This window comes from Chelon labrosus (genome assembly GCF_963514085.1).
Source record: "Chelon labrosus genome assembly, chromosome: 20".
Taxonomy (NCBI): Eukaryota; Metazoa; Chordata; class Actinopteri; order Mugiliformes; family Mugilidae; genus Chelon; species Chelon labrosus.
The window spans coordinates 946,625-1,049,724 of NC_140353.1; the positions used below are offsets into that span (position 1 = coordinate 946,625).

At 45.5% G+C, this 103,100-nt stretch overlaps 7 protein-coding genes across 11 annotated transcripts; 4 read left to right on the forward strand and 3 right to left on the reverse strand.

Moving 5' to 3' along the window:
- Positions 1-4,491: 4,491 nt before the first annotated feature.
- coch (coagulation factor C homolog, cochlin (Limulus polyphemus)) lies at positions 4,492-12,005 on the forward strand (the record flags this gene model as incomplete). The annotated part of the gene is made up of 14 exons (XM_084569735.1): positions 4,492-4,525; positions 4,616-4,660; positions 5,755-5,911; positions 6,527-6,660; positions 7,022-7,093; positions 7,644-7,700; positions 7,971-8,118; positions 8,482-8,585; positions 8,978-9,204; positions 9,285-9,399; positions 9,737-9,880; positions 9,967-10,123; positions 10,401-10,495; positions 11,270-12,005. 14 exons carry the CDS (start codon positions 4,492-4,494, stop codon positions 11,440-11,442), a joined length of 1,662 nt encoding a protein of 553 aa, XP_084425861.1. The 3' UTR covers positions 11,443-12,005.
- A 7,493-nt stretch (positions 12,006-19,498) lies between these two features.
- Positions 19,499-36,379, reverse strand: strn3 (striatin, calmodulin binding protein 3). The gene is made up of 16 exons (XM_084568571.1): positions 35,816-36,379; positions 28,910-29,013; positions 28,407-28,480; positions 28,136-28,214; positions 27,796-27,957; positions 27,568-27,706; positions 27,341-27,476; positions 27,011-27,150; positions 26,737-26,915; positions 26,238-26,285; positions 25,218-25,339; positions 24,581-24,748; positions 24,324-24,464; positions 24,143-24,250; positions 23,280-23,366; positions 19,499-22,936 (listed from the first exon to the last, which is right to left on the reverse strand). The coding sequence occupies exons 1-16, from the start codon at positions 36,092-36,094 to the stop codon at positions 22,767-22,769; spliced, it is 2,136 nt and encodes a 711-aa protein (XP_084424697.1). The 5' UTR covers positions 36,095-36,379; the 3' UTR covers positions 19,499-22,766.
- Positions 36,380-36,983: 604 nt separating this feature from the next.
- Positions 36,984-39,215, forward strand: ap4s1 (adaptor related protein complex 4 subunit sigma 1). Of its 2 annotated transcripts, XM_084569768.1 has the most exons (6): positions 36,984-37,255; positions 37,556-37,715; positions 37,792-37,878; positions 37,962-38,030; positions 38,417-38,428; positions 38,700-39,215. In XM_084569768.1, exons 2-6 carry the CDS (start codon positions 37,578-37,580, stop codon positions 38,826-38,828), a joined length of 435 nt encoding a protein of 144 aa, XP_084425894.1. In that variant the 5' UTR covers positions 36,984-37,255; positions 37,556-37,577; the 3' UTR covers positions 38,829-39,215. The 2 variants fall into 2 exon arrangements, with proteins under 2 accessions (XP_084425894.1, XP_084425895.1); XM_084569769.1 differs by lacking the exon at positions 36,984-37,255 and having other exon boundaries at positions 37,395-37,715.
- A 409-nt stretch (positions 39,216-39,624) lies between these two features.
- hectd1 (HECT domain containing 1) lies at positions 39,625-65,808 on the reverse strand. The gene is given in 46 exon segments (XM_084568572.1): positions 39,625-40,583; positions 40,698-40,842; positions 41,108-41,258; positions 41,840-41,933; positions 42,010-42,088; positions 42,434-42,592; positions 43,069-43,553; positions 43,637-43,774; positions 43,859-44,060; positions 44,426-44,553; positions 44,702-44,784; positions 44,938-45,166; positions 45,337-45,391; positions 45,474-45,625; positions 45,729-45,799; positions 46,155-46,315; positions 46,317-46,343; positions 46,345-46,382; positions 46,385-46,527; positions 48,519-48,740; positions 49,491-50,492; positions 52,138-52,314; positions 52,535-52,701; positions 52,783-52,893; positions 53,034-53,246; positions 53,429-53,568; positions 53,654-53,788; positions 53,879-53,984; positions 54,473-54,567; positions 54,659-54,805; positions 54,906-55,117; positions 55,380-55,643; positions 55,729-55,951; positions 56,110-56,280; positions 56,549-56,687; positions 56,848-57,022; positions 57,182-57,296; positions 57,736-57,834; positions 57,927-58,003; positions 58,105-58,375; positions 58,468-58,749; positions 59,147-59,374; positions 60,160-60,394; positions 60,491-60,640; positions 61,157-61,323; positions 65,584-65,808. Coding segments are annotated over 44 exon segments (7,824 nt in total). The 5' UTR covers positions 60,631-60,640; positions 61,157-61,323; positions 65,584-65,808; the 3' UTR covers positions 39,625-40,445.
- Positions 65,809-66,633: 825 nt separating this feature from the next.
- heatr5a (HEAT repeat containing 5a) lies at positions 66,634-86,546 on the reverse strand. Of its 4 annotated transcripts, none has more exons than XM_084569032.1 (43): positions 86,406-86,546; positions 84,539-84,618; positions 83,998-84,201; positions 83,711-83,922; positions 83,338-83,446; positions 82,994-83,143; positions 82,731-82,902; positions 82,385-82,545; positions 82,046-82,295; positions 81,812-81,967; positions 81,453-81,703; positions 81,263-81,374; positions 80,969-81,121; positions 80,788-80,887; positions 79,810-79,919; positions 79,401-79,573; positions 79,150-79,313; positions 78,882-78,987; positions 78,383-78,573; positions 78,033-78,192; positions 76,416-76,605; positions 76,161-76,330; positions 76,015-76,041; positions 74,472-74,616; positions 73,781-73,963; positions 73,271-73,510; positions 73,021-73,199; positions 72,401-72,469; positions 72,142-72,321; positions 71,776-72,010; positions 71,524-71,628; positions 71,298-71,432; positions 71,081-71,208; positions 70,840-70,987; positions 70,206-70,379; positions 69,980-70,081; positions 69,805-69,888; positions 69,428-69,622; positions 69,172-69,323; positions 68,877-68,984; positions 68,563-68,665; positions 68,235-68,388; positions 66,634-67,964 (listed from the first exon to the last, which is right to left on the reverse strand). In XM_084569032.1, exons 3-43 carry the CDS (start codon positions 84,121-84,123, stop codon positions 67,817-67,819), a joined length of 6,210 nt encoding a protein of 2,069 aa, XP_084425158.1. In that variant the 5' UTR covers positions 84,124-84,201; positions 84,539-84,618; positions 86,406-86,546; the 3' UTR covers positions 66,634-67,816. The 4 variants fall into 4 exon arrangements, with proteins under 4 accessions (XP_084425158.1, XP_084425156.1, XP_084425157.1 ...); XM_084569030.1 differs by having other exon boundaries at positions 82,385-82,548; XM_084569031.1 differs by lacking the exon at positions 84,539-84,618 and having other exon boundaries at positions 82,385-82,548.
- Positions 86,547-87,417: 871 nt separating this feature from the next.
- hikeshi (heat shock protein nuclear import factor hikeshi) lies at positions 87,418-88,982 on the forward strand. The gene has a single exon (XM_084568440.1). The coding sequence runs from the start codon at positions 87,827-87,829 to the stop codon at positions 88,412-88,414; it is 588 nt and encodes a 195-aa protein (XP_084424566.1). The 5' UTR covers positions 87,418-87,826; the 3' UTR covers positions 88,415-88,982.
- A 247-nt stretch (positions 88,983-89,229) lies between these two features.
- Positions 89,230-100,663, forward strand: LOC311505565 (retinol dehydrogenase 11-like). Its single transcript, XM_084569200.1, has 9 exons — positions 89,230-89,486; positions 90,355-90,473; positions 90,658-90,781; positions 90,872-91,198; positions 94,723-94,841; positions 95,988-96,111; positions 98,057-98,229; positions 99,077-99,230; positions 99,800-100,663. Exons 1-9 carry the CDS (start codon positions 89,357-89,359, stop codon positions 100,060-100,062), a joined length of 1,533 nt encoding a protein of 510 aa, XP_084425326.1. The 5' UTR covers positions 89,230-89,356; the 3' UTR covers positions 100,063-100,663.
- The last annotated feature ends 2,437 nt before the right edge of the window (positions 100,664-103,100 follow it).

Sequence of the window (103,100 nt, forward strand, 5' to 3'; positions counted from 1 at the left end):
ATATATAGGAATAAAAGTACGCAGCTGTTTTTTAATTACAGTTCTGATGCAAAGTGGGCGGAGCCTGCAGCACTGCGTCCCCATTGGTCAGTTTCTTTCATATGGAGAGGTTTAAGAGCCACAAATGGTATCAGGTCAAGAACCCGGCGTCAACGTGGAAGTTCAGCTTTTATCTTTTCATGCTGTGACGCTACTGGTTGATTTGTGTTGATGCTAACTTTACGATTTCCAAGGAGTCGGGCTGTGATCCACAAAGCTGTCAATCAGCCTTTAATCGGGCCATCAGTGAGAGTCCATGACCCTGGTTTTGACCGGTGGCGCTAGTTTATTCAACATCTTAAATCAGCAGCAATTATAGTTGAGAATGAATAAAGTGTTGACTGATACAGGAGTGGACAGCTCTGTACGATGGATTGTAGCTCTTCCTAGCTTCCTAGCCTCCCAGCTAATTGCTCTTCCTAGCTACCGGCTAATAGTAGCTCTTCCCAGCTTCCTAGCCTCCCAGCTAACGTGGTGCAGAGTGCATAATTTTTTGGCCTTATTTGATGTCGTGTTTGGTGTGTTCATACGTTTTGTCTATCGACCTAATTACCTTAATATTCATCTGCACATGCTGAATCTGAAACACCATTCTATGCCGAAAAAAAGGAGGTGATTTGAGTTGGTGTTGGACACGTTGGACATTTTGAGAAAAGATATCCCATGGTGCTCTCTATTCTCAAGGCCTACTCCAGTCTTTTTGTCCCAGTTATTCTGCATTTTTTCATTGACGCAGTTAATCATCATGGACCCCGTGAGTCAGATCTGCTGAGATCACCCAGAACAGATCCTGGACCAACGGCTGAAGAGGCTCCTATTGGCTCCCGTCCTCTTCCTGCCGTGACCTCTGCCGACCATCAGGTGTTTTATATGAACCATGTAAACGCTTGAATCTGTCGTCCCGAGCCGATGCTTCTCGGTAACGTCAGTGTTGCTGGGTTTTTACAGGACAGAGATAAGATGGAGGTTCAGACAAAGCGGCAGTTGTTCTCGGAGGACTCTGACACACATAGATCAGGTGTCTCCAGCTTTCTACTCTCTGAAAGCTGTGTCTCAAGTGGAAGAGAAACCAGTTCCTTTAAATAGTTATTTGGAGCATTTACACTAATCCAGGAGGAAGATGATCCAGCTGCAGAAAGCTGCTAAGGAACAGTGTGTAGATGCACTATCTTCATTACAACAGCTTCCTCCTTTTTGGTTAAAACTAAATTGATTTAACTATATCTTGTTGTTAAAATGTGGTAATAAATATATAACTAATACCCAGAAATCTACCTTAAAACAGGTCTGAAGTTTCTGTTACGTTGAAAATGAATCAGTCTAAAACAAAAAAACAGAAAAGTGAATCCTAAATTCTAAAACAACTGGTTGATTTTTCGTCTGAGATAATCTTAACAGTGGACTGAACTCACAGACATTTAAATTTCATATCTCTGTTTATGTACCGGGACCTACATGAGTTTGAAAGCCTTTCCAAATATGTTCGTCTCTGCTCCAGTTACATTCCTCCATTTTCTTCGCCCTTCTCATTTTACCAGCTGCATGCTGGGAGCTGGCCAAGCTGAATTCCTGACCGATGCTGTCTGGCCGGCCTGTGTACCTGCACACAGGTACGATGTAACTTTACCGATCCGACCCTGAGCCCCGCCTGGCCCCCGACAATAACCAGGGCCCCAGAGGTGATAGAATGAGGCTAATGTGAAGAGTCCTGCGGCTACGAGTTGTTGGCGTGTGACAGAAATCTTGTATCTGATTTAGTTTTCTTCCTTTTTATGTGTTTGTGGTGTAAGATATTTATTTCAGCTACAGATAATGGTAGTCATCAACTCTTTCTAAGACATATAAAGTTGTATCATCAGCATAAAAATGTATATTCAAATTAATATCAACTAAAAAATAGACGTTTAGTCCAGTTTAGAAACAATATCCAACATATATAATGTCTGCATAAAACTGTATGTTAGTATTAATAATAACTAACAAATAGAAAATGTATCCAAAACATATAAAGCTGTATCATCTGCATAAAAAACTGTTACAGTTAATAACAACTACAAAATGGAAGTTTAGTGCAGCTTAGAAACGCTATCCAACACATAAAAGGTGGTACCATCTGCAAAATAAAATGTTATTGTTAAAACCAACTAAAAATGGAAAAATTAATTCAGTTTAGCAACAGTATCTGAGACATATAAAGCCCTATCATCTGCATAAAAAAGTAAAATTCTGGGACAAAAGGTTTGCAAAAACATCAGAGGAATCTCTAAAGGCCGACTCAGACTGAACTGAAAACTCAACCCTCATAAAGCCAAGTACCACACTATCAACAAGCAGAACAGTTTCTAATGTTTATGATATTATTCATCAAATACAACCAAACTAAATGAAACATACAGGAGGAAAAAAAACTGTGCTACTGTCACAGGGTGATATTTAAATCCAGACCAAGCCTCGGGCTCGGCTGACGTCAACGACACAACAATAAACACCAAAACAACTCAAGGATTCAGTGACAGCAAGTGATATATGTGACATCCATGTCAACTCATGTCAGATCCTCCTTGTTCTCTGTCAGGTTGATGTTTCCTTCCTTCTCTCTCAGTGAAGCCTCGTTTCTGTCGACCATCACAATGATTCAACAGCGGCGTCATGTTTGCATCTCTGGACCCGTTCTCAGACCAGACTCTTTACAAAGATTGAATGAGCTGATGATAAGCTCAGAGTTCACAGCTGAAGCATATATGCACCAATCAGCCACAACATTATGACCACCTGCCTAATCTAAATAAAACACGTTTTAAGAGATGTAATCCAATAATATAATTGAGACATTCAGGTGTTTTAGCCCATTCCTCAGAACAGAACCACTTCAGTTCTGAGATGTTGGTGGGTTTCCTCACATCAACTGCTTGCTTCAGGTCCTTCCACAACATTTCTATTGGATTAAGGTCAGGACTTTGACTTGGCCGTTCCTAAACATTCATCTTGTTCTTCTTTAACCGTTCTTTTGTAGAACCACTTGTGTTCTTGGTTCTCGTTGTCTTGCTGCATGACCCAGTTTCTCTTCACATTCAGCTCATGGACAGATGTCCTGACATTTTCTTTTAGAGTTCACTGGTAGAATTCAGAATTCATTGGTCCATCAATGATGACAAGCCGTCCTGGTCCAGATTTGTGGGTTCCAAACTCTTTAGAGATGGTTTTGGAACCTTTTCCAGCCAGATTTTTCTGAGCTCCTCAGAAAGCTCCTTTGTCCCTTGCCGAAGATCAGACTAAGACAAATCCCTGATTTATTTCAACTGAACCACACCTGAGTCTCATTACATTGATGGAAACACTTCTGAACACATGGACTCTGATTTAATCCCAGAGGAGCACCTCTCTGATTAAAGGCTCATTTTGATTGGGCTCTCTTTGTCTACTTTCAGGGCGTTTTTATGAAAAAATGTTAAAAATTCAATACAAACAACATTTAAATAGTTTACAAATAAAAATGGCTGACCAGCCAACCCACTGAAACCCCACATGAAGAGAGTTTTACAAACTTTTTTTTCCATCATTGAAATGATTCTTTTTTTGTATTTCGATGTATTCTGGGCTCAGCTTGGAGCTGGTCGGGGTTGATTAAATAGTTTTTATCTTGGTTGTTGTTGATGTGATTCTCTGGGTTCTTGTAGTGATTAAACGTTCTAAGTCTCCTGGTCGCTGTGGTTTCTGTCTCTCAGGCCCTCCCACCTCTCTACTGTAACTCTCTCTGTGTCTCAGCTTATTTAAGGGGCTGCCTCTCTCTCTCGCCGGGCGATCGACACCAGCTCAGCATCGTCGGCTTACCGCCTGCTGCTTCTCCCAGGGAATAAACTCTCAACAGGTTTTCTACTGAGACGTCTGCAGGAGAAACAGCCAGTAAGAGAATCCTTTCTCACCGTCTGGTGGACTGGTTTTTTTAATGCCTGCCTCATTGCATCTAAAACAAAGTGACCAGTCTGTTAGCTGATCTACTTACTGACTGTTTCTTTCCTACTCTCCGTCCTAACTAGCTTTCTGATTGGCATGTATTTACTGACTGTTTAAACTGGTTTATTGATTGGTTTGTTGAGTAGTTTATTGACTGAAACTAAATAATAATGGGTTGCCTAGTTAAATACAGATAGAACCAGTAATTAATTAGTTTGGAAACTACAAATCAACAGTTCATGAGGCATCTGACTGACTGTTTGAGTGTTTTACCTTTACTGCCTGTTGTGCCAAACATTTCAAATTGGTGAATCAGGAATGCTAGTTTAGGAATGCTAGCTGCTAGTTTATGAATGCTAGCTGCTAGTTTAGGAATGCTAGTTGCTAGTTTATGACTGCTAGCTGCAGACTGGTTCAGCGCATTAACATCTGGTTTGAACAGTTAAATCCTGTGTCATGAATATATAATAATGAAATGTCTGTTCTTCAGGTGCAGAAATGTCTCAGCTGCCTGCCCTGCTCCCTCTGACAGGTACATTCTATTCTGTTCTATTTTATTCCATTCTGTTCTATTCTTTGATTTCTCGTGACTTGTTAATGTGACCTTCTCTTTTTCCTTCAGGTCTTTTCTTCCTGATCTCGTCCATGTTCACCTCAGGATCCAGTGGTGAGTCTTAAAACACATCTGTCTGACTGTCTGTTGAAGCCGATGCTGTCACGAGTTAAAGGTTAATGCCCACGTAACCATGGCAACAGCAGTGATGCTTCAGTTAAACGACAACAAACACACACCTGTCACCATGACTCATGACACGTGGATCAGATCGTTAATGAATAAATGAATGTCCTCGTATGTACAGTAGAAAACTCAACGCTATGAGGACCCTCTGCTGTATTATACATTATATATAATATTATACATTACTGATGCAGGATGAGTGTGAGCAGAGACAGGAACAAATGATCTGAGGGAATGAACTCAAACTTGAGGCCAAAAGGAACAAAAATACAGCCTGACGTTTGTGTTAGCTCCACCTAGAGGCTGCATGGTCCATTACAAGTACAAGAACATGAAACATTTATTCTTTACGCTGAAGTTTAAAGTTTAAAAAGTGGAAAAGAACAAGAACAATAGCTTCACATCCTCAGAAATCTAAAAACTGAATCCACTATTCAGAATTTTTACCCTTTTAACTCTTATTTATTATTATTATTTGCTAATTTCCTTCTTATCCATCTTTGATTTTACACAAACAAAAACACAAAATTTCTAGATTTTTAATTTATCTATTTATTTAAAAACAATTTTTAAAAATATCTTTCTGTTATTTGTTATTTTATTTTCATTTTATTAATTGTATTAATCTTTGTTTTTCCATTTATAATTTTGATCTTTTTTATTAAAATGTATATTCTTTAATTTTCATTAAATCATTTTCTCTGTTATCTATGAATAGGATTTTATTTTCAATTTTATTTTAAAAAATTGTATACATCTTTTCAAGTTTTATTTTTTAAGATTTATTGGATTTTTATAAAAAATAAATAAAAAAATAACAAGAATAACTTTATCAATGCTGTGATTAGCTTCTGGACTAAAACATCTAGAAAATACCACTTTTACACAAGTTGCATCAACAGAGTCACAACAATGAGTGATTAATAATGATATTTTCACTGCATGATGAGAACTTGTATTTAATGATGATACTTGTGTAGGGTTTTGAACAGTGTGTTGATGGTGTGATGTTTTCTGCTCAGTTCCTTTTCCGGTGTCGTGTGCGACGCGTGGCGCTGACCTGACGCTGGACGTCATAGTGGTTTTATGTCCTCCAGACTGCACTCAGTGGAGGATGTCTGTATTTGGGACGGGGGTCTACGCCGCCGTCTCGTCTGTCTGTGGAGCTGCTGTACACAGGTACGACATTCCTTGTGAAAAGTACAAAAATATTCTTCAACAGACGAAACACGTCAAAACTAGACGCCTGTCACTGTTTACTGTCTCTGATACTCTGGACGTATTCCCAGTACAGTTTGTCTGCCCGGAGGCTGGCAGGAGTGGTTCTGTTGTGTTAGTTGGAGGTTTTTGTTTTTTTTTTGGTCACGTGGATCAGACTCTGTGTTCACGTGACATAATAGTGAGCATTGTGTGTCCTGCTGTCTGCTGAACTCTCAACAAAACACCAACACCATGAAGGAATGTGCAGGAATGAAGGATTAAGCTCTCAACCCTGATTGACCTCCTCCTTCCTCTGCAGAGGACCTCCAGGGGCCCCGAGAGGAAAAACTCTGCTCCTTTAATCCTTCACTTCTTCACAATAATCTAATCTCTTTTTACTGAGAGCTTCCTGCTCTTTTGATGGAAATCTTGAGTCAGTATCCAGGTCTCTGTCGAGTTGCATCTATTCAGATGTGATCAGAAATAAGACCCAGCATCAGAAGAGTCGGAGTTGTGTCCTTTATTTTCATTTGTGGTTTTATTATAAGTTTAAATTGTGATTTAATTTGTGGAACATCTTCTCGGCTCCTCCAGGGGCCTTGTGGGGTCGTCTGGGGGCCCCGTCAGGGTTCATAAGCTGCAGGGGCGACATAATTACCTGAGCTCGTACGCCCACGGCATCCACTCACAGGCCCTGTCTCACTGGACCTCGTCCTTCAGCCTCACCAGTAGGTGGAGACATTTATTCATTGAGTGGTTTAGTCCATTAATCAGCTGACTAGATTCAAACATTAGCTACTGGTCATCTAATCTCATTAACATAATATGATGTAATTACCTTTAACCGACTCTGGCTAATGTGTTTATTTTCTTTTTTTGGAGATAAAAATGTAAAGAATGGATTAGACAGCGTATTTATCTATTTAATGGAGGGACAGCAACTAAATCAGTTTATGATGGAGAAGAAACAAAACAACAGCTAAACACCTCAGACTGCAAAGATATTTCAGTTCTTTTAATTGTAAATTGATGTATTTATCTTTATATGAATCATTGTCACTCATTCTTGTATCTTGTGTTTTAAACCAGAGCCTGTAAATCTTCCACTGGAGCTGACAGGTGACACCAATACAACTCCTCTACCTGCAGCTGCACAAGCAAGTAAATCATACACACCATCACATAATACTGACATCTATGACCTTATTTTATTTGGGTGCTTTGGGTCTTTATTGATTACATATTTCAGTTTTCCATTTGTTGTGTATTAAATGATTGTATTCATTTAGTTTATGTTCCACCTTTAGTTGGTGTCATGATAAATTCAGTTTAATGTCCGTTTCCACCGTTTCATAATAATACAACAGTGTCTGCTTTTAGCATTTTTTTCTGGTTAACAACGTTTATTTCCATTTTTTTTTTTCTTTTGAACGTTGTTAAGATTCTTTCATTGAGAATCAACTCTCATCATCTCGAGGCCTTCCAACAGATAAAAGGGAAAATCCACAAATTCCTTCAAAACTGTTCCACAAAATACTTAAACAGGTTAAACAGTCCAGATAAATCTAAGCAACTTAAACTTGTTCCATGGACATTTTACTTTTCCAGTGAAGGCAACCCAACCCCCCTCATTATTTAATCTAGACTTCACCTGTTATTCAGAACATAAAACATCTAATGCTTTAATTAATGTGTGTGTGTTACGTTGCAGCCAAGAAGACTCTGAAGAAGCCGTCGGTGAAGAAAGCTCTGACAGGTGGAAATAAAGGTACGCCTTCTGTCTTTATTCTTAGCAAACAGTATTACTATTAACTTATGTCTTCAGTGTCTCTTTATTTTTGAATAAGTTAGTTCAATGATTTTCAATTTCATCCATTAATCACAGTTCTTGTGATTTTTGAATTTGAGCAGAAATGAACTAAATAGAGTTGAATCATCTGCATACAAGAATATGTTTTATACTCATTAATGAAATCATAAAGCTCTAATCTAAGGGTCTAAATGATTGATTTGAATGCTTTGTTTACTTATGTGTCAGACTGTCAGATGGACATCGCCATGGTGATCGATAGCAGTAATAACATCGGACGACGGAGGTTCAACCTGCAGAAGAACTTCGTTGCCAAACTGGCGGCCATGTTGAGAGTCGGACCGACGGGACCTCACGTTGGTCTGATACAGTCCAGGTCAGAATTTATTATTTTTATTTATTAAAAGTCAAAACCCATCAACATAGTGTTAAAACATGTAGACACACACAGAGGGTGAACAAAAAAGTAGACATTCAGTCATTATCTCAGATTTAAAAGTTTATTTTCAGTTAAGTACAACAAGTAAGTACAAAAACAAAAAACAAAGTCTTTCAAAATATAAATTTTAATTTCACAACTTGTAAAACCCTCAGGGTCCACTTACATCACGCTGCCAGTGGGGGCAGTAACGAGTTAGTTTAGACTGAATTTTTCTTTAATGATCAATGCATCATAAATACAACAGATATGGATAAAAACATAGATTTATATTGTGTATATGTGTGTGTGTGTGTGCAGTGACTCCCCCAGGACCGAGTTCCTGTTGACCAACTACACTCAACCTAAAGAGCTGCTGTTCGCCATCAAGGAGCTGGCTTTCCTGGGAGGAGACACCAACACAGGTAAACTTTATTTATCTATAATTAACGTTTAATTAATTAGAAAACATCTGATAAAGGTCCTTGATTTACAGCTCTACACTTTAAGTCCTCACACGGAAACAAACAAACAGGAATCTAACTCATGTGGACTTGTTGTGTCTCTAGAAGACGTTTCCTCCAAGTGTTCATCTCTAAATGTCTGGTGAGTTTAGGTTTTTATCAGGAACATCTGTGGGTGGAGTCCACCTGAAGGTCACATGACTAGAGTCTGTTAATGACCTGACGCTCACCTGGAATTACGAGGATCTGTTTTGAATGGTTATCTAATGACTCATTAATGTCCAACATGTCCAGTTTCTCTTGTTTTTTAGATATGAAACTAAATAATGACAATGACACATGTCCCTCCTCAGGTAGAGCCATCATGCACACAGCTGAGAACTTCTTCTCCCAGGAGAACGGGGGGAGGCGTGGTCACCCCCGGGTGATGATGGTGCTGATTGACGGCTGGCCGTCTGATGACCTGGAGCAGGCGGCCATGTTGGCCAGAGAGTCGGGCATCAACGTCTTCCTGGTGTCTGTGGCCAAACCGGCGCCTGAGGAGCTGGGGATGGTGCGGGACAAAGACTTCACCAAGAAGGTCGGCTCTTCGTTTTTCCTGTTCGCCGTTTGTTCTGCTTCAGATTTTCTCTGACAGGATTTCTGACTCTCCTCCTGCAGGCGGTTTGTAAAGACAACGGTTTCTTCAGCTACTCCATCCCCAGCTGGTTCAGCACCACCAAACACGTCCGACCGCTCACGCAGAGACTCTGCTCTCTGGACGGCCTGCTCTGCAGTAAGACACACACCTGTCTCTAGATACATGTGATAATAAAAAGGAAGACAGGGTTGGAGATTTGGAAGCTGGCAAGAGATCAGTGTAGCTAGCTCTGTGGTTAGCATGTTGGTAGGTGATAGTGGTCATACCTGAAACACACCCAGAGCTGGCAGGACGCTGATTGGTTGAAGGACCAGACAACTTGAAAGCTGACAAGATGGATTCTAGTATGTCTGTGAAGGTTCTCAGACATCCAGGTCATCCAGTCTCTCCTTTGGGAACTGATTCTGCAAGAGACAGAAGAGAAACGTTCTCTGACATCACCTTTCATTAATGTGATTAAACGTGTCTTCAGGTAAAACCTGCTACAACTCTGTGAACATCGGTTTCCTCATTGACGGCTCGTCCAGCGTCGGAGACGGAAACTTCCGGCTGGTCCTGGAGTTCCTGGCAGGAATCGCCAGGAGCTTCGACATCTCTGACGTCGGAGCTCGAATCGGTCAGAATGACGACGCGCTAGCAGCTGATTAACCGATGCGCTCTGATTGGCCGACTGACTTGGCTGCCTCGTTGTTGTTGCTGCAGGTGCGGTGCAGTTCACCTACGACCAGAGGCTGGAGTTCGGCCTGTCTGAGCACTCCAACAAAGAGGACGCCATCAACGCTCTGAGGAGGATCCCATACATGAGCGGAGGAACGTCGACAGGATCGGCCATCAGCTACACCACACAGAACCTGTTCAGGTAACACAGGCTGCCTCCACCATGACTGTCTGCTCCAAGGACGCATTAAACCTTCCACCCAGCGGTGTCCCATAAATATGAGGGAAAGTCAAAATAGAACGTGTCAGTACCCACAATCCTCTCTGCTCCACTCTGCCTTACTGGGAGTCATTTCAAACTAGAGAAGCTTCTCTTTCCATTGATACCATTGATAACTTAAAACCATTAAACAAACTTTCACTACACTTAGCTCAACCTTTATCAGAAGTCAAACTGTATTTATTTTTTCCTCCGGCAGGCGAACAGGACCAGGTCGCAATTTCCTCATCGTGGTGACGGATGGACAATCGTACGATGACGTCAGAGGTCCAGCGTTGGCTGCTCAGAAACAAGGTGTGGAAACTGTTTTGGAAATGTTGGTTAGCACGCTGGTAGCTGATCCTAAGACACGGCAGTACTACCTGACGGGACGGATTCTGTCACGTAGTATTTATCTTTAAGAGGCTAGCATTAGCTTGTTTAGGCTAATGTTGCTGCTAACTTTATCTTGTTTTGGCTAATATAGTTGCGTATGCTATCTTGTTTAGGCTAGTTAGATTATTTGTGTTAACATAGCTGCAAGATTAGCCTAAATAATAACAATATCATGCAAGTAGCTAACATTATCTTGTTTAGGCTAAGGATGCTAATGCTGTCCTGTTTAAGCATCAGTAGCTGTTTATAAACCAGAATCCAGGTTAAGGAATATACATATACTCTTACATTTTCAAACTGTCATGTAACATCATCAGTTTGTATCATAAGATTCCACATGTACACTTTAGTCAGATATGTGTATCTATGACAGATGTATGTTTATCTTGCTGTTCTCTTCTCTCTTTCTTCTGTCTGTACCCGGCTGGCCTTAGGCAGATGGGTTCCTCCATATGAGCTGGGTTCTGCTCAAGGTTTCTTCCTGTTAAAAGGGAGTTTTTCCTGCCACCGTTGCCTTCAGGCTGCTCTGGAGGTTTCAGGCCGGGTTTTTGTAAAGCGTCTTGAGACGATTTGTATTGTTATTGACGCTATATAAATAAAATTGAATTGAATTGAATTGAAGGAAAGTAGAACTGATAACGAGAGGCGACATCCGTGGTGAAAACTGCACCTGCTTCTCTCGTCCAATCACAGGCATCACCATCTTCTCGGTGGGCGTGGCCTGGGCGCCCCTGGATGACCTCAGAGCGATGTCATCAGAGCCGAAGGAGAACCACACCTTCTTCACCCGAGAGTTCACCGGCCTCGCTGAGTTCATCCCGCCGCTGGTCCGAGGAATCTGCCGGGACTTCACCGAGAGCAACTGAGGACACGGACACACGGACACACACACACACACACACCCCCGCACACACACACGGGTTTGTGTTTCTATCCCTGTGAGGACATTTACTGTCAGAATACATCATACACAGACACTCAGTTATTAGAAACTAAAGCTCAACACCAGAACCTTCATGAAGATCAAGATTTAGAGCAGGATGGTTTCACTAGTGTACCTAATGAAGTGGCCAGGGAGTGTGTGTGAATATCTCAAAGAGAAGAACATGTCCTCACAGAGATAGAAGTTCAGGCCCTCACTCTCTCTGTATATATACTGTTGACATGTAGTTCTGACACACATGTACATAAAAGAGGTCATTATTCTGCTTTTATATTTCCTGTTTTTGTTTTTTTTTGTTAATGAGCTTTAAGGAAATCAAACGACTGATCAACGTCATCGACAGAAAAACAGAATCATTCAGATGAAATAAAAGTAATAATCAATAAATAAATGCACAAATGAAATATTAGAAAACACCTGCTGCACATAGAACATGGTTTTAAATCAACAATCTGCATTTAGTCATTTTCAGAATTTAATCCGTTAAAGACCCGTGTTTGAATTAGTGAAATACTTTCACAAGTATTTTTTTTTTAATTAGATTTAAAGAATTGAATGTTCCTCTACATCTAATGAAATAAAAAACAGAAGAGAGAGTAGGAATCATTTTATAAATTTAGTTGTAACTAAAAAGACTGCAACACTAATTTTATAATAGAATTACAACTAAAAACGCCAGTAGAGATCTTTGGTTAAAAATTAGACACTTTAACAATTTAATTGACAGCTTTACATTCTATACTTCCTCCAGTAAACGACAGAACTTGAGTCGACACTGGATGATTTCAGAGCCTCATTCAGAAGTTGCCTTAAAAATATATCGTTTTAAGTTTACCTCAGTGTCGCGTCATCAGTGACGTTAATCTGAACAGATTTTAAATAAATTACAAACAGAAGCTGCTGACAGATAATTCAGCCACGTTTTAAAAAGGATAAAAACTGGATTAGTTTAGGAGTTGATTTAGTTTTACCCTCTGTGGTCCTTTAGAGTCTATCTACATGATTCTCCATCAACCAGGCACCACATGGTGACTTGACTGATAGAATCTGAGCCACACTATACAGCCATCTTGTTGTGAAAGTTAGCTTAGCATTGATACGTAGCATGCCTTGGTGACTGGTTTCCCTGGGGAGTTCCATGTGTGAACAACATGGAGGAAATCTGAATCTTCTTCTGGATTGTATAATGATCACGATGGTAGAATGTGATGATGTCCAGGATAAATAAAATGTCCAACCTCCTTAGAGACGTGACTCCTGTCTGAATGAGGCTCTGACGTCGTAGACAACAGATCAAACTGAGCGTTTTAACAAATTCATCGTTCTTTTTTATCTGATTTTGAGACATAGATGTTTAAGTGACAGTAAAGACAAATAACACTTTTTATTTTTCCTCAGACTTTAACCACAGACCAGTTTTCAGGGGGTGATCACAGCTGCTTTGTTAAATTCTTACTCCCTCGTCTAAAACGTTTCCTGACAGCTCTGGAAATTTGAAGTTTTCTTCTCTAAAATATTAAATCAGCTCATTTAAAGTTTCCGTGCTTCACGTTTAGACTTGAATCTTTTCATATATCAGAATGAATCAAGACTAAAGTTTGTTGAACATGTTTGATTCTGACTTTTTACGTTATGTCTTGACAGTACTCTTGTATTTTTTTGTCGTTAGAAATTAAAACGTTTGCAGGATGTTTTTTCAAAACCTGATTTTATTTTTATTTCTTCTCTGTAAATGAAACATTTAAACATCTGATGAGCAGTAACTCTGTCCTGTTTCTGTATTTATTTCCTGTTTCCCAATAAAGAATAGTTTGTTTTTAACTCTTGTTCTTCTTCTTTTTATAAACGTCACAGATTAGAGCTGGTGGCGCCCTCTGGTGTCACACCAGCAGACGGCAGCTTTAAACCCTGATGTGGTTTCTGAGCTTCTGAATGAAACCCAGAAACTCTAACTAACCTGTGGCTGGTTCCATGTGATGGAGGTTTAAATATGATCAGGAAGTCATGACTTTCGATATGAAACAGAGTTTTAGATTCAGAGTCACTTACTGTTTAGTCTCACAGATGAAAAGATGCTGCAGAACGCCACCAGAATCTTCTACAGGCTAAAAAAAAAAGAGGAAACAAAAATGAAGATGATTTTGGGTTTAGAGTCTAAATAAAAAAATAAGTTGATTTGATTAAAAAAAAAAAAAAAAAAAAAAAAAAAAGCAAATACATTTACCTTTGGTTTCTCATTTACTTCTCTTCCTGGTTTCTTGTTTCATTTATTAAAGGACCTGTGGTTATTAGATTCATAGAGATGAAGTTTTTGTAGGAGAAGAAGACGGGATGAAGGAAGAAGAGGAAGAAGGGAGGAAGAAAAAAGGAAGTGAGAAGAAGAGGAAAGAAAGAAGAAGCAGAAGAAAGTACAAAGGAAGGAAGGAAGAGGACAGGAATAAAAGGAAGGAGGGAGGAAGTCTGTCGAAGGTAAATGTTTCCCTCTCCTTCAGCCCAGGTTCTTTCTACCTGTTGGAAAGCTTAGTCTGACTATGAATAGACCACCTGACAACTTCTCCCCAATCAACAGTTTATTTAGCAGCAGAGAACAGGTCCAGAGTCAGCGCTGAGACTTCAGCTTAACCACCTTATGGCTAGAAAAGAGAAGCCCCCAACTATGTGTGCACACAAGTTTGATTCTATCTGGGCTCCACCTGAGGACAATAGGAGGAGCGCCGCCTTTAGTGGATCAGTAGTTTTCCATGTGTAGCCGAGGCCGGCTCTAACTGGTTTCTACAAGGTGAAATATTAGAGTGGTGCATCTTATCTAGTGAGCAAAGCTGCAGCAAAGCAGTAAACAACCCTGTATCTGGTATGAAAACATAAAGAAGACTTCTTTCTTTTTTTTTACCCTCACATAACTCTTTAATATCCAACAAACCCCCTGTTGCCTTAAGGGCACGCCACCCCTTATCATGTCCTGTCATACAAAATCATAAAAACCTCTTATAAAACAGGTGTATGGATGCAACGTAACCTATATGTGTAACCTGGGCCTCCTTCCAGCGGTCATGTGAACGTGTTCCCCCAGACACGTTGCCATCTCTCCGGTAGGTTCAGGTTGTGTGTGCAACAGTCTGGAAAAGCAACTAACACTGTCTATGTGTATATAAATATATGTATGTAAGTCAAAGCTGAAGCAGAAAAGCAAGCAGCAGAGCAAAACACTATTGTACCAAGGTGAGATCAGTTCTTGTAGACCCTAACTCAGACTATATCCTCCAGATCAGGCTCATCATGGTCAGTTCCTTCATCTGGATCATGGAACGGCCTCTCCTGGTTCTCGGTGGACTCGCTAGGATCAAGCAGGGCTACATTCTCAGTGAGGTTCATCTGATAGGCTGGAGGCGCTCCCTTTGACTCCACATTCCCCAGCGCCTTGTCCATACATCACACCATGAGAGCCCTAATGCAGGGAATGCAACAACAAGCACACAGAGCAAACACTACAAATGCAACAGCTGATGACGTGGCTACACCAGCTGCTAAGAACTGATCAAGCAGGCCAGATAGGGGATCAGAGACCCTGGAATGTTCTTTGAGCTCATTTGAGAGGGCTCTGAGGCCTCTCAGGGTTTTAGTCAGAGATCCGTCAGGGGCCACAGGTGTTATTGGGGATAAACGTACAGCACATTTCTCCAAACATGCTACAGACACCTCCTCTGTCAGCCAGACACATACATTGGTCCTTCTCTTTTGTGGTCTCTCGTTGTGTCCCCCTGTTGATGTAGTCGTTCTAGGTTTATATTTGGTAACACATCACCTGACTGAGTTTGTAGTTCATCTATCACATCCTACCATAGTAATAGCAGGACGACTATCAGGCCTACCACTGCCAGACAGGCCAGTGTAGACCATGAGCCAAAGGTCAACATTTGATTCTTCCTCTGTTTCTTCACCTAGATCTCTTAGGTGCTTTCTGATTTCTCTAAGGTTTCTTTCTGTGGATGGCTCTCCTCTTCTACAGTGTGTTTTGTGCCAGTATCGACTCGCCTTAGTCTGCTCCTCATCCAGCCAGACTCTCACACCGTACGTGGTTGAACGGGCCGATCCACCTTGGCTCATCCCACGTTCTGTGGAACACTTTCCTGTAGATCCACTCAGTCCTCATCCATTGTTTCAGGTCTACGTGGACGTCTTTTACAGCGTAAGCAGAGTCAGTCTAGATGTTAACCTCTTTCCCTTCGCTCAGTTCACAGGCTCAGGTTCTAGCTGTGATGTCTGCCTCCAAGGTCTCCCACAGGTGTTCTCTTATCAGTGAGGCCTGTCTGCTGACTACAGCGTAGGAGGCTAGTATTCCTCCTCCAGGCGCCGCGTGGCTGTGTCCATCCATGAACAGACTGTCAGCGTTGTTTATGGCTTCAGTAACTATGTTGGGGAAAGTGTCCATCTCCTGTCTGACCAAGGCTTCACACTCATGAGGTACTTCACTGGTTATAGGAGCAGCCATGTTTTATGCTTCTCCCCCACTCTGTATCTTCAGGGTAATGTGGGGAGACATTTCAGGTCTTCATTTGTACATCATGTCCAATTCTTCAGTTAGTTCAACAGCAGCCCCCCCCCCCCCGTTCACCAATATAAACATTATCCCATTTAAACTAAGCTTTGGGTCCTCACTCACATATTTAGCTCTAAGGATACTTAGTGTTGTTTGTTGTTTCCCATAGTTCTTCATAGTTTTCTACTTCCTCACTTTGCTCTGGACAACCCAGATAATTTAGAGTGACATGAGCCGGATCCCCCAGGTCCTGATACGATGTCGTATCCAGACTCTTTATCACATCAAATAGATCAGTTTGTTCTGGTTCACATATCTTTCCCCACCACACCAAGGCATTACTTTGTTCTCAGTAGGAACTGTTTGGAGCATTTCAGTATCTGTGTCTGCATGTGTTCTGATAATCTTACCGTTAGGGAGAAGGACATCAGTAGAGTGGTGACAACAGACGACTGTAGCTCCCATGTCTGCATCAAATCTGCAGCAAACAGACTCACTGGGCATCGCTGCTGTATCATAAACTCATGAGTGAATGTGAAAGTTTCACTGCCTGAATCTAATCCCATCACTTCAGTGAATTGAGGAGAGTTGGAGGTCATCATTTAGAGAACTACACCTGGCTCCTGTGTCTGCCATAAACAGATAAAGCCTACCACCGATCATAACATCTAACACTGGAGCTGGGAATGCCTCTAGCTGCACCTCTCCTAGGATGGGACCCCGGGACCCCGGGACCCCGGGACCCCGGGACCCCTAGTACTGTGGCATCAGATTCGAGTTAGGGGCTATGTGGGGTGGATTGCCACCCTGGCCTGGGTTATTTGGGTACTGGTGTGGTGCTGGCGGCGCCTGTCTTACACCTGGAGCTCCACGGGGTGTGTACCTATGTGGGCAATATCGGGCCATGTGTCCCGTCTCCCCACAACTCCAGCAGTCGAAAGGCTCCTGGCCAGAGTACATCCCTGGGACCTGTCTGCCTCGTCCCCCCCACTGGAACCCTCTGCCTCTCCCCCTGTACTGGCCTCCTGGAGGGTATCGTTGATACACTTGATATATGGGTCTCGTCTCTTCCTCGGGTGGTTCTGTCTGGAGTGGTGGGGGTATCAGGGTTGGACCGTTGGATGTGGTGGTAGGCACAGCAGCCATTTTGGTTTTAGACACTTTAGTTTCCTTCTTTTTCTCATTAACTTTATCTCTCAGTTCTTTTAATTGTTCTTTCAACAGTTGAACACTAAGGTCTTCTATCTCCCTCTCTCTCCTCTCTTTACTCTCATCGTCTCTGTCTAAGTGATGAACCAGAGTATCCATCCACATGTCCAGGGGCATACTTTCTCCTCCTACCAGTCTTTCCATTTCTTCTCTAACAGAGCCGGTCTGTCCTCTTACCATGACTTGTTTAAACCACCTCTGTAGTGGCTCAGTTAGAGGACAGGATCCCGTGTGTCCCTCCCACAGTTCTAACATGCGGGTTGTGTATTTCTTTCCTGTTTCCCCAACTTTACGACTGGTGTCATTCATTAGTTCGGAGTCAGTTCTTACTGGGTATTGGCTCCTCAGAGCGGCCCAAACATCAGGGGCCCAGCCGTCGAGAGGCTCGGCCGAGGGGACCTGTGCCGTCCCAGCTACGGTCTCCAGACGGGCTAACTCATGTGGTTCCAAATGGGCCTCTAAAGACGCTCTCACATCCCCCACAGCGAGCACTTGTCCACCAAAGGCTTTTAAAAATTCTCTGATCCAGTTATGGCCTCCATCTTTAGGGTCTGGCAGAATAGATTTCAACAGGGTTTGGTCACCATAAGCTAAGGGACAGTATCGTGTCTCTCTTATTTGTCCCGTCCTAGTCCTAGTCTCTACCCAAGGAAACATCAGGTCACAGTGACGTGTAGCACCCCCTCTGATATAAACTGTTGCAGTATTTCGAACCATCTCGAGTCTGTACAGTCCATATTTTTGGGTTTCAGTTTCTCTCCTTGCTCCTTCCATTTCATCTGTTCTTTCACCTCCTCCTCTCTTTTCCTCTTTGACAGTACTATGTCCAGAGTCCTCAGCTCCACAGACCGATCACGTAAGGATTCAGTCCTGACACCAGAGCTTACTCAGACCCTTTGAGCAGCCGACTTCAACAGACAGTGAACTTGTGTTAGCACCGTTAGGTTTCAGCGTGCTCTCTGGATCTCACACACAACAGTAAATACACAACAACACTGGTAGACTTATTTTACTATCCCTGTGACCTCTTTTATGTTTCTCTATTACTGTAAAACTCCTTTATTTCTGTCCCTATTAGTCACTTCTTCTCTTATACAACACACCCCAACACCCAGGCAATTTAGAGTCTAAGTATTTAGATGAGGGACCTTTAAACTCACCTCGTGGCCACAGAGTAGACCTTCTATAATCAAACTTCTAGACTCTTAGGAGTCTAAACGTTTGACAGAGGGACCTTTAAACCTCCTCTGTCTACAGGCTTTCAGAGAGGTCTCTTTTACGCTTGGATCCTCAAGTGAGGGAACTATAACCTGAACTCCTAGGCTGGGGCTCCAGGTAAACCAGACGAGCCCCCAGTCTGTCGAAGGTAAATGTTTCCCTCTCCTTCAGCCCTGGTTCTTTCTACCTATTGGAAAGCTTAGTCTGACAACTTCTCTCCAATCAACAGTTTATTTATCAGCAGAGAACAGGTCCAGAGTCAGCACTGAGACTTCAGCTTAACCACCTTATGGCTAGAAAAGAGAAGCCTCCAACTATGTGTGCACACAAGTTTGATTCTATCTGGGCTCCACCCGAGGACAATAGGAGGAGCGCCGCCTTTAGTGGATCAGTAGTTTTCAATGTGTAGCCGAGGCCGCCTCTAACTGGTTTCTACAAGGTGAAATATCAGAGTGGTGCATCTGATCTAGTGAGCAAAGCTGCAGCAAAGTGGTAAATAACCCTGTATCTGGTAAGATCTGGTAAGACAGGGGGTTTGTTGGATATAAAAGAGTTATGTGAGGGTAAAAACCAGAAAGAAGAGTCTTCTTTCTGGTTTTACCCTCACATAACTCTTTTATATCCAACAAGTCAAACAACATGAAGACCACACAATAACAGAAAGAGTTCTATTTTCCGTTTTTGGATTTAATTAGTAAATTCTGTTTCTAAATTAAACTTGAAATACCAGAAAATACACGGAGCCTCTTTCTTTAAAACCTCCCAACATGTTGAACCAGTGTTCAGATCATTTAGAACCTCGTACCAACGGTTTAGATGCCTGTAAAGAATTATTTTAATATTGTTATCGCTTCCTTTTGTGTCCCATCTGTGTTTAGCTGCCGTCAGGACTCAGAGTCTGGATTCACCCGCTGTGAAGAACCAAACATACCTGAGATGCTGTTGAAGCTTTGGAGGCTTTTATTTTGGCGGTCTGCTGTGAAATCTGCTGAGAAAGAAGAGTAGGAGCGGCAGCCTCTGTACAGGTACACCATTTAATAGTTATTATAGACATTTTATATACATTTCAACAGCCGTATTCTATGTGGTACAGTCTTTAAAATCTGCTGTTCATAGTTTGGAAATCAAAAAAAAAAAAAAAAAAAAAAAAAAAACTTACAAAACTCATCAAAACTCGCAAACTGATCAGAACTTTTTTTTTTTCCATTTTTCGGAAGACTAGAAAAAATACTTTTATTGTATTAATCATGCATTACACAAACAGAAAAGTTGTAGTTACACAGGAAACCGTAGCGTCGGTGAAAACAGAAACAAAAAGTAAAAGAATCATTATTTGATTTGGAGCCGTGATCGATCGGGAGCCACTCGTGTCACAAATCTGTGGATAGAAAAACTAACGGCGGTAACAGCCAATCAGACGGCAGCTTTTTACTGTCCAGGAGGAACTGACCAATCAGAGGCATCCTGGAGCGGACCACACGAAAAACCAGCAGGTGATTTAAATAAGTTAAATTTAGCCAAACGTCACAAGATATGAAGATGAAGAGGAGGAGGAGGAGGAGGAGGAGGAGGAGCTAGGTGCTGCGTTCAGGTACATCTCACTAGTCTGTAAAGTTTAACTACAGCAGGATAAAGAAGCTGATGAAACCTGACTTTTAGTTATTTTACTGGATCAAATCAGTTTTTACTTATTTATTTTGATCAATTTTACATTTTTGTAATTTTTAAAAATGTTCTGATCAAAAAAAATAAACTGAAGGAGGCAGACAGACGCGTCCTTGGTGTCAACATTAGTTTTATTTCTGGTCACGTTACCTTTAAACAGTAAAATGTTTTGGTCATTTATCAGATTAACTTTTTACTGCTTCATTCTACATTATAGATTTGTGCCAACATAAGTTTATAGTATTGGAATTTCATATTTTAAAGTAATAATACTTTATCAAACTACATTTTAAAGGCTAACGTCTCATATTGACTCAAGACTGGATTTAGCTCCATGCTAATAAATATACTCTGATTTTTTCAGATTTCTTTATACTCAGCCAGATGACGCTATCACGGCTCATTAGCACCTTCCTCCTCCTCCTCCTCCTCCTCCTCCTCCTCTCTCTACATTATTTGAATTCTGCGTCCTCGTCAACCAATCAGACGTGAGGTGAGGTCTGTGAGTCACCGTGCGATGGGAAACAGGAAGTAGGTGGGCGGAGCTGGACGGTTAAGAGGAACCAGAATCCTCGTCGGTGCCGGTAACGAGACATTTATAAAAAAGAGTTATAAAAACTAGATTTATTTTACACAAACAAAAATATGTAACTACAGTAACGCTGAACGTCTGGATCCTCCGCCTGTTACATCGCTGGGCTTTAAATAAACGCAGGGCTCTGATTGGCCCACCAGGGGCTGAGGTCAGGGAGTATTAACCAATCCTCTTGTTCTCGTTGGGACACATCGTCCAATCGGCTCGAACCTAAAAACTGAAAATCTGATTCTAAACCAAAGAAACAAAACCCAACAGCTAATCTTCTCCTTCTTTGACCGTCTTAGTTTAAATTCCTTAAAAACTGTAAAAAAGTTAAAATCTGACAGTTTGTTTTTTTTATCTTTTATTTTCCTCTCGTTTTGTCTGAAGCTTAAGTTCAGATTTAATTATTAAAAAGATGAAACAGAGAAAAACCACAATGAGCTCAAACATCAGAGGTTCTGTTCCCACGCTGAATGTTTCTGGAGCGTTAAAGGAAAAATCCCCGTCAACGTTTCTGAGCCGACATCAGAAACACGGAGCGTCCCGGCTCTGACCGTAGCGTTAGACGACTCCCTGACGGCTACAGGACCAAACTCCACTCAAATATTCGCCCGTTTAAGATCAGTTTGCACATAGCTAGCACGACTCCACACCAAACTCCATTTATTTTATGTCAAACCGACTAAAAACTAAGAACTGTCACACAAAACACTGAATGATTTTTTACTGGATCCTTTTAAACTGGAGCTAATGTCTGAAAACATCGTTAACAGATTCAACGTTCAGACAAACTGGTCAGTTTTCTGCCTTCGTTGTTTAAGCAGATCTGAGTTTCTGATGAAATGAAACACCGGATCAGAAGCGGGACGCTCTGTGTAGCAGCGATGACCGTTCAGTTTTAGCAGAGCTGAACGCAGCCCTGAAAACAACAAGTTTCAGAACCACTTTTGTTTCTATGACACGAAACAGAAGAAAACTTGTTTCTCTATCAGATAAACTGTTATACCCCACGCTGAGTTGAGCTCCTGAACGCCCCACGCTGGGCTGATACTGTGTCGTCTTGATCTTAGTGTCAAAGGAGAGCGCTAAATGCTAAACGCTAAACGCTAAAGAGCCAGTTCTACTCTCTGATGTCTGACCTGGATCTCTAGGATCCTGAATAACACGAGGTGCAGTCAGTGCCCATGTGCAACCCCCTGGTCAAGCAGAGGTTTTCATTGTGGTGCATTCAGGGTCGGACTGGAGCTGAAGAACGTCCCTTTTTCCTGCATTCTATGAACGCAACTGAAAATTAGTGTGTGGATTTACTTTTTGAGTTTTGCCCCAAGAAATCCTCCAACAGAAGGACTGACGACGAGGTGGAGGCTTCTTTACAGACATTTATTTTGATGCGTCTGATCTTCTCAGTAAAGTAGAAGAAGGACGTTATTTATTTTGGGTAGAAATCTCTGGCTTCCTGCGGCGCTACGTTTACTGTCAGCGTGTACGTTTATAGAACATCTCTGAAACTAACCGTGCTACAACTTTTACACGACTCTCTGCTCAGAGAGAAACAGCTGAGGACGATTAGGACGGGGGGGGGGGGGGGGGGGGAGTGAGGGGAGGGTCGACCCGTCTGGAGGGAGGGGGGAGAAATAAAACATGACTCTACTGATGTCTGGGGATTTTTCCTTTAAGTCCGTCACACTAGTGTTAAAATGAGTGGTGGTGGTGGAGGAGGTGGGGGTGGGGGGGTAGTGTTGTCAGAGCTACGTTCAGGACTCAGCAGACAGGGCGGGGTCAGATGGCGTCAGAGGACAGGTGAGCTGCTCCGTGTCGACCTGTACAACGTTTCCACAACGTTTCTCTGCAGCTGAACGTCTCTCAGTGTCTTCAGTCCGACCGACCGTCCGTCCGTCTGTGTCTGTGTGTGAGTGTGTGTTCCTTCTTCCATAATAATATATATTCTGTGTTCAGTCACCTGAACAGACCTGAATCCTGTTTGTAATCCTGTCTCTGTCGCCCCGCAAGTCGTCATCATCATCATCTTCCTCCTCGTCTACACGTAGACCCTGGCGAGGGCGTCGGCTCCGGCCGAGGCGATGTAGGCCTTAGAGGGGTGGAAGGCCACGTCGTAGATGGCCTCCTCGCTCTTCTTCCGGTGAGCCGTGATCTCCTGGACGCACGTTTTACTGTCGAGGTTCCACAGACGCAGCGAGCAGTCGTGACCTGAGGAAGAACGACAGGAAAGTCAGCTCCAAGTCTGAGTCCAGATCTGATCCTAAATGTCCTAGAGGTGGTCTCCTGTAGCTTCCTAAAGTCTGTCCTTGTCTTCTCCTAGAGTCAACTGGATTCAGTCCAATAAATCTTTCTGTCAGCTGTAGTACTGAATGATCATCTCCTACTACCACCTCACCAAACATCTGTGACGTGTTTAGTCACAGGATTCTTCTTCTTCATGTTTTTTTTGTCAGAACAGAAGAAGATGCTACAGGGACGTAGTTCTGGTTTACAGTAGACCTGGTTGAAGGACTACCCGGTTGATAGAGAGGTAAATATTAAAGAGACTCACTGCCAGACATCAGGTAGATGCCGTTGGGGTCCACAGCCAGACTGGTCACTGCATCCAGATGAGCCACCATAGCATGGATCACTTTACCTGCAGGAGACGTTGGAGAGGAAGACACATCAAGAGAAGAGAAGAACTCGTCTTTATTGTGTCTGAATCTCTACTGATCCAGACGGAGAACAAAACAGTGCAGTGTACAGAACATGAAGGTATTACTCTTTAGAGATGGTTCTGGAACCTTCTCCAGCCTGATGAGCAACAACAACTCTTTCTCTGAGCTCCTCAGAAAGCTCCTTTGTCCACAAACATGTGTTGAGAAGATCAGACTGAGACAAATCCCTGATTTATTGAAACTAAACCAGGAACTGAACCACACCTGAGTCTCATTACATTGATGGAGACACTTCTGAACACATGGACTCTGATTTAATCCTAGAGGAGCTCCTCTCTGATATGTAATATTGGCTCATTTCTGCTCCATGTGTTTGGTTGAGTTCTCTTTCTCTACTTTCAGGACGTCTTGAGTCATTTTTATGAAGAAATGTAGAAAACCCTGAAGGATGCAAACACTTTAAAGCAGCTTTATAGTCTTATATTTATTTCTATAGCTTTGTAAGTTTTGACATTTTCGTTTCCTTATCTTTTAATGATGACAGTTGTAAAAAGCTTTTCTCTACATAGCTTCCATGATAAGTGACAACTAAACTTTTAATTTGGAGAGAGGGAGGCGACCTACTTCCTTTAGCTTTCAGTCTTTATGCTAAGCTAAGCTAAGCTAAGCTAAGCTAAGCAGCTTCTGACTTCATCAAGCAACGACATTAAGACCATTCCTGATAACGATAACATCAGAGACAGAGACGACCGACCTGACTTGTTATCGTAGAACTTGATATGTCGATCTTCGTGGGCGGTGATGGTGACGGGCAGCGTGGGATGACTCACCACCTTGTTGATGTGGTTTGAACCTGGGACAGCTGAGAGAGAGACGCCTCATCAGGACACGGCTCCATCATTAACATGTTTTAAATCTGTGTCGGTGTCACTTACTGCCGTCTCCCTGACCCTTCAGCACTAGTGCATTCTGGGAAGTCTCCAGGTCATACACCACCACGTCTCCGCTGTTGAAGGACGCCACCATGTGGGCGGGGTCACAACCGTTAAAGTCCACCGACGTGGGGACGCCGTGCTCTGCAGACACATACATGAGTGTTAATGAGTGGTTCACCCTCCTCCTCCTCCTCCTCCTCCTGCTCCTCCTCCTCCTCCTCCTCCAGCAGGAGGCGCTCTGCTCCTCGTCCTCTCACCCTTGTTTGTGTTGAAAGTGCTGATGCAGGGGTTCTTCTCCGTCGGGTTCCACAGTTTCACCGTTCCGTCCGCCGAGCAGGACAGGAGGCGGTTCTTGATGCCGCTGTAGGCCAATCCCCACACAGCGTCCGTATGCCCCAGCCACGAGCCGGCCAGGACGCTGGGATCTGATTGGACAAGAGGAAAAGGAGGGGAGGGGCTTCGTCAAGATTTGTAAATGTTCTGGTGTAAGGAGAACGTGAACGTTTTCCAAGAATGTTCAGAGGACATATCCTCAGTGAGGACAATTTCTTTGGACATTTGTTCTGAATTTTAATTAATATTTTTTTTTTAAAAAGATTTTCCCGTAAATTAAAATAATTTTTTATTATAAAATATTAGAAATATATATATAATTAGGACATTTAACTTTTTTTAAATTATTTTTTTAGAAATTAACTTTTTTAAAATATTTTTTAACATTTCATTTTTTTTAATTTTTAAAAAAATAAAATAAAAATTACATAATTTTTTGGGAAAGAAAAGACTTTAAGATTTTTTTTTTTTTATGAGTGAACATTTTGAGTGAGACACAGTTTGTCTGGTCGTCAGGACACATTTTATCTGGACAGGTGAAGCTGTACAGGTGTTGAGTACCGTAGGTGTCGTAGGGGTCGACGTTAGAGCTCGGGATGTTCCACCACTGGATGGTCGAGTCGATGCCGCCGCTGAAACACTGTTCACCGCTGGAGGTCATCGCCAACGACAACACGGGACCACTGATGGGAGACAGGAGACAGGAGACAGGAGACAGGAGACAAGAGACAGGAGACAGGAGACAGGTCATTACAGAGGAATTTACCGGAGCTGTTTACAGCCTTTAACAATGAACAGTAGATTATATAACACTAATGTACTAAGTGGGGTCTGGCTCCTCTCTGTAAGACTTTCAGCTCTTCTGATTGGTCAATGAGCTCTCAAAGATCATCTCTGAGTGAAGACGCATCACTTTATAACATTTCTCAACAACTACTATCGATATTTGTAATTGATCAGCTGATCGTAGTCCAACTTCAGTCGGTCAATATCCTGATCTCAAGCAGCTCAGAGCTGTGGATCAGGATCAAGTAGTTTATGAAAACTCACCAGAAAAAATTTAATTTGTGTATGTACTCCTCTTTTATGACATTTTATTTTGATTTAATTAGTTCCTGCAGTTTTATTAATGATCCTTCATTTTATTAAACATTTTTTGACATTCGGTTTAAATATTTTAAAATAATATTTTCTAAAAACGTTTTTCTATATTTTACAAATATGCTTCTGGAGATTTTATAAAAAATATCTTCTCATTTTTTTTTTAAACAAATCTTAAAATATTTTTTCCAGATTATTTTCTAAAATATTTTTTAGCATTTTTATTTTATTGTCTGATATTTTATTCACATCCTTCTAGAGAATTTTAAGAAATACTTTCTATATTTTTATCAATATTTCACCGTACTAATATTTTACTGTTGATGTTTGAAATATTTATTCGTGACTTCTTTGTGCATCAGATTAACACGTCTTGAATATTTATTTTATTTTATTTTCGTGTTTATATTTTCCACATTGAGGTCAGAGCTGTTCTATGTTGTACATTGTCGAGGTGATGATCTGTGCTGGGATACGTACACGTGAGCTCTGAATGTGTAGATGGGCTCCACATCAAAAGAGGCACTTCTGAAAAACAACAGAAATAAAAACAGATTATTAACTGAACACGTCAACGTCTCCAACCTTCAGCAGCTGATGCTCCTGAGCTCTGATGTGATGAAGTGTGTCGCAGTAAACCCTGACGTGGTGGAGGTGGTGGTGGTGGTGGGGGGGGGGGGTTCTTTGAGGGATCTTGTTTGGGACACTGTTTGTATTTGAAGTTGAGCTGAACAGAAAATGAGATGCAAATACTGAAGGATGTGTCGGTGCTGAGAGGAGAGGATTTTCCTTTGAGGCAGAGCGAACGAGAGAGTTTGAAGATGAAGAGGAAACACTGAGATCAGGACGAGCAGCGTTAAATGCTAACCGCTGGTCACATGTCACATGCTCCTTCAATGTAGAACAAAGAGAAGGTGTGGGACAACATCAGAGCTAAACCTCAAACATGAACTGATTGTTTCTGGGTGGAGGTTTGTACTTTTTGGCAGGGACGGTCTTGGTGAGGTTCCACAGTTTCAGGGTGTGATCCTCGGACACGGTGACCAGACAGGGCTCGACGGGGTGGAAGGCCAGCGCCCGGACGCCGTCAAAGTGGCTCCGCAGCGTGTACTTAGGGTTCCACGTCTTCCTGCACGAGGATTCCTTACTGGACTGGAGCTGGAAGGAGAACAGACGACGAGGTGGAGATTAAAAACACATGAACCAACGTCTAGAGGCTGAAACACAGCAGCCATGTTTGGTTGTTTCCTCACATCGTAGCCGTAGTCCGTCTCGTCGTTGGTGACGGTGAGGTCGGCGAGGTCGCCCAGACCCAGCACGCTCTCCAGCACGTCGTCCGACCCCCCCAACAGGAAGGACTTCCCCCCACCAGTGGGAAACGGTAGAGGCTCCGCTGCAGAGAGAGAGAGACAGAGAGAGAGATTCAGCAGCTTCTCTCATCCATGTTAAAAATAATCATCGGTGATTAGAAGCAGACGACAGACGCCTCCCCGACCTGAACCTGCTGCACCACATGATGCTCCTTGTTCTCTGCTCCTATAATCACACATTCTTATAAAATAAATACACACTGATATTCTCACCCCACTCCGTCCCGTCTCCAGAGCTCCGAGCCTCGCCTGCTCCCTCCCCGTCCTCGGCCGTCACCAGGAAGTCAAACTCCTTCAGAGCCTCCTCCGTGTCGGCATCGTCCTCCGACGCCAAGCCCTCGTTCCCCACCTGGAGGAGGACACAAGAGACAAATGAGGCCAAGAAGAACAGTGGTGGAAGGACGGAGAGGACAGAGAGGACAGAGAGGATGTGTCTGTACCTTGGTCTTGTGTTTCTTGGTTCTGTGGTGTTTGTCTGCGCTCATCTCGTCCATCAGGTCTCCCTCCTCGTCCTCGTCCTCGTCGCTGTCCTCTGCGTTCTCCAGGAAGTTGAACGTCTCCAGAACGTCGCCCGGACTCCTGGACACAAACCCAAACACGGTCCCATCACCACCCGAGTGGACAGCTCACGAGTTTGAGCGGACAGGTGTAATGTCCCGTGTCTCTACCTCTTGCTGTCCTTGCGCCGCTCCGTCCCGTTGATCAGGTGCTGCAGGTTCTTGTTCTCCACGGATCCGTTCTGCTCGGAGCCCGACAGGCCGAGCAGAGAGCGAACCCTCTGAGTACGAACGTCCAGGATGGTGTCTGTGTATCCCACTTCCTGCAGGTACCTGAACACAACACTCACAGTTAGAGAGGGAAGGAGCTGCAGCAACAACAAAGAACTATAACTTAGAAATCTAACTCTAGCTCTTGCTCTAACGTGCACCGGATGAGGATTCATTGATATTTGACATATTTAAACCAAAGGTCACAGGAGACAGAAGAGGTTAAATGTCGTCTTCTTACTGTCTGAGTAGCTGCCGTCCTTGTTTCCAGGTGAGCTGACTGTTGGCAGGAACAGCAGAGACATCTGAGTCTTTGGTGTCTGAAAGACAAAGGCAGAAACAGTGACTCATACAGCGCCACCTACTGGAGATATCTACAAGACCTGAGGTCAGCTACTGGTGAGTGGGAGCTGTGAAATAAAGACTAGTTAAACCTGAGAATGAGCAGATATATATAATAACATTAATGGAGTGTGTAAACGTATTCAGTGTGTTGATCATGTCTCACTAACCTGATTCAAAGCTTGGCATCTTCATCTCTCCTTGGTTTAACTCGGTTCCATATTTTAACTTGTGATACTTTGCTCTGAGGAGGAAACAAAACATTTATTTGTAGATTTAAAAACATTAAGAAAATAAAAAATTAAATCAGAATGAAGGTCGACTGTGACGTCTCTTCACATCTGGACCAAAACGGTGTCCCTGAACGCACCACAAAGACTCCAGCCAACGACCAGCTGACACATCTACACCTGAGAGTAAACAACTCTTCACACCAGCAGGTGGTGGTGAAGCTCATCTTTATTTTAACCTGAGTACACTTTACTTTGGTCATGAACTTAAATGTTAAATCTCATTTTATGAAGTCCCCTTTGACCTTTAAGCATCAAATTCACATCACAGTCAAAGAGCACGCTTAAAGAATAGGACTGACGTAGCATCAGAGAAACTTGCAAATGTTTTGTGGTAGACAGTCTGGAGTCTCTCTAAAGTTATAACACAATCAGTTTCTTACCTTTCCTGTTTTAAAGCGTATTCTAACATTTTTATTCTTCTAACCAGGTCGTTCTTCAGGTTCTCCTGACCTTTCCTCTCTCCCTGCAGGAACGCTATCCTCGCCTGTAGAAACACAGAAACACAGAGCGTTAAAGACGACAAGTCCTTCATGTCACAGCTGCAACGCGGCGTAGAAAAGTTCCTGAAGAGCCTCAGAAAAGCAGCCGGAGTCACTAGTGTACCTAATGTTTTGTCAAGTGCACAGATAATTTACTGTCCGAGAGGTCTGAAAAAGAAACCGAAAAGATGAAAGGAGGAGACGGTTGAAGAAGGAAGAGGAAAGTAAAAGGACGAGAAAGAGTCTGACCGGTTTATAGGTCGACTGAACACATACAGTTAATAATTTAAAAATAATGTCATCACTAAGTTTGTCCAAGTTTAAACAAAGATCCCGTCACCGTCATCATACCTGTCTGCTACATTAGCTAGCATGCTAACCACGTAGCTGCTTTCATATCTCGTCATCATACAGTTCCTCCAGCAGAGTGCGCTCCAACTCTGACGTGAACAGATCAGTCACCAACTACTTTGTGAAAGGTAAACAATGACCTCACTTAGCTAGCATGCTAACAGCACAGCTGCTTTCATGACCAGTTCAGATGCTAACTGGTCTGTAGAAGGTAAACAAAGACCCCATCACCTCATCATTAGCGACCATGCTAATCTCGTAGCTTCTTTCATAGCTCGTCAGTGGAAGCTAGCTTGTGATCGTCTTAGCTCATTGCTAAGTAACGGCGGCGCAACATGAGTTCAACCAGTCTGAAGCGTCCACTCTGCTCTCCACGTCACCTCCATCACCTGTCAACCAGCAGCACTTCCTGACTGACTGACCACACCTGTCAGCCAGCCAGCCAGCCAGCCAGCCAGCCAGCCAGCCAGCCAGTCAGTCAGTCAGTCAGTCAGTCAGTCAGTCAGTCAGTCAGTCAGTCCGTCCGTCCGTCCGTCAGTCAGTCAGTCCGTCAGTCCGTCCGTCAGTCAGTCCGTCCAGCAGCTGCTCCTGAAACCCAACACTGACGGAGGCCTGGGAGCTATTTATACACACACACTCTCCACCAGCGTCCCCATGGCAACGAAGCGGCGGGGTGTGAAGGGTAGCTTGCGACTTCCTCTATCGGTTGCCACGACAACGGGGGAAACCAGAGGTCAGGAGTGAACTGTCTGGACGGAGGATTACACAACAGACCACACGAATTTCTTGGGCCTGCTCCGATTGGCCGCCTCGGGTGATTGACAGCCACAGCTCCACGGCAACCATTCACTGTTTCATGACGCCAATGAATGACAACGCCAGTTCATTAGGTACACTAGTAAGTGGTACTAATATAAATAATGCATCAGAGAGGTGGTGATTCACCTGGAGGATCATTGTGGAGGATGGAGTCAGTGGAGAAGATAAACTGGATATAAAGAGATGATAAATATTATGGAACAAGCTGCAGTTTAATAGTTATAGAAAATGAAAACACAGTTGAATCAACATCTCTCTGAGTTATTAGAAACCAGTGCATTTCTATTGAGAGCAGGTCTGATTTAAAGTGTTTTCACTAGTGTACCTAGGATTAACTCTGGACTAATCTCAGCGTCTCCTGCTGTTTGAGCGTCTCCTAGTTTGTCTCAGTAATCTGTGAAAGCAGCTGTTAACGCAGAGTCTCTTCGCTGCGTCGCTCATGTGGCTCAGCAGAGTTTTTTAGGCCCTGAAGTCACGCCACCCCTCCCGCCCCGAGCACCTGGCGAGCATGAATCAAGCGCTCCTCGGGGAGCGGAGTGAGGTCAGAGCCCCGGGGGTGATGAGGATGACGAAGGAGAGCCCAGATTTACCAGGATGACGGCTCAGACCGGGATAAACAGGAGGCCATTCCTCTGGACAACTGCATCATTAACACACACATGGATCTCTGTCTTTGTGGGGACCGTGCTGACAGCCTGAACTGGTTCCTCAGGGTTCACGGTGATGACTGTCGGCCATCTTGGCGAGCATCGAGAAGAGCAGAGAGAAATGAAGACTCACGCTTTAACTTTAACCTAAAAACCATTAGTATCTGCTCTGGGGAGGTTTGGTCATTTTATCAGACTAAACTCACTGTGACAGTCCAGATACTGACACTGACGGAAGGTTTGAGGATCTTTTCTGTCGACATGACACCTGACACACACCTGACATGACGCTGGTTTACACCTTTCAAGTAGGGAAGTTACCAAACTTTCATTTAATCTCATTTGTAATAACCATAGACAGTATAAAGATGGACGGTGGAGCAGCTCCTCTAAACTGAAGCAAAAGCAAGTAGAGCTCCCCCTGGTGTCTGGCTGCAGTATAGGTCATAAGCTCCACCCCCTCCATGTTAGTGGGCGGGACTTGGGCCAAACTAAAACACTAAAATACACGTCACATAATTTTTTTCAAGGATGGTTTCTGTCATTTTACTTAGTTAATATAATGTTGATGAATGTTCAAGTGTCAACCTTATGGATAAGTTTTGTTTTAGTTATTTGACGCTACAGAAACAGGACGTGACATTATGGCGACCACCAGTTGCCATGCCAACCAGAAGCAGAAGAAGCTCTGAGCTCCTCATCAGACAAATCAAAGACACATGACTGTTCGTTTCTTGAATCCTGTCTCTCCCTAAAGAAACTAATAAAAGTCGTTTAATCATCTCTTAATCTTGTGACGAAAGGCAGTTGAACCCCGGCCTCAGAGCATGTGTGTGTGTGTTGCAGTTATTTCGGTCCGGTCTACTTTTAGCCTCCAGATGGTATCGGCCTGTCAGTGCAGGGCCCAGTAGGCCACGGTGCCTAATTACAGCGTCCCGTCCCACAGCCATGCCCTCTTTACCAAAACATGGAGTCGCCGTGGAGGAGCTGCTCCTATTGATCGACTCCAGTATCACCTCCAGCTCTGGTTCTGATAGAACAACAGGAACAGAACGGTAGAACGGTCTACATGTTTGGTTCCAGCAGTGAGACGAGTCCAACTTTTTACTGTTAATAATTACAGAACTACAACAACATGCTAACGTAGCGCTAGCTCTGTGTGGAGACAAAGGACACCGAGGTATCAGGAGATCAAGGTTTGGGCACTTTTAGAATTATTGGACCGAGGACGATTATTTCAGCCAAGGACGATCGTTTCTATTTATTTATTTTACGTCTGTTATAAACCAAAACCACAACTCTGTAGAATCGGACGAAGAAGATGACGGTGAGGGGGGAGGAGAAGAAGAAGAAGAAGAACTGGCCACACCTCAAAATAAACATCCCTGAAGTAAAACCGTGATTTCTGGTCAATGAACTTGAGGTCAGAGGTCAGAGGTCACGGCCTGCAGCTGGTCACCATCTTTTGTCTCCCGGCTGCTTCCTGCTCAAACTAATGGCAACAGATTCAGACTTGGCATCAATATTTTACAGCTCAGGTGCTTTTAACCATGAAGCTCAGCAGCAGCAGCTTCCTGTGGAGATTTCCATCAAACCATCAGCTGGACGAGTCTTCTGGATAAAACGATGATCAAACTGCAAATGTTCAGTTCACACAGCAAACAGGAAGCTGGGGGGGAGGTCACTGACCAAAAACAAGACAAGAAGATAAACCATCTTCTGTTTTCTCCTGCAGCAGAGGAACTCTTCTTCAAGTCCAGAGACTCCTCTGAATATTTCCGTCTGTAACATCTGAAGCAGCGTGAAGATTAAGCAAATCAGACCAATGACGGATTAAAAAGCCTCGAGTCATCTCCCTCTGATGTTCTGTCGTGTGACTGGGAGGTTTGAACGGATCTTACTCTAGAAATGAAAGACGTCCATCAGTGATGGTTTCAGGTTTTCAGCTTAATATGAAAACAGTTTCCACAAAGGTTTGGGTTCTTATCCGCTTCCCTTAAAGGAATCTGTGTGGTGTTATTTATTACACTTTCTCTTCATGTCAGACGAAGTCAACAAACCTGAATCTACTGGTTTTCAGAGCGGCTCAGAGTCGACACCTCAGACCGTGAAATGGTTCTGTGAATTACTACAAACCATCTTTTATATATTTCATGTTCATGTTATGATTCATATCCTCTTCACAGAATAGGAAAGACATAGACAAGCGATATTTAGTCAGAAAGATCAGAACAAAAGATGAAAAACGGTCCCAAAATGACCACGCACCGACCAAAAAGAGATGAAAGACAAACACAAAGTGACAGAACAACCGTGAAATAAGACAGAAAAGCACAGAGTAACCAAGAAGACACAACAAAATGACCAAAAAGAGACACCAAAAACTACAAACAGACAGAAAACACAACAAAAGATGCAAATAATTGCCACAAAATATGTTAAACAACCAATAAGAGATACAAAGAGACTATAAGCGGAGAAAAACTCACCGCAAAGATATAAAACAAACAAACTACAGAGAAAACACAACAAGACCGGAGAGGAACATAACAACCAGAACGCGACACAAAACGACTGTAATCTGACAATAAATTATCACAAAGACACAAAACAAACGCACAAAACGACCATTAACTCACAAAAAGAGACAAAAAAAAAATAAACTAACCACAAGCCGACACAAAACGCAACGAAAGACGCAAAATGACCCAAAAAAGACGTGAACCAATACTAATGTGGTAAAACTGTGCGGCGGAGCAGAGCTTCAGGTTCATGCTGCTCTCACATCATCACTTCACACACCGTCGACGTAAAACAAGGATTAAATTCACACTCTATCAGCAGCAGCGTCCTGTTCTATTAAACGTGTGACCATCAGACCATTAGACGCCTTTCCAAGTTCCTGATAAAAGTTCACACCTTCACGTGTTTGTTTGGCTCATTCCTGAGCTCTTATCAGGAACTCTGACTCAGTCATGCTGAAGGCATCCGCCACCGCACCACAACATGTCAGAGCAGAGCCAGGTCTCAGCGCGAGGGCCGACCCTGTCATTAGCGACACCGCCGCCTGCCAAAGGGAGTGTTGGGACGAAGACGTGAACACATTTCAAAACACGCTCCAACCGACACTATCGAGTCACGTTGAAGTGTTGCAACGCCACAACTCAACAGCTTCTCAAGTTGTAATCTGCTGGTTTTAATAAACGTTATTTAAACGCTTTAAATATAAACTTTGAGTTCATTAACAGACGGTATTCTTCACTATTTCACATTTAAGAGTCAAACAGGTTCACTGATAAACTGGGAAACTTTTAGGAACTGGCTGAAAAAATAATATTAATATTATGATTCAAATCTTTTTTTAAATAACTGCTGTTTCCTGCACCTTCCCTGTACCTAATGAACTGGCACATGAGTGTGTATACAGAGTAACTGGTGTCTGTGATGTAAAGTTGGCATCACGATGTATTTATCCGACATCAATTCATAAAATTTTCTCATTGATTTTTTAAATATCTTCCATTTCCTGCGTCCTCCATCATTAGAAACCTTCCTGCTGTCTCATCGTCCGGACTGAACGCTGATTGGATTTAATAAGTATGACGACAGAAGAGCTGGACGAAAGCAAAGACACAAGACAGATGAGAAACTAGAGGAACAAACCTCCGGAGCCAATAATGACGTTAGTTTTGTGAAATAAATAAATCGACACCTTATTTTATAACCTGTCACATAAACAGCTCAGCTGCAACTGAAGGACTAATTACTTAAAACATTTACATCCAAGAAAATATAACACGATAAATAAAGAATGTAAGACCTTTCAGTCGCTATAAATTCAGAGTGAACATTATTTTCCTTTAATTTAAACAGTAACAACAGAACATCAGAGGAACTTCAACTTTAGGTTGATGTTATTATTTTATTAGAGCTGCAGAACTTGAGTTTTGTTTTAAACGAAATCTGTTTCAGCTGTAAACAAATCACAGACACGAGGACGCCTCCTTTAAAAGGCTGACTTTTAAATCATTTATATTCATGATAAAATAATCACCTAGACTAGATGAGGTTCCTGTTTAAATTGTCTATAAATGTTGGTTTGTAGTGTAAATATATATATTTTTTCTACATATTTTGAAACTCATTATGAATTATCAAGGCACAAAATAAAATAATTATCTTTAACTGATAAATATCTGTATTATTTTTCATATGTAGCACTTTAACTAAAGTAAATAATCTGAAATTTTGTCCCATGACTGTTGTTATTTACATTTCCATCATGCTAACCAGCTGCTAACCTCCATACACAAGATCTATGTGATGCTAACAGTCACACATTGACTAATCTGTCATTTAAGCCTTTTAAACACTTTTCAAACTCAGAAGAGCTTCAGTGAGAAACAGTCACTCAAATAAAACCAGTCACTCAGTGAGAAACAGTCGCTCGGGCCCAGCTGTTGACTTAACAGCAACATTAGCAAGCTAACAACACGGCTAACTTAGCTAGCGTGACAAACGAAAATGGCTGCGAACAGGAATTAGTTAGCTGACAGTCAGCTGGATTCACTTCTCGTTTACTCTCCCACATTTGTCCGAAAGTCCAAAATGAAAATGTTTCAACGTTTTCACAAACTGTGAACGCACAAAGCATAAAGCTCTCGGAGTTAGCAGGCAGCAGCGGAGCTAAAGCTAGCTGCTAAGTTGTCTCTTGACAGCGATGTTAAGCTAACGGCTAGCTCCGGCCAGGCTAACAGCAGCTCAGCGCATTCCGCTATTTGTGCTCTGACCCGTTAGCTTAGCCACTTAGCTACTACGGTCACAGACAATCAGTTAGTCGTTCTTTGTCGTAATTCAATGAGTCAATTCTGAAGTAAATCTAAATAAAATACTGCAAACTCTGTTCAGTGACCACCCGGGTGAACTCAATTTCCCATGGTTGTTTTTAACTTGGGCTAGCATGATCGGCGGCTAAAGTGTGTGGGCTAACCTGGAGCTCGGCCCTCTCCACTTCCCAGTGCGCCCTCTCCATCTCGAACCTGGCCCACTCGTGCTGGATGTAGTGCAGGATGCCGGGGATGGTGTACTGCTGCTGGGGCCGGGGCAGCTCATCGGGCTGGTGGGGAACCATGGCTCCTCCGCCGCCAACACCTCCAATCTGCGGATTAGCGCTACTGTTGCTCCCCTGCTGCTGCTGCTGCTGAGGCGGCGGAGGCTGTCTCGGGGCTCCCGCTCCGACCCCTCCTCCTCCGCCGGGGTGATCGTCCATATTTTTTTTTTTTTTTTTTTTTTTTTTTTTAGAAAAGTAGAAGGAAAGTCTCAGGCAGCTGCGATCCGCTGAAGGATTCCCGCCCCTAAAGACGCCCCGTGTGTCCGCTCTGTGCCTGTCACGCTGGCTCCGCCGCGGTGTGTGAGGCTGGCTGCCCCCGGAGCGCTGCGGTGAGTGCGGCTGATTGCGGACGCGGTGTTCGAGTGTGGATCTAACCGGCCGCCATTACTGCTCTCTCTCCCCCATCTCTCTCTCTCTCTCTGGATCCGACGGTCACGGTGGGGAGAACCCAGCCGCGATGCATGACGGGACACCATCCTGCTTTTCCCCTCTGTCATCCAAAAGCACTATGTAACATTCAAGCACATGAAAGACGTAGGAAATTACAGCTACAGTCAACTTCTCATTTGGAAGCAGATTTCCGTCAGTAAAAGAACAAAGATAGGATTTTCTCTATATCATGAAACAAAACCAAAATCATTTGATGTTATATTATATATAATATGTCGAAAATCATAAGCTTAATGGCGACAAGTTTGTTTTATTGATTACTGTATGAGATAATAATTTATTAGAATAACATTTTAAGGAATATATAAAAATAACTAAAGTTTTTGAGTTTCTAAGACTAAAGATAAAAACCAAAATGTAACAAAATGATAAGTTAGGAAGTTAAAATAAAAATAAAAGACGCCAAATGGTCAAAATGATGTCTTTCAATATGAAAAATAGGATGTTGAAAGTGACATATCTGTCGGAAAGGTAATAAAGTAAATTTATTTTTAACTGAGTAAGTCAAATGCTGCCTTTAAACGCTAGGGACATGCCTTGGATTTAAATTGTACGAAAACTAAGCGTAACTCTTATTTCCCATTTTACTGACAACTAAAAAGCACCAGTTGAGCGACTTACTGCGCATGTGCCAAAATTGCTAACAGCTCCTGTTGTTAGCTTCGTATCATCCAAAATTGAAGCTTCTCGTTTGTTTGCTGGTTAATTTAACGTCAAATGTAACTGTGATTTAACTTTTAGGCTCCGAAGCGTCAACACTTTGTTAAAAATAACGTTATATTTGAATTAAATCAAGTTAAAGGTGGTTATCGTTGGTGTTTTGAGCCTGTTTGATGGGACTCATTTAGCGACACAAGCTAACAGCTGCTGGTGAGTAAAATAAACATTTCGGACAAAATAACTGAACTGTTACACCGATTAACGGTCATTTTAACGCGTTTTATTATAATTAAAACGCCGTTATTAACAGTTAACAACTAGGGTGGTGTGATGCCTTCAAGTGCTCCTCGGACATTCCGAGGTTCCAACAACAGGAGCCACAAACGCAACATCTGTCAAATTAAACTGAGTTTTATTTGCCTTATTTGTTTCTAATCTTTTACGAGATGGTTTTAAAATGTTAAATGTTTTAACATTTAAAATGATATGATATATCTGTCTCCTCTGCAGCCACCCAGCCTCACATCCCAGGATGATCAAGTTCGTGCTGATGGTGAACCGCCAGGGTCAGACCAGACTGTCCAGGTATTACCAGCCTGTGGAGCTGAGCAGGAGAGCGGCGCTGGAGGCCGACGTGGTCCGCTGCTGCCTGAGCCGCAAGAAAGACCAGGTACAGGTACAGGTGTGTCAGTGAAGTATCCACCGTGGTTAGTTCAGGTTCCTCTAACCGTTCCTGTGCATTCCAGTGTTCCTTCGTGGAGTATAAGGACTTTAAGCTGGTGTATCGTCAGTACGCTGCTCTGTACATCGTGGTGGGGGTCACAGACAGCGAGGTGAGTCTGTGGATGAGTCTCAGTGTTCAACACCTCAACGGTGACATCAGCTGATTCCAGATGTTTCTCCTCTGGATCCACAGAACGAGCTGTCCATCTACGAGCTGGTGCACAACTTCGTGGAGGTGTTGGATAAATACTTCAGCCGCGTGGTGAGTTCAGGAGCAGCAGCTTCTGCAGAGTTCAGGTCATAGTACAGGAGATAGAAAGAGCCTGAGCTCTGAGGAATTAACTCATCATTTATTTCATAAAATAAATAGATTAAAAAAAAATGGAAAAATGATCCAAACCATCGTCTACAAATGAGATTTTCAGTTTAATATCAAATCTGACTAAATGTCTTTTAGTTTAGAAGCTGGAACTTTAATATTTGAAACATTCATTCACAATTTTAACTTGATAAATGAAGAGACTGATCATTTATTAAATAGTTTTGTGTGATCTGTCAGAAAGATAAAAAGTTTGTTGAGTTAAAAACTAGTTTTAAGGAAGAAAAAGAATTAATTGTTTGATGTTTGTGTGTTTTTTTCTCCACCAGAGTGAACTGGACGTATCCTTTAATCTGACCACTGTGTTAACACGATGCTAACGTGTGTAGTTTAATAAAGAATAGATAAAAAAAATATATATATATATTCTAATTTCTAATGATCAGACTTTATTATTTTTTAATTATCAAATAGTTTAATTTTACTTTCTACTCTCCAGAGCTTCTAATTTTATCACCAATTATTAAATATTTATAAAACATTTTCTGCTGCAGCTGATCTTTACAGTAGTTTGGTGAGTTTGTCGTTTCCTTGACGACGTGACGTCATCAGATCATGTTCAACCTGGACCGAGTCCACGTCATCCTGGACGAGATGATCCAGAACGGACACATCGTGGAGACAAACAAGAGCCGCGTCCTCGCTCCGCTCACCGCCATCGACAAGATGGCAGACAGCTGACTGGTCCCACAGGAAGTGATGTCACAGCGTGTAGCGGGACAGGAAGTGAAGCTGTGGCGGCGTCTCTGAAGCCACTGATCGATACGTTACTGAACGTGTGTCTGAAGAAGAAAGAGAAGTCAGATCTTCTCGTTTTAAGAAACGTCGCTGACTTTGGAATGCTTCCTGGATCCTCTGAGCTCCACCATGTTTGTAGTTTTTGTGGTTAGGATGTTGGACGTCCTCTCATAGAGTGGAAGTCAGAGGAGTTGATGTGACTGAACTGAACACACGTCAACAGAATTAGTTTTTATTTTATTTTCCTTCCAGAACATTCAGCTCATCGTCTTTAAACCGACTGCTGGAAAAGAAATCTTCTCCCAGGTCGTAGTCACGTCCTTAAATTCATTAAACTCCACCACCAGGATTCACTCGAGTGTCTCACCTGTCTTTGTCTCTCTGTGTCTCGTGTGTCATCAGGATGTTTGTTTATGTTTTTTTTCTGGATTAAATATGGGATTAACACATTAAAACAGAGAAAAAAGTCTAAATTTACCTGAATATTGATCAATTTTCCCAAAATATATGAATTTTAATTAAATAAATATATATATATATATATTAATTCTGAATAGAATCAAGTGCTTGAAAGTGTCACAGTAATTTACAAAATTTGACCAGAAAATCTAAAAAAAAATTAAATAAAAAATCCCCCAAATATTTAAATAAAATATATTTTTTAAATTCTAATAAAGTTATTTAAAAAGAATAAATGATTTAAAATGATCCTAAAATAATGACATGGACCACAGGACTCTTGTTTTCTTTACTTCATACTTTGCAAACATTTTAATGATTATTTTTTGGAGCATACACATTTGAAAATATTCGTTTACCTCAAACTGCAACTTGAGTTAAATAAATGTTTATAATATACAAAGAAAATACAGGGAGAGCAGAGCTGTCGGACTTTTCTTATCGTTTCTCGATGTGCCTCGCACTCAAACCAGTGTTTTCGTCTCGGTAGCTTCATGGAAAAAGAAAAAAAACAACCAAAAGCTCTCTGACCTTTGACCTCGGTTTTCTTTTTCTTTTTTTTCTAACGGCCGGTCAGAAACGACTCAAACCGTCGTCGCACGCACAAAAACGAAAAGCAGGAAAAAAAATAAAGAAAATAAAAAGAGGAGGAAGAAGAGGAGGAGGAGGAGGAGGAGGAGGAGGAGGAGGAGGAGGAGGAGCGCGACCGTCTGAAGGAGGAGGAACTGAAAACAGAAGCTACGAGTCAAACCAGGCACTAAACCGAGAGGAGGAAGAGGAGGAGGAGGAGGTTGACACAAACACACACACACACACACACACACACTAACACACACACACACACCGCAGCGTCAGGAAACAAACCAACAGCAGCTCAGGAGCGTGAGGATGATGATGATGATGATGATGATGATGATGATGAAGGAGGCGAGTGAGGGAGGAGTGAAGGATGTGAAGCGTCTCTTTTCGTGTCCTCCTCCTCCTCCTCTTCCTCCTCCAGCAGCAGTCGGCTGGTTTGGATTGGCTGGCTGATCTGTCAATCACAGATGACTTGAGGAGCATGCTCAGAGCGGCGGAGGCGGCGGCGGCGGAGGAGGCGGGTCAGTTGAGGTGGAAGCCTTTCTCCATGGTGGCGGCTAACAGGCGCTCCCTCATGATGTCCTCAGACGAGTACTCAGGCAGCTTCAGGTAGTGGACACAGGTGTTGACGGACGGGTAGCTGGAGTCCGTGGCGTCCACCTGAGGAGGAGGAGGAGGAGGAGGAGGAGGAGGAGGAGGAAGAGGCAGGTCAATCAGAGCACGGCGTCATACTGGGGGATCTGAGCCAATCAGATCAGAGAGAGGGAGACTTACCTTCCTGACGATGGTGAGGCGGGGGTGCAGGTTGGCGAGGCCACCGGGGGGCAGCGTGGAGCAGCCGGTGGTGAACTGGAGGAAGGCCTTCCTCTCATCAGAGGACATCCCACAGAGGACACGCACGAACCGCAGGAAACCAGGACTGGAGGGGGGACAAAAAGACATTAGACCTGTCTCTATGTGTCTCACCTCTCTCTCTGTCTCTCTCTCAGTGTCTCCCCCGTCTCTCTGTCTCTCTCTCAGTGTCTCCCCCGTCTCCCTGTCTCTCTCTCAGTGTCTTCCCCGTCTCTCTGTCTCTCTCAGTGTCTCCCCCGTCTCTCTGTCTCTCTCTGAGTGTCTCACCTGTCTGAGTGTCTCTGAGTGTCTCACCTGTCTCTGAGTGTCTCACCTGTCTCTGAGTGTCTCACCTGTCTCTGGTGTAACCCAGCTTTGGTTCGGTGTAGTTGATGATGTCATCGGCAGTCCAGGAAGGTGATTGGTTGCCACAGAGGATCATCTGGACCTCCTTATGACTGAAGGAGCTCAGCTTCTCCATCGGGAACACTCGATTAAAACCCTCTGAGGAGGACAGAGACAAAGATTAGAACCCTCTGAGGAGGACAGAGACAAAGATTAGAACCCTCTGAGGAGGACAGAGACAAAGATTAGAACCCTCTGAGGAGGACAGAGACAAAGATTAAAACCCTCTGAGGAGGACAGAGACAAAGATTAGAACCCTCTGAGGAGGACAGAAGGTTTAAGGGTATTTTATAAATATTTTTTATAAAAGATTTTATCTATTATTCTGATATTTTGCCTTTTTTAAACCTTTTTTTTATATAATAAAAATTTAAAGAAATTTTTTCCACAGTCTTATAACGATGGAGATAATTTTTGGAGACATTTAAAAATATTTATATATTTTTAAAAAGTATTAATTCACACATATATGTTTGGTAAATCAAATAAATATTCTTCAATTAATTTATTTCTCTAAATCTAAATACATTTTGCGGGAAAATTTTATTCAAATATTTGTGGGATTTAGTTTTTTTGATTTTTTTAATTTTAATAAAAATAATGTTTAAACACGCAGGGAGCATTTAGTCTGAATATTCGTCGTGTGATAATGAGTCGTGATGAGAGCGTCGTGTCGTCACCTCTGAAGGCCTCCATCTGTTTCTGGATGCCGGTGTGCATACAGAAGTCAAACATCAGCTCCACGTACTCCTCGGCGTTCTCCATGGCAACCATCTGAAGACACAAGGACACAGAGACATGAGCGGGGACAAACCTCCGGGACGGGGACGTCTGTGGAGCTGGTGCTTACCTCGTCGTCTCCGTTCGGTTTCAGATCCACCGCAGAGAAACCGTGAACTTTAGACGACGGACAGAACTGGAAGTTCAACCTGAAGAGAAGACGTTAGAGAAGAGAAGACGTTAGAGACGCTCCAACAGACACCTCAGTCACCATGGTAGCAGGTTTAGAAGAACTGAAGAAATAGGTCTTAAAATAATACATTAAATGACTTGGTAAAATATTAAAAAAGTCAAAATAATAATTTTGAAATTGTCAGAAAAAATATTTAAAATTTTTTAATATATTCTTAAAATGCCAAAAAATATTTGAAAATTACATCGTTTTAAAAAAACATTAAAAAAGACCTCATATATATTTAAATAAAGTGTACATTGTGTAGAACGTGTCCTGCAGCGACGTCAACGATGTGAATCCTGTGTTTTTATTTTCTTACCCGAGGTCCTCGATGCTGAGCGGGGGCCCGGAGCCCAGCGGGTTCCTCAGCATCAGGTCCTGGAGTCTGGTGTTCTTCTCGTCCTCTGACAAACTCTTACTGGACAGAATCTGTCTCCTCTTCACCGCCAGCTCCTTGACCTCCTTCAGGAAACTTGCCCTGCAGCAGGAGGAGGAGTTTACTTATTATTAATTCTATAAATATTCATAAAACCTCCCACAAAGATCTGAACAATATAAAAAAAAAAAAACTACAACAAAAATATAAATATTGTTAATATGCAAAAATATAAAAAAATATCTATTTAGACTGTGGGGAAAAATTAAATAAAAATAAATAATTAAAATCTAAAGGAATTAATATTAATAAAATGCCTTGAAAAATATCTGAACATGAATAAAATATATATTTATTTAAATCTAAATATTAATTAAAAAAGTCTAAAAAAAATCCTCATAAAAATAGTAAAAAAAAAATATATATATATATATGTTACTAATAGAAAATTATTTTTTTTATTATTTTTTTTAAAGGAAAATGTACCATAACAAATGTCTTAATATTACAACAAATAATATAATTAATATTTCCTTTATTGATGAACAGTGTGATGTGAGGTATCTGTGTCCTCTCACCTGTGCGGGTTGACCAGCTGGAAGTCGTCCCAGGTCAGGATGCCGTGGTACCAGGCGGGCGGTTTGGGTTTTGGGGGGTCCATGATGAACTCAGACTTGGAGTCCTCGTCAAAGCTGCCCACGGAGTACGTCTCCTGGCTCTCCTCGGTGGACGCCTCCGACTGCATCTCCGACAGCAGCAGGAAGGGCTGCAGGTGGGGTCGGTCGGGGTCGTGACCCTGGGGGGCGCTGCGGGACTGGTAGAGCAGTTTGCTCATGTTGGACTTGATGTCGCCCATACAGAGCAGCCTGAAGAAGGGCTGGGACACGGGCAGGTCCACCAGCCGGTTGTCCTGGATGCACTTGGCCAAGAAGACGCCCAGGAAGTGGAAGAGTTTGGTGATTCGCTCCAGCTCCTCGCTGTCCTGAGGGAACGGCGCCGGGAACAGGCCGCAGGAGCGCTGCACGTAGAAACCAGGAGGCTTCAGACCGCCGCCCAGGTCCACCTGAAACACAGCGAGCAGACGAGGCTCAGATCACTGCAGCGGGGGGGGATCCCTCCAGAGACGGACGGGGGCAGCTTCTTTACCTGTCGAGACTCGTCGTCAGGGAAGTCGTCGTCACACAGCCAGATCCCCAGCGACGTTCTCTGGAACTCTGCCGCCACCAGAGCGTAGAACTCCAGAGTGGGACCGAGACCCGTCCCCTCCTCCCCCTGAAACTCCACCTGCAACAAGACACACAGCCTGAGACGCCGCTACCCGCCGACCACGGAGCACGCTCTGGTTCAGACTCGGCGTCACTCTCTCACCTCCAGGACAGACTTCCTGTCTGCGTGGAGCTGCATCACTGACTCCGCCCACTCCATCATGGCGTCTCCTCGGGGGACTTTGACTCGCTCGTGTTTGAGCCGACCCACCCTGAACTCCCCGGGGTCGTCCCGCCGCACCGTGGTGGACGGCCGGGAGCGCTCCATGGTCGCCTCCCGCCGGTTCTGGAGCCACACGATCGCCCTGCAGACACGCCGGGGTCAGAGGTCAGAGGTCAGGACACAGAGACAGAGAGATGGTCACTGATCACGGTAACAGAGGTCAAGCTCTTCATCGAGGGTCAAGGACAATAATACAAGAAGTTTAAGAAGCTGGACCAAATATTTCTAAAAAGGAGAAATAACAAGTGACTTCACTTTCTTCATATTCTCCAAGTTTCTTTGCAAACTTTAAAACGTTTTTATCGGTTCACTTTAACATTTCAGAGGCTGAGCGTTTTCCTGACGTTATTCTTTCCACCTTGACTCAGTTTTCTCCCGTTCAGCTTCAAACATCGTTCATGAAGCTTATCGTCGATGTTTGTCCGTCCTTCCCTCCGTCAGACTCACCTGGAGGCACCGAAGGCGGTGCAGGTGAAGTAGAGCTGTCTGGTCTCAAAGGGGATGAGGAAAGGACACTTGGAGGTGAGCTGTTCACACCAGTCGGGCAACGCTCCACTGGCCAGAGCTAGAGGCTCCTGGAGAAGAGAGAACAGGAGCTCAACAATCTGATCAGAGGTTAAATATCTCAGCAGTGACGTTCTTCCTTCTTTCTTTCTTTCTTTCAAGATCTTAACGTGGGTCATCTCCCCAGAAACAGGAAGTGATGTCACAGACTGAACTGACCTCGATCTGCTGCAGGATCTTGGTGGTGATCTTCTTGCTGGTGAACTCCTCTGGAGACGCGTTGAACTGCAGCTCCTCTACATCTGCACAAACAGTTTTAATGTTTACTGATCCTCTCAACACACACTGATCAGTGGGAGTGGGGGTGTGTGTCTCAGTGTGTGTGTGTCTCAGTGTGTGTGTGTGTGTATTTCAGTGTGTGTGTGTGTGTGTGTATTTCAGTGTGTGTTTCTTACCCTCCTGCAGCGTCCGTGCGTTGGAGGTGGCGTCTCCTCCGATGATGTAGAGGATGCGCAGCAGCTGCAGGACGTCCTCCACTCCGCAGGCGTTCTGGCTGCAGCCCGCCTTCGCCTGCGCCGCCTCCCTGGCCCCGCCCAGGATCTCGCTGCTCTGATGGGTCGAAACGGAGCTCGGGCTCAGACCGCCTGAACGACCGCCGACCCCGACGCCGTGTTCACAGAAGTCCTGAGGAGGGAGACGGAGGTCAGCGTCCACGTTGAGACTTATTCTTACATTTTAAAGGAGCTTTACTTCCTGGAGCTTTTTTTATGAGTTTACATCAACGTTTAGGAACCAGAACGTCTTTCTAACATTATTTGTTTTTTTTGTAAATTCTTTCCTGCAGAGCTTCTCACCATCTTGCCGCTCTCCTTCTCTTTGTCGGCGTCCTTCAGCTCTCTGTACATTATCCTGGAGGAGGAAACAGAAACAGATCATCAGGCTTCGGCCCAACGCTCGCCTCCACTCAGACTCCTTCTCGTCTCTTTCTTACGTGTACGTCGGCTCCCAGATGCGTCGCAGTTTGTCCGTCTTCACGGCTCCGTTGCAGGACAGCTGCAGCAGCCGCTGGACGTAGTAGAAGATGGTCGACTTGTAGTTGGACAGAGGGAGCTCCACCTCGCGGGCCGTCCCGAGCCCGGCCACCTGAACACAAACACAGGTTTGATCCAGCGTCAGGAGAGGGAGGTTCGCTTTTAGTTTCTCAAACATCTGCACTCATATCTGAAAACCTGGACGTCGTCTTTACCTTCAGGGTGAGAGCGAGGTGAGGAGACGGGGCACACTCCACCTCCTCCTGAACCTCCGACCGAGGAGTCCCTGAACCCAAGGAGACATGAAGATTTACATCTGAACACATCAGTAAAAACAGAGGAGTAAGAATGTTCAGGAGGAACAGGAGAGAAAAGGAAGAGAAGAAGAAGATAATAAAAAGGAAAAAGAGGAGAAGGAAAGGAGCAGAAGGAGGAGAACAGGAAGAGTAGAAAGAGAAGTAGGAGATGAAAGAAGGAGAAGAAGAAGTGGAGAAAAGGAACAGAAGGAGAAGGGTGACGTATTTTTTGTTTTTCTCTGTTGAAACTTGTCTCATAATAAAATCCGTGTGACGTTACCTGAGTCTGATTCCACCTTTTTAAAGTAACTGAGTAATTTAAAGTAACTGAAGTGTGCGTGGTACCTGGGGGAGGGATCTCCAGGTCGGTGGTCTGCTGGACGTTGGTTCTTCCTGGTCGGGGGTCGAAGGCGGGTACCAGGGCAGAGAACTGCCTCTTGAGGACAAAGTCATCGTCCCACGTCCTCCTGCGTCCTCCTTTGGTCTCGTACTCCTCCTCCTCCTGCAGGACACACAGTCATAGTTGAGTCACAGCGCCTCCTGCAGCTTCACAGTGACACCGTTTCTATTTAACGTTCATTTACCAGGACCTCCTCGTACTCCTGGTCCTCCTGATTGTCGTCTTCGTTCTCGTCATCGTCGTCGTCGGGCTCTGGGAGGTCCTCCTCGTCGTCCAGCTCCGCCAACAGCGTGTTGGCACGGCAACTGTCCAGGAAGTCTGCAGGAGGGTGAACAAAGAGGACGAGTGGGACGAGTTAATTAGATCAGAAAAAGATGGACAGCGTGATAAAAGTCCTGAGGACAGAGAACCTGTATCTCAGGTGAGAACAGGTGAGAAGAGACACACCTGAGAAACAGCTGCTACCACAACAAATAACAAATAGAGTTTTATTTCAGGTTCTCCTTGATGTGAGAAGCTGGGCAGCGAGTTAGCTGAAGCAGGCTCTTGGTTTTATTAAGATGTGGAAGAAAAAGGAGAAGAAGAAGGATAAGGAAGAGATGAAGAGATGAAGAAGAAAGAGATGAAGAGGAAGAGACGAAGAGATGAAGAGCTGAAGAAGAAAGAGATGAAGAAGAGATGAAGAAGGAAGAGATGAAGAAGAGATGAAGAGATGAAGAGATGAAGAAGAAAGATGAAGAGCTGAAGAAGAAAGAGATGAAGAGGAAGAGATGAAGAGCTGAAGAAGAGATGAAGAGCTGAAGAAGAAAGAGATGAAGAGGAAGAGATGAAGGAAGAGATGAAGGAAGAGATGAAGAGCTGAAGAAGAGATGAAGAGCTGAAGAAGGAAGAGACGAAGAGATGAAGAAGAGATGAAGAAGAAAGAGATGAAGAGCTGAAGAAAGAGATGAAGAGCTAAAGAAGGAAGAGATGAAGAAGAAAGATGAAGAGCTGAAGAAAGAGATGAAGAGCTGAAGAAGGAAGAAATGAAGAGATGAGGAGATGAAGAGCGGAAGAAGGAAGAGATGAAGAGCTGAAGAAAGAGATGAAGAGCTGAAGAAGGAAGAAATGAAGAAGAGATGAAGAGGAAGAGATGAAGAGATGAAGAGCTGAAGAAGAAAGAGATGAAGAAGAGATGAAGAAGGAAGAGATGAAGAAGAGATGAAGAGCTGAAGAAGAAAGATGAAGAGCTGAAGAAGAAAGAGATGAAGAGGAAGAGATGAAGAGCTGAAGAAGAGATGAAGAGCTGAAGAAGAAAGAGATGAAGAGGAAGAGATGAAGGAAGAGAGGAAGAGATGAAGGAAGAGATGAAGAGCTGAAGAAGAGATGAAGAGCTGAAGAAGGAAGAGACGAAGAAGAGATGAAGAGATGAAGAAGAGATGAAGAGATGAAGAAAGAGATGAAGAAGAGATGAAGAGCTGAAGAAGAGATGAAGAGCTAAAGAAGGAAGAGATGAAGAAGAAAGATGAAGAGATGAAGAAGAGATGAAGAGATGAAGGAAGAGACGAAGAAGAGATGAAGAGATGAAGAAGAGATGAAGAGATGAAGAAGAAAGAGATGAAGAAGAAAGAGATGAAGAAGAGATGAAGAGATGAAGAAGAGATGAAGAGATGAAGAAGAAAGAGATGAAGAAGAGATGAAGAGCTGAAGAAGAGCTGAAGAGCTAAAGAAGGAAGAGATGAAGAAGAAAGATGAAGAGCTGAAGAAAGAGATGAAGAGCTGAAGAAGGAAGAGATGAAGAGCTGAAAAAGAGATGAAGAGCTGAAGAAGAAATAGATGAAGAGCTGAAGAAGGAAGAGATGAAGAAGAGATGATGAGATGAAGAGCTGAAGAAGGAAGAGATGAAGAGCTGAAAAAGAGATGAAGAGCTGAAGAAGAAATAGATGAAGAGCTGAAGAAGAGATGAAGAGCTGAAGAAGAAATAGATGAAGAGATGAAGAAGAAAGAGATGGAGATGAAGAAGAGATGAAGAGCTAAAGAAGAGATGACGAGCTGAAGAAGGAAGAAATGAAGAAGAGATGAGATGAAGAAGAGATGAAGAGCTGAAGAAGAATAAGGAAGAGATGAAGAAAAAAAAGAGATGAATGTCGGTAGAAGAAGAGATGAAGAGGAGGAATATGATTTAATTGAATTAATAACTAAAACTAAACTTCTCAGGGCCGGGACTATGTTATGTTAATGGAAGGTCCTCAGAAAGACAGGAAAAGTGTGTGTGTGTGTGTGTGCGCGTGTGTGTGTGCGTGTGTGTGTGTGTGTGCGCGTGCACCAACCATAGAGAGAGAACTCAGCCTCCTGGCCGGTGTCGCTCTCGCTGGACGTGGACGTCAGGCTGGTCGTCAGGGTGTTGCTAAGCAACTGGCCCACCGACAGACCGGTGGTGGCCGTGGCTACGTTATTGCTGCTGGTTACTATGGAGGTTGACATGGTAACAGTGGAGGTGGTGCCGGTGGTGGTGAGGTTAGGAAAGCTCTGAGCGCCCATGAGAGGAGAAGCTGCAAACAAACAAACAAACAAACAAACAAACAGACAAACAGACAAACAGATGGAGGTTAGTCGGTCAGAAACCAAAGAGACGAAGCAGCAGGTCAGCGCTCGTTATTACGCTCCGGTCAGCTGACAGGAGGCGGCTGCTGATTGGCTGCAGGCTGCTGCTCATGCTGTTCAACCTGGACCAGATTTATTCTGGATCTGGTTTAAAATCAGTAAACTGAGGAGTTACTGCGTCTTTAGTCTGAGAACCACAAACCTGGAGGATCCCTCAGGCCTCTACAGGAACTCTGAGGTTTAATGATTCTGTTTTAGGCTCCACAGTAGCACCGCAGTATTAGTGTGTTATGTTTCAGTTATGTGCAGCAGGAAGTAGCTTTAGTACAAGTGTTGTAATAATTAGGGCTGGGTATGAAAACAGAATCGATTCAATTCCAATTCATGGTCAGTTTGTTTAGAGATATTCACTCATGTCCTCATCGGTTCCAGAGGTTTGTCTCCTCCTCCTCAGTCTCCTCCCTCTAGTTTCTCATCGTTCATGTGTTGTTGCTTGTGTCCAGCTCTTCTCTGTCATCATACTTTATAAATCCTATCAGAGTTGGAGCATCTGTCCTGTTTTTCATCTCCATCACACGTCCAATAATGAGGAGGCAGGAAACCCCAGGAGTTTATGAATCGATATCAAATCCAGGTTCATTTTAAACCCAGCCCCAGTAATAATACCGTGATCAGTGTGGTCGTGTAGCGGTACTCACTCGCCGTGCTCATGACGTTCCTCCCCAGCGTGTTGGTGTTGTTGTCGCTGCTGCTGCGGCTCAGGTTCATGTTGTTGGTGGCGTTGGTGCGGGACATGTTGGGCGCGCGGCGGACGAATGACTCCATGAGGCTGGCCTCTCGTGACGACAGGTTCGGCACGCTGGCGCTGGAGCTCATGGGAGCGCCGGCGGCCAGCAGCGAACTGACCGACAGCCGGGCGTTGGCCGCCGAGCACAGCGGCCTCTGGGAGGGTGTGTCTTTACTGGACGACTCGGACACAGAGCTGACGTCTGGGGAGCTCACGCTCACCAGCCCCATAGAGATGGCGGTCGCCGGGTCAGTGGCGCCCGCCGTGGATGAGTCTTTGTTTCTGGCTTCGTCTCCGGGGGCGGAGGCGTCACCGGTGAGCGTGCCGCAGCTGGAGGCCGAGCCAGACCCGCCCTCCGCCGCCGAGGACAGCACGACGATCGGCTCCTGATGAAGTCCGTCAGAGCCGAGCCCGCCTCCCGTTACTCCTCCCACCCCGGCGCCCTGGTCGAGCAGGAGCCCCTCGGCCCTCCTCTCCAGGCGCAGGCCCCCCGCGCCGGGCAGCCCGGCCGAGGAGCTCAGACTGATGTCGGAGGAGGAGGCGACGCTGCAGACCGAGCTGCTGCTGCCCTTCCTGCTGGAGGAGCTGGCGCCGCCCAGCGACGTGGCCGCGCCCTTGTCGGGGCAGTTATTTTTCACCAGGCTGCTCCACGACTGCTGCTGCGAGGACGATGAGGTGGAGGAGGACGAGGACGAGGTGGTGGTGGTGGCGCCGCCGCTGGCCGCCGGCGTCACAGGTGGTCCCACCGTGGAGGAGGCGGGGCCTGAAACAGTGGATGAGACAGGTTTGGGTGACGGCGCTGTGGCAGCCGACTCAGGGTCGTACCCTGGAGCAAGCTTGAGGTCAAACTTCCCTTCAGCGCCCATACGGTAAGAGTTAGAGCCGCCAGCATCCCAGGTTACATCAATCCAGCCTGGATGGACAGAGAGATAGGAGGGAGACGGACGGATGGATGTCAGAGACCCGGCAGAGAGAGAGAGACGAGACCGAGAGACAGACAGACAGACAGACAGACAGAGAAGCAGCTTACAGTCAGAGCAGCTCCACCGTGAACCAGCTCAGAGGAGTCAAGGAAACTTTAAAGTCGCAATGAGACACAAACTCCTGTTAGTTTAGATTCTATCAGATTATAGAGAAAACAACAAACTGATTAACGGAGGAAACGATCTGATCTGTAGCCTGAGAATAAAAACAAGGTCTGGTGGTTCTAGTTGGGACGAGAGAAATTAAAGAAAAAGCTTTTTAAACTCTTAACATTTGTGTCTGGATAACAAACCGCAGCACAGACTTCATTTGTAGTTTGAATTATCAGCGTTTTAAACTCTTAATTCTTCCATATGATGTAAATAAGGCTGCAGGGGTTTGATGAAAACTGTCAGTTTGAATTATTTTTAAAAGGTTTTAAAGACACTCATCAGTCTGCATGGATTTTATTTTTATCATTTTTTATATTTTTGTTATTTCACTGCGACTTTAAACCCGTTCTCTGTCGTCTAGTTTATTTATTTATTTATTTATTTATCTCTCTGGTTCAGGTGGAGCGACGAGAGAGAAAAATATGAACACAGTCACAGAAAATGACAATCAAAGCAAAAGTAGAAAATATATTCTGGCAAAATGCAAAGTGTCAAAGCCACAAAAGGGAAGAAATTAAACTCGGAAACAACGATAGCGAGATCGTCCTTGGTTTGAGGTGATTGATTAAAAAGTAAAATAAATCAACGGAGCTGCTGCTGGTGGCGTCTCCACAGAACATCTGATCTGAATAAAAACAGAAACGTCAGGAGGAGCAGGAGGCGGAGAGGAAGAGGAAGGAGGACAGAGGAGGGGGTGAGGGGTCGGATCAACTAGGAAACTAACACTTTGAACAGATAATAACAGTTAATCACTAAACTTTATTCTTCTCTTGTTATTTTTTTAATTTAACAAACTCTCTGGTCTCGTATCTCTCCATCTGGTTTTCATTATGGGGCGAGTTAAGCTGGATATTAGTCCTCCGACCAATCAGAGACATTTAAACTAATTCAGATGACGTCTACGACTGTTACTCTTCTGTCCATCGCCACATTAAGCCACGCCCCTAAACGATCTGATTGGCCCAGCAGATCTTTACTGGAGGAGAATCAGTTCCTCAACAGAGAGACTCCAGGACAACTGTCCCTGGCAAACATTTGCTGACGTGTCGGTAATTGAGAGTTTCTCTGTGAAACGTGTGAAGAGTTCCACGAGGACACGCTGTCCATGACTTTAAATGTGGACGGGGCTGAATAATGTGAACATGAAGCAGCAGCACAGACGAGGAAACATGTCAACCAAAGGTCAGGTTAGAGGTTAGAGGTCATGTGTTGGGTGGGAGAGTGCAGGGAGGAAAAAGGTTAATGTTGAGGAACCTGCTGCGTCCAGACACATGTGACACAACCGTGCTGGTTACAGATGAACTCTCCTCATGACCCTGCTCACGCTGGAGTCCCGCTAACACAACATGTTTAGAGTCAACAGCTGCTCAAGCCGCTGCTTTGTGGATGTCTTATTTTATTTTATTTTTTTAATCGTCTTACCGTTGTGAGCCTCCCCGGTGACGGTGCCCTCCCCGGCCGGGTTCCCGTCCTGATCCCGCCACTTCCAGTCGATGCCTCGGACGACCCGCGCCCCCGGGACGATGTACTTCATCACCTGGGAGCGGAACAGGCGGCGCTGACGGCGAAGGTTCGCCTCGGCCTCCTTCACAGCTTTACCTGAACCAGGAGGAGAGAGAGAGAGGTTAGTGTCTGACAGAGAGGGTTAAATATGAACTGAGGAGCAGCACAGACTGATGGGAGGACTCAAAGGTGATGCTACAGGGATGTGGTATCGGGGTATAAACAATAAACAACTAAAGACGATTCTTGGACGTCGTCAGACTGATTTGATCATTCCTGAATCAGACTTGAAAAAGAACAACAACTAGATTCTCACCGAGCTGGTCCTCGCAGACGGCCGTGACGGTGCCGTACAGCTCCAGTCCCGACAGAGACAAGTAGTGCGTCTGTCCGCTGGCGTTCTTCCCCATCTGTTTGATCCGGATGTGTCTCCAGCCCTGCTTCTCCTCCTTGGACGGGTCCAGAGGCCACGTGGCCGTCGACCTGCAGAGACACAGCGACATTAGCGTTCGCCAGAGGGATGGAGGTAATTTTATTATCCATTTAAACAGAGGTCGCTCGTACCCCGGCTCGTTGAGGCTGCCGTCGTCCACGTGGGTGTAGAGGGTCGTCCAGTTCTGACCGTCCTTCGACACCTGAAACACCCAGTTCCTCAGCGCAGAGCGGCCGTAACCCCTGGAGGACGGAGGGAGAGGAAAGTATAAAATGAACTTGGAGGAGTGTTTGTTTTAAGATACAGGGTGTCTCTTGTAACGCCGTCAGGGTGTATGCATGTTTCATCTCCTTATCTCTCAGCGGTGCGTTTGTTTCGTTACCTGGCGTGTCTCAGGGTGTACGCTGAGGGGATGACCCACAGGCCGAGGTCGACGGCGAACCAGGCGTTCTTGTCGTCGTTGGTGTGGCAGTTGAGGGCGGAGCTGTCCCGACTCAGGATGTCCTCCAGGCGCCCGTAAGGGAGGTTGCGCCCCTCTGAGGACGTCACCACCACCAGGCCGTAGGCGGCGGGGTTCACCCACTCGTAGGCCGTCCTGACGGGAACAGGGAGGAGGAGGAGTTAGGGGAAGAGAGGAAAAATAAAATGACCAAAGATTATATTTTCATATGATATATTAATTTAATATTTTTTAACATAATATTAAATTTTTTGTTAAAATATTAGAGATATTAGATCATTATAAATTTAAAAATTCATGTGTATAACGTTTCTTACTTGGCGTTGGTTCCGACCCAGTAGATGATGCCGTTCTCATCAAAGTCGTGTTGGTGTCTGAAGGTGAAGATCTGTCCTTCCCTCAGCTTCCTCACGAAGACGAAGGACGAGCGCTCAAAGTCGTACCACTGCTTCGCCACCTGGAGGAAGAGGAGGAAGATGAGGGAGGTCAGAACCGGATTAACCCAGCTGCCTGTGCGACGTGCGCTCCCAGCGTTTCCTCACCATCTTCAGCAGGTACTGCTCCAGAGACTCCACGGTGGCGAGCGGCTCCATCTTCAACATGCGGCCCGTCCGGTCGATCAGAGCCGTCTCCCCCGGCGCTCGCTCCAGACGGAACCGCAACCTCCTCGTCAAGATCTGAGGACACAAGCGCTCTCCGTCAGTCGGGAGGTCGACCTCGGGGTCTCTCTAACGTCACAGCGGGAGGCAGAGCTCACGGCCACTCACCTGCAGGTTGTATGTGGATCCTGGGGTGTCGTACAGGTGCAGAGGTAGACGTTCTATCGACTCCAGGACAGCTATCAGTTTACGGATTAAGGCAACAGCTGGTCGGCTGAAAACACGCAAACACACACAGGGTTAGTTACTCATTTACAACTGTCTGTTTAAATCTGACAACATTTAAAAAAGAGGAGAGGAGGGAAGAGTAGATGGAGGAGAAGAACAAGGAAGTAGTGAGGAAGGAAGAGGAAAATAAAGAAGCGAGAGAAGAAGAAGGCGAAGGAGAAGAATGAGGAGGAAGAGAAGAAAGGAAGAGATGAAAATGTAAATAAATAGAGAAGAAGTAGGAGGAAGAGGAGAAGAGAGTGAAGTAAGAGAGGAAGGAGAAGAAGCTAGAGGAGGTGGAGTGAGAGAGAAAGAGGAGAGGAAGAGGAGGGGAAGACATTCGGCCACTGATGAATCAAAACATTTATTTGAGTCTATTATTAACATTTGACTCGTCTGACCTCTAATCTCTTATTCTAATAACAGAGTAAAGTGATTTTTATCGTCATAATCTTAAATGTCAGTGTTTGTAATCCCTCCAACTCTCCACGTTACCTTTCATCGTCTTCGTTCTCGCTGAAAGCCGCCTTAAAGACATTGATCCTCTCCATTAAAGGCTTACAATCATGTTTCAGGTCCAGTTCCACGCTCTGCACACAGACACAGACACACAACGTCAGCTCACACACATCTGGAAACACATCGCTGAGCCTCATTAACACGACGGATCAGAACACCTACATTGTTGAGGACGGTGAACAGAGCCTGGACCAGGCCGCTGCTGCACATCTCATAGGGAGAAATGGTGTTTTCATCCTTTAAAACTACGATCAGGTTCTCCAGAGCCGTCTTCATCAGGTCCCTCCACGTGTTCTCTCCTTCAATACACTGTCAACAACACACACACACACACAAACAAACATCAGCGCGATCATCATCTCCACCGCGTCTGCGTGGAGCCAGCTGCGTCTGGGTGGCGCTGGCGTACCTGTCGGTTGGTGTGCAGCTCCCAGGCCGACTCCAGCTGCGTGGAGATGTTCCTCAGGGTGACCACCACTCCTCTGGGCATGCTCTCCACGGCTTTGAAGTGGTCGTCGTACAGCTCCCGCGCCATGCTCTTCACCTTCTGCTTCGTCTTCTCCAGCTTCGACTTCAGCTTCCGGCCTCGCTTCCCCGTCCAGCCCGTCACGAACTCAGAGCCTGGACACACAAACACACACACACACACACATCACCACAGAGATTAACACAGAGGCTGACAGGTCTGGGGGTCACGAGTGACTTCTTCTGTTGGGGTTTTGTCAGTGTTGATCTAGAGGTCGTATCACTGCCCTCTACAGGAGAGAATTATTAATGAATTTCCTCACTTAGGACGTTTGGGTTCAGTAAATATTAGAAGCAGCCCTCGTATAACTCCTCCCCCCCTCATCGCCCCCTCCAGGCGTTCAGACTTCAGACTCACCGAGCGACGTCTCTGCTGTGAACGAATGTTTGGTTCCTCTGTTGGACTCGAAGACGAAGCCGGGCAGGTCCTCCTTCAGGATGGTGGCCTGCTGCCCGTCGGAGTTGTGGATGGCGATCTCTCCGTCCTTCAGGCAGGTCAGAGACCAGTTCCCCACCGTCAGCTTGGTGGGGCCGACGCTGGACAGGATGGGCTGACTGGCCGTCACCGGCTTCACCTGACTCCTCGCCCGCTGCAGCTTCTCCAGGAACTCACTGCGAGACTCTGAGGAAAGACGAAGCGGGACCGTCAGTCAGAGGGACGAGTCAAACACGGATCAGTGAGGGTGATGTGAGCGTGTGATTGGTACCGGAGCTGTCAGACCCCCCCTCTGGACTCCCGCTGGAGTACATGGTGGCCAGCTTCCCGTCCAGGATGAACCGGAACCAGCCGTTGGAGCCGTTGGAGAGCTCGAGGGCGGCGGCGTCTGACCAGATGTAGAGACAGTCCCTCCCTCTGATGATGGACCAGTCCCTCCAGTGGTACGGTTTCCCCTGCTGGATCTCCCTCGCATCCTCCTGCACCTCCTCCTCCTGCAGGAGAAACAATCATAAAACACTTCAACACAAGTTCAACAGTGTGATTTATTCTTAGATGATAACTAGCTTTATTTCTACTTGGTTAATTCATCAAAACTAAACTAAGATTCCTTTGAGTAAACTGTAGAAACATCTCAACGTTCTCCCTCTACCTTCTCAGGCTTGGCCTCGTCCTCGTTCTCGTCATCAGACGCCGGTCCGGCCAGAGTCGACACCTTGTTGATGACGCCCAGTCGGGCCAGCTGATCAAGGAAGACGTCTCCACCTTTGTCCACCAGGTCCCTGATGATCTGCAGAGCCAGGAGGTGGCCGTCGTCGTCGTCCTGACACACGGGGAGGGAGACGGGAAAGAGTTCAAACTTTCAACAGTCAGAGTTTGGTTTATGTTTTACAGAGAGTTGGAAGGAGTTAGAAACATGAAACCTGGATGTTACGTTCTGGGTTACTGTTGCTTGGCTAAACAAACATCTGTGCTGTGTTCACGTTGAATATAAGTGGGTGAGAATGGTAGAGATCCAGCAGGTGTCAGTGTTTGGGTTCTCTGTGTTTCTCAGGCCGTTTCTCAGATGTGGTTTAGTCGTGTGCTCGTACCTCCTGGTCCAGGACGGTGGCGGTGATCTCCACCAGCACCGTGGGCAGGTTGTGTCCCGTCTCGCTGTCGCACACCTCCTTCAGCAGCACCTCACTGCTGTAGTGAACCATCTTCCTGATCAGAGCCAGACTGGCTTTCCTGAAAAAGAAAAACACACACAGCTTGATTTTAACCAATCAGAGGCAGAAGGGCTTCTAACTTATCTCAACATATAAATACAAGGGCTGGATTAAATAAATAAATAAATAAATAAATAAAATCTGATGTATAAAATCCCCCGATGGTTCAGTAACAGTACCTAATAGAAGGCAGCATGGTTTGCTGAAAGGTTTGTGCAAAAACAGGCAGAAGTCTCTTCAGGTAGATTGGAGCCATTTCTGGGTCTCCTTTGGGCTCGCTGCCCTCCTCCTCCTCCTTGTTCACATCTTTCTTCTTCTTGTCGTCGCCCTTGTTGACCGGACACATCCAGTCTCCTTTGAAGACACACAGACAGACTCTGAGTTAATCTGGAGGCCGACCGGTAGCGTGTGTCTGCATCGAGTCATATTTCTAAAACAATATAATCGACTAAACATGGAGACAGAGTTCTGGTAATAAATGTGACGTTGACAGCAGGCTCATGGTTTACTGACCAGGGGACTGCAGTATGGCCACCACCTCACTGTGTCCTCTCTCCCTGGCCTTGTCCAGAGGAGTCTTCCCGTCCTCGTCCCTCAGGTCGGGGTTGGCTCCGTGACGCAGGAGAGTCTGTAAACACGTGGAGTCAGATGTTAAGAACACGGCAACGCTCCAGGCTACGCACCACGAGAGAAAACTGAAGTTACTCTGAGTGTTCACTGAGCAGACGGACCAACGTGTGAACCCAACAGAGGAGCTGACAGTCACTTTTTATCTGGTGGCTTCAACGCTGATGATTGATAATGTTTCCTATGTCATATCAGTTTTACAAAAACATCTGCATATTTATCAGAGCTAAAAATAAAAACGAAGCGACCGCTGCAGGGGAAGCAAGAAAAACAGCAGCAGAAAAAGCAGCCATGTGGTTCTTCTGTGTGGTTTTATGTCAGACACATGATCGAGGCGTTATATGTGGGGACAGTGAGGACATACAATAAGTGTCTACAAACATCACTATCTGTCTCTTCATTATCACGATGACAGACGAGACTGCACGTCCCCGTCTTACCTTGGCTACTTGGGGGCGTCCAAAGCAGGCAGCATAGTGTAGTGAGGACGACCTCTGACCTCTGTTGACGTCTGCCCCCCTCTCACACAGAAACTCCACCTGGAACAACAAAAACACAGCTGGTTGGAACCAGAGCAGGACAAACTAAACTATACATTTGTCCTGACGTGTCTCTACTCATGTGTCTTCACCATTTCCTGTGTGCCGAAGGCTGAAGCCCAGTTGAGCAGCGTCTGTCCAACATCGTCCATGAAGTTCACCTCAAAAGCTGCAACAGGAAACAGCTGATGTCAGACACAACCCTCTGCTAGGGAGCTACAGTGAAGATCTGTTATATACATTTAGTTTATCTTAATATTTAGTCGTCACCTCCGGTGTCGATGGCGTCGATCAGAGCGTCGGTGTCTTTGCTGCGGATACAGTCGATGAGCTGTCGGTGGGATCTCTCCCCTGAACTGTCCAGACGTCGCAGCCCCGGGATCCGACCCGTCGACCCTGCGGTGGACTTGGGCAGCGCCTTCCGTCCCTCGAACAGGAGCACCAGCAGGAGGTCCACCAGCCGCATGGTGTCCAGCACACAGCGCTCGTCTCCGCCCAGCGCAGACTCCATCGAGTCGGGCAGCGCTGAACGCAACAAGTCCTGGAAGAAAAGCAGATGTTGTTGAGTAAATCTAAAACCTATAATAAACTATAATAAATAAATACGTTGTGTTTTCCTGAGCGTCCACGTACGTGTGTGACGAGCGGCGACCCCCTGCACAGCGTGGACAGCAGGCTGACGATGGTCGACACCTGGTTGCTCAGTTTGGAGTCGGGGGCCGAGGGAGCGGCGCCCGTCGAGGGCCGACCCGGCTTACAAGAAGAGGCGGGGCCTGACACGGTGCCACCGGCCGCTGCCATGCGGGACAGCAGCTCCTCCGTCAGGCCGTGTTTGGCTAAAGGGGCGGGGTCAACGCCGCGGCGAGTGAACCGGTCGGCCAATGAGGCGAAGCAGCGCAGAGCACCGTCTGACACCTGGAGGGAGAGACATGAAAGACATGAGATCTTTTTATGGCAGTCGCACAAATTCTGTTCATGATGGATTTTCAGTTTTGAGTCTTTATCGCTTCAGATAAAAGAATCAAACCAACAAAAAGATAAAATCCAGCTGCAGTATGAACAACTCTGACAGGAAAATATGACTCAATTCAAAACTAAAGTTGCCCACGACAACCACACACTAGATAAGATTAATTTCATGGGTGAAATTTCAAGAAGTCTCAAGACGAGACAAGAGAAACCTGAAATCCCTTGCTTCTGATTTCACATATTTGCATAGAAGCCTTAAATTTGCTGGAAGTGTCTCAACAGAGAAGCTCCTGACCACACACTTCTCTTTGAGGACATTTGTCTCAGATTTCGGTGCCGTTACCTGGTGGTCTTCGTGCTTGAGGAGGCTGGACAGAGACTCCACGCAGGTCTCCAGAGACGAGTCCTGAGGCTCCATCTTGCTGCAGAGGCGGGACACCACGGCCATGGCCGAGTGCAGCGTGTCTTTGTGGACCAGGTGACCGCTGTCTCTGATGAAACTCAGCACGCAGTTCAGACCGCCGGCCTCGAACACGGCGCCGGACTCTCTGGTGCAGATCAACTCCAGCACCTGGAGACACAGAGAACACACGAGAGCTTTGAATAAAATGATCAGGAGGAGGATTATTTAATATCTGAGACACGATCAGACACAGATAAACAGAGCATCCGTTGGTTTGTTTCACTACTTCCTGTTTCTCTTTGTGCTGCTCTGAATGTTTCAGACTCTGGGTTCTGGAAAGCATCTTGAGATGATCTAGATTATTATTGACACTACTGAAATAAAACTGAAATTGAATAACAAGATGAGGGATACTGAGTCATATTTCAGTCGCATTCAGAAAAATGAATTTAACTGCTGGAAAAGAGACGAGCTGCTGGATAAAGAGCATCTTTCTGCTTCTATCTGCAGAACAGATCAGAGCTGGGACAGAGCAGCGACCCGACCCGTCCCGTGGAGTCTATTAATAAACGTCTGGCAGCACATGGTTGTGATCTCCAGACTGTGGCGTGGCTCTGCTCCAAAAATCCACAAAAACACTCCAGACACCAGAGCAGCTCTGATCAGGAGGTAACGAGACTTCACCACAACAAAACAAACCGCCTTCCGTCTGAGATCATCAGTCAGAGCAGAGCAGAGCAGAGCAGAGCACAACCCTGAACCACTCAGGAACAGTGAAGCAGACTCTACTTCTTCTATCTTATATCTTCTTTCTGAGCAGCATGAACCAGCAGACTGACACCGCTCGGCTTTCTGATCCTTTTTATTTAGTTTCTTGAGAACTTTAGTTTGTTTCTGGATAAACTTCCTGACGAGAACCCATCTACACCCAAGCATCCATCGAGTCAGCCCACCTTGACACACTGCTCTGCCAGGTCCCTGCTGGTCCTGTTGTTGAGCTCCACCACCACCAGCCGGTTGCACAGCGCCTTGATGGCCCCGTCCACTCCCACGATCCTGCGGGTGCACTCCGCCGACACATCCAGGTAGTAGGTGATGGCCCGGGCCGTGACCTCCAGCACGTTGTCTGGAGCGCTCTCGTCCAGGAAGATCTTACAGAGCGCCGGGAGGAACGTCCTCGGAGGACACCTGACGTAGAGAGAGAGAAGACGAGACAGAGTCGGCTAAAGGCTCTGAACCGCTGACGTCCGGCCGAACGGCGGAGAGTTAAACGCGAGGACTCACGTCTCGAAGCAGCGGTCGACGTTGTCCGACATGAGCAGCAGCATGCAGAGCTGCTCCAGGGCGATGAGCTGCATGTCGCGCTCATCGCCCTGACCCATCTGCAGCCACTCCAGCAGGGTGTCCGGGTCTACGTCCGCCATGATGGCTAGCCTGGAGGGACGCGAGCACAACCACAGAGCAGTTTAGAGTTGGATTCACTGCATATGAATTACAGGTGTCAGTCTGTTCCTATGTCTGATTAATTAATGATAAACTAAAGTGTCTTCTAGATTAGATAGTAGGAAACACCCATGTGGTGCATAGTTGATAGAGAACCAAGTTGATAAACTCAAAAGGTAATAAAAACAGTATCAGCTGTGTTTGTTGCCAAGTCTGTCAAGTAGAAGTGATAAAGGATCCACAGAAACTCTGAGTGACGGATGATGATAAGTCACTATTATTAACCTATATTATTTCCAACATCGTTAGCATCTGAGCTCAACGAATCTGGGTAATTTACCGACCTGGAAACAGATCCCAGGTGGAACCAAACCAAACAGAACTTAAATTATAAACAGTCCAGGAGCAGTTTCACATAAAAACATGTGGTTTTAATACGTAACGCTGCAAAAATGAGCAGAAGCTTCTTCCTCAATTGAACTAATATTTAAAAACTAAAAGCCTCACCTGGCTCCCCGTTGGCTACCCGGTCTGGCTCAGCGCCCAATCACTGCTCACAGATGTCGTCGCTGTGTGGGACTCATCCAACCAACCGGACGGAGGGAGAGAGGAAGCGCTGACGAGGAAGCGGTCGCTGCTCTCAGAGGGGATTATGGGACATGTAGTCTCTTCACCTGCAGACAAGAAATAACAGACACCGCGTTCAACACATCCAAACGTCTCTAAAAGTCAGATTCAGTCACAAAATGGGCCCCGGATAATTCCTGGACAGCTGCATAATCCTTTATATTTGGCAGTGGATAATTCCTGAAATGCCTCTGCTTGGGCTGGTCTATAGAAGGCGGTGGCTAATTACTGGATGAATGCAGACAGTGTTGGTTTATATAGGGCCATTGATAATACTTGGATGAATGCAGCTTTATATGGAGCAGTAGAAAATAATTCCTGCAGCCGACGACACTGGATAATTCCTGAACAGCTGTGGCTGCAGTCGTCTATCCAGGGCAGTGGATAATTCCTGGGGAGGTTCACAGTTGCTTTATATCGGGCTGCAGATATTTCCTGGATGCGTGCAGCTTTATATGGGGCAGTAGGAAATCATTGCTGCAGTAGTTTATTCAGGGCAGTAGATCATTCTTGTTTAATTTAAATTAGCACACATTTGGTGAGTAATTCCTGAAACGTGATGATTGTTGGTTTATGTAGGGCAGAGGATAATTCCTGGGTGAGTCTATGATGCGTTTCATTGTGTCAGATCTTTTATCCTTTGATAACATTTCTGGTTTGGTTTTACCTGCAGAGAACTCAGGTGTAATTAAGACGGTTTTTAGTCGACGCTGCAAAATATGAAAAGCTGTAAGAACGTGTGTGTTCAAGGTCTTTTATTTATTCTAATTCTTTATTCTCAATATTTACCACGGCGTTAAAACAGCACACAGGGCGACCTTGCCGCAGAGGAACTTAATCTACATAAGAGCAAACAAACAGTAACCGTTGAGCAAAGGGAGAGCATCTGGGGCAAATACATTTCTTCCACTTCCTCCACGTTTCATCAAAGCTCAGTCGCCTGCAGCTTCAGAGTTCCTGACTTTTTAAAAGGAGGAAGTTGAGGATGTGACGAGTTAAACTGAAAGCTGCAGCGACAGATCCACAGACGTCTGATGTGGTTTTCTCTCCTTAAAACAGAGCTGAAGCTTTTACAGCCTGAGAGCAGCCGAGACACAAACCTGAAGCCCCTCCTGTCGTCACAGACAGAAAACGTCTTTTACTGCGACTGCCTTCAACGAAGTGTTTAATCAGAACTTCCAAAAAGCCACAGCAGCGTGGGATTAGAGGTGAGCTGCAGGTTTTCCTGTAAATCTTTTTCTGCAGCAGACTCGAAGCTCAGTTTGGCGACATTGCACGGCAGCAGTGCATGCTGGGAGTCTGATAGGCTAAGTTGATTAGGGCCTAATTTGAAGGCTGCCTGTGACTGTCTGGACGAACAGGCTGCGCTGATGCAGATCCTCTTATGATCAGATTAATCATCACAACTCGCCAGCGAGCGTCCTGACCCCACTCCACCCCGCCTCCTCCAGCCCGGGGCCACCCGCCCTCCTCCTCCTCTTCCATCCGTCAGTCACAGGGTTTGGCTTTCACCCCGTTAAACCCCCCCCCCACACACACACACAGCGTCCCACGTCTACTTTCTAAGTCCAGATTGAGGTCAGCGATCAGCAGCAGAAAACATTTTTATTCCTTTTTCCTGTTCAGAACCAAAGCTCTGCTGTCCCAACACAGACCGGTCCCATCGACGGCAGCAGAGCCAGACTGAGCTCAGACACACACTCACTTGACAAAACATTAGGTACACTAGTGAAGTCATTCTGTTGATGCAGAAACAGCGTCTGAAAGGTGGTGATTCACCTGGTGATCATTCTGGGAGGATGGAGTTTGTGCTGCTGTTAAACTGGTTTGGATTTGGGGAGATGATGCAGATTTTAGAACAAGGTTTGGTAGTTCGAAAAAAATTTAAAAAAATCTCTCTGTTATTAGAAAGTAACGCTGAACACCAGAACCTCAGCGTAGACCAGATTTACTATCTTGAAAAGCAGACCAACTATTTTTTTCCTGGAGTTTCTCCGTTGGGGACTGATCACGTTATCCTAAAATCCTGAGATCTTCCTTTTTATTTTTATTGTACGCCTTTTCCTGCATCCTCTCGTTAGGAATCCCACGAGTCTGGTTGCCAACGACAAATCTTGAAAGACGGCGGGATTAGTCCACACGTGAGGCAGATCCAGAATGTGACAGAAGCTCCGACTCTGAGAGCAGCGTCAGGACTGAACGCTGATCGGATTTAAAAAGTCTGACGACAGAGAATCTGGATCGTGTGAATGGGAGTGATAGCCAGCCGTTTGAGAATGGGTCTGTGTTCACTAGTGTACCTAATGAACTGGCAGGACCTCAGAGACTTCCTGAGTCTGGGATCAAATCTCGTGCTTTAACTTCAGATCATCTAAAATCATTTCAGGACTTGGTTTAAACTCATTTTATTCCACAAATGATCTTTTCTTTTCTGTCACCAATCACCTCTGAGAACAGATTCAATTCCTTCCCTCTAAACCTAAAACCCATGAAGCAGAAACTCTGAAGCATTTAAACTTGTCGTGGTGTAAATCCAGTTTCAACATGAAGACACAATCCCAGCCCAGAGCTCTGACGTCCCTGGACAGGCCTGAAGAGACAAATCGATTCCACTGGATGTTATACACATGAAAAACTAGAGAGGGAGAAAAATTTGACTGACGTTACTTAACAGCTGACTTATGATTACGTTGTTGTTTATTAAAGGATCCTCAGACTTGTCTAAAGCGCAGCGTGATGCCTTCAGGTGTTTTGTCTGAACCAGAAAAACTAAACGTCCCACTATTCAGCTCACGAGAAGAAACCCTGTCAGTCTACAGCTGCTCCTGCTTTCAGCTCGGCCAATTAAAAAAAAAAAACAGACTTTAGGAGTAAAATATGTTCCGTTATCTAATCAATCACTGACAGAAGACGACCCAGGACTGAGGTTTGGCCACAGACACATGAAAAACATTCATTTTATCTGGAGAAAAGTGCAGACGAGAACAAATCCCTGCTCTGAATGATCATGTTAGCGTTTTGGTGAATTCTGATGTTTTGTTTTAATCAGGTTTATTTCACTTTGGACTGAATATATCTGGGTTTGGACCTCTTGGATTTAATCAACAACATGATCTGTAGATTAATCAACAAAGACACTAGTTGTTAACGACATTTCCTTTTGTTCAGACGTGTTAGTTTGGGCTTTTAACAGATTGACCTGGAATGAAATCTGTGATTATGTTTATCATCCAATAATCTGCAGATTATTTTTTTTTTACAATTCATTTATTTTGGAAATATTCAGAGTTACAGACAAATAGCTAACTGATGATGAGTTGTCCTTGTTCTCATCTGTATCTGAGTACTGAGGCAGAGGACTCAGCCCTGTGTGAGACCAGAACAGCTGCTGGATGTTACATTTAAACAGATTTCCACCTTGATTAAAGTAAAATATTAATATTTGTGTTTATTTTTCCGTCCCTGCTGTTCTGCCTCGACAGCCCTCTTTGTTTGTGACTTTACACTGAGTCACTGATCGGAGGGTCGGCCTCAGTCAGCCTTGTTATGAGTAAACTGTGAAAATGACACGGTTCAGCCATATCTGACGATGCTAGCCAGCTAGCTAGCCGAGTGACCCCAGGTTTCATCATCTGACCGGGGTGTAAGGATCCGGATTATTTCATCAGACACACATTAACATAAGAGGATGTAGCCGGGACATGATACTGGCAGCGATAAGCCGACCAGCTAGCTGTCCGGCCGGGTACACGGGGCTTTATGGCCGAGCTTCACTGCCCGTTTCTGATTATTAGCTGTTAGCATCTGCTAACGTAATGCTGTGTAACATCTACGATATTGTCAGGCCATTTAAACGACTTGGAACTTCATGAAAATATCCTTAATGTATAACCAGGAACCCAACACACTTAAATACAGTTATATGTTGGTATGTTATTCGGCACAAATATAAATTAAAGGCAACGAATCCTGATGAGCAGGGTAATGTTAGCCGGTTAGCTGGAATTAGCACCACGCTAGCTAACCTAAACGCTAGCTGAAATATTTTTTTTTTTAATAAAATTTCAGATCGTACCGAATAAAACTCCCACCGATAAAGTTGCTCGTTAAAATACAACCGTTTGTGGAGTGTAAACGTGTTGTTAAATTCCTCTCAGCGAGCCAACTATACCCCGCGGCCTCGGATCTAAACACAAACAGCGGGGCTCGAGTTCCGGGAGAGCCGAGAGGCCGCGATGCAGAAGCGGACACGAACCATGAGCTACACCGGCCCGGCCTCCGCCTTACCTCCGAGAGGAACCACTCACCGTTTTTTCTTTCAGCACAGAGACGATCCGCCGATGTATGAATAACAAATCTTAGGGGGTCCGCGTGAAGGGTGAAGATCCGTTTGCGTCGCCGATGTCCGCCGTTAATTCAAGGTGTTCCCATTTCTTCTGAACGGGTCTAAAGAGGTCAGAGTGGACGGCGGGGCGATAAACAGAACAGACCCGACTGAAATGGAGAGCCGAGGCGACGGAGACTGGCGCATTCAGGGACCGCCACCGAGCTCGGAAATATCACAGCTGAACGCGGTAAACACGTCAATAAAGTTGATAAAGTTTTAAACTTATGTTTTTAGACTGGAAATTTCACACAGACACAAAAGCACAAGGAGATGATATAAAAAGAGAACACATCCATAAACCTGTTCATCAAAAGTAGATTAAAAATACGATCAGTTTGGAATAATAGAATACGTGGAATAATAAACACTAAAAATATGTGTTAATGTATGTGGGAAAGAATACGGTTCATAAATGTAAATGTAAAGTGTGTGTTTTAAGACTACTGTTGGTGTGTCACCATTAAACGTTTATTGTTTGTTATTCTAAAGTTTCCGAGTGTACCTGAAAGCAGCACCTGCACGTGACCAGGCTACCGTTAGGGGGCGCTGTTTCTGTGTTCGAATCCAAAACAAAAAACAAACAAGTTTAAACTTTAAATGTTAATATCCTGCTTTTCTATTTATTTTAATGTCCAGTCAGATTGTTTGAATAAATTTTATTTTTGTTTATATATAACTTGATTTAATTGTTTAATTTCTTTGTCTTTATATTTTAAAGTTTTATTTTTTCATCAATTGTTATTCTTTAATGAGTATGATTATTTAATCTTTTTTTATTTTTGATTTGTCAGTCACATTTAGTTTATATCATCGTTTTTAACTTGTAAAATCTGTAAATTAATGATCAGTTTGTGTGTCTGTAAATCAGCAGCGCCATCATGTGGTCACAGCTGCTGTCTCTAATGGATCTCTACCTACCGCTGGATCAGAACCATCAACAGCTGATTGTTGACTTGGAGACATGATCCAGATGTTGGAACAAGATGGAAAGACTCTCACACGTTAAGTTCACAGATTTCACTCAAAGACGCATTAAAAGACAAAACAAGAAGCTGAATTTAAAGTTTTTATTCAGTGGCTGCTGTTAAAAAACAAACACATTAACTGCTTTAACCCACTCATTCACTTCACACCTGTACAGTTCAGACGTCCAGGTGAGACGTCCACAGGTGGAAGCTGCTGAAGCTGGAAGACTGGACGCTCACCTGGTTTGTTTTTCTTATTGCAGGTGAATATTTTAGTGTTAACACGATGAACATTCACATTTAGACAAACTCTTCTGTTTTTTTTTTTTTAATCCCTTCAGGTTGACGTTGTAGTGTCGTTAAACTAAAGTGCTGAAATCTAAATTGTCCCTTTAAGGCTACCGTACGACTCCTTTTAAAAGATTGGTCACTTAAAAACAAAATCATCTTCTCTGTTAGTGACATTCATTAAGAGATGTCTGACCTCTGACCTCTGACCTTTGTTTAGCTGAGTCTGCTGTCCCTTCAAAATAAAAGCCTCAGACCTGATCAGTTACATTTCTCTAGCTTCTTTTTCATTTGTTAAAAACATGATGTTGTCTGAACAATATCCTTCACATTCTCAGAACCTTCAGGCACAATGAGATAAAGATTGAGAATTAAAACTGGTGATAAAATATTTAAAAGTGTTTTCATCCCAATAACTGAACCGTCGTCTCTTAACGACACACTGAGTTAAACTGATTAATCTGACTGACTTCTTTCTGTTCAGCTGTTGGGATGAAACATTAATGACTGACGTTTATTCTTTAAGCTGCTCGTGATGATTATTGATATAATATGAAACACTGATTTTTTCACTTCAACCATCCGTACGTTAAACCAGATGAGAGTTTTACATGATTCCAACTCACATCTGAGATTATCTCCTGCAGCAGATGTGTTAATATTTGCAGACGTGAAGTGAAACTAATGATTGGAAGGAATCTGTGAATCCAAACCCAGACTGAAGACTCAGGATCCACAGAATCCAGCAGAACTGAACTCAGTAAAGTGAACATGACTGACATGTTGGAGGAATATGTGACGTTACAGAACTAGAATTTCATGCGTCGACCTAAACGCTTGTCCCAGAGGACAGTGAACGCACCACGACTCCTCCGTGCTGCTGATCTGAGGTCAGTCGTCTCAGAGGAAGTTGGTTTTGAGCGTGATGCTCGGCGAGGACTTGGCGGCGGGGTTAGCGCTGCTAGCTTTAGCGTTCAGACTCTCCTGGTTTCCTTTGACGGCGGCTTCCAGACGAGACTTCAGGTGAGGAGACGACGTGATGAGAGACCTGGAGGAGGGAAGAAGGACAAGGTGAGAGACCTGCCCCGAGGTTCTTCAGTCCTGGGGTACTGGGAGGTGAATCAGGACTGTCTACAGAACCATCAGATCCATGATCCTGACCCTGGTCTCTATGACCCTGGTCTCTATGGATCCTGGTCTCTATGGACCCCCTACGGACTCTAATGGACCAGAGATGCTAATAAAAACAAATAAGTGAGGCTAGAATGAACTAAAATGTTCTGCGAGACTCATGTTCTTCAAATTTATCACCGCTGACCTGAAGACGGTCGAGTGCTGGGGCCCGAGACGCATCAGGTCCTTCAGCGCCGCCTCGTGCAGGGACCGGGACGCGGCGGGGGCGGAGCCGAGGGCGTTTTCATCCAGGAGGAAGGAGATGAGGAGCGGGAGCAAGATGGCCACCAGCCGAGGACCTGAGGGAGGAAACGGGTTGTAGCTTTAACTCCTTGTTCCTTCTGAGGAAGGTTTGTGGACGTTGTTTTAGACTCATGTCTGTTTACTGAGATCTTAAAGTTACATCTGAGAGCTGCTCTAGACTGCTGCAGCACCCAGAGACCTCCTGACTAGACGCTTCAGACTCTACTCACGCTGGGACTCGTCCGCCGCCTGGACCAGAGCCTCCATGGCCCGGATTCCCTCCAGGACTCCCAGCAGCTCCTCTGGACTCTGAGGACGACTCCGCTCCACCTTCTGAGGAGGAAACACGTCACACAGAGAATAAAACATCCTGATCTGGACAAAACCAGGACTCTTGTGTTTGTAGTTTGTTTTTAGCTGAGAAAGACTCTCAGGAAGAAGACACATCATGTCACCTCCCTCCCTCTCTCTAAAGCTTCATCCGATCATAAATAAAAACCCAACAGTCTTTAGCTCAGTCTCTGGCTCAGCTCTGGTCCAGTACCTGCAGGAATCGAACCAGCGACGGGCCGAGGGCCTGGATGTACGGGACGGCTACGGCGGGCTGAGCCTGAAACACTGACGTCAACAGCTGATGACACCGACTCACGACCTGCAACAGAGACAGAGGAGGAAACACTTCAACGTGAGCCACATCGTTTATGAAAAAGAAAAACGTTTGTCACTACAGATGTCAAAGAAACACTGAAGGTACAAACAGCTGCACCATAAAGATTACAGCCAATGAGCAGCAGCTACAGCCTTTAGATGGTTTCTCCCTCTCTCTCTCTGGTACTGACCAGCGGGTCTTTGGCGTCCATGCTGGCGGTGAAGCGCTGCAGACAGAGCGCGTGCAGAGGCTCGACGGTGCAGACGTCAGGACCAGCAGACAGCAGGAAGACGGTCAGAGCGGTGAGGAGGCTGACCTGATCCACCACACAACCAGAGGCATCTGAAAACACACAACACCGTCCGTCAGCTCCTCCTGCTCCCATGGACGCTGCCTTCAGTCCGTCCTGGGTGTTTATTAAATCTAATTAAATTTAAATAAATTACCAGCGTCCCAGAGACTCAGCAGAGTACTCAGAGCTGATCGTAGAAGCACGTTCCAGGCTCCTTGGCTCTTCTCTTGTCGACTCATCGGAGACGTCAGGACGGACTTCAGAGCTTGAAGAGTCGCCTGGATCACCACGCCCAGCCCAGCCCCGCCCCCTGAGCCCGCCGCCACTGCCGCCGGGGCTCCTGGGAGACCTAACGTTAACGTAGGAGGTTAAACGGCGTGCAGCAAGAATGAGGTTCAGATTATTTACAGACAAACTGAGATCAGATCTCAAGTGCTGGCTGGGGACGCATGTGGAGACACATTTATATTAAGACCAGGTGGAGGGACAGGGACTTAAAGCTGAACCAGGTGTGAACAGGATGTATGTTACCGGTCTGTGTGCTGGGCTGGTGGACCAGTTCTCTGAGGACACCCAGCAGCAGGTAGAGGACAGTGGGAAGGATGGACACGCTCCCTGCAAAGAGGACGGACACAGCAGTCAGGAGAGGTTAAATACTGAGGGGGGCTAACGTTAGCGTTAGCATGAGGAGGCGTGGGATCGTCACCTTCAGGGGAGCAGACGGACGGCAGCTCAGAGAGGACACACAGAGCCGACGCCACCAGACGACAGTCGCTGTCCGTCAGAGTCCACGCTGAACCTCCAGGACCTCCAGGAAAGAGAGGACACGTTTTACTTTTACTGTCTTCTTACATTTTAGAATCAGATCAGCAGCTTCTCATTAATATCCTCCTCCTCCTCCTCCTCCTCCTCCTCCTCCTCCTCCTCCTCACCGGTTGGACTGGTTCCGGCCAGTTTCGGGCTGAGCTGTGGGAGTTTGCGAACCAGAACACAGAGGCAGAGCTCCAGAGCTCCGAACACCAGCGAGCGACCGGGAATCAAACCCCCGGTGTCCCGTCCTTCCCCGAACTCCGGCAGCGTCTCCTTCTCTGCTGCTCCGTCGTCCACTGAGGAGCAAGAAAAGTTCAAAAAGAAAACATTTTTAGTTGTTTTATTTCTGTTTTTCTAGTCGTTAACTCAAACTTTAGCCTCCAAACTTAAAGATAAATTAACGCAGGACTTTCTGATAAACTCTGGGATCAAGCTGTGAGGAAAACAGGCGACTGTCGTAACACTCAGACTTTACCATCCTTCACCCTCAAGATAGAAAAGAGAAGCTTTTAATTAAAAGGTAACACAGAAATAAATATCAGGATTATTAAAATTCCTTGTCCTCCCTGTTTTATCGGGTGAAATATACCCGACGTTGTATACCCCACTTGTCAAATAATAAAACAAACGTTTGAAATGTATATTTAAAAATATTTAAAAGAACCCCAACTTCCAAAAAGCCGATGGCGGCTCAAAAAGTCCTCATGTTTTGGTTCAATCCCAGCGTTTGTTGACGTCCTTTAAACGAGCGCTCACCTTCGGCGCTGTGGCGTTTCTCCCTGACGTGCTCCTGAGCGGCCGCCACGATCTGTCGCAGTAAATCCAACACGGCGAGCTGAACCGACGCCGACTCTCTGGTCACCATGAGTCTGTGGAGGACGCTGAGCAGCTCCACGCTCAGAGCCTGGACGGACGGACACAAACAACACTTAACGCTGAGGAAACTAAACTCAGCTCTGGTCTGATTCTGGTCTGTTCAGGTCCAGACGTGTCTCACCTGGTTGTTTCCGATCTTAGCTCGCGGCCAGGTGACGTCCAGCAGCGCCTGCAGAGCTTTCAGACACGAGATGATGTTCTCCATCTGGTCCTCAGAGTGTGGAGAACAGAGGAACTCTACGCTGATCCCTGAACCGACCAAAAAAAACAAAAACGATTTAATGTGAGTGAAATAAACACAACTTAAAACCATTAAATCCATTAAAACCACTTCCTACCCAGGATGAGGTGAAGCCTGTCTGTGTTAATGTCCTCTGGGCTCTTAGCTCCGCCCACTGAGCCAGTGTGTCCCATAGAAGTGGGCGTGGCCGGTCTAGACAGGTTAGCAGGGGAATCATCGGACATCAAAAAACCTGCAACACACGATCACACCTGACTGTTAAACACACACCTGGACGTACAGATGTGAGGTGAGGACTCTCAGGGAGGAGGAGCTCAGCTGACCTGTGCTGTGGAGCCAGAGGGAGGTGGCGTGGAGGATGGGAGCCCAGGAGGAAGAGTAATGAGCTCTGGCCTGCTTCAGGGTCTCAGCTGTGTAGAAGGAACCTCCTGGGGGAGAAACGTGGAAAGAAAACATGTACAGCGCTTCACTAAAATAAAATGACTACCGTTATTAAACCTGTGTCTTTAAAAAGGAGCAACGAGGATCTAGAGGGAGAAGATGGAGGAGAGCTTGATCCCAGCCCTGGCTCCTACCTGCCGCAGGTAGCTGTGACGCATAGTCCTGTGGTAGAGTCAGCAGTGCGTGGTCCTGCAGCGCTGCCAGCCACAGGCGGCTCAGCGTCGACAGATCTGATTGGACCAACCTCAGGAGGCCGGCCCCTTCCGACTCAGAACCTGCTCCGTCATTGGCCGGAGAGGAGACCGGCGGCTCGGGCGGATCATCAGCGCTCTCCTTCAGCTCGCTCCTCTGAACGGCTACGATGTAAACCTGAGAACCAAGATGAGAGATTAACTCAGATAGAAGTTCAGAAACAATAAAATATTTTAAATTCTTGTGTGACATATTTAATATTTATCACGTTCTTGGACTGAAGTATTTTATTTTTAATCCTCAGTCACCTCAGCCCAGGCTTTGAGGACAGCCAGCGTTTCCATGGTAGCCGTGGCCTCGTTGTAGAGCAGGCTGGAAGTGTCCCGCCCACTCTGGATCTTAGCCAATGAGGAGGCCAGGAGCTGGTGGACGCGCCGCAGGTCACGGAGGTCGCTGACCACGCCGCTGGCGATCCACGCACTGCACACCTGGAGAGGTCAGAGGTCAGAGGTTAGACGTTGCTGATGCTGCTGGATGTAATCTGAACCGTTTTTAATCACTGATCACCTGACAGGCCTTGGCGGTGACGTCAGGAGGAGCGTCAGCAGTGAAGGCCGGTCTGAGAGCAGCTCCAACCTGCAGACAAACAACAGGTCAACACTCTCTGATCAGGACGTTAAACAGAATCTGAAACTTCTTTAAATAAAGGTGAGCTTCTCTAGAGTCTGGGTTTGTTGGAGGAAGTGACCTGAAAACAAGACTGAACTCTGGGCTCAGATTCTGTCAGGTAAGTCACCATGTGGTGGATAGTCGAAGGAGAATCATGTGGATAGACTCTAAATGACCACAAGAGGTAATAAAAACAACATTTAATGTCAGGTGTTTTTGGGATTTGATGAAATATGAGATATTCTGCTGAAATTTGAGTGTTTTCTCAGTTAGCTGAGGCTAGCTGGTTAGCTTCTGCTACGTGATGCTTGGTATCAATGGCAGAATGGATTGTGGGTACAGCTGGGTTAAAATTTGACTGTCCCTCATACTTCATATTATTTTTTAAAGTAAATTATTAAATAAAGGTTTAAAACCTGATCTTTTTAAAAACATGAGTAAAACACCACACTGACAGTTAGTTACAGAACATTCTGCAGAACCCGGTTCCAGGTTGGTCGAGTGGAACATGTTCTTACGTTTGCCTGGTACTGCTCCAGGATCACATGACCGGGGAACTCTGGTTCAGGTATGGTGGAGAAGCGTCTGATGATCACCAGCAGAGTCTGGAGTCCCGCCTGGCGCAGCTGGTCGCTGTGGTCCGTCGCCGCCATGAACGCCATGCGGACCAGGTCGCCGAGATGGAGGACCAGGAAGTCTGAGGAGGGACGAGTGAGTCTGAGGTGTCCACAGGCACAAAGACAAAACCAGATGACTGTGAGGTCTTACCAGAGGACTCGTGCAGGCGCCGCTCCTGAGCCAGAGCCATGTCGAAGTGAGCCGGGTCAGCGTTCTCGCACTGAGCCACGATGCGACAGACGCACTCCATGGCGAAGCGGCGAGTGGCCCAGCGCAGCGCCGTGAACGGACCGCTGGACTCCGACCGCGCTTTGAAAGTGGAAGAGTCGTCGTCTCTGCTGGGGTCGGCGTCCTCGTCCTCCTGACTCGTCTCCACCGGAGCCCCACCGTCTGATGCAGGTTTTAAAAAGAGAAGACAGTTTTTAATCTCTTATGATCTGTATCGTCTGCAGAAATATATTTACAGGGCAAACTATCTGGCCACTGAGATCCAAGGCTTTATAAAGCATTTCTGTGTGTGTTTGATTTGGGACAAGCTCCGTAAATAAACAGCTCGAAGTTCAACACATAAAGATTAAATTTTGTTTCCTTGTATTAAAACATAACCAAGCCTTTAATTATTTATTAATTCAAATAAAAAGTAAAAAAAAGAGAACGAACCCGTCGTTGCAGACAAGACGTCTTTGCAGAGTTTCAGCCAGTGTCCCAGTTGGCTGCTGGTGGGGCTGGACGCCATCATGTGGACCAGAGTCTCCTGGATGTCCCTCCTCAGACCTGGATCTGACTCCCGGTCCAGCAGAGTGAACAGAGCTCCCTCCAGGCCCACCTCCTTGATGGTGACGTCTGCACAGAGACAGAGATGAGGAGACGATGAGCAGAATAAACACCCTCTGATTTACGAATCACACCTCTGCTCCACCCACGTAATCATTACTCTCTGCACTCAGTAGCTTTTGGCATTGTTTGACTTTCCAGTTTATTTTTGCAGACATAAAATATATATCTACCCCACATATCTGTATCTACTCCTCCTTGAACCATCACCTTACTGTGGTGGAGGAGTTTGAGTGCCCTAATGACTCTAGGAGCTACGCTGTCCGGGACATTTTGCCCCTGGTAGAGTCTCCCAAGGCAGACTGGCCCTTCGCCTCGGACCAATCTGCCTTGGGACACTCTACCAGGGCCCTACCAGAGGGATTATATCTCTCGTCTGGCCTGGGAACACCCGGGGGTTCCTCCAGCTGTGTGGTCAGTTAAATGGGATTAATGTCCGATCCTAAAAGCACGTCAGTTTCATGAGAATCCATCATCTCATATATCGGTCGTAACGGGTCCCTGAAGGTCGTCTCACCGAGCTGAGTGTTGTCTCGCCTCGGCAGCTCTTTGACCAGAGTGACGGCGTGTTCGGAGACCTCCAGCGCCTCCCGCTGGACGAGCTGCCTCAAACACGCCACCACGGCCCGTCGCAGACACAGGAACGAGCTGCACAGGTTGTCCTGAAACACACAAACTCAAGACTTCAAACCCACGTAAACATCTGGAATCCACCATCAGGACACAGGGTTTCCTCCACACATCGTTTACACCATTAATTATCTTTTCAAGCGATCTGTGAAACGTCACAAAGAACGTTTCCAAAGATGTTCAATCAACCAGAAAGGACAGTTTAAATTCATTTAGATAAATGAATCCACGTTAATGTTGTTGATAAGACTTGTGAAGGAAACACTGAGTAGTTTCACAGCAGGAGATGAAGACAAACGACGTTAAACTCAAACCGTGGATTAATATCATAACACAAACGAAAACGTTATGAGTTTAGTGCAACAGAAGAACTGTGTTAAAAATGGAACAAATGTTAATGTTTAGTAACGAGCATTAAAACCGTGTTTGAGGGACAGAAAGCGGTTTTAATAAACTCCAGAGTCGGACTGGACGAGATAAATGAAGGCAACGCTGATCTCCTCCTCTGTGGATCAGTCTAATTACTGCAGAGAGTTTTAACTCCAGTGATTTACTAGTTTTGTTTCTGAATAATAAACTTTGTGGTATTTTGTTTAATAGATAGTGCTGAAGGTTTTGCAAAACGTCAGTGGATTGTCACAGATGTCCTGAAAGTAGACAAAGGGAACCTGATCAAACACATGAAACATATTATACTTGTATGCAGGAAAGAGAGCCAATATTACATATCAGAGAGGAGCTCCTCTAGGATTAAATCAGAGTCCATGTGTTCAGAAGTGTTTCCATCAATGTAATGAGACTCAGGTGTGGTTCAGTTCCTGGTTTAGTTTCAATAAATCAGGGATTTGTCTCAGTCTGATCTTCACAACACATGTTTGTGGACAAAGGAGCTTTCTGAGGAGCTCAGAGAAAGAGTTGTTGTTGCTCATCAGGCTGGAAAAGGTTCCAGAACCATCTCTAAAGAGTTTGGAAAGAAGAACAAGATGAATGTTTAGGAACGGCCAAGTCAAAGTCCTGACCTTAATCCAATAGAAATGTTGTGGAAGGACCTGAAGCAAGCAGTTGATGTGAGGAAACCCACCAACATCTCAGAAAGGCTTCACTGATATGTAATATTGGCTCATTTTCCTGAATCCACCAGTATAATATTTCTGTTTCTCTTTTTCTTCTTTCAGGACTCGTGTGAAAACCCGCTGATGTTTTGAGTCATTTTTATGCAGAAATGTCGACTGAGCTGCCAAAAGCAACTCAAAGATGTCTGAGCTGTAAATTGAAGAATGATTGAAAGCCAGACATCCTGCAAAAACAATGTGACATGTTTCTATGTTCTGAGTGTTTCTACCACCCAGCCCGACTCCAGAGCAACAGAAATCTCAAAGCTGAAGAGAAGATGGTGCAAACAGCAGCTTCAGGCCTTAAAGAGGACCTACCAACATGGAATAATCCAACAAGATCTCCTGTAAGACACAAGACAGGGTCAAAAACACACAAACCAACTCCTTCAGATCCAACAGAGGCAGCAGCAGAACAGGAGAGGAGGACGTCGCGTGTCTCAGCTGATTGATTTATTACTCACACAGAGTGCAGGTACGAGGCTGGCCAGGTTGACGTGTGGAGGTGAGAACATGTGCAGCTGCTGCAGACAGGAGATGGCTCTGGCCTGGACCAGGCAGTCGGGACTGGCCTGCATCACGCCACATCCCACCAGACAGCTGGAGCGCAGACCGCACACGGCCGCTCCGTCACCTGGCAGACGATCAAACACAAACCTGTTAAACTCACATCTACTCTGGGTCCGTGCACAGCTGTTTGACGGGGGGGGGGGCCGTACCCTGCAGGTCGGGGCCCAGGCAGGTGATGAGGCCGTGCAGGCAGCGTCCCAGGCTGTACAGCACCTCCGGGTGGGTCGGAGGAGTCGACAGCAGCAGCCGAAGAACCAGGGTGAAGGACGCCTCGGCGTGGGGTCGATACAGACCAGAGGACAGGTCCACCACCAGAGACAGACTGTGGAGAGACCAGGTCTGGACCAGGCAGAGACACGGGGGGTCAGGAAGAAGCACCAATCAAAACATTGTATGGACTGGAGCTGATAACGATCACAGGTTCTGTCTGAAGCTGCTTTAAAATAAATCCTTATTTTAGACTTATTTCTATTCAGAGAGTGGATCCAAGAGGAGATAAAAATAAATCACTGTCATGAACCTGCAGAGTTGATAGAAAGTAGAACAGCTACACATTAAGAAGACAGAATAAGAACTAATATAGATCAGCTTCATTCTGGAGTTAAAGGCTTTATAAAATATAAAACAGGTAGGAGGTAGAGAGAAAGGTGGAGATGACATAGATATAGAAGGAGGAGGAAGAGGAGGAGGAAATGGAGGAGGAAAAGACCCAGATGGGGAAGAAGGAGGTGGTAGAGGGGGAGAAGAAAGAGGAAGACATAAAGGAGGAGAAGACGTAGATATAGAGGGGGGGGGGGGGGGGGGGGGTGAGGAAGAAGAGAAGAAAGGGAAGGAAGAGATGAAGGAGAATAAGTAGATAGAGAAGGAGGTGGTGGAGGAAAAGAGGAGGTAGGGAGGGAGAAGAAATAGGAGGAAGAGGAGAAAATGGAGGAAGAAGAGGAGAGGGAAAGGAGGAGGAGAAGATGCAGATGGAGAAGAAGGAGGTGGTGGAAGAAGAAGAGAAAAAAGTGAAGGAAGAGATGAAGGAGAGGAAGATGAAGATGGGGAAGGAGGAAAGGAAGGAGGTGTTAGAAGAAGAGAGGAGGTAGAGAGGAAAAAAAAAAGAGGAGGAAGAGGAGAACAAGGAGGTGGAAGAGGAAGAAAGAGGAGGAAGAGGAGAGCAACGGGAGAGGGAAAGGAGGAGATGTAGATGGGGAAGAATGAGGTGGTGGAGGAGGAGAGGAAGTAGAGAGGGGAGAAGAAATAGGAGGAAGAGGAGAAAATGGAGGAGAAAGAGGAGAGGAAAGGAAGAGGGAAAGAAGGAGGTGAAGACGCAGATGGAGAAGAAGGAGGTGGTGGAAGAGGAAGAGAAGAAAGTGAAGGAAGAGATGAAGGAGAGGAAGATGTAGATGGGAAGGAGGAAAGGAAGGAGGTGGTAGAGGAAGAGAGGAAGTAGAGAGGGAGAAGAAAGTGGAGGTAGCGAGAAAGGAGAAGATGACGCAGATATAGAAGGAGGAGGGGGAGGAGAAGAAGGATGTGGCAGAGGAGGAGGAAAGGGAGGAGGAAAAGGCCCAGATGGGGAAGAAGGAAGAGATAAAGAAGAAGAAGACATATAAGGGGAAGGAGGAAAGGAAGGAGGTGGTGATGAAGGAGAGGAGGAGAAAATGGAGGATGTTTTAGGAAATGATCTGACTCTTGCGTCATCTGATGTGTCATTATAGATTAAATTATTTAGTTGACAACGATCAGAGCAGCCTCAACATGACCGCCCCCTCATATACGAGTACCTGGACCTCAGGTGAGGTGCTGTCCTGGCTCAGGGTGAACAGGACTCCCAGGCAGGTGGACAGGTGTTGAGGCGAGCCGATTCCTCCGGTGTGGCGGTGCAGCGCCCCCAGAGCCAGAGCGTAGGCGCTACGACACGCTGCGTCCCGGGCCGCCTTCAGCCTGAGAACACAGAAAGATCATTTATTTATCCCGTGAGATGTTCAGCAGCCGGCATCAGAACACAGAGAGACGGGAGGAACTAGTCAGAAACGAGGAGTACAGAGAGGTAGAATGTATAAATGAAAGCTAGAAGTTCTCATAATTTGGTCCAACCATCTGTCTACAAGAGCAACATTTATCATCCAACCACCTGTCGAAGCAGAGCAGGGAGATGGAGACGGTGAAGCCGGGGTCTCCGACCACTTGGACCAGCCGGGCCAGGCCTTCAGCCGCCAGGCAGCGCAGCAGAGGACTGCCGCTCTCCAGCGCCCCCGACAGGAGGGACAACGCCGGAGGACGGATCTCCTCTGGTCCCAGCGAGCCCCGACTGCTGCCCTGTTGCTGAGGAGGAAGACGGTAACACTGTGACATGTTTTCTGCTGCTGGACAACTTATTCTTTTTAATCTGGAGTCAGAACAAGCTTTTTCTAGAGTCTCTCTCCCTCGAGCCTTGAGTTTAGAGTCTCTGGACATTAATGATCATCAGAGAACAACTGACTGGAGACAGGATCAGAACAGTTTGCTCCACAGATGTAAAACCTAAACTCTCCACCAGTCATCTAGAGTTGAACACTTGGAGGAAACGTCTTCTAGTCCAGATGTCTTTGTCTCAGCTTTTAGTCTTTTATCTATTGGACATGATGTAGTACCTTGAGCAGACTGCAGAGGGCGGCACACACGTGAGTCTGGACGGTCTGCTGCCGCTGACCCTTCAGCTGATTCACCGTTTCCACAAACTGCTCCAGTATCTTCACTCTGAGAAACAAACCACAACCAGAGGATCTGTTATTCTGGAAGTTTCATCGACACATGTGTCTGTTGAGGTCGTCACTGACAGATAAAGCTCTCTCTGCTGCTACTGGACCAGGTTTAACACTGGAGCAGCCACAAGGGATGAATATATCACGTGTTGTTCACCTTTGAGCGGAGATGATGTGAGGGAAGAGAGCTCCAAAGAGACGGACGGCGGCGGCGGTCAGAGCGGCAGGAGGAGGAAGAGGAGCAGGTACATCCTCACCCCGTTCACACAGACTGAAGGGGTCGTTGTCCAGACAGCCTCCCCCAGCGCTGTAGCCGTGGAGCTGAAACAAACAAACACAAAGAAAACTTTACTCTGATCTTTGACTGTCGAAGCGTCGCCACCTGGAGGCTGCAGCTCTGAGCCTCACCTGCTCTTCTATGTATCTGTGGTCGGTGTCGTGGAGGGCGGGGCCGACCAGCGGCAGGTCGTCCTGGTGACAGAGGGGCGGCAGCAGGGTGAGCTCTGAACACTGAGGCTGGTTGAGGTTGTCCTGAGCGGACAGATCTGACACCAGCTGGTTCATCACCAAACCGAAACTTTCTGCAGGAAGAACAGAAAAAGTCACATCAACGACGGCCGCAGGAGAAACAACGACCTTTGACCCTCTCGACCAGCCTGGTACCAGTGAGGAGGTCAAAGGTAAAATAGAGACCAGGGTCCATAGAGACCAGGGTCCATAGAGACCAGGGTCCATAGAGACCAGGGTCATGAACATGGACCTGGTAGTTCTGGAGGTAGTCCTGACTCATCTCCGAGACAGAAGGAAATAAAATGACCTTGGTAGGTTTGAGGAGGCAGCAGAGCCAGCAGCTCGTAGACTCTCAGTCTGTAGACGATCGACCAACAACGAACTGAACTACCGTAAGACCTGATGAGAGCCGGCAGCCTGGAGACGATCAATAAAACACAACAACACAAACATTAATATACAGCCTGAACTGAGCGGTGGCTTTCAGAGGTAAGACAACTAAACACAGAACTACTGGGAATAATAATAATAATGACAGATAATAAAGTTTTAAATAACATCTAAATCTTACAGGGAGGAAAGAAGGAAGGGATGAAGGAAGGAAGGAAAGGAGTGAGGAAGGGAAGAAGGAAGGAAGGAAAGGAAGAATGAAGAAAGGTAGGAAGAAAAGAAGGAAAGAAGGAAGGAAGGAAAAAGGCAAATAACGAAGGAAGGAAGGGAAGAAGGAAGGGAAGAAGGATAAGACATAAGGAAGGAAAGAATGAGGAAAGGGAGGAAGGAAGTGAGAGAGGGAGGAAGGAAGAGAGGGAGGGAGGAAGGGAAGAAGGGAGGGAGGAAAGGAAGGAAGGAAGGAAGTGAGAGAGGGAGGGAGGGAGGCAGGAAGGAAAGAAGGGAAGAATGAAAAGAAAAGGAAGGAAGGAAGGAAGGAAGGAAAGAAGGAAGTGAGGGAGGAAGGAAGGAAGGAAGGAAGGAAGGAAGGAAGAAAGGAAAGAAGGAAGGAAAGAAGGGAGGGGGAGGAAGGAAGGAAGGAAGGAAGGAAGGAAAGAATAAGGAAGGAAGGACTGAAGAAAGGAAGAAAGGAAGGAAGGAAGGGAAGAAGGAAGGAAGGAAGTGGGGGGGGGGGGAAGGGGGGGTGAAGGGAAGAAGGAAAAGAAAAGGAAGGAAGGATGAAAAGAAGGAAGGAAGAGAGGGAGGGAGGGAAGAATGGAAAGAAAAGGAAGGAAGGAAGGAAGGAAGGACAGCTGTGACGTCCAGGTCTGCCTGGGTGACTAAAGTGAACTCTGACCTGTTGAGCAGAGCCACGGCACAAACCAGAGGAGTGAGGAGACGACTGATGACGTCCTCAGTGACGAGTTCTCTGCAGTGAAGCAGCAGGTTCTTCATCGCTGGTTAGAAACACGACTCATTTAAACCCAACGAGTTTAATTTACACAGACACAGACGAGACAGACGAGGGTTACACTGACCGCTGAGCGCCCCGGCACGTCCCTCCAGAGTAACCTGCCACGTAAAGTAGTCCCCCCGCTGCAGCTCCATCTCCTGCTCCCGGAGCGAAGCAGGAAACACACAGCGCCAGAGGAGGAGGAGGCGGGACAGGTGGTGCTCCACTACGGCTGGACCTGGACGCGTGGTAGGAGTTTATACATTTAATTATCTGAAAATAACTGTTGTTCTCTGACCCACATCTCCATCTCCAGTCTGATTCACGTCTCTGTGCCGTGATCATTCGTGTTTGTTTGTTTCGTGTGCAGCTGTTTTACCCAGAGTGATGAGGGAGGAGACGAGCAGCCAGCCGGCCTGAGTCCTCTCCAGAGAGATCCGACTGTTCTGGGAAGCTGATCTGAGGAGGTCTTCAGCCAGAGCCAGCACCGCCTGCAGACACACACTCCTGTCAATACAGGACAACTCCTCCATCTTAAAAACTACTGTTAATAACTAATAATAACTCACCTTTCCCTTGGTGTGTGGTATCCCCAGAGGGCAGTGCTGCACGGCTGCCACCAGGGCGGCGACAGCGGCCCCGTACCCGGCCACAGCCTCGGGGGAGGACTTGAGAGCGACCAGGCGCTCGGAGCAGCGGTCCAGCAGCTGGGAGCACTGGGACGGCATCGACATGGCGACGCAGCGCAGGCACCAGGCGGCGGCGAGACGGGCCGAGGCGGCGGGGTGGAGGAGGACGGAGATGACCGTGTCCAGGAGGGCTGTGGGGGGGTAATAAGAGTCGGCAACAGAAGCACAAGATTTAAGTGATGTAGGAATAAAAGAGAAAATATTTAGAAATAAAAAACTGAGACATAAGTGTCCCAGACCTGTGCTGGTGTCGGTGAGGAGCGGGGCGGCGGTGGATCTCAGTCCCTGCATCAGTCCTCCCAGCTCCAGGAGGCAGCAGACCAACACATGCTGACTGGCTGAGACGTCCGCTGATGAGACCCTGGTCTCCACGTTCCCGTCAGTCAGAGCCGCATCTAAACACACATGTCATCAACCACCTGCGTCCACGCTGCGTGTAGCCTCAAACAAACACGACACAGAAGAAACCTCACCGATGGCTCGTTTCTGTGAGGCCACGGTGACGCAGAGCTGTTTGGCCGCGTTGATCTGGGCCTTCTCCCCCAGCAGGGACCCCAGCGTGCTCCTCAGGATGAAGGAGATGCAGCGGCGGGTCACGGCGACGTCGCCCGGCGTCTGTGTCGCCTTGACGTGGGACGCGAGCTCCATCAGCAGCGACAGGAAGGACGGGAAGTTCGCCTCCAGCCAGGAGCCGCCCAGTGTGGAGACGAACACCACGCAGGCCTGAGGAGAGAGTTTGGGACGGGACGGGACGGGATGGTGAGTCTAAAACTAGACTTCATCGATCATCTGCTGCTAAAGCAACAACTCACCTGTGTGACACCGATGCGAACGTCCTTGCTGACGGAGCTCGTCCCCTTCAACATGTCTCCGCTCGCTCGGAGGAAACCCCCTCCGCCCCGAAGGAACCCCCCTGACAACAAATCCATCACCTCCTCCAGGGAGCTCCGAACCCGACTGCCCTGCCTGGGGGCTGCTGGGAAATAAAAACACTCTCAGCTGGAGAAGCACAAGGACATTTCTGTGAAAACTCACCGACGTTTTGAGTCATTTCAGCAGGAATGTATTAAATTTTGAAGGAGGCTAAACTTTGAACTTTTCCAGAGTACAGTTTATTCTCATCTGTCCCGTTGCCACCCCTCTGCTCTGTTCTCGTACCCGTCGGCTGTCTGGGCTCCACAGCAGCAGCCAGCAGAGTTCCCAGTAGTTTGGCGACGGACACTCGGACGTTGTAGTTGGATCCCTCGAAGGACCTGAAGCACAGAGTGGCCACGTTCTCCAGCTCACTGGTCCACAGGAACACCGCCTCCCTCTGCAGCTCCAGCAAACACTGACGGGACGATAACACAGAGGTCAGAGGTCATGGACCGTGATGGATTATCAGTCAGCGGTAAAAGGAAGAAGCTGCTGCTCGTCGTTACCTTGGCGGCGGCGCAGCGTACGGCCATGGATCGGTCCGTTAGACACGTCCTCGCTGCCTTGTAGACGTCACGGTGACTCTGTACGGCGCTGACACCCAGACCTCGCAGGATCCTCTCCACGCTCAACATGATCTCATAGCGACCCTGAGACTGAGAGAGGAGGAGGAGGAGGAGGATGAAGAGGAGGAAGAGTTATTAAAGCGCCATAATGTTGTTGTTAAAATAGAGGACTGATTCTGACCAAAGATCCCAAGAACTTTTCTTTCTGAATAAACACAGATGTGATTTGCAGACGTTTGTTTTCCGTTCTCAGTCGTATGATGCAGAACTTAACGTGGACAAACCTCGGCGCTCTTCATGGCCTTCAGCAGGTTCGCCAACGTGTCTTTGAAGGAGCCGGCCAGCATCCGACCGAGCTGCTCGTACAGGGCGCCGAGACACGCGATGGCTGCCCTGGAATCACAGAAAAGTGACATCAGACATAACTTTGTTGAACTCTACAGATCTCTGGACACAAGGCAGGAGCAGGAAACACAAACTTTAAGCAGCCGTGCATGTTTACATATTAGTTTTACATCTTTTTGTCGCTGTCTCTTTCTCTTTGCAGATTAAAATGTCATCTTCTTTAACTCATGGATACGAGACGTGTCCCCTACGAGTGCAGGGAGACTTTAAAGCTGTGTTTTCCCAGCGTGCCCTGAATGCACCGTGACGTACAGTCGTGTCGGGAGGCCGGACGGCGAGTCGTCTTTGCTGCGGATGATGTCGTTGCAGCGCTCCACCATTAAGCTGGAAGGAAGGGGGTCTCCCAGGCGGTAAAGCAGGGCCAAGCAGTGGGCCAGCAGCCAGCGGGTCGGCAGACCGGGAGAGCCAATCAGAACGGCCGACAGCTGGTCGACCAGGCGCCGCTGGTTGCGTTTGACGTCGGCCTGAGGGAGAAGAAACATTCAGTGATCCTCAGAGACGTTTTTATTCAGCGGCGACTCGTCGGTGTGACCTCTCACCCTGTCGGCGGCCGGCAGCAGCTTCTTCAGGTGGTTCAGCCATTCGAAGATGAACTCAGCCTTCTGGTGTTCACTCAGCTGAGCGTGAACCTCCTCGTTCAGGAGGAGGCTGTGAGCGCGCTCCATCCTGGACCTCCTCCTCCTCCTCCTCCTCCTCTCAGTGAGATAGAAACCCTCGGTCCTGATCTGTCATCCTCCTAAAGCCTGTCAGACATGGAAACAAGAAACAACACTGTGAGAATAAAAAGGATGAAGGTCTCTGAACTATCTGAAACGTCTCCTTCCTGAAAAACTTTTTAACAATGCAGTTCACCGGTATCAGGCTTCAGACAAGACTGATCCTTAGGAGGTATTTGTTTTAGGTCTGCCATAAAAAAGAAGAAGAAGAAGAAGATGAAGGATGAAATGGAGAAGGAGAAAAAGGATAAGGATGAGGAGGAGGAGGAGAAGAAAACAAATTAGAAGAAGTAGAAGGGAAAGAATGATTTGCATTGTTAATCAGCTGTTTGTTAATCAGCTGTTTGTTAATCAGCTGTTCCACCTGTTCCAGTCTCTGTTTTCCTTGGTGCAGCGTCTCAGAGTGTTTCGGTTCCTTTCAGAGCTCAGAGCTCAGAACAGACGCTGGCGGATGAAGAGGAGAAAGAGAGCAGCTCATAAATGATTCAACAGTTCAACTCCTTCGTTAAGACACACAGAGCGTTCTCTAAAAATAACCTCCTGTCCCACAGAAACTAAACGAAGCCACTGCAGTGGACGGAAACACAACAAGAGAAAACATCAGACACATCTGTAGTTTACTGGATAGAAATATATTTATATTATATTATATTATATATATATTACATTTATATTACATCTCTATACTAGTGATTAAACCTCGTCTCCTCTGATTAAAACGTTTCTTGTTATTCTTCAGCTGCAGATTTGTTCTTTAATCTTTTTTTCTTCTCAGGAGACTAAACTGAAACAGAGCAGCCAAAACATTAAAACCACACTGATGATCTCATTAATGTTATTCTGGAAAACCTGGGACCTCCTCCTCCTCCTCCTCCTCCTCATCCTCCTTCCTTTTTATCCCGTTCTTCCTCCCCTTTCTCCTGTTCCTCATGTTCTTCTTCATCTTTCTTCTTCTCCTTCTTCCCTCTTTTCTTCATCTTACTCCTCCTCTGTTTCGTTTTCTTCCTCCTCATCCTCGTTCTCCCCCCCGTTCTCCTGACTCCTCTTCCTACTCCTGTCTCTGGTTCTTCTCCTTCCTTGGACCACTGTTGACCTCCTCCTCCTCTTCTTCTTTCAACTCTACTTCCTCCTCCTCCTCCCCTTCTCCTTCTCCTCCTCCATCTTCATCTTCTTCTTCCTTCTTCTTTTCTTCTCTTCTTCTTCCCTATTTTCTTCATCTTGTTCCTCCTGTTTCATTCTCCCTCCTCCTCTTCTTTCTCTTCCTCCACCTCCTCCTCCTACTGCTGCTGTCTCTGGTTCTTCTCCTTCCTTGGACCACTGTTGACCTCCTCCTCTTTCTCCTCTCCTTCCTCCTCCTCCTCCTCCTCCTCCTCTTCCCTGTGCTGGAGCAGAATCAGTTCCCATCGTAGAGACTCCAAACCAACTTCACACCACAGAATATTCGTCAGCCGTCGCTCCGTGTGTTTGTGTAATTACTGTCACCACCAGTAGGGGGAGACTCATATTGGACACTGCACCTTTAACTTTGGACTAAAGTACCTATAGCTCCCTGGAGGAGGGAAATAAATCTGATCTTAGTCCGTTATATTCACATTAAATATCTTATACATGTGTTTATTTTTGTTTCCTGTGACATGAGCTGCACTTATTCAACAAAAATGCTGAGGATACAAATATTAGTTTCTCTTTAACTTCCTCTTTTACTTTATTAACTTTATTTTTAGCCTCTATGACTCCAAACATGTCTGACTAACAGAAGAAGAAAGTGTTCTTTAAATGAAAGCACTAGAATATCAGAGTATTTAAAGGTAAAGTGCAGCTGTTAAAGCGTCTCAGTGAAATGTTGTTGAACTATTATTTACTGTTTTACACTGATCATTTATTTATGACATTCAGCTCAAACAAACCCTCCAGAGATCAGCCTGAACCTGTCAACTTCATAGACACATTATTAACTGTTTATTTCTGCATTAATTAAACCTAGAAACACACGGTGACCCCCCTGTCCCCGTTAAAGGACCCGCAGACCCCCGGGACATGTCCCACAGGGAGCTGGTATGAGCTGAAAGCCACGTCCGCTTCTCCACATCAAGAAACAAACTCAGAAACAAGAGTCTTCATTCATATTTAGAGGCTAACCCAGCTAGCATCGGGTGGCTAATCAGGTGTTAGCTCCAGGGGCTAAAAAAAAGAATGAACTCACAAACCGGGTTAAAGACGGGACCGTGTACCTGTTAGCGTCGGTTAAAAGTCGGTAATCCGAACAGGAAGGTGTCGGTTCATAAAGACGAGAGGGGAAAGTTTAATTCACGTTGTTTCAAAGCTCCAACAAATAGTCCACATCCACCAAGAAGAGATGAGCCGAGACTGAACTGAGTCGCTGAGGGACGGCGCGTCAATATCCACGGTAAACGACAGAGCACACATCCGGTAAGAGGTTTTCAGAATAAAACAACGGTGGTCTGTTCGGTCAATAAATGTTATCATGTAAAATCATCGTCTAATAATAATAATAATAATTATAATAATATGTCATAACTGATCTGTATATTTTGCTGATATAATTCTATAAATTTATAAAAGTGTATTGTTTAGTATTTGCACTGTTTACTGTTGCTCTTCATTCATGGTCTGACACAAGAATTTCTTTGGAGATTAATAAAGTTTTCGTTTTATATAATGATAAGAATAACAATTACATTACTTATTCATTTGAATTCCTTATTGAAGAACGTACAAAATTAGTATACACTGTATGAAATCGTACAGTATATGGAGACTAATTCAAATGAAAGGTCCCAAAGTGGATTTTTTTTTTTAAATATATATGTATAAATACAAATATTTAAATGCAACTGACATGTTTACAATTGAACAGATAGAAATACAAAAGTATTTATTAATTCCCTCGGGATAAATAATAAAAAATATCTATTTTGATTAATTCAAACATCATATTGTGCAGTTCTGTAAAAAAAAAAAAAATCAGTAAACAATACATTTATCTCATTGCATTTTTTATTTTACTTGAATGATTTTAATTTCCTTGAAGGATTAATAAAGTATTCTGATTCAGATTTACCTGAAAGTTACGACTTTATCTGCTTTTATTTTGTAGTGGGTATAACTCCTGTTTCCGGTATAGTTGATACTAATTTCCGTTAACTTCACTGCCCTGCTGCGACACCAGGTCGATTAACGAATCATCGAACGTTTCCACAGACAACAACAAACTCAGCAGAGCGAGCTTTGATTCTCCGAGACAGAACTCCTTCACTATTTACGTTTATTTATATTTATGGAAAACACAAAGTAGAAGAAAACAACGAAGATAATAGAAGCTACGTTAGTCCAGGAGGTGGCGCTAAAGAAGAGGGAGCAGAAGAAGAAGAATTCGTCCAGGCCGTCCAGTGGATTACCGAGCAGCAGATCGGAGTGGGCAGGACAGCTCCCGAAGTTTCTAGCATCCCGGCTCACGCTGCCTCATGTTGATGTTCGGTTCCCGTCAGTTCTCCGTGTTTTAGCGGTTAGAGAGCTGCGACACTCACCTGAGCCCGTTAGCAGGTTCAGCTAAAGCTACGCACTGTTTACAGCGGGCTGGCTAACTCGGAGGCTAACGGCTAACTAGCTGCCTGTCCGCCCGCCCGCGGGGATGTTCGGTTGTTTGGTCGCCGGCAGGTTGGTGCAGACCGATGCGGTGCAGGTCGCCTCGGACAAGTTCGTGTTCAACCTGCCGGACTACGAGAACGTGAACCACGTGGTGGTGTTCATGCTGGGCACGGTGCCGTTCCCCGCCGGTACCGGGGGCGCCGTGTACTTCTCCTTCCCGGACCCGGTGAGCGGCGCCGCGGTGTGGCAGCTGCTCGGCTTCATCACCAACGACAAACCCAGCGCCATCTTCAAGATCTCCGGGCTGAAGGCCGGGGAGGGCGGGGCGCACCCCTTCGGCTCCCTCACCACCTCCTCCGTGGCTCAGGTCGGGGTGTCCGTGGAGGTCCTGGAGCAGCTGGCCCAGCAGATCCCGGTGTCCAGCGCCGCCGTGTCCACCGTGGACTCCTTCCTGCAGTTCACGCAGAAGATGCTGGACAGTCTCTATAACTTCGTGTCGTCCTTCGCCGTCACGCAGGCGCAGATGACGCCGAACCCCACGGAGACCTTCATCCCGTCCAGCTGCGTCCTGCGGTGGTACGAGAGCTTCCAGAGGAGGATGGCGCAGAACCCGAACTTCTGGAAGAACTGAGGACACGAGTCTGTTTCCACCCGAGTGCCTGTAGGACAATCCACGCCTCCACCAGCTGGACACGCACCGGGGGACACGCTGGGAGTCCACGTCCTCCAGGAGACACAAAACAGATCCAAACACATCTCTGTTTTTATAACTTAACTTCAGCTCTGGAAGAAACAAACAGTCTCCACTAAATATAAAACTAATCACTCAGTATTTTCCTTCTCTGGAGCTTCCAGCCTGGTCTCGTGGTTCTCCTCAGCTTTAACACATTTAAACATAAAGTTAGTTTATTTTTTTCACGCTTCAGAGACAATCTGGACAAAAAACAGTAAAATCAGAAGAAAAGATTTAAAGGTTTTATGTTACAGATGTTTGTTGTGACGTTTGGCAGCTGTTTCTGTCAGCTGTCAGTGACTAAACGGCCCCAAGGCCTCATGGGAGTTGGAGTTGTTTCTGCTTGAAGTGGTGTTTTAAAGGAAGTTAGATTTTATTTCGTATGAAGTTTCCTATTTTTTTTTTCATGTGCCAAACTTGACACCAGTTTGTTGTGAAATAAATAAAAAAACGTTTTAAATTTATAATAAATAATCAGCTGCTGTTTGTCTTTATGTTTAGTGTCTTTGTCAAATTATTAAAAACCAGCACATAGAGGAGGAGGAGGAGGAGGAAGAGGAGGAGGAGGCGGAGGAGGCAGCAGGTGGCGCTGCAGCTTCACTTTAAACTGAATCCTCATTAATGACATGCAGCAGAAACCTCCTGGTTTCAGTCTCTGCTCTGAACACAGTCAGGCTTTTATTTTGGAGGGTGGATCCTATCACCCCAGCAGATCTGCGGGGCTGGCTGAGGGAGGAGGGCGTGGAGCAGCTGATAGAGTCCAGGAACGGTTACGAAACGGCCCACAGTCCACGCTTCCTCTCCACGTTTCCTCCAGCGGTTCTCTGAGGCGTCAGGACGATGCTGCTGCTGCTGTCTGGAGCTCTGCTGCTGCTCCTCTGCCTTTACTTCCTCCTCCACGCCACCGTCCTCAGGCTGCCCAGGTGTAAAAGTGACGCAAAGCTTCATGGGAAAACCGCCATCGTCACCGGTGAGTTCACAGCCTCCACGGCTCCTAAAGCTGCTCTCAGGTTTCAGGGCTCAGACACAAAGAGTCCGTTTGTTCAGCAGTCGACTCACTTCCTGTTTATCCAGAGACATTAAACCAAACCAGGACAGAGTTTAGTCTGAAGCCGGCGTCGTCCTGTAGCTGCAGTCACACGGTCAGCTGTTTGTTCATCCTGGTCAATGCATCTGATCAGAGAGGAACCGTTACCGTGGAGACGGAAACAAAGGGCGTGCTCAGATACACGAGTTCATCCTCAAACCACCAGCGTAGAAGTTTACTGATGAAGAGGAGGATCACATCTACTGGAAACAAAACTGAAGGAGGAGGAGGAGAAGATGAAGATGAAGGAGAAAAAGATAAAAAAGGAGGAGGAGGAGGAGGAGGAGGAGGAAGGAGCTGATCAGTCCCATGAGAAAAAAACCACAAACTTTCCCAGATGAACAGAGACGTCTTTATTCAGAGTTACTCAACGAGACGGAGGATGAAGAGTTTGTTACAGTCGATGTTTTATGTATTTAAATTACTCCAGCCATCAGCCATAACATTATGACCGGTTATTAGCATTTTCACCCTCAGAGTCGATGTTAGAAGCAGAAAAACAAATGTTCAAGGAGAAAGAATCTAAATGACTTTGACTAAAAAGATCAAACTGTGACATCGACACGACTGACCATGTTGACCTCTGACCCCTGGAGGAAGGTCAGAACTGGACCATGGAGGCATGGAGGAAGGTGGTCCCTCCGTTCATGTGGATGTTGCTTTGACTCGAGCATTGCTGTAGCTCTTCATAGTCTCCCAGCTAACAGTAGCTCCTCCTGTTAGCTAATAGTAGCTCCTCTTCTGTCTGCAGGAGCCAACACCGGCATTGGGAAGACCACAGCGATGGACCTGGCCAGGAGGGGGGCGAGGGTGATCCTGGCGTGTCGGGACAAACAACGAGCTGAGGCCGCCGCCCAGGAAATCATCCAGGTAAAGACAAACAAAGGCATTCTGCTCTGAGAGAGTCGACGTGAACATGTTGATTTCTGGAGTTCCTCAAGGCTCCATGTTCTGTCCTCTTGTTTTTCATGTGGTGCCATAAAGTGAGATTACTTTAGAGCTAGATTTATTGAAAGTCAGAATATTTACTTCCTGCGTCATCTGTCCCGATCAGGAGACGGGGAACCGCCAGGTGATCTTCATGCAGCTGGACCTGGCCAGTCTGAAGTCGGTTCGCTCCTTCGCTGAGAACTTCCTGAAGTCTGAGGCGAGGCTGGATCTGCTCATCAACAACGCTGGTCAGCTGTTTGTCCTTAGAGTCAAAGATGTTTTGTTTTGTGTCTGGACTTTTCTCATCGTCATCATTCTTTGTGTTTTTCTGTCTCCAGGTCTGATGAACGGTGGGAAGACGGAGGACGGCTTCGGGATGATCTTCAGCGTCAATCACCTGGGTCACTTCCTGCTGACGGTGCTGCTGCTGGACCGGCTGAAGGCGAGCGGGCCGAGCCGCGTGGTCACCGTGGCCTCCAAAGCCTACGAGACGGGCAGCGTGGATTTCAACTGCCTGACGACTCACAAGGATCTGGCCTTGGGCAACAACGACTTTCAGCTCTTCAGGAAGTACTGCCACAGCAAACTGTGCAACATCCTCTTCACCTACGAGCTCGCCAAGAGGCTGCAGGGCTCCGACGTCACATGCTACAGCCTCCACCCTGGTCAGTAGATGCCTTAGATCTAAATCTAATCTTGGTATCCAGACACAGACCAAGTACAGGTGCCACTTCATTAGGTACGCTAGTGAATGCATTCCAATCTAAATAATGTTCAGATGATGCAGATTTTTATTCCTCTGCGTTCAACCCAGCATGAGACCCTTCTCTTGTTTAGTGTTTTCAGTATTTTTATTGTTTTTAACTGTTCGTCTTATGTCTTTTGTTCTTATTCTTACCTATGTACAGCACTTTGTTTCGGCACTTTGGTTGTTTTCAAAGTGCTCTACAAATAAAGTTGAGTTGAGAGTAGAAACAGCGCCAGAAAGGTAGTGATTCAACTGGGTGAGCATGAAGCTAAGCTATTTTAACACAGGACTGCTCCTCCTAGCTTCCTAGCCTCCTAGCCTCCTAGCCTAACAGCTAACAGTAACTTCTCCTAAAGTTCTGGTCTCCCAACTAACAGGAAGTAGTTCATCCTAGCCTCCTAGCCCCTTAGCATCTTAGCATCATAGCCTCCCAGCTAACAGAAGGTCCTCCAAGACTCCTAGCTAACAGTAGCTCCTCCCAACATCTTAGCCTCCCAGCTAACAGTAGCTCCTCCAAGCCTCCCAGCTAACAGTAGCTTCTCCTAAATTCCTGCTCTCCCAGCTAACAGTAAGTAGTTCCTCCTAGCCCCCTAGCATCTTAGCATCATAGCCTTCTAGCTAACAGTAGGTCCTCCTAGCCTCCTAGCTTCCTAGCCTACCAGCTAACAGTAACTTCTCCTAAATTCCTGCTCTCCCAGCTAACAGTAAGTAGTTCCTCCTAGCCCCCTAGCATCTTAGCAGCATAGCCTTCTAGTTAACAGTAGGTCCTCCAAGCCTCCTAGCTAACAGTAGCTCCTCCTAGCCTCCTAGCTTCCTAGCCTACCAGCTAACAGTAACTTCTCCTAAATTTCTGGTCTCCCAGCTAACATAAGTAGTTTATCCTAGCCACCTAGTCTCCTAGCCCCCTAGCATCTTAGCATCATAGCCTCCCAGCTAACAGAAGGTCCTCCAAGCCTCCTTACTAACAGTAGCTCCTCCTAGCCTTCTAGCTAACAGTAGCTCCTCCTAGCCCCCTAGCCTCCCAGCTAACAGTAGCTCCTCCTAACCTAGCCTCCTAGCTTCCTAGTCTCACAGCTAACAGTAGCTTCTCCTAGCCTCCTAGCCCCCTAGCCTCCCAGCTAACAGTAAGTAGTTCCTCCTAGCCTCATATCCCCCTAGCATCATAGCCTTCTAGCTAACAGTAGCTCCTCCAAGCCTCCTAGCTAACAGTAGCTCCCCCTAGCCCCCTAGCCTCCCAGCTAACAGTAATTCTTTTGCCTGTTTGTATAGTTAGAATGCATTCACTAGTGTACCTAATGAAGTGGCCAGTGAGTGTATAGTGAGGGTCACTGGGGTTCAGGTTGAATTAGTGGGTACCCAGGGGCCCATTGTCTCTGCTCACTTCTTCTTCTTCTTCTTCTTCTCTCCAGGCGCTATAAAGACGGAGATCGGCCGATACTCCGGCTTCTGGTGGAAGCTCTTACTCGTGCCCATAGTTGCCCTGTTCTTCGTGGACGCTGTGTCCGGTGCTCAGACCACGCTCCACTGTGCCCTCGAGCCAGGCATCGAACGCCTCAGCGGCCACTACTTCACCCAGTGCGCCCCGTTGCTCAACATCGAGTCGAAGGCCAGAGACGACGCCGCCGCCAAGAAGCTGTGGGAGCTCAGCGAGAGTTTCTGTGGCCTGTGATTCAGTCTTTACAGAGTTCCTTCTTTTTCCTGTGACACTTGTTCAAAGGTTCAGCAGGCGACAGAAAAGTCTGAGTGTCCTTGAACGCATCGTAGTGTGTTCACAGGTGAACTAGGTCGATCATTAACTCAGACTGATCTGTATCAAACTGATTATCAACAGTGTGTGGAGGGTAAAGGTCGTTTTAAAGAAAAAATACTTTTACCTTTTAATGAATAAAAGTATAACCTTCAGCAGACTGAGTGTGGACATTTACAACTCTTTTGTTTAAATTAAAAATGTTGAAATAAAGTTTTTAATTCTTAAAAAAATTAACCTTAATGAACACTTTCTAATATTTATTTTTAAATTTATTCTGAACAACTTATTTATAGTTTTTACTGACACATATACATGAAATAATATTTAATTTTTTATGCATTCATACGTTTTTTTATTTATTTTTTGACGTATATTGTACTTTTCTAAGCATCTCAAATATCTGAGGTATGGAAATGTTCTCATCGTCTCAGAGCGAGTGACGTAAAGACGCTGATGCAAACAAATTCCAAGATGAATGTAGATTAAATGAATAATCTCATGAATGAGCAATGAACAAATAGTTTCAGCTCTGTTCACCGGCCACTTCATTAGGTACACCAGTGAAGTCATTCTAGTCTAAATAACACTGATGTTGAAACAGTGTCAGAGAGGTGATGATTCACCTGGAGGATCACCTGAATACACGATTCAGAGCAGAGCTGTTTATAGACGTTAGAGTGTCAGACCAGTGGGTGAAAGGTCAACCCTGCAGCGCTGCAGATTCAGGTGAACGTTGGAGCAGAACTGGTCGGACCGGGCCGAGCTGTGACTCACCTCCACGCTGGTGGAGCTGGTCTGACAGGTGACCCCGCCCCTCTCCACCACCAGGTGTATAAATGGTGAATCTGAGCAGGGCAGTCAGCTGGTGAATCTCAGGAGGATCAGAGAGGAGTGAAAACATGATTCAGCTGCTGCTGCTCGCTGGCGTTCTGCTGGGAGGATACATCGTCCTCATCCAGACTCTGTTCAAAAGGTCCAAGTGTAAAGGGAACATGTGCATGGCCGGGAAGACGGTCATCATCACAGGTGAGACACACAAGAGACACTCACCGGCCACTTCATTAGGTACACTGGTTAGTTTCTAGAGAGACGTTGATTCAGCTGTTTTTATTTTGTCGTGTCATTGAAGTGTTCTTAATAATTTGACAACTCCATCCTCCACAGTGATCATCCAGGTGAATTAAAACCTTGCTCAATGTTGTTTAGATTAGAATGACTTCACTGGTGTACCTAATGAATTGGCTAGAGAGTGTATGATGGTTCTGAAATGTTTCCATGAGATTTACATAAATAAATGTCACATTAAATAAAAACCTCCAGATCTTTTAATTCGTTGGTAAAATGTGTCTCAGTAGAGTTTATAAACTCCTCTGTGTTTTCCAGTGAAAATAGATTTTAGATTTTAATGTAAGAGGACTGAAAAGTTGCAGCTCAACAGTTTTTAACACTAACACACAGAATGTAAACTCAGCGGCCACTTCATTAGGTACACTAGTTAAAACAAATGCATGCTAATATAGAACTGAACAATAGAGTCATGAAGGGATTTAATGCACGACTGATATTAGAACACATTTGTTTTCACTAGTTTTGTGGAGCTTTAATTAAAACTAACAATCCTTCATTCCCTCCCCTGATGTTCAGTTAACTTTAGTTAAATGATTCTCAAACGTGTTTGTGTTCGTGTTCAGGAGGAAACACCGGCATCGGTAAAGCCACCGCTCTGCATCTGGCCAGGAAGGGAGCACGAGTCGTCCTCGCCTGCAGAAACCGAGACAAAGCTGCAGCCGCCATCGCAGAGATCCAACAGGTAAGAGCCTCAGACTGTTTTATGAAGATAAAGGATGTGTCAACGCTTCCTTACACTGCAAGAACTGGTTCAAACAAAGGGGGGCGGCCATCTTGTCCTGGTGATGTTTGAACCAAGATTCAGTGCAGTAGAGAGGAGGTATCAAGATATGAAAGCAGTGGAAGTGTTGGGTAAAAAGTAAAAACTGGGACATGAGTTTTATATTAAACCTGAAAGGAGCTGAAGTGCTAGTTGGACTGTAGGTAAACTTTAAGCTCTGAAAATAACTTTCAGCTGAAACGTGACTGTTGAAACGAGTCGACTATTGAAAGCAGCTGAAGCGGTGAACTATCAACACTGACATAAGTGCTACATGAAGCTATGACGTTGAAGCGTTAAAGATCTGACGGGAGCCGAAGCTTTAAAGACGTTGTGTTCAGACGTTGCAGAGTATAAAGTACAATAAGTGAAAGGAGTGGAAGTGATGGAGCACTGAAATGAAGACTGAACACATAAGAAAGAACAGATGAGCTGAAGTTTCATTTGAAATGTGAACATTAAATAAAGTTGAAGTGTTGTCAATTACAAAGGTAAACTGTTAAAAGGAGCAGAAGTGACTGAAAGTAGTTAGATGTGCATTTACTGAAAGGTGATGTGGAATCTATTGCCAGTTACACTGCAAACAATAAAAAGAGTGCACGTTGGTGTAAATGTTTAAAGTCACTTCATTTAAGTAAAAGGAGTGAAAGTAGTTGAAGTGATAAAGGGAAATGTACTGAAAGAAAGCACAGAGATGAGCCAGAGTGAACGGACAGGAGATGAAATGTGAACATTAAACAAAGTTGAAGTGTCATCAATGAAACGAGTGACTGAAGGGAGTTATGTGTGTGTTAACTGAAATTCAGAGACTAATTTACTGACGACTGAACTGTAACTCTGTTTTAATGTTTAAATGAGCTGAGTTTAATGTAAGGAGTGAAAGCAGTTGAAGTGATTAAAAGCACTGAACTAACACTACAGTTGTGTACCGGCTGAAAGGAAATGAAGTGTTAATTGTACGTTGAAGTCATGTGAGAATATTTCTAACAGGTTAAAAATAGAAAGGAGGAAAAACACTGAATTAATAAACGATCTGTACTAAACATCGTTCTGATCTTCTTGCTCCAGGAAACAGGAAGTACCGACGTCCTCTACATGTCCTTGGACCTGGCCAGTCTCAAGTCCGTTCGCCACTTCGCCGAAACTTTCCTGAAAAACGAGTCCCGGCTGGATCTGCTCATCAACAACGCCGGTACGCACACACACACACACACACACACACACACACACACACACACACAAAGACTGAACACTAGAAAGATGTGAGCTGCAAGTTAAATAAAATAAAATAACATCAGCTCCAATAAAACCTTTGGAGCTCATTTCTATTCGCAAGTAGATAAAGGTGTGGAGTGAAATATGTCATGGAAACACAATTTCAAAGACGCACAACACGGCCACAAAAAGACTTGAAACAAATACAGACGAGTAGAAACAAGAGACACAAATAGAGCAGAAATAGATGCAGACAGGTCCTCCAGGTTAAAGCTGAGGTGACTGGACTTGTTGAGTTTTCTTGGAGACGTTTCATGTTGAGGTGTGCCATGACTGACACACCTTAACGGTCCAAGAACACTTTCACCTGTCGCAGGTAAAATAAAAGGAGAGAGTTGTTTCTGATCTGTCAGGATGGTACAATAAATACATCAACTTTGTTTTTATTGGATGAAACTTTGTATTTGTTTCTTTAGGGTGGATAGTAGCTCCTCCTAGTTTCTTCCTAGCTAATAGTAGCTCCTCCTAGCTTCCTAGCCTCCCAGCTAATAGCGGCTCTTCCTGGCCTTAGGCTGAATGAAACTTCTCTGGACTTGTTGTTTTTGGAGAAGACATTTCCTCCAGGTGTTTAGGTTTGAGTTTAGGTTTCATCTGTGGGCGGAGTCCACCTGAAGGTCACATGACTAGAGCCTGTTAATGACCTGATACTCACCTGGACCTGGAAGAAGCTCAGATTAACCTTTGTGGTTCTCGAACGATCCATCAATGACCAGAAAGTCAAGGCGTGAACATTGGGCAAACGAAAACGACCCCTTCACAAACAGGAGGACAAAGGACACCTCTGAGGACAATGTCCACTTTTGTAGCCAGAGAAGACAGTTTCAAAAGGAATAAAGTGTTCATCTGGATAAATAAATCAACCCTAAAGAGACAAAAATTATCAAAACGGTTCCATCAGATAAAAGCACATAAAGCTGATGGATTTATTTTATTGTTCTGTAGCTGAAGTTCAGAAACGACTCTAACAACACAAGAACTCCTTGTTGTTTTTACCTGTGACAGGTGTTAAAGTGTTTCTGGACCGTTGAGGTGTGTCAGCCGGTATAATATAATGCCTGCAGTGGCACACCTTGACAGGAATGAACCCACGATGAGCTCATGAATAGGATCACCTGAGTCTGACAGAACAAAATGTTCACAGGGACCGAGAGGAAAAGCTCTGAATGTGTAGACGGTCACAAAGACGTTTTATTAAAGCTGCACCGTGGAACATGACGTCAACCATTCAAGTTAAAACTTAGAGGCTGAAAAACTCTTGAGTCTGTTTGATCCAAGGCCAAAATCTGCATCATGTCTCCAAGTCAACAAGCAGCTGTTGATGGTTCTGATCCAGTGGTAGGTAGAGATCCATTAGAGACAGCAGCTGGTACAATATTCTACTGACCACATGATGGCGCTGCTGATTTACAGACACACAAACTGAGATCAGATCTCAAGTGCTGGCTGGGGACGCATGTGGAGACACATTTAGATTAAGACCAGGTAGAGACACAGGGACTTAGAGATGGACAGGTGAGACCAGGTGTTAATGTCAGATATTGATTTAAGGTTTAATGGAGCCTAGAAAAGAATGTCCCAACATTGACAACTGCCAGATCAAGAAACGCAGAAATTTCGACTATTCAGAGACAGTAATTATTGTTGAGGACGTAACAGTTGCACAACCTGCTCCAAATACTTAACAACCTGTCTAACAGTAGAGCGACATCTGAGTCCTTGTCTTCTGTCTCCACCAAAGAAAAGTCACAAGTTGTAATCCATGTTAGCGAGTTAGTTAGCTAGCTAGCTTTAATTTGAGAAAATAGATTTCTCTCCGAGGTGAAGGTGAAACCTTCTAGTCTAACTCTCTGTCGGTCCTGCAGGTCTGGTGGCTGACGGCCGGACGGAGGAAGGATTTGGCATCGAGTTCGGGGTGAACCACCTCGGTCACTTCCTGTTGACCTGCCTGCTGCTGGAGCGGCTGAAGGAGGACGGGGGAGGACGAGTGGTCACCCTGTCCTCCATGGCTCATAGCTGGGGACACATTGACTTCGAGGTGAGATTTCAGATCACTACATACATCCTGTTATGAGTTTGTCCGTGTGTTCAGAAGTGTTTCCATCAATGTAATGAGACTCGGGTGTGGTTCAGGTCCTGGTTTAGTTTCATAAATCAGGGATTTGTCTCAGTCTGATCTTCACAACACATGTTTGTGGACAAAGGAGCTTTCTGAGGAGCTCAGAGAAAGAGTTGTTGTTGCTCATCAGGCTGGAGAAGGTTCCAGAACCATCTCTAAAGAGTTTGGAACCCACAAATCCATAAGAATGGAAGAACAAGATGAATGTTTAGGAACGGCCAAGTCAAAGTCCTGACCTTAATCCAATAGAAATGTTGTGGAAGGACCTGAAGCAAGCAGTTGATGTGAGGAAACCCACCAACATCTCAGAACTGAAGTGGTTCTGTTCTGAGGAATGGGCTAAAATTCCTCCAAGCTGCTGTAGACCACTGATCAGCTGTTACCAGAAACATTTAGTCACAAGGAGGTCACAGCAGATACTGGAAACAAGGAGGCTCTTTGTTTTATGTTATAATATCGTATATGTCATGTGTTTAACTGGGTTTTCTTTGTCTTCTTTCAGGATTAGTTTTGAGTAATTTTTATCCAGAAACACTTTCATCACTTATTCCTGCAGCTTCTTTCACGTCAGACTTTAATATCCTCGATTACTGAGCAGCTTCAGGAACTTCTCAGAACAGGTTCTTCTTCTCAGGATTCCTGTGACATGTCCAGGTGACATGGAATCATATGATTCTGCTCAGAACATTCCTCACCTGCAGCTCCGTGCGTCATCACCTGACACTCAGCTGATCCTGTGTTTACGAGGCCGTTGGTTGTGTTTCAGGCGCTGGCGGTGAACAAAGACCTGGGCACCGGCGGGTACAGCTGGCAGTTCTTCCAGGCGTACTGCAACAGCAAACTGTGCAATGTGCTCTTCACCCACGAGCTCGCCAAGAGGCTGAAGGGAAGCGGCGTCACCTGCTACAGCGTCCACCCAGGTAACAATACGCTCACCTGCTCATGAACACGGAGACGGCATTAATGTTTTCAATCAAGTACCGTGTCAAAGTTTCATCTAAAGCTATTTCACCGTAACGACGTCAGAATAAATCCAGTTGTTTCTGAAAGCTGAGACGTTGTGCTTTACAGCCGTCACGGTGTCATTACGGTAATTTGACTTGCGCCTCTACCAGATGGTTTCAGGTATTCTGGAATTCACACGACATTTTCTGACCTTTTTAAACCTGAAATATGCCAAAAAAGGCTCAGGTGTTAAAGGGTTAATTACTGGTGGTTAAAGGTTAGAAGCAGCTTTGGGACGTTGACGTCATTGGTTTGATTCCCTGTTGTATTTACAAGGGATTTAACATCCTGTGCTGCTGTGTTTCAGATAGAAACCTCATCAAGTTCATGATTTATCCAAAAAAATACAAACTGAGGTCCAAGACAACTGGACTTGTTGTTTCTTGAAGACGTTTAACAGAACAAGTCCAGTTGTCTTGGACCTCAGACGTTGTCTCTGGTTATTGTTATACATGTTTTTAAATCTCTACCACCTCCCGTGCAGGTGTCGTCCGGACCGAGCTGTCTAGAAACGTCAGCCTGTGGCAGAAGGTCTTCATCGAGCCCATATCCTGGCTGCTGTTCCTGGACCCGGAGACCGGAGCCCAGACCACGCTGCACTGCGCCCTGCAGGAGGGAATCGAACACCTGAGCGGCCGGTACTTCTCCTGCTGCACCGTGCAGGACGTGTGCGCCCGGGCCCGGGACGACGCCGTGGCCCGGAAACTGTGGGAGGTCAGCGAAGGCCTGTGTGGACTCTCGTCGTGAGACTGGGTGTCGTCTGGTCTCTGAGTCGGTGTAAATGTTGTGAATCACGTCTAGTTCTAGTTGTTCTGTGGAGCTTCTTTTAGTCCCTCATGTTTTTAAAATGAATCCACACAGAGGAACATGTCAGCATGTGTTTGAAGCACACGTGTTGTTTTAACGAGTGTTGCTGCCACCTTGTGGTCGGTGAGGGGACTCAAACTCCATGAGTCCTTTAATATTTAAATCTTGACTCTTTAAAGTGCTTTTGAAACTTATTATGTTTAGACGTCTATATTTAAAACGTCCTAAAGTCTCAGTGGAAGTTTGAGAACTCAAGTACTGACTCGTATTTAAATGTTTTATGGAGAACTGTTGCTTTGTTTGTGTTTAATTTTTATGTTTTCATGTATAAGAGGTCAGATGATCCTTTATTTATCCTGCAGCAGCGGTTTAAAGAAATTAGACGTCATATGTATGCATAGAATATAGATTAATATGCTGCACATCAGGGAATAAAGGATGTGTAAACATGTGAGTTATTGCTCATGATATTAAGGTTTGTGTTTTGATATATTTGAAGTTTGTTTTAATAAAAAAAAATATTGACTACAATCTCGTGCTTGAGTTTCCTGTGCAGATGTTTCAGATGTTGACCCTCTAACATTTAGCTCCAGTTGTTCTGCAGAAGATCAGTTTGTAGAAATGATTGTTCCTGTTACAGACTGAAAAGAAACTCAAAAGTAAATCTTCTTTCAAAACTAGTGAAATCTTTTTAAGGCCTCACACTCATGTTCTCTGCATGTGGGAGTTTCAAGATCTCCAAACACAAAATATTCACGAAGTAATCTTTTAAATAAATGTTAAAATCTGTATCTAGACGTTGACGCTCGGTGATGTTGACTTCAGGAATGTAAATGATCTGGGGGGTATTCCAGAAAGCAGGTTTACCGCTAACTCTGGGTATGTAAACCCTGAGTTAGCGGTAAACCTGGGATTTCGGTTCCAGAACGCTCAAAAATGATCAGGCTATGTAAGTAACTATAGTAACATAGGCTCTGAACTTAACCTGGTAGGGGTAGGTTTTGTTCAGGTTATGTTCGGGTATTTAAGTGCACGTTCAGCCAGACCGCTGTTTCCACACTTGTCACACAATGACGTTTCCTTTTGAGGAAGATCCAATTGACATTGAAGCACAAATCATTCGGGCTATTCACCGTGAGAGGGTATAAGACCACGACTTAATATCCTTTCTTTTCCTGATGAGTTTTTGCCAGAGCGCTACTGTTTTTCTGCGGAATCTTTAATATATTTAAACAACATTCTCCATCCCCACATTTCGAACGTTACGCATCGTGGATTCGCTCATCGTAATTGTTGCGCGTGCGATAGCCTATTGCACAACATTGCAACGTTGCGCAATGAATTAGTTCCTGCTATTGAGGAGCAGATAGGAACACATTCAGCAACTTGACATCAGAGATGGTCAAAGAATGCATGATGAAATCTGTCACAATCACTTCAACCAAAAAAAATAAAATAAATGCACGTAAGACTGTTTCACACATTTATTTGCCCATTGCGTGTTTCATGGCCTGAAAAGAGAAAACACTTCATTATAGAGCAAATGTTCTGATCCAGTGTTCTCATGCACTGACAGAAAACATGAAGAAACTATGCTCTAGTCTCTGCACAGCATTTCTTTACCTCGATTCCTCCGTGACTCCTGATAATGTCTATTCATCCTCCTATTATTTATATGAACGGTAATATTGGCTATAAATTGGTCATTTTCGAACATGCAAGGCTACACAAATTAGACATAAGTGATTTAGGCGTGGGCCTATTAGGGAAAATACATTGCACTTGTTCATTTTGCTCCTCCTGGGAGGTTGAGGGCTCCGATGACGTGCCCCCAGGAATCCCCTCCATCATCGGACGCCCTCGATTGATACTGATCGCCAACTCCTCCACAGGGGTGAGGGGGGACACCGCTGGCCCAGAACCGGTCTTCCTCTCCTCTGCTTTCTTCCTATTGGCTTTGAAATGAACGTAACTTGTTGCAATATGGCAATTCAAGAATATAATACTGGATAAGTGATGTCTAAGATGATGCACCCAGATATATCTTACCAACTTGGACAATGTTTTTATATTTTGTTTTGACCTGCGGCCACGTTCTCTTGAGGGCGGTCGGGTTACATCTAATTAAAAATAATACAATATGACAAGGTATTCTATAGTATAAGAAAGTCTCATACAAAGCAGTTAATATGTAGCCTAATATCTACTGAATTATTGTGCTTCTGACACATTAGTGTGCTATATCCTACTAAACTTACGCATTTATGCGGTCGGCAGTTCTCTGCCAAGCAAGATCTCGTTCCTTGGCAGACGCGCAAGTATTGCTTTTTTCGTGATTGTCGCTCTTTCCTCCTCGTACGCCTCGAGCAGAACTTGCTGCTCCGCTTCAGAAAAATAGGCTGCTCTGCGCTTTGCCATTTTTACTCATGGTTTCGACTCTCAATAGATGATGCCTTTATAACGAAAGTTACGATGTAACTACGGTTCTATGAGTCCCGGATGACCGCCAGAGGCGGTGCTTTAAGCACTGGATAACTCCGCTCGCGCTAGCGCATGTCGAGTACGAATAACAACAACGTCACCTGTGACCCCTGCATGACCCCCGGGAGGCTATATCTTCCGGTGTCAGCAGGTGATCGGCTCCCAAAATCTTCACGTGAGCGCGCAAGGATTCTGAGTGACAGAGCGCTCTGGCGGTCATCCGGGACTCATAGAACCGTAGTTACATCGTAACTTTCGTTCTATTTCGTCCCTCCTGACCGCCAGAGGCGGTGCTTTAAGCACTGGATGACATATACCAACAGTGTCATGAAGAATCCCACAACCCACCTACTAACGAGAGGTCGAAGACCCAGGGCAAAGAACCACGCCCAGCGGGTGGGGAGCGGCCACATTAAGCCGGTAATATCGATGAAAAGTACCGGGCGAAGACCAAGAAGCTGCTGCACAGATGTCATCCAGGGGTACGCCCCTCAGGG

Coding starts and splice junctions, on each gene's coding strand:
- strn3 (XM_084568571.1), bottom strand. CDS start 36,094: ATGGACGATCACCCCGGCGGAGGAGGAGGGGTCGGAGCGGGAGCCCCG. Junction 28,481..28,909: donor TACGCTTTAAAACAGGAAAG/GTAAGAAACTGA, acceptor TTTCCTCCTCAG/AGCAAAGTATCACAAGTTAA. Junction 22,937..23,279: donor CATCTACCTGATGTCTGGCA/GTGAGTCTCTTT, acceptor GTTCTTCCTCAG/GTCACGACTGCTCGCTGCGT.
- LOC311505565 (XM_084569200.1), top strand. CDS start 89,357: ATGCTGCTGCTGCTGTCTGGAGCTCTGCTGCTGCTCCTCTGCCTTTAC. Junction 91,199..94,722: donor ATGCTACAGCCTCCACCCTG/GTCAGTAGATGC, acceptor GTTCGTGTTCAG/GAGGAAACACCGGCATCGGT. Junction 98,230..99,076: donor GGGGACACATTGACTTCGAG/GTGAGATTTCAG, acceptor GTTGTGTTTCAG/GCGCTGGCGGTGAACAAAGA.
- ap4s1 (XM_084569768.1), top strand. CDS start 37,578: ATGATCAAGTTCGTGCTGATGGTGAACCGCCAGGGTCAGACCAGACTG. Junction 37,716..37,791: donor TGAGCCGCAAGAAAGACCAG/GTACAGGTACAG, acceptor TGTGCATTCCAG/TGTTCCTTCGTGGAGTATAA. Junction 37,879..37,961: donor TGGGGGTCACAGACAGCGAG/GTGAGTCTGTGG, acceptor CTGGATCCACAG/AACGAGCTGTCCATCTACGA.
- heatr5a (XM_084569031.1), bottom strand. CDS start 84,123: ATGGAGCGCGCTCACAGCCTCCTCCTGAACGAGGAGGTTCACGCTCAG. Junction 81,375..81,452: donor TACCACACACCAAGGGAAAG/GTGAGTTATTAT, acceptor GTGTGTCTGCAG/GCGGTGCTGGCTCTGGCTGA. Junction 69,623..69,804: donor CCAGCCCAGCACACAGACCG/GTAACATACATC, acceptor CGTTAACGTTAG/GTCTCCCAGGAGCCCCGGCG.
- hikeshi (XM_084568440.1), top strand. CDS start 87,827: ATGTTCGGTTGTTTGGTCGCCGGCAGGTTGGTGCAGACCGATGCGGTG.